General features: G+C 42.4%; 1 protein-coding gene, 1 long non-coding RNA gene and 1 pseudogene across 8 annotated transcripts; 2 read left to right on the top strand and 1 right to left on the bottom strand.

Annotated features, from left to right (window-relative positions):
• Positions 1–2,216: 2,216 nt before the first annotated feature.
• LOC118402122 (ras GTPase-activating protein nGAP-like) lies at positions 2,217–99,907 on the top strand. Of its 6 annotated transcripts, none has more exons than XM_052476986.1 (18): positions 2,217–2,316; positions 47,210–47,337; positions 47,665–47,788; positions 65,681–65,787; positions 72,416–72,528; positions 81,938–82,091; positions 82,397–82,495; positions 82,974–83,528; positions 83,721–83,865; positions 84,071–84,215; positions 84,712–84,948; positions 85,166–85,367; positions 86,711–86,910; positions 87,501–88,515; positions 88,666–88,800; positions 89,058–89,260; positions 90,323–90,410; positions 98,835–99,907. In XM_052476986.1, the coding sequence occupies exons 1-18, from the start codon at positions 2,307–2,309 to the stop codon at positions 99,000–99,002; spliced, it is 3,828 nt and encodes a 1,275-aa protein (XP_052332946.1). In that variant the 5' UTR covers positions 2,217–2,306; the 3' UTR covers positions 99,003–99,907. The 6 variants fall into 6 exon arrangements, with proteins under 6 accessions (XP_052332946.1, XP_035655951.1, XP_035655950.1 ...); XM_035800058.2 differs by lacking the exon at positions 2,217–2,316 and adding an exon at positions 3,603–4,376; XM_035800057.1 differs by lacking the exon at positions 2,217–2,316 and adding an exon at positions 30,325–31,047 and having other exon boundaries at positions 86,732–86,910.
• LOC127911036 (uncharacterized) lies at positions 41,859–43,237 on the bottom strand. 2 transcript variants are annotated; one of them, XR_008077424.1, is made up of 3 exons: positions 42,808–43,237; positions 42,578–42,638; positions 41,859–42,484 (listed from the first exon to the last, which is right to left on the bottom strand). It is a non-coding gene; the product is annotated as an uncharacterized LOC127911036 (long non-coding RNA). The 2 variants fall into 2 exon arrangements; XR_008077423.1 differs by having other exon boundaries at positions 42,578–42,760.
• Positions 99,908–100,049: 142 nt separating the features above from the next.
• LOC118402542 (ATP-dependent RNA helicase A-like) lies at positions 100,050–118,430 on the top strand (annotated as a pseudogene).
• The last annotated feature ends 4,541 nt before the right edge of the window (positions 118,431–122,971 follow it).

Genomic DNA, 122,971 nt, shown 5'->3' on the forward strand with positions numbered 1-122,971 from the left:
CTATCATTAAGTTTACCGACGACACGACAGTGGTAGGCCTGATCACCGACAATGAAGAGACAGCCTATAGGGAAGAGGTCAGAGACCTCTCTCAACGTGGGCAAGGCAAAGGAGATAATCTTGGACTACATGAAACACAGGGCTGAACCCACCCTCATTCACATCGATGAAGCTGTAGCGGGTTGAGAGCTTCAAGTTTCTCAGTGTCCACATCACTTAGGACCTATTATGGTCCAAACACACAAACACAGTCGTGAAGAGGGCACAACTAATGCCTCTTCCCTTCAGGAGGCTGAAAATATGTGTCATGGGGGCTCAGATCCTCAAAAAGTTATACAGCTGCACCATTGATAGCAACTTGACTGGCTTTATCATTGCTTGGTATGGCAACTGCTCCACATCCGACCGCAAGGCACTACAGAGGGTACTGCTTATGGCCCAGTACATCACTGGAGTCGAACTCACACACCTGCATTGACTCCACACACACATAGACACATTTTCACACATTTTACCTACACTGCTGCTACTCTGTTTATAATATATCCTGATTGCCTAGTCAATTTGAACCCTACCTACATACGCACTGTATTACCTCAAATACCTTGTAGTCCTGCACATTGACTCAGTATCAGTACTCCTTGCATAAGCCTCGTTATTTTATTGTTACTATTTCCTTTTTTATTGAGTAAATAGTTGCCTTAGTTTTTAACTCTGCATTGTTGGGAATAGGCTCGTAAGTAAGCATTTCACGGTGAAGTCTACAACTGTTGTATTCGGCGCATGTGACCAAAACAATTTGATTTGAGTATGATCGTAATTCAAGTCTACCTCTTGTTTCTTTTCTTGCAAAGGTCATTTTACTTTGTCCTTTTATCTACACGAGAAACACAAATTTCACGCCACTTCGATACAAGCTACGACTGGAAGTTTTTGGTAGCAGATCAGGAGAGTTTACGCAGCAGGTTAGAAGAATTAACGTAGCAGTTTAGGACAATTACCGTAACAGGTTAGAATAATTCAAGTAGCAGGTTAGGACAATTAACGTAGCAGGTTAGGAGAAGGTTAAGGTTAGGAAAAAAGTTAGGACAACTGTTCTCCTAACCTGCTATGAAAATCATTTCTGGTCGTAGCTGTATTGAAGTGGTGTGAAAAGAGTGTGCCCCTTATCTACACAGCCCATTATGCATAATCACTGACTGAATATCTGTTGCATGAGAGTGATTCATTGCTATTTCTATTTGCAGCTGAAGCCACAGCTAAAGAAAGCAAAAACTGGAGATAGAGCATGTGTCACAATCAAATATGCTCACAAATAGTCCAGAGAAGGTCTAAAACTGTTAAACTGACCAAAGTGGAATTTGTCCACCATTGCATGTACTATCAAAATATTTTAAAGAATAAAACATCAGAACCACCATCGTGTATTATGTGTGCATTGTCTTTGCAAGTTAGCAGATGATGGAAATTAATGACTGGGTTGATGACTGGATTTAGTGTTTTAAGATTTAATTATCAACAGACTGAGAGCTATACTTACCACAGGGTGGAGACATATCACAAAATGCTATATTATGAGAAGCCTGAGTCTTCATGAGAGAGAAAATCACTTTGTATTTCAAGACATGCTGAAAGGTAGTATTTATGTAATGTATTGACAAATTATAAAACTAGCAATAACATCATTATGAGGTATAGTAGTTTCCCTCACTTGAAGAAAACAGCGCATTTTAAATGACAATCAAATAAGTTCATTAGGTATGAATTAAATGTATCAAATATAAAATGAATGTCTGCCCCAGTTTTAAAAAAAATTACTTAAAAAATATATTAAATTGCAGTCTACATCAGACATACAGTTGAAGTCGAAAGTTTACATACACTTAGGTTAGAGTCATTTAAACTTGTTTTTCAACGACTCCACACATTTCTTGTTAACAAACTATAGCTTTGGCAAGTGACAAGTAATTTTTCCAACAATTGTTTACAGACAGATTATTTCACTTATAATTCACTGTATCAAAATTCCAGTTCGTCAGAAGGTTACATACACTAAGTTGACTGTGCCTTTAAACAGCTTGGAAAATTCTAGAAAATGATGTCATGGCTTTAGAAGCTTCTGATAGGCTAATTAACATCATGTGAGTCAATTGGAGGTGTACCTGTGGATGTATTTCAAGGCCTACCTTCAAAGTCAGTGCCTCTTTGCTTGACATCATTGGAAAATCAAAATAACTCAGCCAAGACCTCAGAAAAGAAGTTGTAGACCTCCACAAGTCTGGTTCATCCTTGGGAGCAATTTCCAAATGCCTGAAGGTACCATGTTCATCTGTATAAACAATAGTATGCAAATATAAACACCATGGAACCATGTAGCTTTCATACCGCTCAGGAAGGAGACGTGTTCTGTTTCCTAGAGATGAACGTACTTTGGTGCGATAAGTATAAATCAAGCCCAGAACAACAGCAAAGGGTCGTGAAGATGCTGGAGGAAATAGGTACAAAAGTATCTATATCCACAGTAAAATGAGTCCTTTGTCTACATAACCTGAAAGGCTGCTCAGCAAGGAAGAAACCACTACTCCAAAACTGCCATAAAATAGCCAGACTACGGTTTGCAACTGCACATGGGGACAGAGATCATACTTTTTGGAGAAATGTCCTCTGGTCTGATGAAACACAAATAGAACTGTTTGTCCATAATGACCATTGTTATGTTTGGAGGAAAAAGGGTGAGTCTTGCAAGCCAAAGAACACCATCCCAACCGTGAAGCACAGGGGTGGCAGCATCATGTTGCTTTGCTGCAGGAGGGACTGGTACACTTCATAAAATGATGGCATCATGAGGTAGGAAAATTGTGGCTATATTGAAGCAACATCTCTCAGACATCAGTCAGGAAGTTAAAGCTTGGTTGCAAATGGGTCTTCCAAACGGACCATGACCCCAAGCACACTTCCAAAGTTGTGGCAAAATGGCTTTAAGGACAACAATGTCAAGGTATTGGAGTGGCCATCACAAAGCCCTGACCTCAATTTGCGAGCAGAACTGAAAAGGCGTGTGTGAGCAAGGAGGCCTACAAACCTAACTCCGTTACACTAGCTGTCAGGAATGGGCCACAATTCACAACTTATTGTGGGAAGCTTGTGGAAGGCTACCTGAAACGTTTGATGCAAGTTAAACAATTTAAAGGCAATGCTACCAAATACTAATTGAGTGTATGTAAACTTCTGACCCACTGGGAATGTGATGAAAGCAATTCAATCTGAAAGTTATTCTGACATTTCACATTCTTAAAATAAAGTGGAGATCCTAACTGACCTAAAACAGGGAATTTTTACTAGGATTAAATGTCAGGAATGGTGAAGAACTGAATTTAAACGTATTTGGCTAAGGTGTATGTAAACTTCCGACTTCAACTGTATCTGCGATGTAAATACTATTTAAGCCGGTGCTTAAAATATTTCTAATCATAAAATATGTGCATGATACATATAGTAAGTACATCATAGTTTCTTAGGAATTTTTGTTCTAGTTTGTGGAATCTGACAGAAGGGCACGGCCCCTTTGAACCCATGCGTAAACGATTCTCTCTGGGATCCGCTGCTCTCTCCTGAATCCCTAGAATCTTGCGCTGGCATGTGATAGAAGTGGAACATTGGTTTGGATTTAAATGTGAAAAGGATTTTTGATCCCCTTGGAAGAGTGAAGAGAACCCCAACCTCGTGAGCGCTGCTTCAAGTATTCAAGAATGGGCGAATAATTGAGGCCATGGCCGCACAAACTTAATATTTAGTTCCCTACACAATTGCTTGGAACAACAGGGGAGCGTACCAGACGTTCGGGACTTTTTCTGCGCGTGGTCCTGTTGGAGCAGCACTCCACCTCTGATCTCTGGGCAGCAACAATGTCAACAGCGTAGCTAGCCATAGCTAAAAAACGAATGAGTCTAGACTACACAGACAGCTACCCAGCATTTACAATGTTGATTGCTAGCCCTCAGCAGTCTGGGAGATAAAAAAAAAAATATGGTAGGGCTTTCGTCTAGCCAGAACGGCTTGTGCCAAACAATGAAATAGCTTGGGCTAGCTAGTAAACGTGAGAGAACTTAGGCGGGTTAAACGTGATTATTTTGTTGTCATAAAGCAACTTCCCAGCAGGTTATTGCTTCCCTTTGACGATTACGTCGTGGACTTCTCAGTTTTGGACTCTTGTTTCTACCTGGAAGTTGTTGGAAAGGTGATTTCTAGTATGGAGCCCGACTCAGCCATAGGCGACGTGGATTCTCTACATGGGGGGCTGCTTTCATTGGATCCATTGCTGGACCGAATCCTGGTGGATTCTTTATGCCAGCAACAAGGATGGGTGCGCGTATATGGTGAGATGGACATACATTTTCAAAGATGCTTAGTTAACCAATGCACTGAGATGAGAGGTGTAATATATGCGTTTTGGTTTTGACATCTCAAATCCTATTCCAAAGTTGCCATAACAAATAATGGGACCACTGTAACCAAGTTATTCTGTCACATAGAAGGGTAACGTTAGGCTACATGGCTTGAGGGAGAGAACAAGCCATGTATCCAACCATAGACATCATAGTATTACGTAATTGTTTGACCCTATTGCCAACATCACAGTATTTAGAGTGTTTGCCATTGCATTGGTAAATATTTACCATCCAACAGAAGGATATCTAACTAACAACTTTATTTAATATTTGTGTAGGGTGAGTCATGGAGGGATTGAATTACGTATTTTGGTGACAAGAACACAGATGTCAAGTTCAGAAGAAATGAAAGGCACTTTCAGAATTCCATGTACATCACATGTCAACACAATGAAATATGGCAACAACCAAAGATATATGAAGGTCATATATTTTTCTTGACATGCCTTCAATTCAGATGACATTATTTGGCTGAGTCGTAGATCGTTTTCAATATTTGGCATGCTTAGTTCCCAAGCCCTATCATAGGCCACACATAGACCGAAAGAGCTGTTAATTAAAACACCTCCATATTATCAGGGGGCAGTTTATGCTGCTGCCACCAGTAGTAGTGGGGAATTTAGAGGCTCTCACATTATGTATTTACATGAATATGTCAGATCCTGTTGTTGGGTCTGGATGAGGAGCAGTAGGAATAGACGTGATGGATGGGAGTTTTCCTCTGAAAAAATGCAATATGGTTGTGACTTGTGATCATATCTTGTGTGGTCGAGGAAGATTAGTAACTGCTTTCAGCTGGTGTTAATTTACTGTCCTCATTAATGATTTAAGATTGCTAAATGGAAATGCTATTTATAGATGGCTCGGCTTTACAGAAAGGGTTTTATGTAAGAATGCTGGCTAAATTTGAACTGATGTGTCTTTGTAGCCTACATCCTGTAGTCATGTTGGCAGGGACTGTTGTCATGGTAGCTCACTTCAATGAATGGAAAGGGATAGCTCAATAATATTGTGCTTAGACAGAACGTCCTTTGCTTTCCACTACTGTTTTTTCTTATTGTATGTATTAAGATCGGGTTGCATTCTGTTTAAATTTCTCTTGATGTTTGCAACCATTTCTTATGTTCGAAATTACTCTAACGCCTACATTGGCTTTGCATTTCCTTGGTCATGTTATAAGCTACCTAGAGTAGCTTTGGGTAATTGAACTCTAAGATTGATTTCTAGCTATTTTTTGATCCTCTCTCAAAGATTATTATTGAACCTTCAGAGGAAGGAGTGATACAATGGAGAACAGAAGCAGAATGATGTTGACAGTGTCTTGTTAATCTGCAATTCTGCTGCCCACTTGCAGAGTAACCGGAAGAGAGCTGTTTTCTTAATAAAAATGGAACATTTTGACCTCCGTATACAGTTATGTTTTCTATGGACGAAGTTGTTCTCGAGGGACTCCTGGGAATGTTCTGCCAGGCCTATTTTTGGTTTTATTTGTTAATATCCTGGGAAAGTCACTTGACGTTAAGGGGTCAGTTGACACCATATTTAGTAGGCCATTAATAAATCTTAACTGCTACGTGATGTCTGATTTATGAGGATGATGTCAAATGTGCTGAAATATTGAGAGGGTGTCACTGTTCAGATGTTTGCTTTAGGCTAACATTGTTTTAATTGTTGTGGCTATAAATACAAAAGTCACTGCTTGTATTTCAAATTGAAAGTGTGAACTGTTGAGTATGTAGGTGAGTTTCAGATTAGTTTGTTTTGCTCTAGAGATCTTTGGTTTTAGAGCAGGCGAGTGACTAGCCTACTGTAGCTGCAGTGAATAGTGTGATTGTACTGTGGCCCATGGACAGCAGCAGCTCTGTTTCTGAGTCCTAGCACACGCAGGATGTTTGCCTCCACTTCCCTCCTCTCCCCTACCTTTTTCAAATGACTCGCCGGAGCTATGATGTAAGCAGACAGTTCTGTGAATGACCTCAGTGGCCAGGATTCCAGAGCAGCAGGCACCAGTGTTCCAACGTCACTGCGTTCCAACGCTGAAATAACTCAATAAGGATGCCGGGCCAGCTGATCCCAATGTCCATGTTTTTCCAGTAAGAAAAAAACCCTGTCTTCTCTTAGTGTTTTGTCATTAAGTTCCAGACATGTAACCAAAGGCCAAAAATGATCTACATTTTTAACTGAAGTTTGTTGCCTACTTTCTGAAGAAGAAAATACATTCTCAATTATATTGGTTGCCAGTTGAACTGGGAAATTGGGGATTTATTTGACTTTTTTGGCTATTCAGCAATTATTTGGTGTTGAATGAGTATCCAGTGTTCAACCACAGTGGAATGGCAAGGTATGGTAGAACAATTATTCTCCTAGTTTTTGCTTGTTGGCTGAGCTGGCAATTGTAGTTCTATTCAGGCTGAAAGAGTGGTTGTCATGGCTGCTTCTCATATAGTGCTCAGGGTCACCATAACAGCTGTCTACAATTTCTTCAATTAGGGCTAGTAAACACTCAGAACAACAATTGCAATTTCCAGATATGGGAATACATGTTGTTAAAGTAGGCGCAGCCTAGATTTCAGATCCTATGCCAAAGCGTTAGTTTGTGTTACTCAAAAGCAAGACTTGATCCAACTGTCTGTCCCTGAATATCAAACATAGCACCATACGGATTAGGATTATGTACCATTTAATAAGGATTGTGAAACCCTGCTTGAATCCTTTGAAAACGTTGACAAAGTGCATTACCCAGAGAAAGGGCATTGTGCATAAGCCTATTAAAATTTGACTGAAGAAGGAAGACCGAAGAAAGGGTTTATCAGTGGCCCTCATACTCCTATTCAAATCAGCCATGCCTCATTTAAGTAAGCAGGCTTGGTAGTGAATTATTACAATATCATAAGTCTCTAGCTGTAGTTTAGGGTTAAACACAGATTTTATAATCCCTGTCCTCTAACAATACAGAATCGTTTTTTTTGTAATCCACCCAAACTCTCGGTTTAGGCAATGGCCTAAATCGAGTCAATGAAATTGAAATCATAAACCAATTCCATTACTGCCATAGTTCGTCCTCAGTAGTCCACATTATCCATAGAGGTGCCATTTGCTTGTATGGTCTGCTGATTTAGACAGTTTTATATTCCCATTCATAGAAGACCAGTGGTTGACGGCCTCCCTGTGTTTGAAAGCAGATAAAGGCAGGTATCTACAAATCCTCCACCCATTCCTTTTGACACAAAGACGAATTGGCTGCACGACAACATTCTGGGATTCCAGGCGTTACCTGAAAGCACAGGAAGTCCCCTTCCTGTTTTAGATCCAGTTCCAGATCTTTGAAGGACAGCCTGTCGTTTCCAATGGGAACAAATGAGCCATAGTGGGCAGAACAAGTAAGGAGGGGGGGCAGAGCCAAGCACGAGCTTGCGAGATCCTATTGGTGCGTTCTAGCATCATCTGCTTTTTTCCGTTAGGGAACGCCTGTGAAGTGCACGTGTGCAGTAACTCAAATTTCCTTTGCACTCCTTCTAAACAATGCCATTTGTTTTTCAAACTTTTGCAAAGGCTAACGTTTACAAACCTTATTCCACTCTGTTTATAACAGATTCTAGTTTTGGGAACAACTGTATTGAGATCAAATGTTCCATCGATGAGAAGATTTGCAGAATGTCGTCCAAAATCCATCTCATTTCATCTTCTCCCTCTGCTCACCAGTGGGCTTCATCTCACTACGATATGTGGATGCAAAATATTTATACATCCAGTGAAATATCTGTCTCATTGTTCTGTCTGTGATAGACAGCGTTCCCGCTAATTTCTTTTGGCACTGAGCAAATTTCAGGACTTGTAAATGGACATTTGAATTCTGTGCCACTTCCAGTATCAATTTGAGCATAATGTAGAAGTGGCCTAACAAGAAAACCAATAGAGAAAATCCAATAACATTTTCACATGAAAATAGGCTATATCATAGAAATGAAAAGCTATTTGGTGTTCAATGCAAGCCTACATTCAACATCATCAACTTTTTAGACTATGCAGGGCACGACGACATTAATTCATGTAACACCATGGGCCAAATAGGTGACTGCAAATTACATTATATTGTTGTATAATGCAAGGAACCACTTTACAAAGTACAAATCATTATTATTACCATACAGAAAACTAGACAATGTAGGCTACCCTCTGACTATTGGCTTTTTTGATTATTTAAGCCTGTTCCAAAATACTACACTGCCCCTTAAATATTAACAAGCTTTTTACCTGACTCTCTTTTCAAAGATTGCTTAAAATGTGCTAGAGGTTGACCGATTAATCGGAAGGGCCGATTTCAAGGTTTCATAACAATCGGAAATCGGTATTCTTTGGCGCGATTTTAGCCGATTTAAAAAAAAAAATATATATATATATATATATATATTTATTTTTTATTTATTATTTTTTTTATATATTTTTTAAAATATATATATTTTTAAATATATATTTTATACCTTTTTTATTTAACTAGGCAAGTCGGTTAAGAACACATTCTTATTTTCAATGACGGCCTAGGAACGGTGGGTTAACTGCCTCGTTCAGGGGCAGAACAACAGGTTTTCACCTAGTCAGCTCGGGGGATCCAATCTTGCAAATTTACAGTTAACTAGTCCAACGCAATAATGACCTGCCTCTCTCTCGTTGCACTCCACAAGGAGACTGCCTGTTACGCGAATGCAGTAAGCCAAGGTAAGTTGCTTGCTAGCATTAAACATATCTTATAAAAAACAATCAATCATAATCATTAGTTAACTACATATGGTTGATATTACTAGATATTATCTAGCGTGTCCTGCGTTGCATATCTGACTGAGCGGTGTTAGGCAGAAGCAGGCGCGTAAACATTAATTCAAACAGCACTTTCGGGTGTTTTTCCAGCAGCTCTTCATTGTGTGTCAAGCATTGCGCTGTTTATGACTTCAAGCCTATCAACTCCCGAGATGAGGCTGGTGTATAACTGAAGTGAAATGGCTAGCTAGTTAGCGCGCGCTAATAGCGTTTCAAACGTCACTCGCTCTGAGCCTTATAGTAGTTGTTCCCCTTGCTCTGCATGGGTAACGCTGCTTCGATGGTGGCTGTTATTTTTGTGTTGCTGTTTCGAGCCCAGCGAGCAGCGAGGAGAGGGACAGAAGCTATACTGTTACACTGGCAATACTAAAGTGCCTATAAGAACATCCAATAGTCAAAGGTTAATGAAATACAAATGGTATAGAGGGAAATAGTCCTATAATTCCTATAATAACTACAACCTAAAAATTCTATAATAACTACAATATATGTACAGTGCATTTGGAAAGTATTCAGACCCCTTGACTTTTTCCAAACATTTCAGCCTTATTCTAACAGGTTTTGTTTTTTTTGCAAATAAAAATGTAAAATAGATACCTTGTTTGCATAAGTTCAGACCCTTTGCTATGAGACTAAACATTGAGCTCAAGTGCATCCTGTTTACATTGATCATCCTTGAGACGTTTCTACTAACTTGATTGGACATGATTTGGAAAGGCACACACCTGTCTATAAAAGGTCCCACAGTTGACAGTGCATGTCAAAGCAAAAACCAAGCCATGAGGTCGAAGGAAATGTTCGTAGAGCTCCGAGACAGGATTGTGTCGAGGCACAGATCTGGGGAAGGGTACCCAAACATTTCTGCAGCATTGAAGGTCCCCAAGAACACAGTGGCCTCCATTATTATTAAATGAAAGGCATTTGGAACCACCAAGACTCTTCCTGGAGTTGGCCCCCTGTCCAAACTGAGCCATTGGGGGAGAAGGGCCTTGGTCAGGGAGGTGACCAAGAACTTGGTCAGTCTGATAAAGCTCCGGAGGTCCTCTGTGGAGATGGGAGAACCTTTCAGAAGGACAACCATCTCTGCAACACTCCACCAATCAGGCCTTTATGGTAGAGTGGCCAGATGGAAGCCACTCCTCAATAAAAGGCACATGACAGCCCGCTTGGAGTTTGCCAAAAGGCACATTAAGGACTCTCTGGTCTGATGAAACCAAGATTGAACTCTTTGGCCTGAATGCCAAGCGTCACATCTGGAGGAAACCTGGCACCATCCCTACGGTGGACCATTGTGGTGGCAGCATCATGCTGTAGGGAGGGACTGGGAGACCTGTCAGGATCAAGGGAAAGATGAATGGAGAAATGTACAGAGATCCTTGATAACCTGCTCGAGGGTGGTCAGGACCTCAGCCCCCCCACCCATATAAGGTTCACCTTCCAACAGGACAACGACCCTAAGCACACAACCAATACAACGCAGGAGTAACTTCGGGAAGTCTCTCAATGTCCTTGAGTGGCCCCGCCAGAATCCAGACTTGAACATGATCGAACATCTCTGGAGATATCTGAAAATAGCTGTGCAGCGACGCTCCCCATCCAACCTGACAGCGCTTGAGAGGATCTGCAGAGACGATTCGGAGATCCTCCCTAAATACAGATATGCCAAGCGTGTAATGTCATACCCAAGAAGACTTGAGGCTGTAATCGCTGCCAAAGGTGCTTCAACAAAGTACTGAGTAAAGGGTCTGAATACTTATATAAATGTGATATTTCAGTTTATTTTGAATACATTTGCAAAAATGTCAAACTGTTTTTGCTTTGTCATGGGATATTGTGTGTAGATTGAGGGGGGAGGGAAACAATTTAACAATCACCCATCAATAGAATTGTACTCTGCACTCTGGCTTTGCCTAAAACAAATGTAGATTGTTTTTGGTTTGTTGCATCTCTGCGCGGCAGTCCTGGCGGAGGTGTGCGGCAATACACGTGCTCAGTTTAGCGGGAACATGAGGCCTAAATGTTTTTTTGCTTAGTTCTGAAATCAAATGAACAAGTTGTCTTGGAATTAATCTGGAAATGCACTACAAAGAGGCTTAGACTTGGAACTAGGCTGCATTGCACATCTTCTAAATAAGTCGCCATTTGTATCTGAACCACCGTTAACTATGTCCTCCATTGGCATCAACGCAATTGAAAACTTAAACGTTCCAGTTGTGCACAGGCAACACAGACTGCTGTCTGCGTCAATGATGGATGGCGTGGCTATGCGGGTGTATTTAGGGTTTGACTGAGGTGGTGAACATGCCATAAAAGATCCCTCTATGTAAAGCTGCAACATGAGCAGGTGTTGAATGAACAACAGACGCTTTAGTCTTCCAGGATGTGCCTCATCGTACTACTGCACCGACGATTCAAACCTTTGCCCTGATTCATCTCACAGCTCCAAAGGTGGTTAAGGGATAGGAGAGCGGGAATAGCCTACGTCTAGACCTTTTGCCTTTCATTCAATACAGCCTGTTATTCAAAACAATAAATAAACAGGGACTGAATAAAAAAAATGTTCAGACCTCAAAAAGCAGAAAAGGATTTCGACACCCACCATCTCCGATTGTTCTGCAATTGTTTCTCTAGGGCAAAGCAGATGATTATTTCCACAACATTATTTTGTTGAAATATAATTTGATCTCTGGGAATTGGCCATTTTCAATTTATAGGATTCATATAATATTCAATAAATATAGTACCCAATGTCCGATTTGCACAAAAACCTCTTAACAATGATTTAACGTGAAGAATCCCATCAAGTTATCAAACTCAACGTGGAATATTTTCTTTGCAGCTTTTACTGTTATGTAACAACAAAAAAAAATTGTTCGGAGGTATTTGCCATTGACGTCGCTTACATTTTCCCCATAAATGAAGTGAAAGTACCAGGTTTTGACCACGAAATGCCGCTGTTCCCGCTACTGCCCTTTTTGTCCATTTTGCTGGTCTCTTGTGTTTATCGAAACTGTCACAACATTTTCTTTCTGACTTTGGGTAGAAAACCAGGCGTTTTTGCTCATGGTGAAAATGCTTTGTGGTCATCCTCAGGAAACTGCCCCTGTGTGTGTTTGGTGAACAAGCAAACTATGAGGCGACATCAATTCTAAGGGTTTCAGTACTATGGCCTCAGGGTTTTCAATGGTAAATGTCCCGAAAAACACACTGTACAGTGTTTTGTAATGGTGTTGGGTTCAATGGTGTCAAGCTCATCTAGATGGCTTTACAGCAGACCCTTAGTGTCTCATGGATGACAGACATGGTCTTCAAACATCCTACTACTGAAAGAAGATCGTAGCTAAGCATGCATCTGCATCTTTCTTCTCCACTGCTTTGTCGACATTTGTTGAAATACAAGACCAGGAACTCCAAAATATTATGACATGATATAGCCTAATCCGCCTGTGAACATTTCCTCTTTTTGAGTTATTTACACTGACTGTTTCACTCTACACATAAAATGACTGAATGGTTTTTCAATCGCACACCACCACTCAGTGCTCTGCAAAGCGAAGCAGGCTTGCTTGCCAAGAGAAAGTGAGGCAGAAATAAATGGCTGTTGAAAATCCTGCTTAATGGTCAGGAGTGCAGGGCAGGGTGGCTATTTTCAGTTTGTTTTGTAGCAGCAGGCAACTTGGCAACTGTGAAGGGCTTAAGGATATTTGGCAGTGTTTTAGAGAACCTTCTGATTGTATGGTAGGAGCCTGTTAACTGGGGCCAGGTCATAGGCTGCAGCCCGAGAGGTTTTCTTATTCATATTGGATGGGGACTGTGGGAGTCTGCCTTGTTTTTTCCCCCAGCTTATTCACACATAACACACCACACAAGGATGTATAGGCCTCTACATGGAGGATTGGATCTGTCATCTTAACGCCCCTAGCATGAATGTTCTTTTTTTTTTTTTTTAAGTACCTTGCCAAGTCACCATGCTATTTGAAATCATATTTTGGCTGAACCTCTTTCTTTTTCCCTTCCTCCTGCCACTCGTTACAAATTCAGGTTACATTTTATATGATATAGAAGATTTATTGGGAGGCTGCCTAGACTAATAGGCTAGATATGAACCTCACACTTAGGTTGTGCGTCACTGTGAGGAAATCTTTCTCTCTTGGAGAGAGGAGACATGGTTTATTGGTCATTTTTAACAAAGGAGAGATGCTTTCTGCACTGGAAGATTAATCCTCTCTCTAAACCAGGGCTGTTCAAGGTCGGTTGTGGAGGGTCGTAACACTCCTGGTTTCCATCCTCTCCTTTTAATAAGGGACTCATTCAGACCTGGGACACCAGGTGAGTGCAATTAACTACCAGGTAGAAACAAAAACCAGAAGTGTTTCAGGCCTTCAGAACTGGAATTGAACAGCTCTAAACCTCCTCATTTAACAAGGTCAATGCTGCATAACTGTTGTGTTATCTAGAAACAAGGTAAACGGCTATGCAGCACCATAACAGGTTTGAAATGAAGTGTTGTCTACAGAAGAGTGATGGGGAGAAGAGTGAGATTAGGTCTACGTCTATCATTGTATGCCCTCCCTCCCAACCACCCTACAATGGCTCAGCAGAGGGAGATCAGAGGAGGAAATGGAATGTTCCAAAAAGCAGCCATGAAAGCAGCCATGCTGTCATTAGGGGGTTGGGATCGGGGGCAGGATTTCCCTTCCCTTCTGAAAATCAAAACAAGAAACTAACCTGTGCTGTTTAAAAAAAAAAAAAAGCACTTGTGTTTCAGTTTTTCTATCATCCTGGTGAGTGGAAGAACACACAGGTTAGGAAACTAGGCTGATTGTGTGTTAAGGGAATGACTTGAGCTAGTTTTGTGTACTGATTGAGTTGCTGTTTTCTCCGATGCCTTTTTCTGTTTTGTGTAGTCCCTTTGGTGTAGCTAAGCTGTTGAATTCCAGCGATGGGATAATCATTTTAAGCAGAAATTTAGCTTTATTATAACAGCATTAAGCCATGTTTCCTCTCATGAAGAGAAATAATTTAACACCTCTTGGCTGGTTGGGGTGTCAAATACCATACCATACTGCGGGTTTTATCAGAGAACCAGCAGTACTCTGGACCTCAGAGTAAGATTTGAACACTCCTTTCCTATAGGCCCATAGTGCTTTTACTTTTGACCATAGCCCTGGGTATAGGGTGCCATTTAAAACAGACATTAGTATTTTGCAGGGGGGATGTTCAATGCTTTGTCACCCTATACCCCCCTCTTCACTCACTATTATTCATGGTCTGATTTATTGCCCTTTTTAATGGCAAGGTGCTATTTTTAGATCGGGCGGTGTTCATAGGTCCTGGGTACAGTCCTGATTTCCGATAGGGCTGAATAAAGACGTCAATGTGGCTATTGGATAAAGCCATTCCAGCAGCCCAATGTCATTTTTCCTGTGCTCCAGATCGGAGACAGTATTTACCCTTACGTCACAATGGGAGAAGCATCAGCCAGACTCTCAGGGAGATGAGTTATGGGACTGGAATAGTAAGTCAGTCTAACTGTCATCAGGCAACAACTCTTCAACCGAAAAGGTTGTTGTCTCGCAATGCATATTTGGCGGTCTCATTCTCACGCTACGTTGACTAGACCATAAAGTGACACACACACGGACATGCATTGCCAAACAACACTATTGCCACATTCTGGAGTATTTTAACAAGGCTGAGTGGCTGACGACTTCAAGGTCTTTGCTGTGTGAACACACAAAAGAGATTGACTGCCAACTCTGACACTCTGTTCAGAGGTGGGTGCTAAGTACTGTTGGCAGGCAAATGTTTGACATCCCTACTGGTGTGTCTGAGTTGAAGTCAACACTTTATTGGTTTCTGATGCAGCTGGAATCATTTAGTCACTTGTCCATACAAATATTATATAAAATACCATTATTTACAGTATGTATCACAGCTGGCAGTATCTATACCACAATGCAGTTGTGAGCATACTAGGTGTTCTATATTATACTACAATGTCAATCTAACTGCATATGGATGTTGTGTTGGTTGAATGTTCCAGGCAAGTTCCAGAATGTTCTTCAGCTGGTGAACCTCTTCTTGTGTTGGCTAATGGCAGCTGGTTCAGCAGGCTTTGGCAGTGTTGGCAGGGATGTTTGGTTTGGGGGGCTGTGACTCTGGCTCCTTGAAGACAACTGTGTTTGGTCCTTTCTGCACTCCAGCCAGGTGGACTAGCCTTTCGGACACTTTCTTCACCACCCACTGCTTCGACCTCTTGCAGAAGATTTGTTTAATGCAAGTCTCCTGGAAAGACATGAAGACTGACCATGAGGATGTGTAACCATACAATAAACCATGTTCATTTGTAAACACAAAAAAGGGTAGAGTAGACCGGTATGCATTTTGTTACACTCGTTCAATAATGGGGCATTGAGATGGGCTGTTAACGGAGATGTGAAAAGTTTGAGGGGGGCTTGACTTGTCGAACGTCTAGTCGTGTATTGTTGTATATGAGCACCTACAGTTGTACTGGTGAGTAGACGAGTACTGCGAACAATAGTGAGTTGTCTAGAAGAGTACACTAACTACCCCTCTCCCCCATGCCGAAGACCTGACTGCAAGGGTGTGAAAAGTCTTGTGGAAAGTTTCGCACTGGTCTTGTAGATAGTTTAGTGTATTGGGGATTTTGTCTTTTTTTCCCCCCATGTCAATAGATCATGCATACTAACCTTCACACACACGATACCCACTCCCAAAAGACACGAGTCAGTCACCCACACCATCCTCTCCTTACTAATACCAAATTCTCTCAAATTTAGACTTAATGCTTTGCATGAACAATCAACTGAGCCTCCATAATACAGAGAGAACAACAGTAGAAATCAAATCAAAGTTTATTTATCACATGCGCTGAATACAACAGGTGTAGTAGACCTTACAGTATTATGCTTACAAGCCCTAATCAACGGTGCAATTTTTAAGAAAAAAATGGATATTAGGTAAACAATAGATAAGTAAAAAAAAACTGAAAATAACAGTACCGGTACAGAGTCAATGTTCGTTGGGTATCAGTTAGTTGGGCTAACTGATGTAATATGTAGATATAGTTAAAGTGAATTTGCATAGCTGATAAACCGAGAGTAGTAGCAGCATAAAAGAGAGGTTGGGGTGGTGAGTGGCGGGACACAATGCAAATAGTCCGGGTAGCCATTTGATCACCTGTTCAGGAGTCTTGTGGTTTGGGGGTAAAAGCTGTTGAGAAGCCTTTTGAACCTAGACTTGGCGCTCCGATACCGCTTGCCATGCGGTAGCAGAGAGAACAGTCTAACTGGGGTGGCTGGAGTCTTTGACAATTTTTAGGGCCATCCTCTGACACCTCTTTAGAGGTCCTGGATGTTAGGCACTTAGCCCCAGTGATGTACTGGGCCGTACACACTACTAGGGCTGGGTGATATGGAAAACAAATTATCACGATAATTATATTTATCAAATTAAATATATCTATCATGATATTAATCAAATAATGTTTAAAAGGTACATATTTCCTTTGTCTTATTTATTGTTAGAAGTACAACTCACAAATAACATCAACTTTAAAAAAAAGCTGTAAACCCTTAAGTCATGAGCAAGAAGTAAAAAAAGAATATGGTGCAAGTCAATATGCATTATAACTGTCAGCCTAATGTCACATAGCAGTTTATGTTGGGGTAGTTCTTGTCAGTTACAAGCAAGAAAGACAAGTCTGTCTACTAGAGGTCGACCGATTTAATTAGGGCCGATTTCCAAGTATTCAACAATCGCAAATCGATATTTTTGGACACAGATTTTGCGTTTTTTTAAAATGTATTTGGGAACTGCATTTGGATTGGTAGCCACAAACCACAGTTGGGTCACCTGCTACTGTCTTCCCTTCCACTGGTATACTGTTATGTTAAGTTTTTTTCTTTCTGTCGTCTGGTGGTCAAAGCAAGACTGTTTTTACAGTCTTCACACACACACACACACACACACACACACACACGTATGTGTTTGATTGGGATCCAGTCCGAGCTGTGACTGGGCCACTCAAAAACATTGAGAGACTTGACTCAAAGCCACTCCTGTGTTGTCTTCGCTGTGTGCGTAAGGTCATTGTCCTGTTGGAAGTTGAACCTTAGCCCCAGTCTGAAGTCCTGAGCGCTCTGGAGCAAGTTTTCATCAAGGATCTCTCTGTACTTTCCTCCGCTCATCTTTCCCTCGATCCTGACTTGTCTCCCAGTCTCTGCCGCTGAAAAGCATCCCTACAGCACGATGCTGCCACCACCGTGCTTCACCGTAGGGATGGTGCCACACTCCAGACATGACGCTTGGCATTCAGGCCAAAGAGTTCAATCTTGGTTTCATCAGACCAGAGAATATTGTTTCTCATGGTTTGAGAGTGCTTTAGGTGTCTTTTGGCAAATTCCAAGCAGGCTGTCGTGCCTTTTACCGAGGAGTAGCTTCCGTCTTGCCACTCTAAAGCCTGATTGGTGGAGTGCTACAGAGATGGTTGTCCTTCTGGAAGGTTCTCCCATCTCCCTGACCAAGACCCTTCTCCCCCGATTGCTCAGTTTGGCTGGGCGGCCAGCTCCAGGAAGAGTCTTGGTGGTACCAAACTTCTTCCATTTATGAATGATGGAGGCCAGTGTGTTCTTGGGGACCTTCAATGCTGCTTACACCTTTTGGTACCCAGATCTGTGCCTTGACACAGTCCTGTGTCGGAGCTCTACGAACAATTCCTTCAACCTCATGGCTTTGTTTTTGCATGCACATGCACTGTCAACTGTGGGACCTTTTTATATAGACAGGTGTGTGTGTGTGCCTTTCCAGATCATGTCCAATAAATGTAATTTACCACAGGATGATCAATGTAGTTGTAGAAACATCTCGAGGATGATCAATGGAAACAGGATGCACCTAAGCTCAATTTCGAGTCTAATAACAAAGGATCTGAATACTTATTTAAATATGGTATTTCTGTTTTCTATTTTTAATACATTTGCTAACATTTCTTTTTTTTATTTATTTTCTTTTTGCATTTTCCAATTAAGAACATTCCAAACAAAAGTGAAAAGATATTAGACAACGATAGGACAAAGTGACTAACAGACGAGCGTAACAAATAAAAAATAATTATAATTATATAAACAAACATACAATAAGAAAAAAAATAACGAGACATTTGATCACCTGCCGTAGGCTACATATTATACATTACGTGTGAAACATTATGTGAGGATTTTATATATAGATTCAATCAATGAGATGTGGGGGGAGATTCTCCATATAGTCAATAAAAGGTTGCCAAATTCTGTAAAATGTCTAACTTATTCCTCAAGCAGTAAGTGATTTTTCTCCAAAGGGATACAACTATTAACTTCCGATAGCCACATTGCAACTGGCAGGGAGGAATCCAATTTCCAATTCAAGGCAATGCATTTCTTGGCAATCGCTAGCAATATTTCTGTTAGCCTTATAGTATGGCTTTGCCTAAGACTGGTGTTAGTAAAGTTACCCAGTAGACAGACCTCCGGGTCTAAAGGGAATTGCAACCCCGTGAATTGAGGATATGGTATCGCATACCCCCTGCCAGAAACCGTGTAGTTTTGAACACTGCCAAGTGAGCCACATATAAAACATAGGGAGGAGATATCTGGGTTGAACCTGTGCAGTCTAGATGGGGTGATATAGAGCTGATGGAGGAAATTAAACTGGATCAGTCTGTATCTGGAGTTCAATGTGGATGTAACCCCATCCCTGCATAGGTCACTCCATAGATCCTCATCAAGATCAATACCCAGATCTTTCTCCCATCTAAGTCAGGGTTTATCTAGCCCAGGCAGTGTTAGTCCTGACATAAGAGCATTGTAAACACGGGAAATGGTCTTGAACAGTGGTTGGTCTGCGTGGCAGAGTTGTTCAATAGGTGACATCTTAGGTAGGTTCCATTGTCCCTTGAGAGTCACCCTAATAAAGTTTCGTAGTTGTAGGTAGCTAAAAGAAGTCCCTGTTAGGCAAGTGGTATTTCTGTTTCAGCTGATCAAAAGACATAAGAACTCCCTCCCCGTAACAATGTTCCAGAAGAGTGATCCCCTTATCAGACCATGGTCTAAAGTTACTATTCTGGAAAAACATAGGGATCAATCTATTGTTCCATAAAGGGGTTTTAGGGGAAAGGAATCCCCCTCGTCCGAACAATTCATGCAGTTTGCACCATGCCAGGACAGAATGTATGATTAAAGGGTTGTCTGTGATGGTTTTTATAGATTTTCTGTCCCATTTGTAAAACAAATCTGCCCCAGTGTCATCATTTACCTCAAGCTTTTCAATGTTCAACCATGAGGGAGAGGGACCATTGTCGAACCTCTGAGCCAGAAACCTAGACTGTGTTGCCCAGTAGTACATTGTAAAATTGGGGAGGTTTAAGCCCCCTTGACTGTAATCAAGGGTCAGTTTATCCAGGCCAACCCTAGGGGTTTTGCCGTGCCAGATAAACCGTCTGGTCAGCTTGTCGAGAGAGGAAAAAGATGCTGCGGGAACAGGGATAGGGAGAGATTGAAACAGATATAGAAACCTGGGCAGGACATGCATTTTAATTACGTTGATTCTACCCAGTAGAGTGAGAGGTAAGTCCATCCATTTACAAAGGTCAAACTCCACCTTTTGCAACAAACTGGCCAGATTGAGTTTATAGAGGTTGTTCAGATTACCATCCACCATTATGCCCAAATATGTGAAGCCCATAGGTGACCATCTAAAAGGAAACCTGTGCTTGATGGTATGATGGTCAAAGACAGACAACGGTAAGATTTAGCTTTTATCAAAATTGACCATATATCCAGAGAAAGAACTATAACACTGTAGTAGGATCTGCAAGTGAGAGGGGGAGTGTTCTGGGTTTGTTAGAAATAAGATAAGGTCGTCCGCAAAGAGTGATAATTTATGGGTATGGGGGCCCACCTCAAAGCCATGCATGTCAGGGCACGTTCTAATAGCCTCAGCCAACGGTTCGATGGCGAGGGCAAAGAGGTGGGTGCTTATTGGGCAACCTTGTCTGTTCCCCCTATAAAGAGGGAAAGAGGAGGAAGTAATCCCATTGGTAGCAATCCTAGCTTTAGGAGATTTGTAGAGTGATTTTTATCAAATTTACAAACACGGTACCTAAACCGAACTTTTCCAAGACGTGAAAGAGGTATGGCCATTCAACCCTATCAAAGGCCTTTTCAGCGTCGAGGGAGACTGTGACACTAGGTATTTTGTTTTTGTTAGCAAGGTGAATTATATCAAAGAACCTTCTGAGATTATTGGAGGACAATCTATGAATTATGAAGCCAGTCTGATCTGGGTTGACCAACAGGGGAAGACATGACTCCAGTCTCTTAGATAGCATCTTGGTGACCAGTTTACAATCTGTGTTAAGGAGAGAGTAATCACTGCTTGAGAGAAGGACTCTGGAAAGCAGTTGTCTTCTCTGGCTTTTTTAAGTACCTCCATAAGGTAGGGGACCAACAGCTCCCTAAATTCTTTATAGAAGTCTGGAGGGAAGCCATCCTCCCCAGGAGATTTATTAGAAGGTAAGGATTTAATGGCCTCCAACAATTCAGGAACTGAGAAGTGTTCACTCAGGCGCTCGCTGTCTTCCCATGACAAGCATGGGAGGTTGAGAGAGGAGAGAAAGGAGTCTATCTCTGATAGATCATCGCTTGATTGGGAAGTGTAGAGGTCTTCATAGTATTTCTTAAATGTATTATTAATTTCAGTAGGGTCGAAAGATCTCATTAGTAAGAGTTTCTATGGCATTAATTGTCCTCTTTACTTTCCTCTGCTTTCAGTTGCCATGCCAATACTTTGAGCTTTCTCTCCAAGCTCATAATAACGCTGTTTTGAAATAGTGATGGCCCTCTCAGCTTGATATGTGTTCAGAATATTATATTTAAGTTTTTTATTTACCAAAAGCCTGTATAGATCTTTAGTCGGGCCTCTTTGGTAGGTTTTCTCTAGCTCGGAGATTTCACATTCAAGGGCACTCAGTTCTGCACCGTGTTTTTTCTTCAGCCCTTTAGTATAGGAAATAATCTGTCCCCTCAGATAGGCCTTCAATGTGTCCCAAAGAATGAAGCTGTCAGCAGCAGAGGGTTTGTTTGTCAAAGTAAAAATATTGATCTGCTCTTTGATGAATGCACAAAATTCAGGTTGCTTTAGGAGTGTAGAATTTAGTCTCTATCTATGCTCCATTTACCTTGGTAGGAATGGAGATTGATAATACCAGAGAAGAATGGTCACTAAGCAATCTGGGGAGATACTCGACATCTAACACTCTATGAAACAGTTGTGTCGAAAGTAAAAAGTTATCTATGCGTGTGTGTCTTGTGTGGGTGTGAATAAAAAGAGTAGTCCCTATCCTGTGGGTGCAACTGTCTCCAGATGTCTAGTAAATTGAGATCTTTCATGAATGACATGGTGAGCTTGCCGGCTTTGGTAAGAAGTGAGGGTTTATCAGAAGACCTATCAAGAACTGTATCTAAGCAAAAATTAAAATCTCCTCCAACCAGTAGCCATCCTGGTGGTGCTTGAGCAACATGAAGGAAGACATTCTGAATAAACATATGGTCATCGAAGTTAGGAGCATAAATATTCAATAGGGTCCAAGACCCTGAAAACATATGCCCCTGCACCAAAACAAACCTGCCAGAGGGATCAGAGATGGTGTTCTTGACACAGAAGGGGATGTGTCTACTTATCAAAATTGCAGTTCCTCTTGCTTTGGAGTTAAAAGAGGATGCAAAAACTTGTCCTACCCATTCCCTCTTCAATTTCTTGTGTTCACTGGCTGTAAGATGTGTTTCTTGTAAAAACACAATGTCAGCCTTTAATTTCTTAAGGTATGTATACTCTTTTCCTTTTAATCGGGCTGTTAAGACCTTTGATGTTGAATGTGACATATTTTAGTGGATTAAGCATAGGTTGGGTTTCAAATATGTAACTGAATAGAAATCTATCATATGCAGATAATTAGGAAATGTTTCAACTTTGGTTTGAGCACAAAAGTGACCTGTGTGTCTCTTTAGGAAGGAAACAATAAACATAGAAAAAAGGAAGAAAACATAAATAAAAATCCCACCCACCCCGATTGTCAGGCTAAAACAACAATCCCAACAATAAACATGAATACACTTGTAGAGATACGTTGCTGCTCGCTTTCCATCTTGCTCTTACTAGCTAAACCTTGGCGTAAACTAAAACCTGCGAGCTCTCTAAATTGAAAACAAATGTTGTGAATAGATATTTATGGCTGAATATTTACTGCCCACGGTAAGGGATGCTTGAGTCTCTTTTCGGAAGATTAACATAAATGAGGGGGAAAGCAGTGGGCCTAAACCCACTTATTGCTTCGCCCAGTAAATATGGACTAAACCCAAATATACTCTCCTGTAAATGTAATAGAACTCACCCCGGGAAGATACGGTTAGTTGAAAAATGTACAAATCAATTAAAGTGACCAGGAGATACCAGCAGTTTAATCCGGATAAGAGAAAACAAACTAACTGAATTTGATCCCCCAGAGAGACCGTCCTGGCTCAGATGTTGCTCAGTTCTTTGAGAAAAGTGTGCACTTCTCCCGGTGTGTTGAAGAGATGGCTTCGGCCTTTGTACTCAACTTTCATCCGCGCAGGGTGGATGAGGTAGCCGGTGATGTTCTTCTCCTTCAGTGCTTTGGCGGCAGGTCTGAACTGCTTGCGGCGCCTGGCGAGATCCGCGCTCATATCTGGGAAAAGGCTGACCCTCTTTCCATCGATGGTGATGTCCCCTTTGGCTCTTGCGAGTTGCAGTATCTTCTCTCTGTCTTGGAAACGGAGGAACCTGATCAGGACGGCTCGTGGGGGCTCATCTGGCCGTGGTTTCGCCGTTGATGTTCTGTGGGCGCGTTCGATTTCCAGCGGCTTGGTGAAGTTGGTTATGCCTAGGACCCCCGGGATCCATTGAGTGAAGAAAAGGACCGGGTCATGGCCCTCGCTGTCCTCTTTCAATCCCACCACACGGATATTACTACGTCTACTCTGGTTCTCCATCTGATCTACCTTGTTTTTGAGGTAGGCATTGTCCTTTTGCAGTTGTATCAAGGCCTGGTCGTGTCTAGCGATGGTATCTTCAACTGGTGCTAATGCGCAACTCTGCCTCAGTCGTTCTCAAAAGGAGATCATTCATGGAGGATTTCAGGTCGTCAATGAAAGAATGGAGTTCAACCGATTTCTTATCAATTTTCAGAGAAACCTCTGTTACCATCCTGAATTTCCCGGAGGAGAGTAGCCAGCATGTCGGCAGGCTCGCAAGAGGCTGCTGAGCAACAGTCTGGAACTGTCGTCTGAGTTATGAGGGCTAATGCTAATCTTGCTAGCTGTAGCGTTATGGTTATCTTGGGAATCGACTAAGTTTTGGTCGTCCTTCTTGTCTCTCGGTCGGAGGTCCATGGCTCTTTGGGAAGGTAAGTACTTGACAATTCATCAGCCGATGTTAGAATATTGTTTCAACGTTGTTATTTAGGTAAAAATAGAATAACTTTGAAGAGCTCGGTTTGTCAACGTCTGCTCAGCTCCGCGGCATCACGTGCTTCCCCATTTGCTAACATTTCTAAACCTGTTTTCGATTTGTCTTATGGCGTGTTGTGTGTAGATTGATTAGGAAATGCATGTATTTAATCCATAAGGCTGTAATATAGCAAAATGTAGAAAAAGCGAAGGGGGTCTGAATATTTTTCCGAATGCGCTCTATTAGTGTTTTATTTTTCTGATTTTAAATGTTTTATTTTTTACAAATGTTAGTAATACTGCAAAAAATGGGGCAAAGCAATTCACTTTTTTTATTTATACAAAGTGTTATGTTTGGGGCAAATCCAACACAACATATTACTGAGTACCACTCTCAATATTTCCAAGCATAGTGGTGGCTGCATTATGTTTTTATTTAACCTTTATTTAACTAGACAAGTCAGTCAAGAACAAATTTCTTATTTATAGTGATGGCCTACTCCAGCCAAACCCTCCCCTAACCTGGACGACGCTGGGCCAATTGTGCGCCACCCTATGGGACTCCCGATCACGGCCGGCTATGATACAGCCTGCGATCGAACCAGGGTCTCTAGTGATGCCTCTAGCACTGTGATGCAGTGCCTTAGACTGCTGTGCCACTCAGGAGCCCTATGTGTTAACCTCTCTGCGCATGGAACCCGGTAGTGGGCTGTAATACGACAACACACGGTGATCGCTACATAAATAGTCATGTTAAACATTCATGAAAATACAAGTGTCTCACGTGTCGAAAGCCTAGAATCTTGCTAATCCAACTGCGTTGTCAGATTTAAAAAAGGTTTTACTGCGAAAGAATACGATGCGATCATCTGAGGATAGAGCCCCATTAAAAAAAACATCTATTTCAACCAGCACAGGCGTAACAATCACAAACTGCAATAAAATAAATTGTTTACCTTTGACGATCTTAACTCTGTTTGCAATCCCAATGCTCATTGTTAACTTCTTGCGGCGAGCCATCCGGGATCGTGAATACAGCCTCAAGCTCATTACCATAACGCAACATTTAACTATTCATGAAAATCGCAAATGAAATGAAATCGATATGCTAGCTCTCAAGCTTAGCCTTAGCTTAGCTTAGCCTCTCAAGCTTAGCCTGTTAACAACACTGTCATCTCAGATTTTCAAAAATATGCTTCTCAACAATAGCAAACTAGAATTTAGCATTAGCATTTAGCGTTAGCATTAGCAGGCAATATTTTCACAAAAACCAGAAACATTCAAAAAAATCATTTACCTTTGAAGAACTTCAGATGTTTTCAATGAGGAGACTCTCAGTTAGATAGCAAATGTTCAGTTTTCCTGAAAGATTATTTGTGCAGGAGAAATCGGTCCGTTTTCTGCGTCATGTTTGGCTACCAAAAAACCCAGAAAATTCAGTTATAAAAACGCCGAACTTTTTCCAAAATAACTCCATAATATCGACTGAAACATGGCAAACGTTGTTTAGAATCAATCCTCAAGGTGTTTTTCTACATATCTCTTCAATGATGTATCGTTCCTGGAAGTGTGCTTCTCCCTCTGAATCGCATGGTAAATGATTGCAGCTGAGAATTACGCACCAACTTAGACAAAGGACACCGGGCGGACCCCTGGCAAATGTAGTCTCTTATGGCCAATCTTCCAAATGATATGCCTACAAATACGTCACAATGCTGCAGACATCTTGGACGAACGGCAGAGAGCATAAGCTCGTTCACGGCACATTCACAGCCATAAAAGGAGACAATAGTAAAACAGAGCCTCAAAAATTCTGCTCATTTCCTGTTTGAGGTTTCATCTTGGTTTTGCCTGTAGCATCAGTTCTGGGGCACTCACAGATAATATCTTTGCAGTTTTGAAAACGTCAGTGTTTTCTTTCCAAAGCTGCCAATTATATGCATCGTCGAGCATCTTTTCGTGACAAAATATTGCGCTTAAAACGGGCACGTTTTTTTAATCCAATAATGACATAGCGCCCCCATAGGTTGAAGAGGTTAAACAATGAATGTTTTTTTTTTTGATAAAATACATTTTTATAGCCCGCTTGGGTCGTGAATTCCGTCTCATTCCATTATCGACGACACATTCGAGGTAAATACACACACAACGTGACTTTTCCAGTCATGTTTGGTTTCATTGCAATCAACTGGTTTGTTCGTAACACAACCAAACCTGAAGGGTCAATTCGCGGGATGTATTGACTGAAAGAAACCGATTTGAAGACGACAAGTAATGACATCATTGTGCTCCAATGATTTTCCCGCTGTTTCGTTGATTGACTGTATTTTAAGGACCGGGGAGTTTTTCAGGATAAAAAAGAAACAGAATGGAGCTAAGCACAGGCAAAGTCGTAGAGGAAAACCTGGTTCAGTCTGCTTTCCACCAGGCACTGGGAGATTTAATTCACTTTTCAGCAGGACAATAACCCAAAACGTAAGGCCAAATCTACACTAGAGTTGCTTACTGAGAAGACAGTGAATGTTCTGGAGTGGCTGAATTACAGTTGACTTAAATCAGTTTGAAAATCTATGGCAAGACCTGAAAATGGTTGTCTAGCAATGATCCACAACCAATTTGACAGAACTTGAAGAATAATACAAAATAAATAAACAAATGTAATGTTGCACAGTCCAGGTGTGGAAAGCTCTGAGACTTCCCCACAAAGACTCAGACTCATCGCTGCTAAGGGTGCTTCTATAAAGTATTATCTCAGGGGTGTGAATACTTATGTAAATGAGATATTTCTGTATTTCATTTTGAATAAATTTGCAGAAATGTCTAAAACATGTTTTCATTTTGTCATTATGGGGGGTGTTGTGTGTGTGTGTGTGTGTGTATATAGATGTGTTAGAAAAAAAATATTTAATCAATTTTAAATTCGGACTGAAACACAACAAAATGTGGATTACTTCAAGGGGTATGAATGTTTCCTCAATGGACTGTATTTCACAACTGTTGTCGTTCAACACCAACAAAAATGAATCAGCTGATGATTAAAAAAAAAAGTCTAATTTTACAGAAAGGTGCTTATTATATTGAAAGGCAAACACTGCCATTAATACAAGGAACGAAAAGTGTTTTTTTATGTCACACAATTTTGGACAGCTTAAACGTTATTAGAATGTATTAATGTTACCTAACAGACCATGATGCATAAGAGACTGCTCTAGTTTTAGGTCATACTTAATTAAATGTTTTAGGCATACTTGCCCAATAATTTGTATTTTTTCTAAGCCTTTTTGTTTATAAATAAAGCCTTTTTGTTTTATAGTTATTGGTTGGTGTTGATGGATGGTGTGAAAACTAGAGAAAATACAATATTTAAAATGAAACTATATTACAGAAACTAGATATAGGCCAATAGATAGTATAGGCTGTTTTTTAGCCTTCAGCCTTTATATAACCATATTAATTCATTTATATACAATATTCTGCCTATATGAACAAATGTATATAGGCCTAGGTTACAATATTCTACCGATATGAACACTTATTTTAGGCCATAACTGAACCAGTTTCGGTAGTCTATATACTAAGGAAATATTGTGCCACTTGTTACACAGCCATGCTTTTCTTTCTTCTAAAACTAAAGCATCCATATCAAGGTTTTCAATCATCAGTCTTGCTGTGGTGGGTTTCAAGTTGTGCTCCCTCCATTTCTGTCCCTGATAAGGATGTGCACGCCAATAAGCCCCGATGACAAAGGCAAGGCGGAGTGACTATGGCCTGTAGCTAGCCCCCAGTGGGACTCCTCTCCCATTTCCTCTCTGATCACAGAGGACTGGGGCCCAGCCAGGGCACCGCATTTAGCAGGACACATGAATATTTATGACACCATGCCATTCAGTTCGGGGTGGCCGGCAGCCGAGTGAGTGACATAGTGGGGAGAACAAGTATTTGATACACTGCTGATTTTGCAGGTTTTCCTACTTACAAAGCATGTAGAGGTCTGTAATTGTTTTTTATCATAGGTACACTTCAGCTGTGAGAGATGGAATCTGAAACAAAAATCCAGAAAATCACATTGTATGATTTTTAAGTAATTCATTTACATTTTATTGCATGACAAAAGTATTTGATAACCTACCAATCAGTAAGAATTCCGGCTCTCACAGACCTGTTAGTTTTTCTTTAAGAAGGCCTCCTGTTCTCCACTCATGTACCTGTATTAACTGCACCTGTTTGAATGTGTTACCTGTATAAAAGACACCTGTCCTCACACTCAATCAAACAGACTCCAACCTCTCCACAATGTCCAAGACCAGAGAGCTGTGTAAGGACATCAGGGATAAAATTGTAGACCTGCACAAGGCTGGGATGGGCTATGGGACAATATGCAAGCAGCTTGGTGAGAAGGCAACAACTCTGTTGGAGCAATTATTTAAAAAATGGAAGAAGTTCAAGATGACGGTCAATCACCCTCGGTCTGGGGCTGCAAGCAAGATCTCACCTCGTAGGGCATCAATGATCATGAGGAAGGTGAGGGATCAGCCCAGAACTACATGGCAGGACCTGGTCAATGACCTGAAGAGAGCAGGGACCACAGTCTCAAAGAAAACCATTAGTAACAAACTATGCCTTCATGGATTAAAATCCTGCAGCGCACGCAAGGTCCCCCTGCCCAAGCCAGCGCATGTCCAGGCCTGTCTGAAGTTTGCCAATGACCATCTGGATGATCCAGAGGAGGAATGGGAGAAGGTCATGTGGTCTGATGAGACAAAAATAGAGCTTTATGGTCTAAACTCCACTCGCTGTGTTTGGAGGAAGAAGAAGAATGAGTAAAACCCCAAGAACACCATCCCAACCGTGAAGCATGGATGTGGAAACATTCTTTGAGGATGCTTTTCTGCAAAGGGGACATGACGACTGCGACCGTATTGAGGGGAGGATAGATGGGGCCATGTATCGCAAGATCTTGGCCAACAACCTCCTTCCCTCAGTAAGAGCATTGAAGATGGGTTGTGGCTGGGTCTTCCAGCATGACAACGATCTGAAACACACAGCCAGGGCTACTAAGGAGTGGCTCCATAAGAAGCATCTCACGGGTCCTGGAGTGGCCTAGCCAGTCTCCAGACCTGAACCCAATAGAACATCTTTGAAGGGAGCGGAAAGTCCGTATTGCCCAGCGACAGCCCCGAAACCTGAAGGATCTGGAGAAGGTCTGTATGGAGGAGTGGGCCAAAATCCCTGCTGCAGTGTGTGCAAACCTGGTCAAGAACTACAGGAAACATATGATCTCTGTAATTGCAAACAGGTTTCTGTACCAAATATTAAGTTTTGCTTTTCTGATGTATCAAATACTTATGTCATGCAATAAAATGCTAATTAATTACTTAAAAATCATACAATGTGATTTTCTGGATTTTTGTTTTAGATTCCGTCTCTCACAGTTGAAGTGTACCTATGATAAAAATTACATACATGCTTTGTAAGTAGGAAAACCTGCAAAATTGGCAGTGTTGGCAGTGTATCAAATACTTGTTCTCCCCACTGTATAAGCCACATGGTCTACGTCATGTGGTAGTTGATGATGGAAAATGCCACAGTGGCTGGGTTGAATGGATGTTATGATTGATATTTGAGGAATGACTCCAATAGCCAACATTTTGTGAATGCTAGTAATGGGTATTGAATAGGAAGTATACCCATGAGAACATGTGGAATCAAAAAATGTTCCATGTTCAGGACCACTTCACTGTGGAATTGCCAGTGCTGCACTTTTCGCTCTTAACTCGATGAGTGTATGCGCTAAACTACTTCAGCATCCATTGACACACGGTCCCCATCATGGAAACTGTTATGTTCCCCGGTGTTAGACACCCCCTCCAGTTCCACGGAGTTAATGGCACCCCCACCAGTTCCCCGGAGTTAATGGCACTCCCTTGACAATCATAAATTGTTTGAATTACTTACTAATGCTCCCATCTCCTGTTTTAAATTAGGCGTACTTGAAATGTCAAAAGGCATAATGTTTTTTTCTTTTGCTCTCAAGTGTAACGTTGGTTAATTATGCCCTACAACTAAAAACCCCTCTAGAGGTCTTCTTCACACTTACATTTTAAATGTGTGAAGGACTCCAGTGAATGGCAGGGGTCTAATTTAATTTAGCCGACATAATGTGTTTTGTAGCAAATGGATTGCAGCAGTATTGTGGTGTCTAGACTGTTACGCTGACAGTGGAAGTTACACAATGTACGTAATGCAATATTTTGTTGGAACATCTGATTGAGAAATATTGCCTAGTCTTCGGGGTGTTTGTGACGTCTATGAAAAATGTATATTCATATCATGGCGCAGTAATGACAACAAACAGTCCTTTCCATCTTTTAACAAGATCTCCAAGACCGATCTCAAAAATAAATCTTGACTGTTGATACGGAAAACCACAACCTGAGGCCTACAGTATAATAGCATCTGATTGGAGAGTCTAAGGAAGCGTACGTATACATCTGGCACCCCACTTCCTCTCAGGAAGGCTACAGTCAGCCAGTAAGCAAGATACTGAACTCTCAGACCTGAAACGTACTACTCAAATACGGAACATTACCAATACACAAAGAAATGGTCGCTGTAGTCTGTTAAAATATTATAAAGCTGTCAATCAACCATCAGGTTTAGCAGCCATTCGATGGTGACCTTCATCTGAAAGCTTTTAGGTTTACATTCGATTATGAGTCTACCGAGAAAGTTTCCAGAGCACAGCAGACAATCCGGTCCGAAACCACCTCAGTTTGGCATGGAGGGTTCTAACCACTGGCACCATTACAGAACGCGCTGGCTGAAGCAGCACTCCAAGTCCTCTCCTGAGCAGCCACTGAGCGGCTACGAGTGGAGGACCTCTGCCAGGCTGACACCTAAAATACCAAACGTGCCGAGGTTGGACAGTAATGATCACATCGTAATGGAACCTATCCACTTCAGGGTATTGAGTCTACCTAGGAGGACTACCACCACCACCAGCAGTACCGGACCTGAGGAGCAGCACAGTGGGCAGGGGAGGATGCGGTCTCTGCTCTCCCTGATTCCCTACCAAAGGTCTGTGTCAGAGCCAGGGGCTGGCAGCAGCACAAAGCAGACTGCAGTCAGGAAGGTGCGCTTAGACGAGCAGGAGCAAAATGTCCCCTTTGTCCACGGCCTGTTGTCCTCTGTATCACAGAGGATCAGTAGGATTCTCAGCATCAAGGATGAGCCAGACCCTGAGAACCAAGTGCCTGGTAGGAGAGCTCTCTCTCTACTCTCTCTACTCTCTCACTCAGTCACTCACTCTCTCAATCTCTCAATTCAATTCAAGGGGCTTTATTGGCATGGGAAACGTGTTAACATTGCCAAAGCAAGTGAGGTAGATAATATACAAAAGTGAAATAAACAACAAAATTACACATACAGAAGTTTCAAAAGAATAAAGACATTAAAAATGTCATTATGTATATTTAGTGTTGGAACAATGTACAAATGGTTAAAGTACACGAGAAAATAAATGAGCATAAATATGGGTTGTATTTACAATGGTGTTTGTTCTTCACTTGTTGCCCTTTTCTTGTGGCAACAGGTCACAAATCTTGCTGCTGTGATGGCACACTGGAATTTTACCCAGTAGATATGGGAGTTTATCAAAATTGGGTTTGTTTTCGAATTCTTCGTGTATCTGTGTAATCTGAGGGAAATATGTGTCTCTAATATGGTCATACATTGGGCAGGTTAGGAAGTGCAGCTCAGTTTCCACCTCATTTTGTGGGCAATGTGCACATAGCCTGTCTTCTTTTGAGAGCCATGTCTGCCTATGGCGGCCTTTCTCAATAGCAAGGCTATGCTCACTGAGTCTGTACATAATCAAAGCTTTCCTTAAGTTTGGGTCAGTCACAGTGGTCAGGTATTCTGCCACTGTGTACTCTCTGTTTAGGGCCATATAGCATTCTTATTTACTGTTTTTGTTTTGTTAATTCTTTCCAATGTGTCAAGTAATTATCTTTTTGTTTTCTCATGATTTGCTTGTGTCTAATTGTGCTGCTGTCCTTGGGTTCTGTGGGGTGTGTGTCTCTCTCTCTCTCTGTCCATCCTCTTTAGATTGACATAGGGACAATTATTCTAATAGTGCCCCATTTAGATTACTGTTGCTATTATTTACTGCAATACAGGTGTGTACATTTTAGTCATTTAGAAGATACCATTAACCAGAGTGACTTACAGTAATGAGTGCATACATTTTCATACAGCGCCATGCTCTGCCAACTGAGCTACAAGGGACTACTGTGCATTTTCAGATCTTTCCTCTGTGCTGTGGGGAGGAGTCTGCTGCTAATTGATAGTAAGGGATCTGCCTTTGGCCTGCCTTTCCAATAAAGGAGTAGATATTCACAATTTAATTGACTCAAATCCTGTAATGCTCAACCAAAGCGCAGGGTGTCTGAACATTTTTTGCTGGAGGTTAATGCTAATTGGATTTTCCAACTAAACTATCACATGACATGTAATACTCTGAGGCTCAAAAAAATAACGACTGCATTTTGTCTTCCTATTCCCGACAACCAACATGAAAAGGCAGAAATATCTTGCCTGAAAATTGCTAGATCGTTTCTGATCTGAAGAACCATGGTATTTTATTTCCCATCTGCATATGAGAATTGAGCGGTGCGTGATAGCCCTGTTGATTTGTCATGCTGAAATGAATGGAAACATTCGCGGATATCTTTCACCCCACAGCACATCTGCAGTGTGTATGCTCAGGTCACACATGCATTTAGGCCAACTGTAATTCAAGAGCAGAAATGACAATGCTTATTCAACCGTGGTTTGGCGTTCTTCTATTTCATGTTCCTGAAATGAGTCATAAGGGAACATTGGGGCTGTTGTAGGGTTGGTTAGGACTGATGTGTTACATTGGCTTTTGTAGGGGAAAACACACTTTGGTGATTTAAATTTCACTTCCTTATGTTAAAAAATTGCATTTTTACCAAGACAAATGTGGTTATTCATGTTCTGAATCTTTCAGTAGGGTCTTTCTCTAACATGTCATGAACATTGTATCCAAAAAGTTGGATTTAATAAAGTAATACATCCGATAATAAGCACTGAGCTCTGTTGACATTGGGGTTGCCGGTTTCTCTTTTGAGGATTTTACATTTTGTGGTCGTCGCCGTCTTCAATGTTGTTTCCGCGTGTCGCAAAAGCAAAGTTAGCGTGACACGAGCTGAATTGAAAATAAAAAGCCTGGAATTTCACACAGACGCTTGTTTTTGGAAAAATAAAAGTAGAAAGAATTTCAAATTCATATGTAAAGCGTGCACAAAAATCTGAAAATACTTTTGAACGGATTATGATGGTGATATAAGGTTTGGACCATTGGTTTTCTTAGAGGATTATCTACACAATGAACATTATTTTACCCGTTGGTCTAAAGGTGCGTTTTTGATTGGACACCCTAGCTTTTGTGTAATAAGTCTCACGACACTGTGGTCTAAGATGTGTATATATTCCTACTTTTTCTAAGGGTCTGAAGGTGTAGTCCACTAGGCCCTGTGGACAATTTACGCTGTCACAAAAATGGCTTCCCTGTGTATTTGTAACATGTTTAGTTTATTAAGGATGGGGGGGGGGTGAGGATATGTAGAGGGTGGGGGAGGGTATTGCCTGAGTGGTAATCATCCTTATTATGCAGCAGTGTTCTCAAACATTTCAACATAAGTGTAAGGAAGCCTCCATGGAGCCTGCTGTACTAGCCTGTAACTGTAGGCTCACTATGACATGAAACCACAATGCTCTCCATTTGATGTTTCACTTCTCCTTGATAGTGTAAGCAATGTGGGCTTCCTCATTGTAGATTCGCAGAACCTCCCTCAGGCCTGCCTACATTTCTCACACCAAGCAGTCAGCTGAGGCTTCTCTCATGAAAATGAATTGAAACTAATCCTAATTAGAGGACAATAAAACTGTATGCATCCATGTGCCTGAACTAAAAATGTTCAGTTAGTCTCATGCCTCCCGCCTGTTCTGTGATAAACCTAAATTAGATTGCCTTGCGCATCTTCCAGCCAAATATATTACATTTCAAAGGTTGGTTGCTCTGTGAGTGCTCACAAAAACAGAGCCTGCTGAATGCGGAGGGGAAACTGCATTACCCCACCTTTCGTATGCAAATGCCCCTTTGCAAATAAATGTACCATGCTATAACAAAAAGAATGTGGCAGCAGCACCTAAGAGCTCATTAACCTTTCAAAGCCCGGGCCAACGTTTGCATCCAGTCCTGGGAAAACTAACCGTAGCTTTGCATTTAATTTGGGGCATCTACCGGAATGAGGCCTGGTAGGGGGGTCTTTATGTATTAAAAGAGACATCTGTTGTGATGGACCACTGTTCTGAAAAAGGGAAGAATGTGTGTGTCAGATATGCACAACGTGCTTGATGGTTATGTGAGATAAGCTTGAGTGTCTGTCTGCGCACCTCTTCTCTGAACGATTAATTGCTTATCTAATAGGCTATAGGCTTAACGTGATAAGAAATGACATTGGGTGATTCCCTATGGGCCCTGTTCAAAAGTAGTGCTCTATATAGTGAGTAGTGTGCCATTTGGGATGCACTCTTTATCCCTCACCTTCGACCTCAGAGTCTCCACCCCTTCCCATGCTCCAAGCACACAGAGGCTTGACCCTTTTGAAACAAGGAAAAAAGAAGCCCATGCAAATGTGAGAAATCTCACTAATGGCAGCGTATTTAAATATTTAACAATGTCATTGAGTTCTGGAGTGAGCTCATCACAGGAACAAAGAGCATTTATCCCCATCGTCCTGCACTGAATACAAATTATTTATTGTGTTTTTGGACAGCTAGAAATACTTGTCCCATGGGGTACCTATGGCTATGTAGGTAGGACTAATGTAGATTTTTATATATACATATATATACACACACACACACACACACACAGTTGAAGTTGGAAGTTTACATACACCTTAGCCAAATACATTTAAACTCAGTTCTTCACAATTACTGACATTTAATCAGAGTAAAAAGTCCCTGTTTTAGGTCAGGTAGGATCACCACTTTATTTTAAGAATGTGAAATGTCAGAATAGTAATAGTGATTTATTTCAGCTTTTATTTATTTCCTCACATTCTCAGTGGGTCAGACGTATACATACATTCAATTAGTATTTGGTAGCATTGCCTTTAAATTGTTTAACTTGCGTCAAAGTTTTGGGGTTGCCTTCCACAAGCTTCCCACAATAAATATTGGCCCATTACTCCTGACAGAGCTGGTGTAACGGAGTCAGGTTTGTAGGCCTCCTTGCTCACACACATGCATTCTCAGTTCTGCCCACAGATTTTCTATTGGATTGAGGTCAGGGCTTTGTGATGGCCACTCCAATACCTTGACTTTGTTGTCCACAAGCCATTTTGCCACAACTTTGGAAGTATGCTTGGGGTCAATGTCCATTTGGAAGATCCATTTGCGACCAAGCTTTAACTTCCTGACTGATGTCTTGAGATGTTGCTTCAATATATCCACGTAATTTTCTCATCTCATCTCATGATGCCATCTATTTTGTGAAGTGCACCAGTCTCTCTTGCAGCAAAGCACCTCCACAACATGATGCTGCCACCCCCGTGCTTCACGGTTGTGATGTTGTTCTTCTGCTTGCAAGCCTCCCCCTTTTTCCTCCAAACATAACGATGGTCATTATGGCCAAACAGTTCTATTTGTGTTTCATCAGACCAGTGGACATTTCTCAAAAAAGTACCATCTTTGTCCCCATGTGCAGTTGCAAACCGTAGTCTGTCTTTATTGTGGTGGTTTTGGAGCAGTGGCTTCTTACTTGCTGAGCGGCCTTTTAGGTTATGTCGATATGGACTCGTTTTTACTGTGGATATAGATACTTTTGTACCCGTTTCCTCCAGCATCTTCACAAGGTCCTTTGCTGTTGTTCTGGGGTTGATTTGCACTTTTTGCACCAAAGTACGTTCATCTCTAGGAGACAGAGCGTCTCCTTCCTGAGCGGTATGACGGCTGCGTGGTCCCATGGTGTTTATATTTGCATACTATTGTTTGTACAGATGAACGTGGTACCTTCAGGCATTTGGAAATTGCTCCCAAGGATGAACCAGACTTGTGGAGGTCAACTATTTATTTTCTGAGGTCTTGTCTGATTTTCTTTTGATTTCCCCATGATGTCAAGCAAAGAGGCACTGAGTTTGAAGGTAGGCCTTGAAATACATCCACAGGTACACCTCCAATTGACTCAAATGATTTAGAAGCCTATCAGAAGCTTCTAAAGATAGCAGATGTTCTGAAAGAGCTGCAAAACCTGGACCCGTACAAATCAGCTGGGCTTGACAATCTGGACCCTCTATTTCTGAAACTATCCGCCGCCATTGTCGCAACCCCTATTACCAGCCTGTTCAACCTCTCTTTCATATCGTCTGAGATCCCCAAGGATTGGAAAAATGCTGCAGTCATCCCCCTCTTCAAAGGGGGAGACACCCTGGACCCAAACTGTTACAGACCTATATCCATTCTGCCCTGCCTATCTAAGGTCTTCGAAAGCCAAGTCAACAAACAGGTCACTGACCATCTCGAATCCCACCGTACCTTCTCCGCTATGCAATCTGGTTTCCGAGCCGGTCACGGGTGCACCTCAGCCACACTAAACGACATCATAACCGCCATCGATAAAAGACAGTACTGTGCAGCCGTCTTCATCGACCTTGCCAAGGCTTTCGACTCTGTCAATCACCATATTCTTATCGGCAGACTCAGTAGCCTCGGTTTTTCGGATGACTGCCTTGCCTGGTTCACCAATTACTTTGCAGACAGAGTTCAGTGTGTCAAATCGGAGGGCATGCTGTCCGGTCCTCTGGCAGTCTCTATGGGGCTGCCACAGGGTTCAATTCTCGGGCCGACTCTTTTCTCTGTATATATCAATGATGTTGGTCTTGCTGCGGGCGATTCCCTGATCCACCTCTACGCAGACGACACCATTCTATATACTTTCGGCCCGTCATTGGACACTGTGCTATCTAACCTCCAAACGAGCTTCAATGCTATACAACACTCCTTCCGTGGCCTCCAACTGCTCTTAAACGCTAGTAAAACCAAATGCATGCTTTTCAACCGATCGCTGCCTGCACCCGCATGCCAGACTAGCATCACCACACTGGATGGTTCCGACCTTGAATATGTGGACACCTATAAGTACCTAGGTGTCTGGCTAGACTGCAAACTCTCCTTCCAGACCCATATCAAACATCTCCAATCGAAAATCAAATCAAGAGTCGGCTTTCTATTCCGCAACAAAGCCTCCTTCACTCACGCTGCGAAGCTTACCCTAGTAAAACTGACTATCCTACCGATCCTCGACTTCGGCGATGTCAGCTACAAAATCGCTTCCAACACTCTACTCAGCAAACTGGATGCAGTTTATCACAGTGCCATCTGTTTTGTCACTAAAGCACCTTATACTACCCACCACTGCGACTTGTATGCTCTAGTCGGCTGGCCCTCGCTACATATTCGTCGCCAGACCCACTGGCTCCAGGTCATCTACAAGGCCATGCTAGGTAAAGCTCCGCCTTATCTCAGTTCACTGGTCACGATGGCAACATCCATCCGTAGCACGCGCTCCAGCAGGTGTATCTCACTGATCATGCCTAAAGCCAACACCTCATTCGGCTGCCTTTCGTTCCAGTACTCTGCTGCCTGTGACTGGAACGAATTGCAAAAATCGCTGAAGTTGGAGACTTTTATCTCCCTCACCAACTTCAAACATCAGCTATCTGAGCAGCTAACCGATCGCTGCAGCTGTACATAATCTATTGGTAAATAGCCCACCCATTTTCACCTACCTCATCCCCACAGTTTTTATTTATTTACTTTTCTGCTCTTTTGCACACCAATATCTCTACCTGTACATGATCATCTGATCATTTATCACTCCAGTGTTAATCTGCAATATTGTAATTATTCGCCTACCTCCTCATGCCTTTTGCACACATTGTATATAGACTCCCCTTTGTTTCTACTGTGTTATTGACTTGTTAATTGTTTACTCCATGTGTAACTCTGTGTTGTCTGTTCACACTGCTATGCTTTATCTTGGCCAGGTCGCAGTTGCAAATGAGAACTTGTTCTCAACTAGCCTACCTGGTTAAATAAAGGTGAAATAAAAAAAATAAAAAAAACATAATTTTCTGGAATTTTCCAAGCTGTTTAAAGGCACAATCATGGAATTGTGATACAGTGAATTATAAGTGAAATAATCTCTCTGTAAACAATTTTTGGAAAAATTACTTGTGTCATGCACAAAGGAGATGTCCTAACCAACTTGCCAAAACTATAGTTTGTTAACAAGGAATTTGTGGAGTTGTTGAAAAATGAGTTTTAATGGCTTCAACCTAAGTGTGTGTAAAATTCAGACTTCAACTGTATATATCTTTACATTTTATAAACATGTGAACTTTCCAATTCTTCGCGCAGCGGTCTATGGCACTGCATCTCAGTTGAAGAGGTGTCACTACAGTCCCTGGTTCGATTCCAGGCTGTATCACATCCAGCCGCGATTGGGAGTCCCATAGGGCGGCGCACAATTGGCCCAGCGTCTTACGGGTTTAGCCGGGGTAGGCCATCATTGTAAATAAGAATTTGTTCTTAACTGACTTGCCTAATTAAGTAAAGGTTAAATAAAAAAATGAAAAATATATCCAGGCATGTCTGTGGGCTGAGCTTGTAAAACAATTGCACTCACTCCAGTAGCGCTGTGCATTTAATAGAATGGAATGGGACTTATTTTTAGGACTTTTTATGGTGCATGAACATGCCCATCTCGATTGTGAATGTCAGCATTTAAAGCTAGCTGAATTCCTGTCATGTTCCTTTACTCATGCATGCCTGATTAGAAATGGAGTGCCACTGCTTTGCCGAGATAAGTTGTTTATGCTCAGATGGTTATACATTCATTCACATATACGTCTATCCTCTGTATTGGCCTCCCGAGTGGCACAGCGGTCTAAGGCACTGCATCTCAGTGCTAGAGGCGTCACTTCAGACATCCTGGTTCAAATCCAGGCTGTATCACAACCGGCTGTGATTGGGAGTCCCAAAGGCGGCGCACAATTGGCTCAGTGTCGTCCTGGTTTTGCCGGTGTAGGCCGGCATTGTAAATAAGAATTTGTTCTTAACTGACTTGCCTAGTTAAATAAAAAAGCATGTTTTAGATGTGCAATTATCTAAACATGACACTTGTGCAAATTACTATAAAAAGCACTGGGCTCTAGGTATCTTTTTGTGATGATTGTGAGGCAGGGGTGAGTTTGTGGTTAGAACTGAGGCGTCAACGCGCAGTCTTGAATCACTTGCCTCCTCTAAAAGGAAACTATTTTCAAGAAGCTCACCTAGTAATAATCAGGGAGCAGCTGGTCAGAGAGCGAGAACACCTTACTGTGATTACAGATAGCCCTCTATACTAAGAAAGCATAACAAAAAACCCAGAATCAACCTCCACTCTGTGGTCCCACATGGCTTACAGCTGGAATGCCACACAATTCAATAAAGACAGGGCCACATTCACGAGCCAATCAGTTAATTGCAATTTCTTCCTTTTGAGTCAGGCTCCACCTCTATCGCTCCAGCTACCAATTACTGTTGTTAATATGCAATGTTCTTGAATAGCTTGCTTTTGTCTTCTGGGATACAAAGGCCTGCATTTCAGCTATTGTAGTTAAGCCCCTGTAATATAGGGAGAACAATATAGCTATTATGTCCTATTCCCAATTTTGTGGTGAGTTTTTTTTTTTCCTTTAGTGACAGACTGCGTGCATGTAGCTGTGTACAGTAGGTCAGTTTCAGTACCACACCTCTCTCTGTTTGTGTCTGTTTGTATTCTAAACCCTCCTCTCTTTCCTCCCTCTCCCCACCTGTTGGCCAGGTTTTCTGGATAAAGGAGATGTCAGGCCATTGTCATTGGAGGAGCTGCTTTTATTTACTGGTTGCCACAGCGACCTGGCTATTGCTTACACATAGGTTGGTCTCTGCCTGTGTAGGGCTTGAGGTTAAGATTGTTGGCGCACACAGAGCATCCTCTATTGCCCTATGTAGTAGAGGCTCTGGGTGTGGACCCACCTGGCAGCATACACTATGGGAATTACGTGTGGCGAAATGTATTACGCTTTTACCGGGTTGCAGCCTAAAATGTAGGTTTATGTCCCACGTGATAATTGTGTTATGTTATTCGGCGTGGTGAGTCACCCTTGAGCTAAAGGACGTTGTTTTTTAGATGTCTTTAAACAAGTGGTAAATGCCTCTAAACAGTTTCCCCCCATCAGAAAGAAAACACTGCGTGAGCCCTGTGGTAATTTGGCAGGATATTCCCCACCATATTTAAGATTTCCAAACAGCTGCTTACTTCCCTGTTTTTAATCACGGCCGTAAGCAAATTCAGTAGGCTTATAGTCTACTTCTGGAGAGGTCAAAACCAAACTAACTTTTTTTTCTTCTCGAGAAACCATGTTCGTCTTTAAGCTTTTTTCCTGGGAAAATAGAAGTGAATTCTCTAGTTTGAGCCGCAAAGGAGAAGTTCAAGATCCTATATGCCGACTGCATTACAAATAGGTCTGTGTGTGTGAATGTCTGTGTGTCTGTGTTAGGGTTTCAGTTAGGACAATGAGATGCTGTACATTTGACCTGCCATTTTTTTTGGAGAAATTTGGGAAATCTGCCAGACAAATATGCATTGGGTGCGTGACCTGATTAGGGTGTCCACCCACGGTGCTCAGAATGATAGAAATCCCATTTTAGGTTATATGGTAATTCATATTAATAGAACTTGCAGGTCAAGGACGCAACGATGTGCGAATGGTTCTTCTTACCGAATTCGGATGTGCAGTTTTACTTTTCCTCAGTCAACAAGACAAGTAACGGACAGTAAAATCACTAGCCTATGCCAATTCTATTCTGTTAGTCGGCTTGTCAATAAAGAAATGGACTCTGGGACAGTTGTGGGAAGATGGATTCCAAATTCATACAACCAGTAGGCCTATGCTGCATAAACAACATGTTAAAAAGCAATGCGTCTGATGCAACAGATCAGAACGTTTAGCTTAAAATGTTGAGAAACAATTTCTTCACATTATAGTGCAGCAATGCGCACAAAGCAGTAGGCAGTTGTTCCATAATGTAATTAGCAGGAATTCGTTGTCAAAAGGGCACTGCACGTGTGCGCAGTTTCATGTGACAGAGATACAAAAAAATATCCATTACAAATGTTGAGAGAGGAGATCTAATAGGCTACTTTGAAGCAAGGTAAGACATGTCTCATAATATGTATTAAAATAGTTCACGTTTCAAACAATGAAGTATTTATTTTTCTGAATGCATAGCCTACTGCCTCCAGGTCATTGCAAAGGGTCGTGTGAGGTGAAGCCTGCCTTCCTTTGTTTGAGATGGCTGCTGCAGCTCTCGCGCTGTCTGACAGATTTTCTGCTTAAAGACTCGATCTGTATGCTGTCTGCGTGTGATTGAATAAGATGCATTACAAATATACTTTGGTCTACACACACGGCAATTTAATTCCACTAAATTATGCAAATGAACCTATAGAACGATAAGCATGACCAGGCAAATGGATATCCATCAATGAAAATGCTAAAAAGCATTATTTTCCACAACAGTATTTTTTTCTTCTCCTGGACAATTGGCCGGTGGCAATTTAAGTTTTTCGTCTTTTTTTATTTTTATAGGCCAAAAGCCAGCTATTACCGGAAACCCTGGTCTGTATGTATGTGTGTGTGTTGAGGACAATCTGTCCTGTATTGGCAGTGATGAGCAACCAAAGTATGCCCCTGAAACCCCACCCTGGACAGGTGGTAGAACCTCACCCTGGTTCTCAGACATTCCAGACAGGCCTCTGGAGGGTTGGGTTTCTCCCTGGCCATGTGGACTGGGCCTGGTCAGGGCCTGCAGCTGGACATCTCTGCCTGGTTGAGGACTGACCAGAGTATTCATAGATGCCACAAGTGCCAGTTGCCTTAGTTCCAGTCACACATTCTCTCTCTCCCTCGCTGTCCTCTCTTTCTGTCTTTCACACATGTATTGTAGACACACACCCAGTCAGCGGACCTCTGTTTCTCTCTTTCTGTCTTTCACACATGTATTGTAGACACAGACCCAGTCAGAGGACCTCTGTTTCTCTCGTTCTGTCTTTCACACATGTATTGTAGACACAGACCCAGTCAGAGGACCTCTGTTTCTCTCGTTCTGTCTTTCACACATGTATTGTAGACACAGACCCAGTCAGAGGACCTCTGTTTCTCTCGTTCTGTCTTTCACACATGTATTGTAGACACAGACCCAGTCAGAGGACCTCTGTTTCTCTCGTTCTGTCTTTCACACATGTATTGTAGACACAGACCCAGTCAGAGGACCTCTGTTTCTCTCGTTCTGTCTTTCACACATGTATTGTAGACACAGACCCAGTCAGAGGACCTCTGTTTCTCTCGTTCTGTCTTTCACACATGTATTGTAGACACAGACCCAGTCAGAGGACCTCTGTTTCTCTCGTTCTGTCTTTCACACATGTATTGTAGACACAGACCCAGTCAGAGGACCTCTGTTTCTCTCGTTCTGTCTTTCACACATGTATTGTAGACACAGACCCAGTCAGAGGACCTCTGTTTCTCTCGTTCTGTCTTTCACACCCATGAGGACCTCTGTTTCTCTCGTTCTGTCTTTCATGTGTAGACACAGACCCAGTCAGAGGACCTCTGTTTCTCTCGTTCTGTCTTTCACACATGTATTGTAGACACAGACCCAGTCAGAGGACCTCTGTTTCTCTCGTTCTGTCTTTCACACATGTATTGTAGACACAGACCCAGCCAGAGGACCTCTGTTTCTCTCGTTCTGTCTTTCACACATGTATTGTAGACACAGACCCAGTCAGAGGACCTCTGTCTTTCACACATGTATTGTAGACACAGACCCAGCCAGAGGACCTCTGTTTCTCTCGTTCTGTCTTTCACACATGTATTGTAGACACAGACCCAGTCAGAGGACCTCTGTTTCTCTCGTTCTGTCTTTCACACATGTATTGTAGACACAGACCCAGTCAGAGGACCTCTGTTTCTCTCGTTCTGTCTTTCACACATGTATTGTAGACACAGACCCAGTCAGAGGACCTCTGTTTCTCTCGTTCTGTCTTTCACACATGTATTGTAGACACAGACCCAGTCAGAGGACCTCTGTTTCTCTCGTTCTGTCTTTCACACATGTATTGTAGACACAGACCCAGTCAGAGGACCTCTGTTTCTCTCACTGTTGCCACTATTTGTGTACTTTGCTTTGACCCCCTCCGGGTCACAAACTGGCAACGTTCTTTAACTTCCAGCTGGCAAGACTTCGCTGCTAATTGTTTTCAGACCCGTATGCCTCACAAACAAGCATATGGCAGTATGGGCGCTCAACTCTAGGACACCCACACAGTGACGACCTCATTACTCAACCAAAAGCATTACCTCTCTGTGAGCCGGGGAGCTGGTCTGATGATTTGTCGCCATTTCTTTTCTCCTGACGCTCACTTAGGCCAGGCAGCAATCACACACAGACAAATAGAGACTTCTCTCTTGTCTAGAGAAGTTGACTCTTTTGCTGCTTGTTGACTGTAACAACAGTGTTCCACTAGTGTATACACCCTTATGTTACACTAGAGAAATTGTTTCCATAGCTAGGGCTGACTGTGAGGAATTGTGAAGAGCAGAATCAACAACCTCTGCATAATCAACCCAGTTGCTTTGTGAGAAGGTGTTAAAGTTCAGAGTTAGCCATTGTTATGTAAATGCAGGGTGAAAAGTACCAGTGGCCTGGCTTTGGCCCCAAGTGTGAGCAGGTCCACTGGAGCCATGGCCCAAGTGAGACACTGGTCTTTTGGGTAAGTCCTGGATGGAAATGTGCCATAAAAGTGTCTCTGATCATTAATGCTTTTCATTGAACTTACTGTAACTATCAAAGTGTCAGTGACAGATATAGGACCTTAAGCCCTCTGTCGGTCTGTTTCCAGGGGGGGGATGTTCAGTGAGGGGGAACGTGTTTCCTGTTCTGTCATTGAGTTAACTGCTTTGTTGCACCCACACAACTCAGTACAAGTCCCCATCAGATTTTATAAACCCCCAAATGCGTTTTTTGCGGTCTGATATCCCAGGCACAGATTAGGCCTAGTCCTGGACAAAAGCATGCTGTGGAGATTCTTCATTGAAAGTGCTTTTTAGTCCAGGACTCGGTTTAGGGCCCATCCTGTGTCTGGGAAACCGGCCATTTTGATTGAATTAAAATCCGTCTTTGCTAGCCTACAGTTTTGCTGGTGTTGGTCACATGGACATTGCTTATATAATTAATATTTATTGGATATTCTACCGCTTTATGAGTGCAAATGAAACCAAATCAAATTATGCCTGTTTGAGTCGTCACTGAAGTACTTGCACTGCCTCAGTCCTGAACATGGGATGGGGACATCAGATAGCATATGGTCTTAAACCAACCAGGCCAACAGGCTTCTGCAGGCGAGCATAGATGCGTTATATAGTGAGATGAATTTGCAACAGCAGTCTTCTGACTAAATGGTCACATCTACCTTAAAAATATTTTTTTTATGTAACCTTTATTTAACTTGGCAAGTAAGTTAAGAACAAATTCTTATTTACAGTGACGGCCTACACCGACCAAACCCGTACAACGCTGGGCCAATTGTGCACCGCCCTATGGGACACCCTATCACGGCCGGTTATGATACAGCCTGTTGGCTGATGCAGCCTGTCAATAGACTGATGGTAATTAGGCCTAGTTAGTGACGAGTGTAAGGGTTTCTGTGGATGTGTTAGTTGGATATTCTTAGAGGAGAAACACAGAATACTCCAATTTGTTTTTTACTCCTGCTTAGGTGAGGCTATTTTGTGGAATTTGTGGCCTTCTTGAATTCCCTTGAGAAACGTGGCAATTTCACACAGTAGCTGGCTACATTTGAACAGTAGCAGGTGAGAGAAGATTCTGTTCTCTTGGGTGTTGAGGCAGTGAACCTTTGTGGTACATGATTTAACATGCATACAGGAATATCTGGTAACGGGTACATTTCTTCTCTGTATAAACTACCATGGTACAGTACAGTGCTATCATGGGACGGGGAAAACAACGGTGGATGCAGTTTTATTCTTTTCAGTGTTGAAGATTTAATGACACACAGTTCCAGTGATGACACACTCAAGTTTAGTTCAAGTTATTTTGAGACAAAAGAATGAAGTCCCTGTATTTCGGAAATGATGAGTGATAAATTGTACCGCATGTCTGAAAGAAAAAAATATCTCATTCCCTCTCGTCTGTAATCTGTGTATGGGAAAGTTGGCCAGATTCAAAAGAAGCTGTGCTGTTCACTCCTCTCCAGTCAATTAGTCAACTGGCACAGAGTGTCTAATTTGAGCTCTCAGCTCACATACCCATATGTTGAACATAAACAATGAATACATGCAGCCAGCCATCCTATTCAAAGCAGCCTACGCTATCTCTGGATTACGTTCCCCCCCTGCCCACGTCTTCTATATTCCATGTGTGTGTGTGTGTGTGTGTGTGTGTGTGTGTGTGTGTGTGTGTGTGTGGAGCAGTCTCCAACACAGTCCTGCGGCCAAAAGATGGCACATTACCATCTCTAGTCAGACACTATAAAAACATGTCTGTTTACTCTGTCATTACATCCGTGTTTGGTGAGCCGCCGTTGTAAAAAACTATTTGCTATCAGCCCTCGTCATTGCACTCTGTCCTATTGTTCAGCACTCCTTATTGCTATTGGAGTACATTACAGGGTTGTGGCCAGTTAACATGGAGGGGGGAGGGGCAGCATTGGTCTCCCAAATGGTACCCTATTCCCTACATAATGCACTACACTATATAAGGTACCCTATTCCCTACATAATGCACTACACTATATAAGGAATAGGGTGTCATTTGGGACGCTCCCAATGACCGACTTGCGAGGTAGTACATGAACCTCTGGATATAGGGCCTCCTTTGGACTCAACCTTGTTAGTCAAAGGTGATTGATTACGCCTGAAGGGTCACCTATAGACCTATAGCCCTTCCCACTTATGCTTGGTGACATGGGGGCTGACCTATGCACTCTTATTCCACAACTACCCTGCACCAACCAGACAGCTAGCCTATCATCAGGCAGATGCACCCGGTGGATTGATGAACCTTGAATACAACACTTTAATATTTAATCCCAAAAATCCCCCCTTGGCTTGCAATGACCTCATCAACTATAATTGCCTGCCTGCTGTGTCTGCTGCCTCCTAAAACATTGTTTGCATCCCAAATACCACCCTATTCCCTATATAGTGCATTATGGACACAGGTCAAAAGTAGTGCACTATATAGGGGACAGTGCGTCATTTGTGACGGAACCATCTCACCAGTAGGGAAAAGGTCATATCCTGCAGAAGACATCCTGTAGGAGCAGTGAGGTAGTTAATGGACACAAGGCAGTGCACCTCATCACATAATGATGGGTTGACCGACAGCTCTGAATGAATGAAGCAATAAGGCCCGAGGAGGTGTGGTATATGGCCTATAAGGGCTGTTCTCATGCATGACGCAACGCGGATACACCACAAACCACCGAGGTGCCTTACTGCTATTATAAATTGGTTACCAACGTAATTGGAACAGTAAAAATATACCACGGCTTTCAGCCAGTCACCATTCACATACTTTTGCAATAATTCTATTGCTAGGTTAGGTAGGCTATCAAGCTTGGTTTCAGGTATGATGATAACACATTGTTTCTTGAGCAACGGGATAAAACTCCACAGACGGCAATGTTTTTATTGTATGACAAGGTATGGATTCAACTTTTCCAGTTTTTGCATGTCACTGGATAATGTAGGCTTAGTTGTATTTAATACCCCCCCATATAATCAATATTAAAGGCCTGCAGTACCCTGACAGCGTGAAATCCATTCGTTGTTGCAGAGGACAACTCTGCCCTCTACAGACAAGCTGTGATGACTTCACCTTATTTTCTCTGGGCTCAACAGAGTTGGTGCTAATTCAATTTCCTACCTAATGCTGGTTCCTCTCAGTCAGTGGGATCAACAATACAGCTGTGTCTCGTGATGATCTATTTTCTGTTAGGCAGCAGACTTTGATCAGTCAAAGTGAGGCATAGCCCAAAAAGCAGTTCACTTCAGTATGGCATCCTATCATTGCATACAAAAGGTGGTGTATAAAGTAAAGTTGAAAAGGTGAAGAGAATGTTCCTACACTTTTTACAGTTTAGTATCTTCCTGATTTACTGTGAGATCTTCTGTGCTGCTTACTCCCTCCTGAGGTGTCTTTCTTCTCCCCTCTGTGCAGATGTGAAGGGACCACCCACACACCGCTTTTCCTGCGGCCAGTCGCCCTACTCCGAGACCAGTATGTGGGAGAGGAAGTACTGCATCCTGACTGATAGCCAGCTCATCCTGCTCAATAAAGAGGAAGAGGTGAATAAAGCTCCTCCTAATTACTACCCCTCTTATACCAACATGCACACACACCATTTCAGAGGAACAAAGCAAGGTGTGGATAGTGAGGGGGCTGAATCTGACATCTTATCTCTAAAAATCTATCCCGTCTTCTGTGTGTGCAGGAAACATTTACATTTAAAGAGAAGACCTTCATATTGTATGTCCCAGGCTGATCATGGTCCTAAGCTACTAGGAAAACTATTACTTATTCAGTATACATACTATAGAAATAAAAATAATTCATTTGCTGATGATGCCCGACTTAAAATGCTTCCGTTTTTTCCCCCCTGTGTGATTTTTCAGATGCCAGGTGAGGTGGTTGATAATCCTACAGAGTCGTCAAAGAGCAGGAGCCTGCGCCGGACAGTCAGTGTTCCATCAGAGGGACAGTTCCCAGAGTTCCAGGCAGAGGGCGCCTCCATTCTAGGTAAGACTGCCACAGACTGAAGAGGAGAGGAGGAAGCATATACAGGGCATTTGGAAAGTATTCAGACCCCTTCCCCTTTTCCATATTTTGTTAGATTAGAGCCTTATTCTAAAATGGATTGAATTTAAAAAAAAATCCTCATCAATCGACACACAATACCCCATAATGAGAAAGTGAAAACAGGTTTTTGGAATGTTTTTCAAATGTATAAAAAATGAATAACAAATACCTTATTTATGTAAGTATTCATACCCATTGCTATGAGACTCAAAATTGAGCTCAGGCATCCTGTTTCCGTTGATCATCATTGAGATGTTTCTACAACTTGATTGGAGTCGACCTGTGGTAAATTCAATTGATTGGAAATTATGTGTAAAGGCCCACACCTGTCTATATAAGGTCCCACAGTTGACAGAGCATGTCAGAACAAAAACCAAGCTATGAGGTCAAAGAAATTGTCCTTAGAGCTCCGAGACAAGATTGTGTCGAGGCACAGATCTGGGGAAGGGTACGAAAAAAATTCTGCAGCATTGAATGTCCCCAAAAACACAGCGGCTTCTATCATTCTTAAATGGAATATGTTTGGAACCACCAAGACTCTTCCTAGAGCTGGCCGCCCAGCCAAACTGAGCAAAAGATGGAGAAGGGCCTTGGTCAGGGAGGTGACCAAGACCCTGATGGTCACTCTGACAGAGCTCCAGAGTTCCTCTGTGGAGATGGTAGAACCTTCCAGAAAGACAACCATCTCTGCTGCACTCCACCAACCAAGCCTTTATAGTAGACTGGCCAGACGGAAGCCACTCCTCAGTAAAATGCACGGCAGCGCACTTGGAGTTTGCCAAAAGGCACCTAAAGGACTCTGACCATGATAAACAAGATTCTCTGGTCTGGTGAAACTAAGATTTGAACTCTTTGGCCTGAATGCCAAGCGTCACGTCTGGAGGAAACCTGGCACCATTCCTCCAGTGAAGCATGGTGTTGGCAGCATCATGCTGTGGGGATGTTTTTACAGGACATCTGCAGGGACTGGGAGACTTGTCAGGATCTAGGTAATGATGAACGGAGCAAAGTACAAAGAAATCCTAAATGAAAACCTGCTCCAGGATGGTCAGGACCGCAGACTGGGGCGAAGGTTCATCTTCCAACAAGACAACGGCCCTAAGCACACAACCAATACAATGTCCTTGAGTGGCCCAGCCAGAGCCCGGACTTGAACCTGATCGAACATCTCTGGAGAGACCTGAAAATAGCTGTGCCGCGACCCTCACCATCCAACCTGACAGAGCTTGAGAGGATCTGTATAGTCCCTATGCCTAAGAATACTAAGGTAACCTGCCTAAATGACTACCGACCCGTAGCACTCACGTCTGTAGCCATGAAGTGCTTTGGAAGGCTGGTCATGGCTCACTTCAACACCATCATCCCAGAAACCCTAGAGCCACTCCCAATTTGCATACCCCAACAGATCCACAGAGGATGCAATCTGTATTGCACTCCACAGTGCCCTTTCCCACCTGGACAAAAGAAACACCTACGTGAGAATGTTTTTCTGGCTGTGTGGTGCCAGGATAACAATCTCTCCCTCAACGTGATCAAGACAAAGAGATAATTGTGGACTACAGGAAAAGGAAGGACCCAGCACGCCCCCATTCTCATCGACGGGGCTGTAGTGGAGCAGGTTGAGAGCTTCAAGTACCTTGGTGTCCACATCACCAATAAACTACCATGGTCCAAACACACCAAGACAGTCGTGAAGAGGGCACGACAAAGTCTTATTCAGGAGACTGAAAAGTTCTGGCATGGGTCCTCAGTTCCTCAAAGTTCTACAGCTGCACCATTTAGCACACTGGTTGCATCACTGCCTGGTACGGCAACTGCTTGGCACAGGGTAGTGCGTACTGCCTAGTACATCACTGGGGCCAAGCTTCCTGCCATCCAGGACCTCTATACCAGGCGGTGTCAGAGGAAGGCCCTAAAAATGGTCAAAGACTCCAGCCACCCTAGCTATAGACTGTTCTCTTTTATACTGCACGGCAAGCGGTACCGGAGCGCCAAGTCTGTGCCCAAAAGGCTTCTTAACAGCGTCTACGCCCTAGCCATGACACTCCCGAACAGCTAATCAAATGCCTTCCCAGACTATTTGCATTGTCCTGCCCCTCCCTCATTTACGCTGCTGTTACTCTCTGGTTATTGTCTATTCAGAGTCACCAACTCTACCTACATGCACATATTACCTCAATTACCCCGACTAACCGGTGCCCCCCGCACATTGACTCTGTACTGGTACCCCGTGTATATAGCCTTGCTATTGTTATTTTACTGCTGCTCTTTAATTATTTTTCATATTTAAAAGGCCTCTCTAAATTGTGCAGTTTTGTCATACAACACAATGCCACAGATGTTTTGAGGGAATGTGCAATTCGGATGCTGACTGCAGGAATGTCCACCAGCGATGTCTTCAGAAAATGGATTGTTAATTTCTCTACCAAAAGCCGCCTCCCACTTTGTTTTAGTGATTTTTGCAGTATGTCCAACCGGTTACCTCGTGTAACCACGGCAGCCCAGGACCTCCACATCCAGCTTCTTTGCCTGTGGAATCATCTGAGACCAGCCACCCGGACAGCTGATGAAACTGAGGAGTATTTCTGTCTGAAAAACAAATTCTGATTGGCTGGGACTGATTCACCCTATTTAGTGCACTACTTGGACCAGAGCCCATCTTTTGACCAGAGCCCTGGTCGAAGTAGTGCACTAAATAGGGAATAGATTGCCATTTGGGATACATATGTTCTGTTAGCTTTAATGAGAGGATATGCCGCACACAGTAAATTCATTATAGACAGAGGCTTTCCGCCATAGTTGATTATATAAAATAATTAATTAATAAATGTTATGTATGTAGTTCCGTGTGAGGACTTATAGTTTTTAAAATGGGTACAGACACCTCTGAACATTACTAATTGCTGCAACAATAATTAAACTAGTCTGCAATTTTTTATCTTCTCTCCATTGGCTCATGACCGTAGAGAAACCTTGAAATGATTTATCTGGATGATGGTTGATCACTATCCATGTATCCCTCGTCCGTAATACACCCTGCGATAAAGAAGCAGTCTGCAAGTATGAAGAACAATGGCACAAACGCATCTGTTGAGTGGATAAAAAACTGCCAGCAGTGCCCATTACATAACTACAGCAAAGCATTTTAGAAAATACGACAGAGCTGCAGCAGCGAGATTAGTATCAACTGAAGTAACTTAATTCTCTTATGATGAGTATGTGGACTGCTGCTGACCTCTTCCCTGCCTGGTCAGTGAGAAACAGCTGTAAGCTCCCAAAAGGAACAAAATTACAAGTTGTAATAATAACAAAATGACCCCTATGTTCAGTGTCTTGTGTCTGTTTTCATGAGGGTTTCATTTAATTTATGCCAGTTAGTGTTTGCGTTCTACTACTTTGCGTTCTACTACTCCGTCCATAGGCCGGGAAATGCTCTGTAGAGTCGGTGTCTTTGGGAATGTATCAGGGACAATGTACCCTGTGTCCAGTCTATTGCTCCATCTCACAGGGTCTGAGTAACATGGCTGACCCTGCTGTCTTGATGTGGGCTTTTCTCAACCAGGGCATTCACTGGGGGAATCTGCGGGGGTGCGGCCGCTGGCTGGGGGTCAGTGGGAACAGGGAAGGGGTCTTTGGGCTGGTTGATTTGTGACTGCAGCTGATGGGTAGAGGAATGAGGATGAACATGGGCTTACATCCCAAATGGCACACTGTCCCCGATATGGTTGAAAGTTGTTCACTATGTAGGGAATGGGGTGCCGTTTGAGATGCCGCCCATGTAACTCAGGGAGTCATCCACCCGTGATGACCCTCTTAATGTTTTCTGTCCTGCCCTCAACCAGGGGAGAGGGCCTTATTTATATGTTAATCTATACTCTTGTTTGACAAAGTGTCTGCTATACTGGGTTTTAGGCCAATACTGGGATTCTATGGGCATTCAACTATAATTTTGATTGACATGTAGAGCAAACAGAAAAATATTAAACTTTCTGAGATGAATGCAGTCTTCCTCCTTTAATATTGTCTTTTGGTTTTCTAAATATGGTGTTGAGTGATGCACATTTTAATAGAGCTCAGGGGACATAGCCTGTTTTGTTTAGATTTATTCTACGAGGGGAATAATAACTTTGCCACCATGTTTTTATATTCCTCCACCATTGGCATTTTTTAGATGACCAGTTTTTGTGACACTGACTGGCATTTTTTAGTGAGAAGTCAGTGACATTTTTGGTACTTTTTGTCCCCCACACCAAATTATTTACAAGTCATAAATCTCAGTGCATTGGGCGCATTCGTCCCCTCCGAGGTTTGTATACAACAACAGTATTTGAATTAAACTATTTCACTGACTTTTCCTGTACTCCAACTGTAACCTTGTAGTAAGAGGGTTAATACAATACAGGTCGCTTGGTCAGCTGGTACCTGAGGTTGCTGCATCGATGAGATGACTGATATCTGAAGGTTATGATATGCGTGTGAAAGTTAACAGAGGAGGACAGCTTTTCACTCTTGAATGGAGAAATTTTTGACTTGACGTTTCTGCAGGGCAACACACGTATTGACATCAATTTGTACAATCAACCGTAAATAAATTGCCTTATCATTTGCTGCACACCCCCTTTTTTTACTGAGGGGCAGAGGCTTCGCTCTGACGGGTATGTTCGACGATGCGTCTTGAGTGGAAGGGCTGCTATTGTATTATTCATTTCAAAAGACTAGAGAAGAGCGAGGGTGTGTGGGTTTGGCCGGCTTGGGCGCAGGCTTTTCTGCATTCCTGCATGTCTTGAAAGGAGTCGAAATAGCAGCCAGGACGAGATAGAAAGCGAGCACCAGGATTTGGTATATTTTCAGCGAAATGTGATTTCTGGATTGTAAACTATGGAATACATTTGGGGTAAGTTCAAGTCGTTTGAATTAATGTTTTTTACTTGCCAAACAATTCTAGAATACAAAGAGCAATTCTGTGAGAGCTCTTGGGCTGCTACTCAGGAGGACCGTCTATACTGTGGAGTTTGTACAGAAATAACTTTTCCAAGCGCAACCTGTTACTCTTTGCCACTCGAAAAACAACACCTATGAATTTGTTTGGATGTTCCATCAATTTGTCTAGTCTTTGGTCAGAAACATTTAGGCTATGCCTATGTTACATCCTTGTTGTAAGATACAATGTAACATAATTTGGCAATATGTCAAAACGCTGTTACTTTTAGCATGTTGACAAGCATGTGATATTGGGGCCACGTAATCGCTCAAATGATTTCTTATCTATTCTCCAATCTATTGTTATCTGCCATCCATAACTTGAACATAATTAAACAATGGTTACTGTCATCTAGTCGGGAACATATGTGAATACATTTTTCCGGTGCCTTGCACTTCGCTGCCCCTATCTAAATGACACATTGTGGCAGTTATAATTAGCCAAAATGTTGAACACTGTCTGGGTTTGACCACTGTCCTTTGGTCGTTGATTTTCCATCGGTATGTCTGGAGAATGGAGATTATCATTGATATTTCTACAGTATTCGGAGGCAATCTCATTACTTCACTTGGTTTGTCAATGAAAAGGTTGTTTATGATCGTTTTGAAATATTGCCAAATAGCACTTATTACATCTGTCAACTCTGTCACAACTCTTTTACTTACATTCTCTCCTCGGGGAAAACATTTCTCTGTAATTACATTTCGGTTGATTTCTCCGCTCACAGCCAATGTTTACTGTATTTTGTTGCCAGAGTTGGGAATTTTTAATTTGCACGTTTATGATGACTGCGTGCACATTTTTCTGAAGAAAATGTCATCACAGAGAAGTGTCAGTACCGGCCACACAGCATTCATGTGAAAATAGGGCATGGAAACGGTTATGTAACAGTGGATGAAGTCATGAGCATTGCTTTGTTACCTGGACATATAACTGGTTCCATGAGTTGCTAGGAATTCCTTGTATAGTTGTACAGTTGGACAATGGATACATTGCATTGCGTCATTCAGAACAAGTGGCAGTGTCAATGGTTTCTGATGAGGATGCTTTCATGGCATACATGTTGGGACATGTTTTATGGGTTTTCTGAAACTTCCCTTATCTGAATAGATTAATTCTAGATACAGTGCATGATGACACCGGTGATGCTGTGACACAAAGAAGTTGCCAACAGTGGCTCATAACTGTATTTTTTCCCCCCTGTCTTTACCTTACTTGAGGCATTCAGTGTTTTTGTATAGAGCAGGGGTTTTCAACATTTCCTTGACCAGGAACCCCTTCCCAGGCAAACCGGTGACCCAGGGACCCCCCACCATACACTATGCAAAAGTATGTGGACACCCCTTCAAATTAGTGGATTTGTCTATTTCAGCCACACCCGTTGCTGACAGGTGTTTAAAACCGAGCACACAGCCATGCAATCTCCATAGACAAACATTGGCAGTAGAATGGCCTTACTGAAGAACTCAGTTACTTTCAATGTGGCACCGTCATAGAATGCCACCTTTCCAACTAGTCAGTTATTCAAATTTCTGCCCCGCTAGAGCTGCCCTGGTCAACTGTAAGTGCTATTATTGTGAAGTGGAAACGTCTAGGAGCAACAACGGCTCATCCGCGAAGTGGTACGCCACACAAGTGCGTGTGTCGTACCACACGTTAAAAAAAAAGAAAAGCAGACCCCTTGCAGTACCCTCAGTTAAATAGCCCTGGTATAGAGCCCTCCACACTTTTATTTGTTTGTAGGTTTTGCTTGTCATATGGCAAACATTGTTTCGCCACGTGCTCCTGTGCTGACCTTACAGTGCAGGTGTGTCTGTTCTGGTTCATGATTGGACAGTGAATGGAACAGAGTGTATTTCACATTCCACACATTCTTCACACAGTTGCCGTGTGCATCACGCCTTACCATTGATATGCCTTCACTTCACAAAATATACACTCGTTCCCACACCACCATGTTGCTTGTGTAGCAAGTTTTCTATGTAGCAACTGTGTTTTCCCCCCTTGTTGTGACATCTGTGGACAACCAGCACGGATGTTGCAAGTTTTATGTATTAAGAAATTCATTTCTATGAAGGCTGCCCCGATAATCCTTTTTAAAATAACCCTAAATATGCTGTTCTGTAGTAGATCCTCAACTCCACTTGAAATCTCTGTTTTCAATGGATTTTTCATCACCAAAAATCATTCCGATTTTTCTTTCTTTCAGCATCATCCAAACGATATCATGAATGAACATGATACATGCCTATCTATAAATTGTTACAGTGGCATTCTATCAAATGATGTATCAATTCCTTCTTCGCTGACTGGCTGTCAGTGTTTGCCAATCCAGCCTTTATCTAGCACAGTATGTCAAGGTCACCACTCAGGGTTGTATACAGGAGCTAGTGATGAGGCAAGCAGTTGTCAGGCAGTCTGGTGGGGCCCGTCCTGCAGACAACATGGTCCAGTTTCAAATGGCACCCTATTTATTCCCTAAATAGCGCACTACTTTTGACCAGGGCCCATCAAAATTAACGCACTATATAGGGAATATGTTACAATTTGAGACGCCTCCTGCTGCATCCGTTCCAGAAAATTCAGTTAAACAATTGATCGGGTGCAGGCCTTCCAGAAATCGATATCATGTTAAAAGATAAGCGCAGGATTAAAACGCATTGCCTGCCACGTGGTGAAATTAGGCCGTCGCTGTAATTAGAAGTGATGCTTGCTGGGAGATTCCTACCAGAACCCCCTTTATACCAGGTAGCTGCTAGCCTAATCTTCTGGGCCCGTATTCAGAAAGCATCTCAGAGTAGGAGTCCATTCATTAGTCAGGTCCATTCATTAGTCAGGTCCATTCATTAGTCAGGTCCATTCATTAGTCAGGTCCATTCATTAGTCAGGTCCATTCATTAGTCAAGGTCCATTTATTAGTCAGGTCCATTCATTAGTCAGGTCCATTCATTAGCCTATAATCTAAAAGGTAAAAGTGAGTTTACATCCTCCTTGTTGCATGCACAATAGCTGATATGGTAGGCTATTCGTCTGCTGTTTCTCCAAGGCGCTCCATTATTTCCAAAAAATAAGCGGTTAAGATATCACAATGTAGCATGCATGCTATTGAACATCATATGGTTTCAATAGATCACAATTAATTTGATGCAACTTGATGCAAACATCCTTGTTTGCAGGCTTCATTGGCCACTCACCACTTCATTGTGCTTGCGATATCTAATATGAAGTGTGGATGGTGATCATCAATAATTCATATTTAGAAGTACTTGGGGGTGTCATTTAACTTAGCCCAGCCCTAAGTTCTTGATTAACTCACAACGCTCACACCGTTGGTGCTACTGCATGATAAGGACTATAGAAATCATATTCCCTAAGGATAATTCTGCAGTTTCAGTAACTTTCAGTGTTGTCACATGCTGCACAATGGTCAACAATGTAGCAAAATTATGCAGACGAATATGCACTAAACCTCTGAGGTAGAGGACAAGGCACTGCTGCTGCACTGTTCAAATACTGTTCCCGGGGATTGCTGATCCACACATCTGTATTGTGTTCATTGTTGTTTTACCTAGGTGTCTCTCCCAACCACTGCATATTCTTACCACTGAGTTTCTGGACTAATGAGGGATAGTTCAAAGAACATCTTTTTAGCAAGGGTCTGGAGTTTTATCTGTGGGGATTGCTGCATAGTAACTTTGTAAATGAACATGAACTCAGTCTTTGTCATCTTTTTGTGTATAAGGAGAAATCTGGCTGGATCTTGCAGTTAGCCTTAAATAGTGGATATTTATCATTTTCTGATTCACTGTATCTTGTCGCAAATCTTCAAATTTTGTAAATTGCCATTTCCGACTGACGATAAGGATTGTCTTGTACAAGGGGTTAATTTTTTGTTTGCCCCCCCGTCCCTCTCTCCCCCCTACCCCTGTCCCTCACACACAAAGATGAGAAAGCCCCCAGGGTTGTGTCCTACATCAGTCGACTAAGGCAGCAAGTTATTTTGTAATTCGCCTTAAAGCGTGGCGCTAGATCTGTCCTGTATGTCCTGTGGTTCCAGCAGTGAGGCTGCATTTCAGCTGCAGTAGCAGTCCAGCAGATGCTTCAGTACACAGAGAGAGAGAGGGAGGGAGGGAGCGCAACTGAAGAGGGAAGTACTTGCAGTCCTGTTCTGTTGAGAGGAACGGTGGAGTGCAGTTACAGCGATTGATTGAATAAATGCGGTAAAATCTCTTCCGCTGCTGGCATGCCAAAAAGGAGTCTGATGAAGTGAAGGTTAGAATTGCTGCCAAGAGGAGAGAGTGAGTGTGATAGGGAAAGCAAGAAGAAGAGGGAGGTAGATAGCAGAGGGAGACTCCAAGAGAGAAGGGGAGTGAGAGGGGGACCAGGAGAAGCATGGAGTAGAGTGCTATTTCAGGGAGAAATAGGTGGGACGCCAGACTGCAGGAAAAAAACTAGTTCCTCAAGAAAACTGAGATCCTGGGATGATCTTGAAAGAAATCTGAGATCAATGGGATGGTTTCATAGTACTGTAGAAGATGAACAGTTAAAAGTGAAATGACTTCGCCTCGTTAGCTGATGGTGATGTTCTGTGTTTAGCCAATCGGATGCTGGCTAACCCTGTTCATCTCCTCCTCAGATGATGGGGAACAGCTGTGACCGAGGTACTGACTCACTCTCCCGTCTTTTTTCTATAGACTCTATTGTTTGAAATTAAGTTGATTATTCATGCTTAATTATCATATGCGCAGAGCATCATCGTTAAACGGTTATGTTCAGTTCTGTTTGTCTGTTTATTTTCATTTAGGGTCTGTACTGTATACATGCAATGCTCTATATGATGGGTTTGCTACCATCTTTCACGAACACTGAACTGAAGATGTGTGTAACTTTGATCATCTTTACTTTGTGCTGTTTGTCAATGTCCATAGTTTTATTAAGTAGTAAGGATGTGCATTAAGTTTGATAGGTGTCTCTCTTCCCCAGCCAGAGAGCTCAGTCTCCTCTGAATCAGAGTAAGTGGAGTTGAGCGTCTGAAATCCCGCTCACAGGGCGGTGTGCAAGGCGCTCAATGTCCTTTCCTACCGCTAAAACATGCTCCTTGCTCAAAGGGGAAAAAACTATCCAAATTCCCTCCATTCATCCTTTTGTTTAGAATCACAATTTAAACAACGCCCATCGATTTGAGACTACATGGGTCTACCATTTTGAGTTGAAGTTTTGAAACCAAACCATATGATTTTGATTCAAATGTTTTTAATATACAACATGAAAATGTGACTGTAAGAAGCAGTCATCATTTAAATAGGCTACATATTAATCTGTATGTAAACACTAAATAGGTCAGGAGCCAAAACGGGTAGTCTAAGAAGGAACAAATATTTTATTATTTAGGCTATATCATTAGCCTATTATTTCAATTATTTCAAGGCTATAGCCTACAAATAAATTAATTGTGAAGCATTTGCAAGTGTGACACAATAGGCTGGCAGGAACATTAAGCGCTCAACATTTAAATAACATATTGTCTTGTTCATTCACTCACTCCTCTAGAATGTAGAGAAAAACCGGGCAATTCAAGAGGGTGCTATGAAATTAATGTCAAATATATGAACTCTAAATGTGCTAAATTGTCAGAGAAAATCATCTAACTCTTTAACCACACAGTGGGGCAAAAAAGTATTTAGTCAGCCACCAATTGTGCAAGTTCTCCCACTTAAAAAGATGAGAGAGGCCTGTAATTTTCATCATAGGTACACTTCAACTATGACAGACAAAATTAGAAAAAAATCCAGAAAAATCACATTGTATGATTTTGAATGAATTTATTTGCAAATTATGGTGGAAAATAAGTATTTAGCCAATAACAAAAGTTTATCTCAATACTTTGTTATATACCCTTTGTTGGCAATGACAGAGGTCAAACGTTTTCTGTAAGTCTTCACAAGGTTTTCACACACTGTTGCTGGTATTTTGGCCCATTCCTCCATGCAGATCTCCTTTAGAGCAGTGATGTTTTGGGGCTGTTGCTGGGCAACACAGACTTTCAACTCCCAAAGATTTTCTATGGGGTTGAGATCTGGAGACTGGCTAGGCCACTCCAGGACCTTGAAATGCTTCTTACGAAGCCACTCCTTCGTTGCCCGGGCGGTGTGTTTGGGATCATTGTCATGCTGAAAGACCCAGCCATGTTTCATCTTCAATGACCTTGCTGACGGATGGAGGTTTTCACACAAAATCTCACAATACATGGCCCCATTCATTCTTTCCTTTACACGGATCAGTCGTCCTGGTCTCTTTGCAGAAAAACAGCCCCAAAGCATGATGTTTCCACCCCCATGCTTCACAGTAGGTATGGTGTTCTTTGGATGCAACTCAGCATTCTTTGTCCTCCAAACACGACGAGTTGAGTCTTTACCAAAAAGTTTTATTTTGGTTTCATCTGACCATATGACATTCTCCCAATGTTCTTCTGGATCATCCAAATGCTCTCTAGCAAACTTCAGACAGGCCTGGACATGTACTGGCTTAAGCAGGGGGACACGTCTGGCACTGCAGGATTTGAGTCCCTGGCGGCGTAGTGTGTTACAGATGGTAGGCTTTGTTACTTTGGTCCCAGCTCTCTGCAGGTCATTCACTAGGTACCCTTGTGTGGTTCGGGGTTTTTTGCTCACCGTTCTTGTGATCATTTTGACCCCACCGGGTGATATCTTGCATGGAGCCCCAAATCTAGGGAGATTATCAGTGGTCTTGTATGTCTTCCATTTCCTAATAATTGCTCCCACAGTTGATTTCTTCAAACCAAGCTGCTTACCTATTGCAGATTTAGTCTTCCCAGCCTGGTGCAGGTCTACAATTTTTTTTCTGGTGTCCTTTGACAGCTCTTTGGTCTTGGCCATAGTGGAGTTTGGAGTGTGACTGTTTGAGGTTGTGGACAGGTGTCTTTTATACTGATAACAAGTTCAAACAGGTGCCATTAATACAGGTAACGAGTGGAGGACAGAGGAGCCTCTTAAAGAAGAAGTTACAGGTCTGTGAGAGCCAGAAATCTTGCTTGTTTGTAGGTGATCAAATACTTATTTTCCACCATAATTTTCAAATAAATTCATTAAAAATCCTACCATGTGATTTTCTGGATTTCCTTTTATCATTTTGTCTGTCATAGTTGAAGTGTACCTATGATGAAAATTACAGGCCTCTCATCTTTTAAGTGGGAGAACTTGCACAATTGGTGGCTGATTAAATACTTTTTTGCCCCACTGTATACTGTATGATAGAAACATGGGGTTTAGAATATTGTTTTTTTTCTCTATTGAATGGACATATTTGCATAAACCTTGAATTAATTAATCATTTTACACCCTACTTATTAGGCTCAGTGCCTTTTCAATGAACTATTAGAAGTTTGGCCAGAGTCTCTAGATTCAGGCTCATGCGATGGTGCCTGCAGAGGCCAGCAGTGGAGAATACACTCTGCAGAACCACTGGGGATGCTAAACACCCTTCGGGCCACTCTTGCCAGGTGGGGGAAGGGATACGGAGTTGTCTTTCCAAAAGGTGATTAACATCCTCGTCTGCATTGCTTCTCACAGCCATTAGGTACTCCTCTACCTCTTCTTTCTTGTCTATAGAGGACTGCTGCTGCTGAATGAAGTAGAAGCTGAACATGTAAGGTCTTTTGAGCACTTTGTTTTGCTAAGGGGCAGGGATAGGAACTGCTGGTGCTACTGGTATGGCAGATGCACCTGCCAGAGGCGCGTTGATAGCCTCGGTTTCCTTCACAAAGAGGTCTCATCTCTCCAAGAGATTACGCACCAGTTCATCCCTTATCACCCACTAACTTTTAAACCTGGGGTCCAGGACAGCGGCTAGACAAGATGTTTATCATTCTAGTACCGCCTGTACCCAGTGGAAACGTTATCTGATGGTGTTTCTGCAAAAGCAGCAATGTCTATGGACAGACACAGTAGTCAACACTTTATTTATTTCAGACAAGGCAGGGAGATTCATGCCTAGGGTCCCTAACTCTTTTTGAGGTCAGTTAGTGGTGTCAGAACCTCGGCCAGGACCTGTAGGCGACGCACTTCGTTTAAGGTGAGTTTTACATCATTGAAGGTAGACTTCTTTTCTTTTTTTTTGCCACAAGGGGTGGCAACACAGATTCAATCATGCATAATTGGCTCTTCCATCTTGTCATGCAGACTGATGTGGGACGCACTCCCAATCTGTCCCTTTCCTCTGTGTTCAATGTACACTTCATGCTTTTCACAAGTTTCCCCACTTTCTGGATCTGTCCACTCACCCCATCATAAATGTTAAAGGAATCCTTCATTGCGAGCTGAAGAATTTGAATTGGGCACTGTAAATGGAGATTTTACTTTGAAGTAGTGGTTTACCATCATGTCCACGTTGTTGGCTATATGGTCAGTTTGGAAATGAGAGCCCAGGTGGCGCGCCCTCCTCCGTGTCGGATGCCTCATTTTCCTCCTGTCCATCATCATTGATCTCCTCAAAACCAGGTAAGTTGAAGGCCTCGACCATGTTGCTTGCGCTGTCAGTCACCACTTGCTGGATGTTCACCTGTCGCTGCACGTTCCAGTTCCTCAGGACACTTTCATATTTCTGCTAAATGGCTTTTGAAGTGTGGTGAAGTGCTCAAGTGTCCTTGAGCTGCGAGCACATACAACAACACCGTGTGGCATTTATATTTTCCTTCAATGAAACTGGCGACAATCCCCAGTAAACTTCTGCTAATCCAAATGTCCGTTGACACAACGAAACCATCACCAAGTTGAAATAGGTCTCTCAGCTTGGCTTCCATTTCTTTGAGGGCATGAGACATGAGGGTGTCTCAGACCGTACTATTAGCAAGGCAGTGTGTAGCTTGGTTGTGCTGCACTTGAAAATTACCACATCCCTCCTCGTTCTCCCTTTTTGTTACGAGCTCATAGTCCAAGTGAACCATTTCAAAGAATGCCTCGTCGAATTGCCTCTTTTTCTTAACACTGTTTTGGTTACTACATGATTCCATATGTGTTATTTCATAGTTTTCATGTCTTCACTATTATTCTACAATGTAGAAAATAGTACAAATAAAGAAAAACCCTTGAATGAGTAGGTGTGTCCAAACTTTTGACTAGTACTGTAGCTTACAAGTAAATGCATGCTATGCATGCTGGGCTCTGAATTATGACGCATGCAATGTTTATAAGACCAATCGGGCTACTGCCAGGGGTGCCAAGAGGACAGTGTCTGAGGAATAACTTGATATAGCACTTTGCAAAGTAGCCTTTTTAATAGCTGACTGCTGTCTCACAACCTGTCTGAAATGCGGGATCGGTCACCGTATGTGGTGTTGCTCTAGCCTAGACGTTCTCAGTTCATTATCTTGTCCGGTAAAACTTGTTTTCTTTACTGAGCATTAAATGGTTCTGGCTTCTTCTTTCACAGCACAGGCTGCATTCATGTAGCACAGGGCTTATCCTCAAGGGGCTAAATTTAGCTTCCAATCAATAGCTCCCTGGATATCGGCCAGCGATCTCAATGTGACAGACAGTTTGGGACTTCTGTATTTGGAAGACGTGACTTTCTTTGCTCTGTGAAGCATTGATAAGGCCGACGGTAGTCTTGTATACAGCTGCAGCAGCAGCAGAACTGTGGAAGTCTAGGAATATGTTCTAAATGGCCCTGTATTCCCTATATAGTGCACTACTTTTGACCAGGACATTGGTCAAAAGTAGTGCACTATATAAGTTGGGTAGGAAACTACACTTTACAAAAATATAGATTTGGACCTCATGAATTTATTTCAATTGGCCGATTTTCCTCATATGAATTGTAACACAGTATTAATCATTGAATTTGTTGCGTTTATATTTTAGTTCAAATATAGATTCACCTATGGGTCTAATTTTTGCGAAACGGGTGGTCGGGGGCTGGAACATAATTATAATTTGTACACTGCAAATTGACCATAACTAAGCACAAAAAGAGATTTGTATTTGAAAATATAAATTTCATACATTGATTACACATACAGTGTCTATATAGCGTCTACACCTCCCTTGAACTGTTACAACGTGGGATTGAAATAGATTTTATTTGTCATTTTTTTCATTGATCTAGACAAAATACTCCATAATGTCAGTGAAAATAAAACTCTAGAAATGTTTACAAATTTAATAACTAAAATATTTGTTGAATAAGTAGTCACCCCCTTTGTTAGGCAAGCCTAAATTAATTCTGAAGTAAAATGTGGCTTAACAAATCACTAAAGATATTTGGACTAAATAATAGGGGTTGACATGATTTTTTAAAATGACTATTCCTTCCTTTGTCCCCCATACAAACAGTACATCTGTAAGGTCCCTCAGTCAAGTATTGAATTCCAAGCACAGATTCAACTACAAAGACCAGGGAGCTTTTCAAAAGTTTATAAAGAAAGGCAGTTGTAGGTAGATGGGTAACAGTAGCAAATCAGACATTGAATACATCTTTAAGCATGGTCAAGCTAATAATTATGCTGTGGATGATGTATTAAACCACCCAGACACATCAAAGATTCTGAACTGAGCTGCAGGACAGGAAGGAAACTGCTTAGGGATGTCACCATGAGGCCATTGGTGATGGTAAAACTGTGGCTGTGATGGGAGAAAACTGAGTAAGGATCAACAACATTGTAGTGACACAATAATGATGAACATGACAGAGTGAAAAGAATACAAATATACAGAACTAAAATATTCAGAAATATGTATACAACAAGGCACCAAAGTAATACTGCAAAAAGACACTGCAAAGGAATACACTTTTTTAGACTAAGTGCAAAGTGTTATGTTTGGGGCACACGTATCACTAAGTAACTGCCTCTTTATTTTCAAGTATGGTGGTGGCTGCATCATGGTATTGGTATGCTTGACATCGGCAAAGACTGGGGAGTTTTTCAGGATAAAAAGAAACAGGATTGAGCTAAACACAAGCAAAATCCTACAGGAAAACCTGCTTTACACCAGACACTGGGAGTGGAATTCACCTTTCAGAAGAGCAATAACCTTCAACACCAAGTACAATCTACACTGGAGTTGCTTACCAAGAAGATGGTGATTGTTCCTGAGTGAACAAGTTACAGGTTTGACTTAAATCTGCTTGAAAATCTATGGCAAGACTTGAAAATTGCTGTCTAGCCATGATCCCCAACACCTTGACAGAGCTTTAAGAATTTAGAAAATAATGGGCAAATATTGCACAATACAGGTGTGCAAAGCTCTTAGAGGCTTACCCCAAAAGACAACAGCTGTAATCGCTGCCAAAGGTGTTTCTAACATGTATTGACTCAGAAGGTTGAATACTCATCTAATCAAGGTATATTGTGTAGATCATTGACCAAAAATGACAAGTATACAATGCATTCGGAAACTATTCAGACCCCTTGACTTTTCCCCAAAAAATGTACTTTACAACCTTATTCTAAAATGGATGAAATAGTTTGGATTACATAGTTTTTCCCCCCTCATCAATCTACACACAATACCCCATAATGGCAAAGCAAAAACAGGTTTTAGAAAATGTTGCCAAAATAATAAATAAAATATTACATTTACATATGTTTTCAGACTCTTTACTCAGAACTTTGTTGAAGCACCTTTGGCAGCGATTACAGCCTCGAGTCTTTTTGGGTATGACGTTACAAGCTTGGCACACCTGTATTTAGAGTTTCTCCAATTCTACTCTGCAAATCATCTCAAGCTCTGTCTGATTGGATTGGGAGCGTTACTGCACAGCTGTTTTCAAGTCTCTCCAGAGATTTTCGATCGGGTTCAAGTTCGGGCTCTGGCTGGGCCACTCAAGGACATTCAGAGACTTGTCCCGAATCCACTCATGCGTTGTCTTGGCTGTGTGCTTAAAGTCGTTGTCTTGTTGGAAGGTGAACCTTCGCCCCAGTCGGTGGTCCTGAATTCCTGGTGACTTTTGTATTTTTTGGCCCATGGGCATCCTGTTTCCGACCCCTGATATAGGTATTAAGGTGTCATTTGGGACATAGCCAGGGACTCAGGGATGAGAAATTGGGGTGTTTTTCAGTTGAGGGCAGCTCTGCTCCAGGAGACTAGGCTGAGCTGACACTCCGGTGCCCGGGCTTACTAGGGCCTAGCAGCTGGAGTCCCATGATAATGGCCCTGCCCTGCCACTGTAAACTGAGACCACCAGAGGGAAAATTAAATGTGGGTTGAGTCCATCCTCATCCTTGACACACATAGCCATAACCTTACTGAAAGAGACAGAATAGTTTGTCAGAACAGACCAAAAATAAAATTTTCTACAGAGAAATAGATTAATATTGTCATGTTTTTATTTTATCATCCAGAATGTTCACAGAGGATTACAGGGAAGCAAATAACAATGACCTTATAGCAGGAACCTCAATGCCAATGAATTACAGACCCCTCTGAATAGCATTCTGAGATTTATTTTACATACCATTCCCTTACTTGAGTTAGTGCATTAATTCAATGCTATAGCTTGTCTTTTGGGGGACCAGAACACAGACTCGTGGCAGCCTGTGGCTTGAGGTAATTGCTTGCTCGATACAGCCCACCCCAGTCTCATCCTTGGTGATCTAGATATCGTCAACAGCTTGTTCGCCCATCACTCTGGCTCCCTCTCCAAAATGTGGCAGAATCTGTGTTCATATAACTCAACCTCCCCCAGTCCAAGGCAGCTAGCTTGATTGATTGAGTAGTATTGAGTTAGTGGAGTAAAGTGCAGACTCACTCCTCTTGTCTGTCCTGTCTAATCTCTCTTGTCGCTCTTATCTTTCTCTTGCTCACTCTCGTTCTCTCTCTGTCTGTTGTCCACAGAGGTGTCTGCTGAGAGGTCCCCCAGGAGGCGGAGTATCACAGGCCTGGGGAATTCAGAGAAGAACATATCCCTGGACGTACCCAACTCATCTCCCTTCAAAGTACCGGTGAGTGCTATTGTTATGATTAGAAAATATGTTTATTGTCCAATGTACACGGATGTCCAACGAAAACTTGTCTTTTGCTCTATAACAAACCCCTCAGAAAAAAAAAACGCACACATTAGACATTTTAAGCCTCTTTGTACAGTTTGACATACAATAACTTGTGTTGGAAGCCATTAATATTTTTTGCTGTTTTATATTATTTTGCTATTTTATATAAGTTTGATATCCAGAAGTCTTTCTCTTGTTTGAAGCATATGGGTAGACTGCAGATCCAACCCTCTCTGTACTTGATTAGACTTTATTTCAGTTAAAACTCCCCAAAGCCCCATTGATGGCCATGGGCTTTCAGCAGCTCAGTCAGTGGTAAAACTCATCTCAAATATCAATCTAGTTGTTTTTTCTTTGCACCAGCAGGACAGAACGTCAGAGTCGGGTAAGATCAGGGGGGGTGGTGTATGTCTCTTTTATTAACAACATCTCCGATATCCAATATTAAGGTTCTGCTATTCTGAGTTAGAGTACCTCATGGTAAGCTGTAGACTATACTATTTACCAAGAGTTTATCTGTAATTTAAAATAGCCGTCTATTTACCATCACAATCCCATGTTGACATTAAGACCGCACTCAACGAGCTGTATCAGGCCATAAGCAAACAAGAAAATACTCATCCAGAGGCTGTGCTCCTAGTGGCCGGTGATTTTAATGCAGGAAATCTGAAATCTGTTTTACTTCATTTCCACCAGCATATGTCACCTGTGCAACTAGAGGGATAACAACTCTAGATCACCTTTACTCCACACACAGAGACATGTACAAAGCTCTCCCCCGCCCTTCATTTGGGAAATTGGACCTTAACTCTATCCTCCTGTTAAAAAGCAAAAACTCAAACAGGAAGTACCAGTGACGCTCTCAATACGGAAGTGGTCCGATGAAGTGGATTCTAAGCTACAGGACTGTTTCACTAGCAGATATTGGAATATGTTCCGGGATTCATCTGATACCATTGAGGAGTTTACCACATCAGTCACCGGCTTCATTAATAAGTACATCGGTGATGTCCCCACAGTGACCATACGTACATATCCCAACCAGAAGCCATGGATTACAGGCAACATTCACACTGAGCTAAAGGCTAGAGCTGCCACTTTCAAGGAGCAGGACACTAATCCGGATGCTTACAAGTAATCCCGCTACGTCCTGCAACGAACCATCAAATAGGCAAAGTGTCAATGCATTACTAAGATCGAATCCTACTACACCGGTGCTGACGCTTGTTGGATGTGGCAGGGCTTGCAAACTATCCCAAATTACAAAGGGCAACCAAGCAGAGAGGTGCCCAGTGACGGAAGCCTACCAGCCGAGCTAAATGTCTTCTATGCTCACTTCGAGGCAAGCAACACTGAACCATGCGTGAGAGTACCAGCTGTTCCAAACAACTGTATGATCACGCTCTCCGTAGCTGATGTAAGATCTTTAAACAGGCTAACATTCACAAGGTCACAGGACCAGACTGATTACCAGGACGCGTACTCAGAGCATGCTCTAACTAGCTGGCAAGTGTCTTCACTGAAATGTTCATCCTCTCTCTGACCCAGTCTGTAATACCTACATGTTTCAAACAAACCACCATAGTCCCTGTGCCAAAGAACGCAAGGTAACCTGTCTAAACGACTACCGCCCCGTAGCACTCACATCTGTAGCCATGAAATGCTTTAAAAGGCTGGTCATGGCTCACACCACCATCATCCCAGAAACCATGGACCTACTTTAATTCACATAGCACCCCACACTGCCCGTTCCCACCTGGATAAAAGGGAGACCTATGTGAGAATGCCGTTCATTGACTACAGCTCAGTGTCCAACATCCTTGTTCCCTCCACACTCATCACTAAACTCAGGACCCTGGGACTGAACACCTCCCTCTGCAGCTGGATCCTGGTCTTCCTGACGGGCCATCCCCAGGTGGTGAAATTCGAAATGACACATCCGCCACGCTGACCTTCAACACGGGGGGCTCTTCAGGGGTGCATGCTCAGTCCCCTTCAGTACTCCATGTTCACCCACTACTGTGTGGCCACACACGACTCCAACACCATCATTAAGTTTGCTCACCGACGACGAGCACGGCCTATAGGGAAGAGGTCAAAGACCTGACAGTGTGGTGCCAGGACTAAAACCTCTATCTCAACATGGGCAATACAAAGGAGCTTGTTGTGGACTACAGGAAATGTAGGGCTGAACATGTCCCCATTCACATCAATGGGACTGTAGTGGAGCGGGTCGAGAGCTTAAAGTTCCTTGGTGTCCACATCACTAAGGACCTATAATGGTCCAAACACACCAACACAGTCGTGAAGAAGGTACGACAATGCCTCTTGCCCTTCAAAAGGCTGAAAATAATTGGCATGGGTCCTCAGATCCTCAAAAGGTTCTACAGCTGCACTATTGAGAGCATCTGGCTGCATCACGGTTTGGTACGGCAACTGCTCGGCATCTGACTGCAAGGCGCTACAGAGGGTAGTGCGTACGGCCCAGTACATCACTGGGGTCAAACTTCCTGCCATTGAGGACCTCTATACCAGGCAGTGTCAGAGGAAGGCCCTAACAATTGTCAGAGACTCCAGCCAACCAAGTCATAGACTGTTCTCTCTGCTACTGTACAGCAAGCAGTACGGGAGTGCCAAGTCTAACCAAAAGGCACACGGACAGCTTCTACCCCCAAGCCATAAGACTGCTGAACAGTTAATCAAATGGCTTCCCGGACAATTTACATGGACCCTCTCTATTATTTATGTAATCTATTTATCTTAATTGTTTTGCTCTGACTCCCTTGCACTGGCTCTACAGTATGCACACTCACTAGACTCTACCTGTCACACGGAATGACGCTGGAGAGACGAAGCAGGTACGGGAAGTAAAACATTTAATAAATAACGGACATGGAACGAGACAGGAACAGCGTCAGCAAACAGGTAACACAAACAAAAAACAATGCAGAAGCGGGGAACAGAGCTGGGGAACTGACAAATATAGGGGAGGTAATAACAGGTGAGGAGTGAGTCCAATATCGCTGATGCGCGTGACGAGGGAAGGCAGGTGTTGCTTAATGGATGATAGGCGTGCGTGATGCAGGGCAGCCTGGCGCCCTCAAGCGCCAGGGGGGAGAGCAGGAGCAAACGTGCACTACCCACACACTCACACATACTACATACAGTCACACTCACACACACTCTTTCACAATTCACATATGCTTCTGCTGCTCCCTTTATTATAATGTATATCCTAGTCACTTTTTACCCACATGTTCATGCTGTATTACCGCAATTACCTCATACCCCTTCACATTGACTCAGTACTGGTACTCCTTGTATAAAGCCTCGTTCTTTTTTTGTGTTACTATTTCCTTTTTTATTTAGCAATTATGTATATTTTCCTTACTTTTGAACTCTTCACTGTTGGGAATGGTCTACACCTGTTGTATTCAGCGCATGTGACCAATAAAATTGGATTTGATTTGAAACCACTCAAGGATTTCACCATGAGGCCGTGTTAGGAGAAACTGAATATGGATGAACAACATTGTAGTTTCTCCACAATACTAACCTAAATGACAGAGTGATGAGTATAAAGGCGGTATAGAATGAAAAATATTTGAGAACATGCATCCTATTTCCAATAAGACACTAAAGTAAAACTGTAAAACATTTGGCAAATTAACTTTATGTCCTGAATACAAAGCGTTATGTTTGGGGCAAATCTAACACAACAAAAATAATGATGTGCAAATATTGTACAATCTAGGTGTGGAAAGCTCGCTGCGAAAGGTGACTCTCTAACATGTATTGACTCAGGGGTTGAATATTTACGTAATCCAGATAAATTGGTGTTTTATTTTTCATATATTTTTTGTAGACCATTGACAAAAAATGACAATTAAATACATTTTAATCCCACTTTGTAATACAACAATGTGAAAAAAAGTCTAGGAACGCGAATCCTTTCTGAATGCACTGTAACGCAGTAATTTAGACCATGGCCCATAGGGTGCACGATGCAGGGAATAGGGTGCTTCAACCTTGTTAGGAAAAGGGGATACTTCAGTTGCACAACTGAATGCATTCAACCGAAATGCGTCTTCCGCATTTAACCCAACCCTTCTGAATCAGAGAGGTGCGAAGGGCTGCCTTAATCGACATCCACGTCATCGGTGCCCAGGGAGCTGTTGTTGTTGTTGCTCAAGGGCAGAACATCCCATTTTTCCACCTTGCCAGATCAGGGATTAGTTTACTGGCCCAACGCTCTTAACCGCTAGACTACCTGCTGCCCTCTCTGTTATACCACCACGTCTCTCATAGAGCTACATTCTGATTCATGTCATTCTGGTCTCCTCAAAGTGAAGCAGTACTTGTCATTATTGTGTTGGCCTAAGGAGGAGGGATTGTCCATAGAATTACACATATAACTCATTTTAATAGGAGCTCTGTGGGTTTATCTAGCTAAATCTTACCTTATTATAGCTTCTCGCATAAAATGCATCAGAATTTTTCACGTTCTCAGACATGGACTTGAAGTCTAGAACCAACTCTGTGCAGGTGTTGTGAAGTAAATATGGAAGTGTGTTATGAGATATATATATATGAAAACTTTTGCTTGCTAATCAGAGACTATGTGGGAGTGTGCCTCAAAGGACTGCGAAAACTCAGAGACATGCTTTTGGTGATATTTATAGCCAAAAGAATTGGGCCATGCATCACCGTTACTCATATCTCTGGCCTGTTATAGGGCTTCTTGTTACGCGTTTAGAAGATTTTGTTAAGGATAGATGAAGAACAACTTCTACATTTGAAGAAAAACTTCTACTTTTAAAAAGGTCTCTGATAGGTCTCTGAAAACAAGAAAATGGTACTGTCTGCTTTGCCCCTTTACCCCTACCGACGTGTACATATTACCTCAATTACCTCGACTAACCTGTTCTCCATCACATTGACTAGGTATCTGTACCCTCTGTATATACTGTAGCCTCGTTATTGGTATTTTGTGATACTTTAGTTTATTTAGTAAATATTTTCTTAACTCTATTTTTCTTAAAACGGCATTGTTGGTTAAGAGTTTGAAAGTAAGCATTTCACAGTAAGGTCTGCACCTGTTTTATTCGGTGCATGTGATAAATACATTTTGATTTGATTAATATAAAGATTTAAAAAATATTTTGACATTTGATACTTAAGTATATTTAAAACCAAATACTTTTAGACTTTTGCTCAAGTAGTATTTTACTGGCTGACTTTTACTTGAGTACGTTTCTATTAAGGTATCTATACTTTGACAATTGGGTACTTTCTCCACCACTGAATGTTCTCCATGGTGTAACCTGGCTGTTTCAAGTAAGAGAGATTCAGTGTGTCTCTCAGAGTGGGAGTGCTGATAGGATAAGGTCTGTGTAATCTTATTCATTATGATCTAAAAGGCAACACTGTGTCTAGATCAGCACTTCTAATTAGAGATGTCTAGGTCCCTGGCACTCAAAAAGCTGACAGACTTCCTGTACTTGTGCTCTCTGTGGACGTAAAATGTTTTATTTCTCTCTACCTCTCCTCATTGTGAATCATTTTTACAAAGCATATCAACACCTAATTATAGTGGAGTGCACTTCCTTTTAGCTTTGCTAATAAGTAACATGGCTTTCCTGTTTAGACTTAGCAATACTCTCTCACTGTCAGAGGTCACAATATGTACTCTGTGTTGCATTACCATATCCTATGTCACTATAGGCCAGGGTAAGCACTATACACCACTCCAAGATGTACAATATCTGGCTATGAATCATTTCAAAGTTACAAGTTTCTTCTTTCAACCATTCAATTAAGTCATAAAATAAGAACAATTGCATATATATATATAATATACAGTGGGGCAAAAAAGTATTTAGTCAGCCACCAATTGAGCAAGTTCTCCCACTTAAAAAGACGAGAGAGGCCTGTAATTTTCATCATAGGTACACTTCAACTATGACAGACAAAAATGAGAAAGAAAATCCAGAACATCACATTGTAGGATTTTTTATGAATTTATTTGCAAATTGTGGTGGAAAATAAGTATTGTGAGTAATACTGGGGTAAAAGGTCACTGACGACACCCCTGTCTCAGCTCTGACTCAAAACCCCTATTGGTTTCAATGTGACCTCGTCATAGTATTCAGACTGACTGGGGTTATTTCACAATACACTACCAGACACGCTGTTCAGTTTCCTATGTGTCACCAGAGCATGACAATGGAATTCACTCCCCAGCTTGGTCATTGTGGTCAGCTGGTCAGTCACACTGTAGTTTCTATATCACAAAATGAGCAAACAAAAGTCAAAGACAGTGATAGTGTTGTACGAAACTGCATTCTAGGTCTATGTAGGCTACACATTACACAACATTCGTTAGAAATTCTGAACTGACAGAGTTTATGACCGGTGTGACACATTAGCCATTCATTGGTACAGCAGCTCGCCCAATGCAGACAGACTAGTTGCAACAACTGCTGATGCCCACAGTAGAGACAGCCGTATATACTAACAAATGTGTGTCTCTGAGTGTAGCACTTCTCCTGAAGGTCATTTCTTCTGTTGTGTCTTTCAGGGGTTTTTCAGCAAACGACTGAAGGGATCCATAAAGCGGACGAAGAGTCAGACCAAACTGGACCGCAACACCAGCTTCAGGCTGCCCTCCCTGAGACCTTCAGAAAATGACAGGTAGGCTGTTCAATTATCTCCTTCCATATTTTTTAAAGTTTTAATACCGAGGAACTGAATTCACATCTCTTCTTAATTCTGCCTCTATATGAGTGGATTTAGGCCTATCTACAGGATCATCATTTGGTTATTCATATTTCACCACCAAAGTATAGCTGATATTGTAGATATTAAAATGTGGGAGGGGGGGTTGTACAGCCTTTTAAGAAGATAGCCACATCTTACATTATGTTCCCATCAATTATTAGTCCTGAGTGCTATTCTGAGATCTGTCTTTGATTCCAGGATTATAAGCCTGTGAAATAATGGCCTTACTGTAAGCCTGACTGCTTTCTTCCCTCCCTCGCATGCAGTCAATTTAATAGGACAATTAGGCATTGTTGTATCCATGCACGTGAGACCAAGACATTTGTAATCCACAGTGCGCTTCCTCCCTCCATTGGTCTGAACAGGGGGCTAATGTTGATATATTTGGGGTTCTCAACGCTGCAGTGAGTTTGCTGAATAGTATTGTTCTGAGGAGGGGGGCGGAGGGGCAGCAGACAGTGGGAAATGTTAGTGAGTTGCCTGCCCCCCTCCTCCCCCTGCGGGTCCCTGTCTGGCGGGCCTCCTCTTTGCTCTGAGTGGAGGGGTCTTCCCCATGCTGGGCTCTTTGCTGCCTGCCGAGGGCCGTGCCCGACTGTGTTGATATGCAGCTCAGTGCGCCAGGCCAAATATGAAGCTTCTACCACTACACAGATACTCACTCACGCACTCACTCACTCTGACTGTTCTGTGCAGATTGTAGCCTACATAGTTAGTGATGAACAGGCTAGCGGCCATAGACAAGTACTGTATCTATCTATGCTAGTGGCTGAGCGGGTAGCTGGTAGGCTACGTGCATATAGTACTGTCGAGCTTTGCTCAGGCTGACATGACATCTGTTACTGTGTAGGGCTGTACGCCCACATGGATGGCATCTGCCTGCCCCGTGACCCAGAGTAGTGAAAGTGTACTTTAGAGGCATTAGAGCCAGCAGGAGTCAGGGATAATGGTCAGTGAGGCGGAGATGCAGCCTCTCTCTGCCATGGTTAACTAATGTGAGTGACTCCCAGTAAGGACCATACTACAGCATCAGCATTGTCACCATGGCGACCAGCGCCTCCTCTTCACTCTTAAAAGGGGGGACAGAATTCCCACCTGCCCAAGTCGCTGCACTTCAGGTAGGGCAGCATCATAGAAATAGAATGAGAATTCATTCTAGAACTCATTCTAGTTCTGTGGACAGTATGTCTCCTACTTAGAGAATGCTGAGCTGAATGACCAACACATTGTTTGCTACATTTATAATGATCTAATTGGTGGCAATCCTGTCTTTTGTTTATAGATGGGTCATGTAGATGGGTCATGTTTCCTCTGCTATTTCCTCTATTTCACCTTTATTTAACCAGGTAAGCAAGTTGAGAACAAGTTCTCATTTACAATTGCAACCTGGCCAAGATAAAGCAAAGCAGTGCGACACAAACAACAACAGAGTTACACATGGAATAAACAAACGTACAGTCAATAGCACAATGTGTGTAAATGGCGTGAGGAGGTAGGTAATAAATAGGCCATAGTAGCGAAATAATTACAATTTAGCAGATTAACACTGGAGTGATAAATGAGCAGATGATGATGTGCAAGTAGAGATACTGGTGTGCAACAGAGCAGAAAAGTAAATAAAAACAATATGGGGATGAGGTAGGTAGATTGGGTGGGCTATTTACAGATGGACTATGTACAGCTGCAGCGATCGGTTAGCTGCTCATGTAGCCGATGTCTAAAATTAGCAAGGGAAATATAAGTCTCCAGCTTCAGTGAATTTTGCAATTCGTTACAGTCACTGGCAGCAGAGAACTGGAAGGAAAGACGGCCAAAGGAGGTGTTGGCTTTGGGGATGACCAGTGAGATATATCTGCTGGAGCGCGTGCTATGGGTGGGTGTTGTTATCGTGACCAGTGAGCTGAGATAAGGCGGAGCTTTACCTAGCATAGACTTATAGATGACCTGGAGCCAGTGGGTCTGGCGACGAATATGTAGCGAGGGCCAGCCGACTAGAGCATACAGGTCGCAGTGGTGGGTGGTATAAGGGGCTTTGGTAACAAAACGGATGGCAATGTGATAGACTGCATCCAGTTTGCTGAGTAGAGTGTTGGAAGCTGATGATGTTTTGTTGTTTCATACAATACTGCACTGTTTTTGTCCCATCTGAACCAGCTGAATTATAGAAATTAACTGCAGTTACAACATGCAATATCATGCCAGGTTGAATTGTATGTGATTCTGCTTCAAAGTACTACCAGTTCAGATTCATATGGCAGCATTTTGTTAATTCTAGGACCTGGTCACAGCCGAGTAAGTTCCTATCCTTCCTCCCATTAACCGTATCATGTTTCCATCCTAATGCATTGGACATGGTGAGGGCTGGCGTTCAGACAGGCAATCTGATTAGCTTTCAAAAGACTTTGAGGATGGGGGGAAGCAGCAGGTTTTTAAAGAGATCAGACTCCCTCAGAAATGTACTCAAGTGTTAGCTTTTTCACCACAAGTGCTCTGTGATGAATTTCAGTATGTAGGCTAGTTATCCACTTCGGGACTGATATAAACACTGATTGTTCTCGACATAATGCATATTTCTCATGTTCTCATAAACAGTGTTATGAGACGGCTCAAAGCACAACAAATGACCTTACCGCCCACAATGTGTTTACGACTTTAGCCTAACTGTGACACACAGGTACAGATCTGAATAAATACCCAGGTTGTGAATCACATAAGTAGCATTGTTGTATGTATGCATCTGTATTGAGGGCAGATCTGTTTCTGCCCAAATCCTTAATCTGGGTTTACATAATTCAGTTGGCTAGGTATGTTAAAATAGCTTATACCAGGAGATTACAGGGGCACATATGCCCGCTGCAGAAGACACAGTCAGAATGGATGGATTTGTGCTAGTAATTAGCGAGGCGGCTGCAGGCCTGAAAGAAGACAGAGGTGTCTGCTTTCTCTCTCCTCTGTTGCTACTCATATTACTTGTTCCAATGGGTAGGCATCAGCACATCCCACTCCCTTGTGTGTGGGATTTTGTGTGAACAGTCTAAAGACTACCTGGTTGATAACTTTGTTGTGACACTTTATAAGCAAGATAACGTGAAGAAAATGGCTTCCCTTTGTATATGGGGAACTCAAGCAATCATGCTGCAAATCTGAGATGTAGGCTGTGCTCCAAATGGGACCCTATTCTTCCTAGTGGTTAAAGCGTTGGGCCACTAACTGAAAGGTTGCTGGTTCGAATACCTAAGTCGACAAGGTGAGCAAGACACTTAAATCCAAATTTGCTCCTGGGGCACTGTATTACTATGGCTGACCCTGTAAAACACCTATCCAGTGTATGTGACAATAAAACATATATATACATATGTATAAAAAAAATATTCTAAATAGTCCACTGCTTTTGACCAGAGCCCTATGGGAAAGGGAATAATAGAGGTGCCATTTGGAACACAACCATGGTAGGTATAGGTCATCTTCATGCAAGAGGCACTGTCCTGTAAGGAGATAAGTTGATAAATAATGAAGAATGGTATTGTGACACTTGGTCGAGCTTGGAAGATAAACCGAAAATGATCGACACCGACCATACCGATCGATCACTTATCGCGGGCATTTTGCTGATATCGTTCATTATGATAAGTAGCCTATACTAGAGAAATGTCAAGTTTGATGTGAAATAAGTTTGCTAATATGGGTGGTTGTTAATGGGACAATTGATGGCTACAACCGTCAAACTAGTAGAAGTTGTTTAAAGAATAATAAATAAAAAAACTGGTGCATATTGTTGTAAATGTATCGTTATCGCATCAATTCAGTCAAATTTATCACAATTTGAATTTTTGTCTATATTGCCTAGGTCTAATGCTTGGCCAGTGAGGTAGGTAGATAGAAAGTTGTTTTATAGTTGTATGTAGGCCATGACGCTTTAACCCAGACATGTGCCACATAATTAATGAAGACTATTTGCCAGGCCATTGTGGCCTAAAGCAACAGACAGGCAGTTTGTTTTCTCAGCATGCTATCAGGATAACGACGCCTCAATTCTCCAAATGCCTCAAAAGACAAAACATATTTTAGTAAGGCTGTGGATTTTCAGAATAATTGTTATGTATTTGTGCCCAATGTTCCCTCCCAAAAAAATGGGCACTGAACAAATTTCAGGTCAGCTGAGCACAAACTTGAACGTTGTGAAAATTCTGTGCAACTTTTGGCACGTGTTTACTGTAAACACTGAGGCTTGTACCTGCTTTAAATTACAGTTATAACAGTGGCCAAGTAGGCTACTGTGGCTATTTGATCATAATGTAGGCCTATCAGAGGCCTACCATAAACTGACAAATGCATCCCATAACATTTTAACATGGAAATAGCTGTTCTATCATTCAGCCTACAGTAGCAGCCAATGTGTGGCGTTCAATGTAGGCTTACATTCCATGGGGGAAAACACATGTCGGGATTGACACTAACCTGTTTATCCACTTGTCCTTCAGACAAGGAGGTGACTGAAAATGCTGATGCATATTGTAATGTGAAACCACTTAACAAAATAACATTATTATTCCCATACCATTATTACAGAGAATCAGACAAAATGATGCTACCCTCTGCCTATTGATTACTTAGCTTCTTCTCAAAATACAACACTGCCCCTTACAAAAAAAACGCTCTTTATCTGACTTGCTTTTCAAAGATGGCAGGAAATGCACACGTTTTGTGCTGCTCTTGTAGGATGCAACCACTCCCCCATTGCTGACTAGAACGGATCTATAAATGGGCTAATAACGCTACAACGCTCGCGACCAATGTTCACTCTAATTGTTTGGGGCACTGAGCAAATGTTAGGTCTTGTGAGCGGAAATGTTAACGTTTTGAGAATTTTGTGCGACTTCCGGCGCATGTTTACAGTGAACATTGAGGCTGTACCCTTACAGTTTTATACAGTAGCCAATAGGCTATTTGAGCATAATGTAGGTCTACCGACAAAAACAATGGAGCAAATCCCATAACATTTTCACATGGAAATTGCTTTTCTATGATATAGCCTACAGTAGCCTAAATGTGGTGTTCAATGCAGGCCTACATTGCATGAGACTTAAAACATTTTTACATTATGAATGATTTTTTTACATTTACATTTAAGTCATTTAGCAGACGCTCTTATCCAGAGCGACTTACAAATTGGTGCATTCACCTTATGACATCCAGTGGAACAGCCACTTTACAATAGTGCATCTAAATATTTTAAGGGGGGGGGGGTTGAGAAGGATTACTTTATCCTATCCTAGGTATTCCTTAAAGAGGTGGGGTTTCAGGTGTCTCAGGAAGGTGGTGATTGACTTTACTTGGTCTGTAACACCATGGGCCAAATAGGTGACAGTTAATTGCATTGTATTACGTTGTATGATGCAAGAAAGAACTTCACAAATTACAATGAATTATTATTACCATACAGAGAATTAGACAACGTAGGCTACCCCTAAGCCTATTGGCTTATTTGCATATTCAAGCCTGTCTCGAAGTACAACACTGCCCCTTTAAGACACAAGCTTTTTACCTGACTGGCTTTTCAAAGACTGCTTGAAATGTAGCCTACACGTTTTGTGCTCTTGTGGGCAGCAGTATCTCCCCATTGCTGACCTATACGTATCTATAACTGGGCTAATAACTTAAGAATATCAACAAATGTTCACGAGCGCATTCAAGACCCCTCGAGAGCTACCCGCCAATAGAATGCTACTCTGTTGCGCTCTGGCTCTGCCTACAACAAAATCTCAGACTCAATCTTGCAAAGTTAGATTTGTTTTGGTTTGTTGCATTGAAAATATGCTGATATAATGTTGATTTGATCACAAACTTTGATCTATATAGTGCAAACTAATGGAGTGAATTCAATGAAGTTCAATCTCTTGCTCCTCTGCGCGGCCCGGCATTTCTTCAGCGCGGCAGTCCTGGAGGAGGTGCGGAAGCTGCGCCTGCTTCCTAGCGCAGCTTAGAGGGAACATTGCCAATTACCATACTATAGTTAGAATAACACACATCATGTTGAAAGGGCCTTGAACGTCTTTTCTTTAAACGGTTAGATTTTTCCAAACCAAGTTTCCCTAAAATAATGGCTAAGATTTGCCTCTTCTCAGACAGTCTCCCAGACAAGTTACGGTATACAGCTTCATTTTATTACAATAATGCCTCCAGACTACTTTCTCCTAAATTGTCTCACTGTCTTCAATAACTCGTAAACACACCATTGATTGTCTGGAATCTCTTACTTCCCTTCAGACACTCGAGGGTGTCCTGTAATTCAGAATAAACAGCTTTAACTGCTTTCAGTTCATCTTTGTTATTAACCACTGCTACTGCCTACTTATTTGTCTTCTAAAGAATGAATGATTACCAGCAACTAAAAGTGACAACAGATCACAATCTAATTGCAATGACCTGTCCATTACTATCTATCCAAGCAATGTTGCTTGTACATTACCCTTGGAAATTAATACATATGATATATTTCTTGGTGATGTTTTACTACCATAGAAAAGGGTCATTTACACTGAACAAAATATAAATGCAATATGCAACAATTTCAAAGATTTGACTGAGTTACAGTTCATATAAGGAAATCAGGACAATTGAAATACTTTAGGCCCTAATCTTTGGATTTCACATGACTGGGATTACAGATATTCATCTGTTGGTCACAGATACCTTAAGAAAAAGGTAGGGGTGTAGATCAGAAAACCAGTCAGTTTCTGGTGTGACACATCTCCTTCGCATAGAGTTGATCAGGCTGTTGATTGTGGAATGTTGTCCCAGTCCTCTTCAATGGCTGTGCGAAGTTACTGGATATTGGAGGGAACTGGAACACGGTATCTCTGTGCATTCAAATTGCCATCAATAAAATGTCATTGTGTTTGTTGTCCATAGCTTATGCCTGCCCATACCATAACCATCATGGGGCACTCTGTTTACAATGTTAACATCAGCGAACCACTCGCCCACATGACGCCATACATGCTGTCTACGTGAAGAGCTCACTTCTCCAGCGTGCCAGTGGCCCTCTAAGGTGAGCATTTGCCCACTGAAGTTGGTTACGAAACCAAACCGTAGTCAGGTCAAGATCCTGGCGAGGACAACGAGCATGCAGATGAGCTTCCCTGAGACTGTTTTGTGCAGTTTCTTCGGTTGTGCAAACCCATAGTTTCATCAGCTGTCCAGGTGGCTGGTATCCGACGATCCTGCAAGTGAAGAAGCAGATGTGGAGGATCTGGAATGGTGTGGTCTGCGCTTGTGAGGCTGGTTGGAAATACTACCAAATTCTCAAAAATTATGTTGGAGGCGGCTTATGATCGAGGAATGAGCATTCAATTTTCAGGCAGCAGCTCTGATGGACATTCCTGCAATCAGCATGCCAATTGCACGCCCCCTCAAAACTTGAGACTTGTGTGGCGTTGTGTGACAAAACTGCACATTTGAGTGGCCTTTTGTTGTCCCCATTACAAGGTACACCTGTGTAATCAGCTTCATGATATGCCACACCTGTCAGCTGGATGGATTATCATGGCAAAGGAGAAATACTCACTAACAGGGATGTAAACAAATGTGTGCGTATGGAACATTTCTGTGATCTTTTTTTATCCTCAACATAAAGAGGACAGGATTTTTGAGCATATGTCTTTCCCCTGGGTACGTCACCAAACAAAATGACCCTCGTCACTAAAGTGAGTTAGATTTCTTGATCTGACATGTGGCGATTATGTAAGGCTACTGTTATAATATTATAATGTGGCTATTGTATTATGCATTTTGTGCATTTTCAAAAAGCACGTGTTACTTTGCTACACTTTTGTCAGTGATTTGTATCCTTTGACTAATGTCCCCCTCTCCTACCATGTGGCTATTACATAAGGGTATGTTTCTGTGTTGTGTATTTTCAATGATCATGTATAAACGCATGAAGCATTTTGATATTGTTGCATTTTGAACATTCAAATGAATGGTTTGCCAGTTGGAACGCATACAGTCCTTTGCTAAACAACACCTTCAGCCAGTTCCATTCCCCTCCACTACCTGTAGTGTTATGCTCTGATGGAAAGCCCAGGTTGTTTTGTCCAAGGTGTTTGTGAGCACAGCAGCACATCCTCCCTCTGTCATCCTCTGCTGCTGCTTTAGAGAGTCTCCTTGTAGGGGCATCCCTATGGAAACTGGCCCAAGGGGCCAATGGATTGGCCAGCCCAGGTCCCTGTTTACCACCTGTGAATCAAAGGAAATCTGCAGCAAGGAAGAGCGAAGGGCATTGGAGCTGCTGGTCCTTCTTCACGTTTCAGAATTTCAAGGGGGTAGAATGAAGAGTTGCGATTGTATGGTAGAGGCAGTAGAACCAAGGACAGCGAACTAGAACCGAGAAGAGAAGTGAACCGTCCCAAAGGGAATGTATTGAGCAACAGGGAGAGATGCTCTGGGGATATTCCTTCAAGTGCCTGTTTAGATGTTTTTCGTAGGTATTACTACTTCCTGAAATGTCCGAGTGAGTGGTTAGATGCTGGAATAGTACGGAAAAGGCTTGAATTCCTTACAGAAAGACAACAGCTGGTTGTGTTGTGTTTTGGGATCACATGTAGGCGACAGCATCGATTCTCTACTGGTGGGTCGGGAGGTTTTGAGTGGTTCGCAGGTGTCTCAAAAAAATTTGAATCTCCAATCTGAACTTGAATGACTTAAACCTGGTAGGAAGTGTGGAGACATTATAATGAACCTACATTTTTTTTTACAATGATCTCTGAACAACTTTTCTTTAATCACAGTATTTTTAATATACTGCTATTAGCAGTGCTATTTTAGTTGATTTTGTGGTCTCAAACCAGTGAGTTTATTAACATTCTTCATCAAGAATATGGGCAACATTTTATTATGGACAATGAAAGAGGTGGGAATTTTGTTCCCTTGTCATATAATTGTAACCTTATTTACTTTCAATATAGCATTAAAAATAGTTTTCCAGGCTGTATTTTGGCGATTATTTTTCATGGTGCAAATATTTGGTCGTGACTGAGACAACCTGGTTCAATTTGGTTACCGAGGCAAAACCAGTTGAGAACCACTGGGCTACAGTATATTACTTTTTCATTATCCTCCAACTTTCTGTGTTGTGTTAGTGGCCATTTCCTTTCTGTGGTATACCTAGTGAATAATACAACTAGTCAGTGGAGGAGCCCAAGGTCTTTTGACTCATTTTAGGATTTAGAGCCTTGGAGCAGGTTACTCTGCCATGCTTTGAATGCTCTGAATGAAAAAAGTTATGTTGTTACCTGTAACCAACTGCCATGATTTTATCTTTCAGATCCCGAGGGCTTCCTAAGTTAAAGGAGTCGTGTTCTCACGAGTCCCTGCTCAGCCCGGGCAGTGCAGTAGAAGCCCTGGATCTGGGAATGGAGGAAGATGTCTATGTCAAACCTCTCCACAGTAGCATATTGGGACAGGAGTTCTGCTTCGAGGTAAGTCTAAACAGTAGTTAGTCCTGTTCGACTGCTTTGAAGATGTACTTTGATAAAACTTTAAGCTTTTAGCAAGTAATGGAAGATCACAATCCTGATGATGCATAGCGAAAAGAGCACACTGACAAATTGCAAATGTTTATATTACTTGGATCATTTAGCTTACTGGTTTAACAAGGCTATATTTTTACATTTCGTTCCAGAACAATTTTACTGTATGCTCTTTGTCTTTTGATAAAATCACAGGTGATATAATGCATAGAAGACCTTGTTTGTTATGCTCCTCATGCTTCTGTCTTCCCCAGGTGACCTACTCAGGAGGAAGTAAGTGTTTCAGCTGCTCCTCAGCCTCAGAGAGAGACAAATGGATGGAGAACCTGAGGAGGACGGTCCAGCCAAACAAGGTGAGACCAGAGACATAGGTTTGCATCCCAAATCGCACCATATTCCCTTCAAAAGTAGTGCACTATGTAGGAAATTGGGTGCCAATTGGGGCATGGACATATTGATGCCCTTTACATTGTCCTAATGCTCGTTAATGCTACAATGTCCTCCTTAACTTCACTTCTTGTTCTTTTCAACGTCATCTTCTTAACATTGTCAGTTTAGTGTCACTGTTCCCCCCCGCCTCCATTGGGGCGGCAGGTAGCGTAGTGGTTAGAGTGTTGGGCCAGAAAGCGAAAGGTTGCTGGATCGAATCCCCGAGCGGACAAGGTAAAAAAAATCTGTCATTCTGCCCCTGAACAAGGCAGTTAACCCACTGCTCCCCGGTAGGCCATCATTGTAAAATAAGAATGTGTTCTTAACTGACTTGCCTAGTTAAATAAAGGTTAAAGAAAAAGACAAATGTTTTGATTCCGTACTCATTTGATGTCTTCCCAGGATAACTGCAGACGAACTGAGAATGTCCTCCGGCTATGGATCATCGAAGCCAAGGACCTGCCTCCCAAGAAGAAGTACTTCTGTGAACTGTGCCTGGATGATATTCTATACGCCCGCACCACCAGCAAAACCCGGGCCGACTGCCTGTTCTGGGGGGAACACTTTGAGTTCTACAGCCTGCCTTCTGTCCGTAGCATCACCGTGCACATCTACAAGGACGTGGACAAGAAGAAGAAGAAGGACAAGAACAACTACGTGGGCCTGGTCAACATCCCCATCGGCGGGGTGACAGGGAGGCAGTTTGTGGAGAAGTGGTACCCAGTCAGCACCCCCACCACCAACAAGGGTAAAGGAGGAGGGCCATCGATCCGAATCAAGTCCCGCTTCCAGACCATCTCTATCCTGCCCATGGAGCAGTATAAGGAGTTTGCAGAGTTCATCACTAACAACTACACCATGCTGTGTTCTGTTCTGGAGCCGGTGATCAGTGTGAAGAACAAGGAGGAGATGGCCTGTGCCCTGGTTCACATCCTACAGAGCACCGGACGGGCCAAGGTAATACATACACTTTAGCAACTCCATCTCTGCTCTGTACGACTACTTCATCTTTTTCATAACATTGTCTGTCACTGTGCCTCCCTCCCTACACTGACCATAACTTCCATCTATTTGCCCACATTAGTACATTAAGTACCGTACTGCAGAATTTCTCAGTAAATCAAAGTTCCCTCTCCCTCTCCTCCCCAGGACTTCCTGACAGATCTAGTGATGTCTGAGGTGGACCGCTGTGCAGACCACGACGTCTTGATCTTCAGAGAGAACACTCTGGCCACCAAGGCCATAGAGGAGTACCTCAAACTGGTGGGACAGAAGTACCTGCATGATGCACTAGGTGAGAGGGCAGGGTTTATTATAGAAGACATTGGACATGATGATATAAATGTTCTTATGTTCCACTTTAAATTCAGTGGAAGCTCTTGATGTATGGCATTTTATTGATTGCTGAATTGGCAGGTTTTCAAACTATTCCATGGGTTTTTGGCAATGCCGTGTTACTGTTCTTCAACCCCGTCTGTGTTTTCTCCTGGGTACTGTAGGAGAGTTCATCAAAGCGTTGTATGAGTCAGATGAGAACTGTGAGGTGGACCCGGGGAAGTGCTCCAGTAGTGAACTCCCTGAGCACCAGAGCAACCTGAAGATGTGCTGCGAGCTGGCCTTCTGCAAGATCATCAACTCCTACTGGTGAGATCAGCCCCTCAGCACTGTGAAGCCTAAAGCCACATCGCCTGCTTCTTAAGGTCAATGACACTGAGCCACATAGCCAGAGGGCCTTGACTTGCCTCCACTTAAGGCAAGCCCCAGCGCCTTGTAAATGGGTAGCTATGACATTATGTGAATAGAGAAGAATATCTGCAGCACTGCGGAACTTGAAACACAGATTTGGGGTACTTGTTTAGTCTTGTTCTTTTGAAAGAGAGAGATGGATGGTACAGCATGTCTGGCTTGGTTTCAATTTAGTGATGATGTAAAGTGCATGCTGCCACCTGGTGGTAATATGTGGTGGTGCGTGTGCATTTTGTCTGATACACACCACAGTCGTCACACTCGGGAAACCAGCATCTTAACCATGAGGACATTCCCTCTTGGGCCGAGTGTTACACTAGCAGGCAGGGCTACCGCATGAGCTTATGATTCCCAATAATCTCCACTACTCTGACTCTTCCCTCTGCCTCCCTAGTGTGTTCCCGCGGGAGCTAAAGGAGGTGTTTGCAGCGTGGAAGCAGCAGTGTCTGACCCGAGGGAACCAGGACATTAGCAAGCGCCTCATCAGCGCCTCCTTGTTCCTCCGCTTCCTCTGTCCCGCCATCATGTCCCCCTCGCTCTTCAGCCTCATGCAGGAGTACCCCGACGACCGCACTTCCCGTACCCTCACCCTCATCGCCAAGGTCATTCAGAACCTGGCCAACTTCGCCAAGTAGGTTTAACCTGTTGCTGGTGGTATGGTAGATCACGGCTACGTGTGTAAACGGCACCCTATAGTACATTACTCTTGACCAGGCCCTGGTTCTGTATAGGGAATAAGGTAGCATTTCGTTTAGAATTTCACCTTTGCAAATTGACAAGACAATCAAAGCATGTCGCCCTAAGTAGAAAGTGCATCATATGAACGCTTGTTATTGTCCGTGTCCAAGGTTTGGCAACAAAGAGGAGTACATGGCATTCATGAACGACTTCCTGGAGCATGAATGGGCAGGTATGATGCGTTTCCTCACGGAGATCTCCAACCCAGAGACCATCTCCAACACGCCAGGATTCGAAGGTTACATCGACCTTGGCCGAGAGCTGTCTGTCCTCCACTCGCTCCTGTGGGACGTGGTGTCCCAGTTGGACAAGGTAAGGAAGACCTTGGAGTGGGAAGCAATGATACCTCTGTTAACAGATGTTGTAAAAACATCATTTGCATCCCAAATGGCACCCTGTTCCCTTTATTGTGAACTACTTTTGAGCAGGGCCCATAAGGCATTACATAGGGAATGTAGTGCAATTTGGGATACATACATACCTTTTGTAAGCCCAAAGATTAAATGGAAAGCACTGTACTTTAATGAGATGCTAAGGCTCCTAATTGTGGCCCTTAGTAGGTTTCTGTTGAGTTAAGAGGCTCTGCTGCAAATGATAACTTGCAGTGGTGTGTAGTGGATTTGCGTCTGCCCAAAATGATTGTGTGTTATCCTGACAAAGATCTTTCTTTCCCTAATCTGTTTGACTACTACGTTTGCAGGCTTGGAGGGGATTTTTTTTTACAGCTGCTATGAATCTAAATGCACAAATGTATGATTCTGAATAATGCTGAGTGTAATCATGTTTTTCTGGATGAAATGTGGGTGGATGGGTCTAATACGATCACTGTGACATAATCCTGTGCAATGGTCTAATAATATTAAGTGGCGTTAGGACAAGTCTGTCTAATCAGCTTACACCACATTGACTTACATCTCAAACCTGCCGTGCCGTAGCTAAAGGGTTAGTTAATGACTTTATGAGAAGAGGGAAACTTAATTATTACTGTCCAGGATGTTTTTACCCAACATTTCTTTCTCTAGGATGTTCCTTAATGTCTGTTGAGTCTAGAAGTCTATATTAAAGGTTTTGAAGCAGGGTAACATCACCCACTCGTTCACTGTTCCCACCACTCCCCCTAACCTTAATCCCGCAAGGCTCCTGCGCTGTACATCAGTTTATTTTAATGCATGTTTATTCTACTGCGTTATTTACACCCCTCTGCATAAAGGTTCCGTGAACCCTAGTTGTTTTACAACATCCATTTAAATCCTTCCTGCATCTTACCTCACAACCTTATGTATTAGTTTGCCCTTGATGCATGTTTGCTGTGTTTGGAATGTCTGTTATTTAGTGGCATGTGTTTACATTTTTTACCCCAAACTTATTCATTTCCTTATGTTTTTTCCTCTTATGTATCTACTTTCTTTCCTTTTGCCTCTACGCCCACCCCTTCCCTCTCCCTTTTTCCACTCCACCCGACACACACACTTGGTGTCTTCATGGTTACGCTGTCCCGCCAATACCAATGCATTATGGTGCCTCTCATTGCCAACCAACCAACAAATCCAACCCATCAATCCTCCGCCCTCCAAACCTTCTGCCATCCTCATTCCACAATGCTGGGTGACGTGGCCTGGTGCTGCTGCCTCTTGTCTTGGTAACATGCAACCCAGGGTGAAAATTCCTTCCTGCAGGCGACCGTAGCCAAGCTGGGCCCCCTGCCCCGCATCCTGGGGGACATAGCCCGCTCTCTGTCTAGCCCCACACCCATCCAGCAGCAGCTCCGACGCTTCCAGGACTACAGCTCCTCACACAACATCAGCGGCAGCGTCTCCTCAGGCCTGCAGAGGATATTCGAAGATCCGGCCGACAGGTAGTGCTTCAAATTGGTCACAACTGCAGCAATCTGTGTTGCCAATCACCACCCAGCCATGCATGGCCTAATTCTGTGGTGTAGTTATTTTCAAAGACTGTTTCATCTGGTGATTTTGTGTCAGTTATCCTGGAGGTTGAAAGCTGTTGGTGTGCACATGCATTTTATATAGATGGGTTGTTTCATGGTGTATTGACTTGGGAGATGACTCGCTGCTAGGATCTTTCTAAATAAAGCTGCAGCTAGAGACTATTTTTAGCGGCTGTAGAGGTAATGAGGGAATCCGAGATGGAGGGTTTTCCGGCTTTAATGTGAATCAGGGTAAACATTGTTGCGAAAGAAACATTTGAGTTAAACTTGAAAAGACGGTAGCTTACATTTCATGTAGTGAGTCCCAAATAGAACCCTATTTCCTAGTCATTTATAGTACACTAATTTTTACCAGACCCCTATGGGCCCTGTTCAAAAGTAGTGGGCTACATATGGAATAGGATGCCATTTGGGATGTACCCATGTTCTTGGTCTGGTCCTAGCTTTGGTTTCGGAACTCTCTGTTAATGTGTTGTGTGTTTACTGCCCACGTCTTGCAGTGAGGTTGACAGAATCAAGTCCCCAGTCCAAGAGCATGTTACGAACGGCCTTCACCGGGGGAAGCACCCTCTCCTGGGCCAGCAGCCGTCCGGCCATAGCATGAGCTTCTCAGACAAGGACGAGAGAGAGAGCCTCCTGCCCAACGGACGCAGCATCTCCCTGGTGGACCTTCAGGACACTCACATGGTCCAGAGTGGCAAGGGACCCCTCCCGCTCCACAATGCTCCTCCCAAACTGAGCAGGGTGGGCTCCCAGCTCTCTATCGGACACCCCCACCAGGCTACCACCTCACAGTCACACCAAGCCCTCCACCAGAAGCCCTCGTTACAGGACAACCTCCCCCAGAGTGCACCACAGGTGCGTCGGCCCCTGCACCCTTCCCTCAGCCAGCAGAGGAGCCTCCAGCCCCTGTCTTTCCAGAACCCTGTCTATCACCTTAGCAACCAGACACAACAACAACACACATCAGTACACTCCACAACACACTCGGTCCACTCCCACTCGGTGCACTCCCTGCAGCCGGACTCCAGCTCTGAGAACCTGAGCACTGATAGCTCCCGCAGCCACAGCAACTCGGAGGTGGAGTTTGGAGGCGGGAGCCAGGGGGGGAAAGGTGGCAGGGTCCCGTCCAATAGCAGTCTGGAGGAGTTCAGCCGGCGGAGCACGCAGAGCGAAGACTGCTCCACGCCGCGCCGCCACAACCTGCCAGACCACCACAGAGGAGCCCACGCTGTAGCAGTGCCCAGGCAAAGCAGCACGGCCCACATCGTGAGGGTGGAGCAGCAGAGCCGCAGTGGGGGGAGTGGTGGGGCCCGGACGCCCCGCTCCCTGCCCCGCTCCCTGCCCCACAGCGCCTCTCTGCGCAGCAGTAGCTCCATCAACACAGAGCCCATGCCTATCCCCATCCAGGCCCAGCCAGGCACAGGAGGCCGCTCACACCACCAGTCCACCTGCTCCATGGAGAGCCCTGTGCCCCCCGTCAGGAGCGTTGCCAAGCAGCAGACGCCACCGCAGGTACTGGTCTGGCATACAGAACTACACTTAGATTCACACACATTCTGCTCCGACACCCCTATATAATATCTGTTATTATCAAGAAATAAAGTGTGGCCAAAGGCACTCAGGGTAGATTTGATTGACATACATGTATCTGTGGTGGTGCAGGTGGCGTCGCCAGTAGAGCCAGTCACCATGTCACCGGTAGAGAGGACAGCGGCGTGGGTACTGAATAACGGCCAGTTCGAGGACGAGGCGGCCCCCGCAGATCAGAGCAGGGAGGACAGCAGGCATGCCAAGAAGGTAAAGACATAGCCAGAGTTACAGTCAATTAAGGTTTGATGGCCAAAATATTTCCAAGTTAAATGACTGACTTCTTCCTAATCATCCAAGTCAACACATCAGCCTGCTAAGCCAGTGTAGGCAGACAGAGATAGTCTTAGTCATGACTAACATGATCATCCCCTCCCACTCACTTTCCCTCTCTCTCACTTTCCCTCTGTCTGTCTGCCTCGCTTTCTCTTTCCCTCTATCTGTTTTTCTCGCCTCTCTCCCGCCAGTATGAACAGGAGATCTCCAAGCTGAAGGAGCGCCTGCGGGTGTCTAGTCGGTGTCTGGAGGAGTACGAGAGACGTCTGCTGGCCCAGGAGCAGCAGATGCAGAAACTGCTGATGGAGTACAAGGCCCGACTGGAGGACAGCGAGGAGAGGCTGCGCCGGCAGCAGGAGGAGAAGGACAACCAGATGAAGAGCATCATCTGCAGGTAGGCATTACTAGGCACCCTCTGGATAATTTTGCTTAAAACAAGCCCATACTCCAGTCTGAATTCCTTTGAATGAATGAATGAATGAATGAATGAATGAATGAATGAATGGAAGCAAAATCACAGATTGACTGCTTAATGGCGTGCCTATAGTGTCTTGTATAGTTGTCCCAAATGGCACCATATTCCCTATATACAGTGCATTCGGAAAGTATTCAGACCCCTTGACTTTTTCCACATTTTGTTACAGCCTTATTCTGTAAAATTGATAAAATGATTTTCTTCCTCATCAATCTGCACACAAGACCCCATAATGACAAAGCAAAAACAGGTTTTTAGAAATACCTTATTTACATAGATAGGTATTCAGACCCTTTGCTATGAGACTCGAAATTGAGCTCAGGTGCATCCTGTTTCCATTGATCATCCTTGAGATGTTTCTACAACTTGATTGGAGTCCACTTGTGGTCAATTTGGAAAGGCACACACCTGTCTATATAAGGTCCCACAGTTGACAGTGCATGTCAGAGCAAAAACCAAGCCATGAGGTTGAAGGAATTGTCCGTAGAGCTCCGAGACATGATAGTGTCGAGGCACAGATCTGGGGAAGGGTACCAAAATATCTCTGCAGCATTGAAGGTCCCCAAGAACACAGTGGCCGCCATCATTCTTAAAAGGTTTGGAACCACCAAGACCGCCATCATTCTTAAAAGGTTTGGCACCAACAAGACTCTTCCGAGAGCTGGCCACCCGGCCAAACTGCACAATCGGGGGAGAAGGGCCTTGGTTATTGATATATTTGCAAATATTTCTAAAAACCTGGTTTTGCTCTGCCATTATGGGTTATTGTGTTTAGATTGAGGAGGGAGAAAAACAACCTAATCAATTTTAGAATAAGGCTGTAACGTAACAAAATGTGGAAAAGGGGAAGGGGACTGAATACTTTCCAAATGCACTGTATAGTGCACTACTTTTGATCAGGGTCTACCATTTGAGGTGCAGCCTATGACCTCCCCATTTGGTTTGTATGCGTCTGAGATGGCAATGCTCTGTCACTCACAGGTTAATTGCTGTAGAGGAGGAGCTGAAGAGAGACCATGCAGAGATGCAGGCTGTCATAGATGCCAAGCAGAAGATCATTGATGCACAGGTATAGTAACAGAAAACGCTACACATATTTTGTCTGTACTCTGTGTAGGGCTTGAATAAATCCAATACTCAAACCATCCCCTTATGAATGAATCTTCTACTCTCCATGGAAACCGATTCATTCAGTCTTACATTTGGGGTTGCTTACCATTGTTTTATATCCTTGACAGCTTTTCAGAGCAATCTGGAAATGCCATAGATAGTGTCAATAGAGGCACATTTTTGGGCTTTTAGCAGGGCCTGTTTCTCAGCTCGTTGCCTCTGAACACTCTTTGAGAAATCATACTTTACGTCAACAGATCTTCAATACCAAGCAGGGAAAGGGGAGAAGAAAATAAGATGAATGTTAACTATTATTGCACCATCAAAATACATATTTTAAATGCTTTGACTTTTTCAAAATGTCTACTTTCTTTACAATGTTGTCTTTTGGTCAGGGGAGATGAAATGTAAAAGTATAGACTTGACATGCAGTTAATTCTCTAATCCCATCCAAACAACACTTTTTAAGCTTTGGAGGGGGGTGGAGTTCTTGTACTCTGTTTTAGAGCAGAGAACCTGTTGACGTGCTCACTATCACTATGTTCCACTGAGTTCCAGGTCAATAAAGCAACAGAGGTAATCCAAGCAGGCAAGTAAACCAGTCAGTCCTCAGGTTTTGGAAAATGCCGGCAAGCCTTGTATGAGCACAACCACACTTGACACCCATTCCTACCCTCCCTGACAAAAAAGTCCTTATTTGTGTGCAGACTAGAGGTTGTTTTGTTTGGCATTGCTTTTGGATTTCCCCATCAGTCACAATATATATAAAACATAATCTAATACATTTTCATTACTTTTGCAGTTTGAGTACGCCCCTGCTGCTACACTTAATGTTTCTCCAAGTCCGATGTCATTATCATCTCAGACACAAAGTGGCGCTCATAGCTAATAATCAACAATATTATAGTATGGGAATGTCTGTCACGAGATGGAATTAGGTCTGTAAATATTAAGCAGCTACATTGATGTGTTCACCATTTCTGTTTCTCCAGGAATGTGTGTTGTGAGTTGCGCTCTTAGCAGATGATAGCTTTGGCTGCTTTTCACCCTGCCTTCCTAATTGAGCTACTGTCACTCCCAAAACCCATTTCCCTTCCCCCCCTCTCACTCAGTTCTGCAGGAACAGTGCCATGACCTGGCTAGATGAGGTTGCCCATGGCTGGTGACACTATTTTGTTGCTGATTTCAAGGAGAGCAAACTGAATCCGTTTTCCTCCATCTAGGATGGCATCATAGTGGTGGTCATTGGGGGGAACAATCGAATACATAGTGTAGAGGATACTTCAGTCCAAGGGTTAGGAATACAACTAATGTGTTTACACAATATAAATATACAATTGTTTTCAGTTGAAAGCCATGCCACTGTTGACATGTAGGCTCTGTGAATGGTATACGAATGGATAGATACAGGACTAGTCAAAAGTTTGGACACCTACTCATTCAAGGGTTTTTATTTATTTTTACTATTTTCTACTTTGTAGAATAATAGTGAAGACATGAAAACTATGAAATAACACACATGGAATCAAGAAGTAACCAAAAAATTGTTACACAAATCGAAATATATTTTAGGTTGTTCAAAGTAGCCACCCTTTGCATTGATGACAGCTTTGCACACTGTTAGCATTCTCTCAACCAGATTCATGAGGAATGCTTTTCCAACAGTCTTGAAGGAGTTCCCACATACAGTGGCAAAAAAAAGTATGTGAATCCTTTGGAATTACCTGGATTTCTGCATATATTGGTCATCAAATTTGATCTGATCTTCATCTAAGTCACAACAATAGACAAACACAGTCTGCTTAAACTAATAACACACAAATTATTGTATTTTTCTAGTCTATATTGAATACATCATTTAAACATTCACAGTGTAGGTTGGAAAATATGTGAACCCCTAGGCTAATGACTTCTCCAAAAGCTAATTGGAGTCAGGAGTCAGCTAACCAGGAGTACAATCATTGAGACGAGATTGGAGATGTTGGTTAGAGCTGCCTTGCCCTATAAAAAACACTCACAAAATGTGTGTTTGCTATTCACAAGAAGCATTGCCTGATGTGAACCATGCCTCGAACAAAAGAGATCTCAGAAGACCCAAGATAAAGAAAGAAAGCTGGAAAGGGTCAGAAAGTATCTCTAAAAGCCTTGATGTTCATCAGTCCACGGTAAGACAAATTGTCTATAAATGGAGAAAGTTCAGCACTGTTGCTACTCTCCCTAGGAGTGGCCGTCCTGCAAAGATGACTGCAAGAGCACAGCGCAGAATGTTCAGTGAGGTTAAGACGAATCCTAGAGTGTCAGCTAAAGACTTACAGAAATCTCTGGAACATGCTAACATCTCTGTTGACGAGTACGATACGTAAAACACTAAACAAGAATGGTGTTCATGGGAGGACACCATGGAAGAATCCACTGCTGTCCAAAAAAAACATTACTGCACGTCTGAAGTTTGCAAAAGTGCACCTGGATGTTCCACAGCGCTACTGGCAAAATATTCTGTGGACCGATGAAACTACAGTTGAGTTGTGTGGAAGGAACACACAATATGTGTGGAGAAAAAAAGGCACAGCACACCAACATCTAAACCTCATCCCAACTGTAAAGTATGGTGGAAGGAGCATCATGGTTTGGGGCTGATTGCTGCCTCAGGGTCTGGACAGCTTGCCATCATCAACGGAAAAATGCCTTCTGGAGTGGCCCAATCAGAGTCCTGACTTCAACCCGATTGAGATGCTGTGGCATGACCTCGAGCAGTTTACACCAGACATACCAAAATATTGCTAAACTGAAACAGTTGTGTAAAGAGAAATAGTCCAAAATTGCAGGTCTGATCCACAATTACAGAAAACATTTGGTTGAGGTTATTGCTGCCAAAGGAGGGTCAACCAGTTATTAAATCCAAGGGTTTACATACTTTTTCCACCCTGCACTGAGAATGTTTATATGGTGTGTTCAATAAAGACATGAAAATGTATAACTGTTTTGTGTGTTATTAGTTTAGGCAGACTGTGTTTGTCTATTGTTGTGACCTAGATGAAGATCAGATCAAATTTTATTACCAATTTATGCAGAAATCCAGGTATTTCCAAAGGGTTCACATACTTTGTTGTGAACCCGCTGTATGCTGAGCACTGGTTGGCTGCTTTTCCTTCACTCTGCAGTCCAACTCATTCCAATATACCTCAATTGGGTTGAGGTCGAGTGATTGTGGAGGCCAGGTCATCTGATGCAGCGCTTCATCACTCTCGTTCTTGGTCAAATAGCCCTTACACAGCCTGGAGGCGTGTTGGATCATTGTCCTGTTGAAAAACAAATGATAGTCCCACTAAGTGCAAACCAGATGGGATGGCATATAGCTGCAGAATGCTGTGGTAGCCATGCTGGTTAAGTGTGCCTTGAATTCTAAGTAAATCACTGACAGTGTCACCAGAAAAGCACCCCCCCCCCCTCCATGCTTCACGGTGGGAACCACACATGCAGAGTAGAGGTCGACCGATTCTGATTTTTCAATGCCGATACCGATTATGGGAGGACCAAAAAAGCCAATACTGATTAATCGGACAATTTTTTTATTTGTTTATTTGTAATAATGACAATTACAACAATACTGAATGAACACTTATTTTAACTTAATATAATACATCAATAAAATCAATTTAGCCTCAAATAAATAAGTTCCTTGCTCAGAACATATGAAAGCTGGTGGTTCCTTTTAACATGAGTCTTCAATATTCCCAGGTAAGAAGTTTTAGGTTGTAGTTATTAGAGGGCTTATAGGACTATTTCGCTCTATACCATTTGTATTTCATTAACCTTTGACTATTGGATGGTCTTATAGGCACTTTAGTATTGCCAGTGTAAGAGTATAGCTTCCGTCCCTCTCCTCGCTCCTCCCTGGGCTCGAACCAGGAACACAACGACAACAGCCACCATCGAAGCAGCGTTACCCATGCAGAGCAAGGGGAACAACTACTAGAAGGCTCAGAGCGAGTGACGTTTGAAACGCTATTAGCGCCCGCTAACTAGCTAGCCATTTCACTTCAGTTACACCAGCCTCATCTCGGGAGTTGATAGGCTTGAAGTCATAAACAGCGCAATGCTTGACGCACAATGAAGAGCTGCTTGCAAATGCCCGAACGTGCTGTTTGAATGAATGTTTACGCGCCTGCTTCTGCCTACCACCGCTCAGTCAGATACTTGTATGCTCAGTCAGATTATATGCAACGCAGGACACGCTAGATAATATCTAGTAATATCATCAACCATGTGTAGCTAACTAGTGATTATGATTGATTATGATTGAAGTTTAACTAGCTAGCAACTTACCTTGGCTTACTGCATTCGCTTAACAGGCTCCTTGTGGAGTGTAACGAGAGAGAAGTCCTTATTGCGTTGGACTAGTTAACTGTAAGGTTGCAAGATTGAATCCCCTGAGCTGACAAGGTGAAAATCTGTCGTTCTGCCCCTGAACACGGCAGTTAACCCACCGTTCCTAGGCCGTCATTGAAAATAAGAATGTGTTCTTAACTGACTTGCCTAGTTAAATAAAGGTGTAAAACAAATTGTCAAAATCGGTGTCCAAAAATACCATTCCGATTAATCGGTCGACCTCTAATGCAGAGATCCTCCGTTCACCCACTCTGCATCTCACAAAGACACGGCGGTTGGAACCAAAAATGTCTAATTTGGACTCATCAGACCAAAGGACATATTTCCACCGGTCTAATGTCCATTGTTCGTGATTCTTGACCCAAGCAAGTCTCTTCTTCTTATTGGTGTCTTTTCAGCTATTTGACCATTAAGGCCTGATTCACGCATTCTCCTCTGAACAGTTGATGTTGAGATGCCTGTTACTTGAACTCTGTAGCATTTATTTGGGTTGCAATTTCTGAGGATGACAACTAATGCTCTGCAGCAGAGGTAACTCTGGGTCTTCCTTTCCTGTGGCGGTCCTCATGAGAGCCAGTTTCATCATAACGCTTGATGGTTTTTGTGACTGCACTTGAAGAAGCTTTCAAAGTTCTTGACATTTTCCAGATTGACATGAGTAATGATGGACTGTCATTTCTCTTTGCTTATTTGAGCTGTTCTTGCCATTATATGGACTTGGTCTTTTACCATATAGGGCTATCTTCTGTATACCAACCCTACCCTGTCACAACACAACTGATTGTTAAGGAAAGAAATTCCATAAATACATTTTTAACAAGGCACACCTGTTAATTGAAACGCATTCCAGGTGACTACCTCAAATCAAATGTTATTAGTCACAAGCGCCAAATACAACAACCTTACAGTGAAATGCTTACTTACGAGCCCCTAACCAACAGTGCAGTTTCAAAACAATATGGATAAGAATAAGAGAGAAAAGTACAAGTAATTAAAGAGCAGTAGTAAAAAATAACAATATATACATGGGGCTGCTGGTACAGAGTCAATGTGCAGGGGCACCGGTTAGTTGAGGTAGTATGTACATGTAGGTAGCGCTATTAAAGTGACTATGCATAGAAGACAAAAAGTATGGATAGCCATTTGACTAGAGGTTCAGGAGTCTTATGGCTCGGGCTAGAAGCTGTTATTAAGAAGCCTCTTGGACCTAGACTTGGCGCGCCGGTACCGCTTGCTGTGCGGAAGCAGAGAGAACAGGCAATGACTAGGGTGGCTGGAGTCTTTGGCAATTTTTAGGGCCTTCCTCTGACATCGCCTGGTATAGAGGTCATGGATGGCAGGAAGCTTGGCCCCAGTGATGTACTGGGCCTTACGCACTACCCTCTGCAGTGCCTTTCTGTCGGAGGCCGAGCAGTTGCCATACCAGGCAGTGATGCAACCAGTGCTCTCGATGGTGCAGCAGTAGAACCTTTTGAGGATTTGAGGACCCATGCCAAGTCTTTGTCTACTGAGGGGGGAATAGGTTTTGTTGTGCCCACTTCAAGACTGTCTTGTGTGCTTGGACCATGTTAGTTTGTTGGTGATGTGGACACCAAGGAACTTGAAGCTCTCAACCGGCTCCACTGCAGCCACGTCGATGAGAATGGGGGCGTGCTCGGTCCTCTTTTTCCTGTAGTCCACAATAATTTCCTTTGTCTTGCTCATGTTGAGGGAGAGGTTGTTGTCCTGTCACCACACTGCCAGGTCTCTGACCTCCTCCCTATAGGCTGTCTCATTGTTGTCGGTGATCAGGCCTACCACTGTTGTGTCATCTGCAAATTTAATGGTGTTGGAGTCGTGCCTGGCCGTGCAGTCATGAGTGAACAGGGAGTACAAGAGAGGGCTGGCACGCACGTAGGTGTTCCTTTTGTCCAGGTGGGAAAGGGCAGTGTGGAGTGCAATAGAGATTGCATCATCTGTGGATCTGTTTGGGTGGTATGCAAATTGGAGTGGGTCTTGGGTTTTAGGATGATTGTGTTGATGTGAGCCATGACCTTTCAAAGCACTGGCTACAGACATGAGTGCTACATCTCGGTAGTTATTTAGGCAGGTTACCATAGTGTTCTTGGGCACAGTAACTGTGGTGGTCTACATAAAACATGTTGGTATTACAGACTCGGACAAGGAGAGGTTGAAAATGTCAGTGAAGACACTTGCCAGTTGCTGGCAAGTGTCTCAGTGCCGATGCTGCCTGTAATCCATGGCTTCTGGTTGGGGTATGTATGTACTGTCACTGTGGAGACGACATCATTGATGCACTTATTGATGAAGCCAATGACAGATGTGGTGTACTCCTCAATGCCATTGGAGGAATCCCGATACATATTCAAGTCTGTGCAAGCAAAACAGTCCTGTAACTTAGCATCTGCTTCATCTGACCACATTTTTAGTGATCTACTCACTGGTGCTTCCTGCTTTAATTTTAGCTTATAAGCAGGAATCAGGAGGATGGAATTATGGTCAGATTTGCCAAATGGAGGGGAGCGAGAGCTTTGTATGTGTCTCTGTGTGTGGAGTAAAGGTGGTCCAGAGTTCTTTTCCCTCTGGTTGCACATTTAACATGATGATAGAAAGCTGGTTGAGAGAATGTCAAGAGTGTGCAAAGCTGTCATCAAGGCCAAAAGTGGCTACTTTGAAGTATATCATAAAATATTTGTATTTGTTTAACACTTTTTTGATTACTATTTGATTCCATATGTGTTCATAGTTTGTTTTCACTATTATTCTACAATGTAGAAAATAGTTTTAAAAAATAAAGAAAAACCCTGGAATGAGTAGGTGTGTCCAATCTTTTGAATGGTACTGTTTATAAAAAAATATGTTTTCGTTTTAAAAACAAACATGATGCAATGCTTGGATATGAGTTTTATCTATAATTTTGGCTGGTAAACAAAAACTATTTAAGTGAGGTATATTTCAGACTTTGCTTGTGATATTTGAATTTCACCATCTACATAGTAGTAATCATCCTTTAGCTCAGGGGTGTCAAACATACGGCCCGCGGGCCGGAACCGGCCCCCAAGGAGGTTCGATCAGGCCCGCAGGATAATTTGAAAGTGGAAAAAATGCATAAAAGACATGGAATTAATATTTTTAATTCGCTGCAATTCATGGATTATCCGCTAAGGGGCGCACTCTTTCCATCAGAGTAGAAGACAAGCCGCATCACTGAGACAGACTGAAAACAGCAGACGGTATCAATGCGCCATCTGCTGCTTGTTACGACGTTGTTAATACCTTGGTCTCTACCTCTCCGCTACACCCTCATTAGCCAAAATGTCGTTATCCAAACGGAGAAAAGTAGATAAGGAGTGTAGAATTTTCAAAGAAAAATGGACCACGTCCTATTTATTTACAGAGATGCACGGAAAACCTTTGTGCTTGGTGTGTTTGCAACAAGTTTCGGTATTGAAGGAATATAATATTCGACGCCACTACGAGACTCATCACAGCGAAAAACTAGACTAACACCTTTAAAATGCTGCCTTAGATACTGTTTGCATTGAAAGAATACAGCTCTGTGAAGTGCATTACTATATTTTTCAGTACCAATTAAAGTTTTGTGCCTTTGTACAATCAGTGGGATCAGTTGCAATGCATATTTGTGAATGATAAAAGTAAATTGCACATTTGTCTAAGGAAATATGAGGTGTTTCATGAAATGTTTTGTAAAAGGATAGTTCATTAAATTTCAATATTTTCCTAATGTTCTTGTGCTTCTTTACACCAAAACAAAGGAAAGACATGATATTTTGGTTATTTATAGCAGAGTATGGTATAATTTTAATGGTCCGGCCCACTTGACATCTCCCTAGGCCGTATGTGGCCCACGATGCGAAATGAGTTTGACACCCCTGCTTTAGCTTATCCTGCTCATTCATTCTCCAATGTAAAATGAATGTTTTCCTCTCTTTCTCACTCCCTCCCTCTTTCCCTTCTCTCTTTCTCTCTTCAGGAGAAGAGGATAAGCTCCCTGGATGCAGCCAACTCTCGGCTGATGAGTGCCCTGACACAGGTGAAGGAGCGCTATAGCATGCAGAACCTGCGCAACGGCCTCTCGCCAACCAACCCCACAAAACTGTCGATCACTGAGAACGGAGAGTTCAAAAACAGCAGCTGCTGATTTAGTCAGATAATGTGAGATGGTGTTATGGTCACACTCTCTCCATGCACACAGACCAATTACCTGTGGCTCTACAAGGAATGTCTAGATATGAATGTAAATAGCTTGTATCTTGCATTGGTTGTGTACAGAGATGATACTGAAAGACGTGTCTTTTGAAGACGTGAACAGGGGGATCAACTGTTGTCATGAAATAGCGAATTGTTGTTTTATAAATGACATTCCCATATGCAGACAAATTCAGTTTTAAATAGATTTGAAGTATTCTCTAATTAAGAGATGATATATTGAGTAGATGTACATATCAAATGGGTTTGTTTAAATAAATAAGCACATAGTGAGCAGTTATAGCTCTAAAAGCAGTCATGATAGGAATGGAAGGGCAAAATAAACCAAAAAAAAACGTTTTATGCACTGTTTTTCTAACCCTACTTTTAAAAAATATTTTTAACTTCTGTTTTTGTTATCTTAAACTAGGGGTTGCATTGTTTTTGATTGTCTGATTTAGAGTATATTGGGACTGCTGCTTGCCCATCGTTAGCTGAAACCATAGGCCTTTGAGTTCAGGTTCTTACGGCCTACTGGATCTTCAAAACAAAGTGTCTGCTCACTCCCACCTTGCCACAGAATAGCAAATGTTATTTATTTCTGTACCTTCTACTGGCACGCCTTCAAGATCCCATTAGAAGATGTTCAACATGACAGCCCTCCTGACTTTGTACAATTTTCTATTTCATGTCAATAACTACTGTTTAAGAGTCTGTTTTCTGTTCTCACCCATCCAACCTCCCCCTAGGCACACACTTTTTTGTTGCACAAAAATCTATGAACTGGTGAATGTCAATGATAGCTTATCTGTCAGTTGTTGAACGTTGTTGAGAATAAAAACTGCCTGTAACATTGTGGATGTTTTGCATTCGTGACTTTAATATGGTTTGTAATTCAACTACTGCTGATGCACATGCATATTTGCAGTGCTCGACTTGGGCAGTGCTTGTGCTACTGCACCTAAAATATTCCTTGCACCCAAAATGATTACCGACACCTATTTCAGTCCAAGTCAAACACTGCACATTTGTCATTACATAAATCCACTTAATAAAGATTTTGTTATTGTTACTTTGTAAAATGTGACTTGATTAGTGAACTACAGTTAGTATAACAGAGTATAACAAAAAATACATGTCAGCTTGATTGGAAGGCCTCAATGACCGATCAAATGTGGTAGATTTAAATTTAGGCAGACTGGTTGCCACAGCATTGGTTGTTACCCACATCGCTCTAGGTCTGGGATTTTGAGTCCGGCAACTAGTCATCGTTCTGCCCATAGAGATCCTAATGACTAATTATGTGGTCCTACTGCCAGGGGCTCTCTGGCTGGGAGCCACGTATGCGGCCCAGACAACGATTCTCCTCTTCCTCTCTGGCCCCAGTTCGTGCTCATAACATGTCTGCCGGCTGAATGGTTTGTTTTTGCTAGACGGCTCGTTTGAAGAAAGTATCTGGTGGAGCTTGACTGGGTAAGATGAGCAACGTACAAATACAATTCGTACTAATTGTGTCATGCATTTAGTTAGCTGGTCATATCCATAATTTCCATGCAACATCCGTTAACGTTAGTACAGAAGCGTAATCTTCTAAACGAGCTAACATTTATATTTTTATATTTATCTTTCAGCTAACGTTAGCCTAGCTGGCTAGCTATATTACGTATACCGTTTTTTTTTGTCTGACCTAACTACCTATACATGCATTTTGATGTAGCCTGCGTCGAATAAATGAATACACATTAACGGAGTCCCCACATCGGTGATATTGTTAGTCAAATAGCTAGGATTTGGATTGGATTTTCTGGTGCTTTCATCAATGTGCCCATTCACACGTTTACCTGCACTCTCACTGGCTAGAATGGTCCCACCTGATCTCGCTTCCCCTCTCGTCTGCCTTCCATATTTGAGAACACATATTTCCATTGTTTGAGCTGTCATAAGACTATCTTGTCAATATATTATTATTTGTGGGTCAGTCACGGCCAATTAACCCTGCACCAACGGCTATCCACAAATCCGCCATGGCAGACATCAAGAACTTCCTGTATGCTTGGTGTGGGAAGAAGAAACTTACACCCAGCTATTTACATTTACATTTAAGTCATTTAGCAGACGCTCTTATCCAGAGCGACTTACAAATTGCTATGACATTCGAACAGCTGGAAACCGGCAGAAGTTTCTGTGTGAGGTCATTTGTATTCTTTAAAATGTGTCTGCATCAGCAATGATCTGGTAAATAACATTCGTATTTTGACCTCTTCCAAGGTTCGTATTGAGGGATTCAACTACACTGGAATGGGAAACTCCACCAATAAGGATTCCCAGGCAAATGCTGCCAGAGACTTAGTCAATTATCTTGTCGGGAGCTGGAGAAATGAATGCAGCTGAAGTCCAAGCCCTTGGGGTCAGCTATTAACATATTACACCTAATGCTTTTTTATCATTCAAGATAAAACGTTTTGTCATGCACATGTGATGATAATGTATTAAAAATACTTTTAATATTTATAGGTAAGTGTACCTGAGCCTAGCTGTGGGGGAGCAGGGGGTGATAAAGGCAATGTCGGCTTTGGAAGTCTTCCTCCAAGTGCACCTCACCTGGTTGTGAAAGCTGAGCAAGGTATTGTTTTATTTAACTAGGCAAGTCAGTTAAGAACAAATTCTTATTCACAATGATGGCCTAGGAACAGTGGGTTAACCGCCTTGTTCAGGGGCAGAATGACAGATTTTTACCTTGTCAGCTCTGGGATTCGGTTACCGGCCCAACGCTTTAACCACTAGGCTACTTGCTGCCCCACTAGACTGACTTCACCAAGTCCCGTATAGTCTGTTTTGTGAACTCTCGTTATATGGTGTCATAACTCATCTTGATGTTTAACTGTTGCTTCAGCGAATGTACCTTCTGGACCATTCCCAGGTGTCACTGGTTTGGGATATTCGGGAGGTGATAGTGGAGCCAATTATTCTGGGGGTTCTGGAAACAGCAATGCTCCATGGGATCGTGGGGACAATCTAAAGGACTACTACTCAAAGAGATGAGCAAGAGGCACAGGTAGTAGGACCTGTCAATTCACAATATTTATAAAGTGTTGTGGTTTCATGTCTATCATTAGCTATGTTTATGCTGAATTACATTTAATAGGCAATGCATTTGTAGTAATTCATGGTCTTCACACATGTTGTATTTTAAACTTTGACATGTTTATTTTCCCCTTCAAGACTCTGGAGTCTGAGGAGGTAGATCTGAATGCAGGACTCCATGGCAACTGGACTTTAGAGAATGCCAAAGCCCGCCTGAACCAGGAGAAGAATCAAACCGATTACAAATACAGACAAGTTGGGCCTGACCACAACAGGTCAGGTGGATATTTCAGCCTGGATGTTGATCAGCTAGCCTGGTGGAACCAGCCTGAACTATGGTCTACCAGGCTGGTTCCAATTGGCTAGTGATCAAATTGTATTTGTCCCATGGCCGAATACAACAGGTGTTGCCCTTACAGTGCAATGCTTACTTACAAGCCCTTAACCAACAATGTAGTTTAAAGAAAATACCTAAAAAAGTAAGAGATAAGAATAACAAGTAATTAAAGGGCCGCAGTAAATAACAATAGTGGGGCTATATAATAGCGGGTACCAGTACAATGTGCGGGGGCACCGGTGTCAAGGTAATTGAGGTAATATGTATATGTAGGTAAAGTTATTAAAGTGACTATGCATCTATAGTAACAGAGAGTAGTAGCAGCACGTGGGGGGTGGGGGCTTCCTCTGACACCGCCCGGCACAGAGGTCCTGGATGACCTCAACCAATACCTTGTACAATATTGATCCTATTTCAATTTAACTGGACTAAGTCATTCTTAATTTAAAAAGAAGTGGACATGTGATGCCAGAATTCACAACATTACTTGTCAAGACATATGGTATCCTTTAGGCTGCACTAAAGTTGTCACATGGTTGCATCCACAATGGGGTATGGAATGGGCAGAGTATTGTGTGGTTTTGATTTCTGGTGTTACTTGTTCCACTAGGGGTGGGACAGTCTGGCTGTGGTGATCAGGTTGATTGTTGATTGAAGTCTGGTAGAAAAACATACGGGCTCCCTCAAGTTCTGATCAGAGTGGACAATGGACTTGTCAAGCTCCGAGGTCAGTTGGTCCAATGTTTGATACATGTTTTATCAACTGTAAAAGCATGACAGTTACACATCATTCTGAATTCAGATACATTAGGCTTAGTAACATTATGGATGATGGGATTTCTTCACTTCTACTTTAGGAGCTTTATTGCTGAGATGCAGTTGTTTGTTAGACAGCTTGGTAGAAGTAAGTACCGACTTTTTCAGTCAACTCAAACTGAATTGTCTATCGGACGTAAAACTGCTTTGTTTAAATGTTTGTAGATGAGTCTCAGAAATATTCGATATTACCAAGTTCTGGAGAAAAATGTAAGCGATGACAAAATTGTTTAGTGCCTCTCTGGAGATGACAAGTATGACTTCACATGCCGAGTAAGAAATACATTTGAATTTGTTTTGTAGAGATAATTGCCTGCCAGCATGGCTCTAACAAGAAGCTGGCGGCCCAGTCCTCTGCGCTGTCTATCGTCCGTCAACTTTACCATCTGGGTGTCATTGAGCCTTATACTGGCATGACTAAGAAGAAAGAGGGGGAAATTGTAAGTAACGTGTTTTACTGCTGAAAAAAAAATAGTTTCACTTTTTGGAGTACATTTGTTTAATAATACGACGTCTTCATGTTGTATGCTTTGTGTTTGTTCACCTTGTTTCAACATCTGTCTCAAGGTTACAACATAGTATGCAGCAAGTCTTTTTTTAACCCTAGCGTTGAACCTTGGTGTCTTCACAGTTGGAAGCTTTTGAGGTGAATGTGGTGGATGATCTGCAACATCAGCTAAAGAGTATTGCCCAAGAACTGGGTGTTGTAATTCCACCTCCAGTAAGTCTAATTTATATGATTACATTTATTAACCTTTATACAGTTTCAATTAGTATCTGACCTGTGGCACAGAAAAGCAAGGTACTGTATGTGATTGATTTGAGTATGACTTTGAATATGAGGATTGAGTGAACCATTTTGCCTGTCCCCCGCCACCTGATCCAAGTACCCCAGTGTCTCCCAGAGACAAACCTTGGCCGGGGTGGTGCCCTGGTCCCCCTCCGCAAGTTAACTGGAACCCCTGGAACAGCAGCAATATCGACGAGGGCCCACTAGCATTTGTGAGAGAGACTTGTTTCTAGCTGTACATTTACTAAAAGAAATGCAACAATATATCTGTATTTTCTGTGGTTATTCTCTTCATAATGTGTCCTTACTTTCTCTAAAGTAAAGCAGTCTATTTTGTCTTGGTAGACCTGCCATCCCATCTAAAAGTATCATTCCCATTTCCCCCTAGTGCACCCCAGAGCAAATCAGCGCTGACCTCCAACATGAGCTGACCTGTCAATTGGAACAAGATCAAAGCCTACAGAAGGTGTTGTTGCCGTGACTTACTAGCTATTATCTTGATTTAGTGTTAAATTATGGTCTGTTATGTCTGACTGACATGCAAAATCTTGTCTCCTAGGTCATTGGGGAGTGAGATCATGTCTGCTGTTCAGGGTAACTCAGTGGTGATCATTCGAAGGGCGACTGGCTGTGGCAAAACCACCCAGGTTCCCCAGTACATCCTGGATCAGTTCATCAAGAGTGGGAGGGCGTCCGACTGTAACATTATTCTAACCCAGGTAAGACTCAAAATGAAATATGATTGGACTTCCATGTTTGTGATAAGATAATGACTTTGTCTCCTTGGGACATTTTGGCAGTGTGTAAATGTTAAAAGACATTACAAACAGAAACACAGGTCCAGGACATGTTCTGTGACATGAATGTACATAGAATGTAAAAGTGCAGATGGCTTAATGACTCACTGCTTTATCACAGTGTCTTCCTTCCCTTCTTTCTCAGCCCCGGCGTATCAGTGCAGTATCTGTGGCAGAGCGTGTTTCCTACGAGAGAGGAGAGGATGTCGGTAAGAGCTGTGGGTACAGTGTCCACTTTGAATCCATCCTCCCACGGCCCCATGCCAGCATCATGTTCTGCACTGTTGGTAAGTGTCTCTCATATCCTCATTTCTCATTCATACATTAGGTGTTTTGTGTAGCTAATACAGCCTGGATGTAAGCATTGCAGAAGTAGGGCTGTCCCAGACAAAATAAAATCTTGGTCGACCAAGAGTGAAACATTTCTTGTGAAATGTTTAAACGTGTATTTTTCCATATACAGACACATCCTATGTGTTTTAATCAAATCAACTGTATGCACTGTTTGTCTGATGCTTTAAGCAAATTGTTTGATGAAATAATTAAAAAACACAAATGACTAGAGGGTGTCTGACCGCAATTGATTTGATTGTGCCGGGCCTGGCTCAGACAGCGAGTGACTGGGTGACTAGCACCTGTTTTTTTTCTCTCTATTCCCTCTCTATTCCCTGCTGCAGCGACCACCACGATACACAAACCGTTTGTGTTGCTGAAGCTGCAACATAATTACAGCCATTTCTGACTGAAAAGTACTGTTACCGAAATCCCTAATTTGTTGTTTTGGAAAAACATTCCCTATTCCCTCAAGCCTTGCTCTCTTTACATGACACATGTACGCATCTCATGCACGTGACCAATAGGGCCTGACCTTTTAGCCTTTCATAATTACATCGATAAATAGGTTATAACAAACTCTGAACACCGTAATACATGTGACAGAAAAATTGGAATCAGAGGACGTGACAAATAAACTCAAAACGGGGGAACGTTTACTGGTTGTTCAGGGGGTAAAGGAAAGTCAGATTTATGATATGGCATAAATTTGACTAGTTGTGGAAAGTACTGGAGATCAAGAAAGGTAAGGAGCAAACGCTTCGTGCATATTGTGTGTGCCAAACTGGTGCTGTTAGATTACAATATAATTTTCATGACCGTTTCGAACAATGTAAACAACACCAAATAAATTCTATGCACAACAGAGAGTCTGATGTAAAACCTTTTATTACAGCAAAGATCAAAAACAGTATATCCGAAATGGAGCGCTTTTGCCCTATTTATTGTGTACACTAATTATTCAATGGTCGCTTTATTTTACTTTAAAACTAAAATTCTTGATTGCATTTCAAATCATGATTGACTCGTATGCTGTGTGATGACATGAATGAATAAAAGATTGATTGATACAGTAGCCTATATAATTGAAATATAGGCCTAAGTAAGTTACGGTATTAAGACTAAACTGGACGTGCTCTGAGGCCTACAGCTCGATGGTTATACAAGGCTGCTATACTAAGCTTACTAATGATAATAACATTACTTATTATAATGATGATAATAATAGCAATATTAACAAGAAGTAGATCAAGGAAATACTAGGGTTATTATTATATATATATATATATATTTATTTATTTATTTATTTTTGGAACGGTGTAAACAACACTAAATCAATTAAAAATAATACCAGAGAATTAAGTTGGGGTTTCCTCTCTCCTCACTTTTCTTACGTAATATAACCATATACAATTTCAGTAGCACATGTCTTAGACTGATGGACTGCACCATCCCCATGGTTACACAATGGATCAGTCCATTCAGGTGGGCACGAATCAGACAAGTGTCTGATCCACCAAACAATCGATCATTCGACTAAATGGGATCGGCCCTAAGCAGAAGACACATTGAATTGTTTTGATAGTCATGTTAATATACAGTGCCTTCGGAAAGTATTCAAACCCTTGACTTTTTCCACATTTTGTTACGTTACAACCTTATTCTAAAAGGGATTAAATTGTTTTCCCCCATCAATCTATGTACAATACCCCATAATGACAAAGCAAAAAAGGGGTTTTAGGAAAAAAAAAAAAAGAAATATACATTTACATAAGTATTCAGACCCTTTACTCAGTATGTTGTTGATACACCTTCGGCAGAGATTACTGCCTCAGGTCTTCTTGCGTATGACGCTACAAACTTGGCACACCTGTATTTGGTGATTTTTTTTTTTTTTTTTTTTTTTTTTTTCTCCCAGTTTTCTCTGCAGATCCTCTTAAGCTCTGTCAGGTGGATGGGGAGCATCGCTGCACAGCTATTTTCTGTTCTTTCAAGAGATATTTGGTCTGATTGAAGTCTGTTCTCTGGCTAGGCAACTCAAGGACATTCAGAGACTTATCCCGAAGCCACTCCGGCGTTATCTTGGCTGTGTGCTTAGGGTCATTGTCCTGTTGGAAGGTGAACCTTCGCCCCAATCTGAGGTCCTGAGCGCTCTGGAGGAGGTTTTCATCAAGGATCTTTCTGTACTTTGCGCCGTTCATCTTTGCCTCGATCCTGACTAGTCTCCCAGTCCCTGCCGCTGAAAAACAGCCCCACAGCATGATGCTGCCACCACCATGCTTCACCGTAGATATGGCGCCAGGTTTCCTCCAGACGTGACGCTTGGCGTTCAGGCCAAAGAGTTCAATCTTGGTTTCATCCGACCAGATAATCTTGTTTCTCATGTTCTGAGTCTATAGGTGCCTTTTGGCAAACTCCAAGTGGGCAGTCATGTGCCTTTTACTGAGGAGTGGCTTATGTGGGGCGGCAGGGTAGCCTAGTGGTTAGAGCGTTGGACTAGTAAGTTGCAAGTTCAAATCCCCGAGCTAACAAGGTACAAATCTGTCGTTCTGCCCCTGAACAGGCAGTTCCTAGGCCGTCATTGAAAATAAGAATGTGTTCTTAACTAACTTGCCTAGTTAAATAAAGGTACAAAAAAAATGTCTGGCCACTCTACCATAAAGGCCTGATTGCTGGAGTGCTACAAAGATGGTTGTCCTTCTGGAAGGTTCTCCCATCTCCACAAAGGAACTCTAGAGCTCTGTCAGAGTGAGCATCAGGTTCTTGGCCACCTCCCTGACCAAGGCCCTTCTCCCCCAATTGCTCAGTTTGGCCGGGCGGACAGTCTTAGTGGCTCCATTTTTTTTCCATTTAACAATGATGGAGGCCACTGTGTTCTTGGAGACTTTCAATGCTGCAGACAATTTTTGGTACCCTTCCCCAGATCTGTGCCTCGATACAATCCTGTATCGAAGCTCTACGGACATTTCCTTCGACCTCATGGCTTGGTTTTTGCTCTGACATGCACTGTCAAGTGGACCCTTATATACAGTTGTGCCTTTCCAAATCATGTCCAATCAATGTAATTTTCTACAGGTGGACTCCAATGAAGTTGTAGAAACATCTCAAGGATGATCAATGGAAACAGGATGCACCTGAGCTCCATTTCAAGTCTCATAGCAAAGGGTCTAAATTCTTATGTACATTTTTTTTTTTTTTATAAATTTGCTAACATTTCTAAAAAACTGTTTTTAGTTTGTCATGATGTGGCATTGTGTGTAGATTGTGGAGTTTTTATTTCATCCATTTTAGAATAAGGCTGTAATTTAACAAAGTGTGCAAAAAGAGCTGTCTGAATACTTTCCGAAGGCGCTGTATAGCGTAAATTGATCTGTATTGCTCTATTTCTAGGTGTGTTATTGCGGAAGCTGGAAACAGGTATTCGTGGGATCAGCCATGTGATTGTGGATGAAATACACGAGAGAGATCTCAATGTGCGTATAGCTGATGATCCCCCAAATCAGAATCCTTAGGGGCAGTTATACAGATTGAGCCTAGCCCTGGACTAAAAAGTTCACTAAATGGAGAATCTACATTGATAATTCTTTGTAGTCCAGGACTAGACTTGATCTGTGTCTGGGAAATCAGCCCTCGATGTACTATATATAGAGTAACTGTTTACTTTTCACAGACTGACTTCCTCATGGTGGTGCTGAAGGATGTGGTCCAGACATACCCAGAAGTGTTCATCATACTCATGTCTGCCACCATCGAAACCAACATGTTCAGAGAGTACTATTTCAACTGCCCCGTCATCGAGGTGTTTGGCCGCACATTCCCAGTACAAGGTAGGAGAGCTCAGTCAAATGGAGCTTGCACACTTTCTTAAATCAATCTAACCTTTAAATGATCTAGTTTATGGGCTCGTAATGGACAGGTCTAAGGTGTTTCTAGCAAAGTTTCAATCTTTTCCAGAGTACATTTTAGAAGATTGCATTCAGATGACTCATTTTATTCCTCCTCCGAATGATAGAAAGAGGAAGGAGGAGATGAAGGTGGTATTGGACAATAATTTGTCCTCAGTATTGAGCACAGATGACCATTTCATTTAACCACAGTTTCTTGTTCAATGGAAGTGTGGTCTTTGTATATGTTTGACTTCCTCTTGTTTGTCACAGGCTGTAATGGTAATGTGATATGTGGGCCAGATTTCACCCCAGAGACAAAGCGCTCCATGGCCCAGATGAATGAGAAGGAGACTCCCTTTGGGCTGGTGGAGGCCCTGCTGAAGTACATTGAGAGCCTCCAGGTGGCCGGGGCCGTGCTCGTCTTCCTGCCCGGCTGGAACCTCATCTACTCCATGCAAAAACACCTGGAGATGAACCCACACTTTGGTGTGTATTCTCGCTACTAGTCCCTTGTTTTACCATATAAAATGCTATTGGTCACGATATTTGTATTGATATCAACAAATGCATCGTCATTTTATTCTCACATCTCCCGTTTTTCTGCCATATACATGCTGTTGGTCCTAATTGTAATGGTAACAGTATATTGACTTGTTATTCATTTGGTTTCACCCAGGAAGTAAACGGTACCTGATTCTAACGCTCCACTCTCAGATCCCCAGAGAGGAGCAAAGAAGTGTATTTGAGCCTGTGCCTGAAAACATCACCATGGTCAGTCAGTCAGGCGTCCTAGGGTTTTTCCTGTATTGGTGTTTACTGTTGCTTATGTGTTCTTTATTTTTGATGTTTTTAATATTTTATCCTTTTCAGGTGATCTTGTCAACAAACATCGCAGAGACCATTATTACCATCAATGATGTAGTATACGTCATCGACTCTTGAAAGTAAGTGCTTCTCACTTGATATACTGTACTTTGATCTGCTTTAATTAGATTCATTTTCATTGTATTGTATGGGAGTGTAGCTACTAATGACTAGGGTTGAATGGTGGAAACCGGGTTACCGGAATTTACTGCCCTAGACCACTCCCCTTTCTTGGGATAAATAACTTGAATATCGTTGCTGTAAATCAGTGCACGCGTGAACACTCTCTCGCAGTCTTGCTTTATTTACTCAATTCAAATTGCATCCGAAATAGATAATCCTGTTCTAGATTATGTCTGTGTGTATACAGTGGGGCAAAAAAGTATTTAGTCAGCCACCAATTGTGCAAGTTCTCCCACTTAAAAAGATGAGAGGCCTGTAATTTTCATAAGTACACTTCAACTATGACAGACAAAATGAGAGAAAAAAAATCCATAAAATCACATTGTAGGATTTTTAATGAATTTATTTGGTTGTGCGTACATGCATACATACGTACATTGGCATTCTCTCAACCAGCTTCATGAGGAATGCTTTTCCAACAGTCTTGAAGGAGTTCCCACATATGCTGAGCGCTTGTTCGCTGCTTTTCCTTCACGCTGCAGTCCAACTCATCCCAAACCATCTCAATCGGGTTGAGGTCAGGTGAGGTCATCTGGTCATCTGATGCAGCACTCCATAACTCTCCTTGGTCAAATAGCGCTTACACATCCTGGAGGTGTGCTGGGTCATTGTCCTGTTGAAAAAGAAATGATAGTCCCACTAAGTGCAAACGAAATGGGATGGTGTATAGCTGCAGAATGCTGTGGTAGCCATGCTGGTTAAGTGTGCCTTGAATTCTAAATAAACCACAGGCAGTGTCACCAGCAAAGCACCCCCACACCGTCACACCTCCTCCATGCATTACGGCGGGAACCACACATTCGAAGATCATCCATTCACCTACTCTGAGTCTCACAATGACACAGCGGTTGGAACCAAAAATCTCAAATTTGGACTCATCAGACCAAAGAACAGATTTCCACCGGTCAAATGTCCAATGCTCATGGTTCTTGGCCCAAGCAAGTCTTTCCTCTTATTGGTGTCCTTTAGTAGTGGTTTCTTTGCAGCAATTCGACCATGAAGGCCTGATTCACGCAGTCTCCTCTGAACAGTTGAAGTTAAGATGTGTCTGTTACTTGAGCTCTGTGACGCATTTATTTGGGATGCAATTTCTGAGGCTGGTAACTAATGAACTTATCCTCTTGCAGCAAGGTAACTTTGTATCTTCCTTTCCTGTGGCCGTCCTCATGAGAGCCAGTTTCATCATAGCGCTTGATGGTTTTTGCGACTACACTTGAAGAGACTTTCAAAGTTCTTGACATTTTCAGGATTGACTGACCTTCACGTCTTAAAGTAATGATGGACTGTCGTTTCTCTTTGCTTAGTTGAACTATTCTTGCCATGATATGGACTTTGTCTTTTACCAAACAGGGCTATCCTGTATACCACCCCAATTACAACTGATTGGCTCAAACACATTAAGAAGGAAAGAAACTCCACAAATTAACTTGGAACAAAGCACACCTGTTAAGCTGGTTGAGAGAATCCCAAGAGTGTGCAAAACTGTCATCAAGGCAAAGGGTGGCTACTTTGAATAAACTCAAATATATTTTGATTTGTTTAACAATTTTTTTGGTTACTACACTATTCCATATGTGTTAGTTCATGGTTTTGATGTCTTCACTATTATTATACAATGTAAACATTTTAGAAAAACCCTGGAATGAGTAGGTATGTATAAACGTTTGACTGGTACTGTATTTCAAAATGAAAATCAAATGTACTAGCCTAACTTTGTAGGCCGTATGTGCTGCACCAGAATCACATGTTCTCTCCCTCCTTTGTCAAGGTTTGAACGATGTGCATATTCCAGTCCATATAATACATTACAGTAATCCAGTTCCCACTCAAAAGGATTAGCCTACTGGAGCTAGTTTCAGTTATTTAAGTATTCAGACCCTTTACTATGGAACTTGCAATGGAGTCCAGGTGCATCCTGCTTCCATTGATCATCTATGAGATGTTTCTACATCTTGATTGGAGTCCACCTGTGGTAAATTCAATTGATTGGACATACACCTGTCTATATAAGGTCCCACAGTTGACAGTGCATGTCAGAGCAAAAACCAAGCCAGCAGGTTGAAGGAATTGTCCGTGGAGCTCCGAGACAGGATTGTGACGAGGCATAGATCTGGGGAAGAGTACCCAAAAACCTCTGCAGCATTGAAGGACCCCAAGAACACAGTGGCCTCCATCATTCTTAACTGGAAGAAGTTTGGAACCACAAAGACTTCCAAGAGCTGGCCACACTGCCAAACTGAGCAATCGGGTGAGAAGAGCCTTGGTCAGGGAGGTGGCCAAGTACCCGATGGGAGAACCATCTCTGCAGCACTCCACCAATCAGGCCTTTATGGTAGAGTGGACAGAAGCCACTCCTCAGTAAAAGGCACACGACAGCCAGATTGGCGTTTGCCGAACTGGGACGAATATTCAATCTTCCAAACAGGACAACGCAGGAGTGGCTTTGGTACAAGTCTCTCAATGTCCTTGAGTGGCCCAGCCAGAGCCCAGACTTGAACCCGATCAAACATGTCTGGAGAGACCTCCCCATCTAACCTGACAGCTTGAGAGGGTCTGAAGATAAGAATGGGAGAAACTCCCCAAATACAGGAGTTCCAAGCTTGTAGTGTCATACCCAAGAAGACTCAAGGCTGTAATCACTGCCAAAGGTGCTTCAACAAAGTACTGAGTAAAGGGTCTGAATACCTATGTAAGTGAAAAAATACTGTTTTTGCTTTGTCGTTAAGGGTTATTGTGTGTAGATTGATGAGGGGAAAAAATACAATTTAATCAATTTTCGAATATTGCTGTAACAAAATGTGGAAAAGGTTAAGGGGTCTGAATAGTTTTCCGAATGCACTGTAGTTAGCTACGCTTATGGGATTTTATTTTTCTGTTGTGCGTAATGTGCAGTAGCGTGTGTGTGTGTCAGATAACGGCACAATCATTTGGTATTTTTTGGGCTTGGGCTCATTAAGGTCAAAGCTAAAATACTAACCTCTCAGTGTGTGTTCTGCCTCGATAACCGCGTCCAGGGGAGGGGGCTCGATGGCCTTGGAAAGGAAATGGCCAATGGATCCTAGTCTCAGCAGCTTGATGCTCAGGGCTACGTCGTGGAGAGGAGTACGGAATATCTCAGGGGTCATATGGGTCTGCAGTCTGGAATGAAGAAAAGGGTAAGCACGGAAACATACATTTTCACTTGTGTTTTTCAAATCCAACTCATAGTTTGACATACAAGTAAGAGTGAATAAACAGGGCCCATATCCATAAAGCAGCTCAGAGTTGTAGTGCTGATCAGTTTAGCCTTTTATTTCATAATTAATATGTTACATGGAAGGGGGGACCTGATCCGAGATCAGCACTCCTACTCTGAGAGGCTTTTTGAATACAGGCCCAGACTTTTGGCATCTCTTCAATTCAATGAAGGTTGCGGTGCAGAGACATACTTGTCAAAGCGTGCTCTGCTACACAGATAAAAGCGGAAGCCAGCCCGGACGCGGCCAGCCCGAGGTTGGTTTTGGAGCCCCAGACCATGGTGTAGTTGGTCATGTTGTTGTGAGACTTGAACAGCTTCACTTTCTGCCTAAGAGAAAACACACCATCATGGGCGGTCACTCGTGTAGGGTTGAATATTTTGGCGGTATTTTACAAACTTTCCATCCCGAGAATAAATCACTTTTCTCCCAGGTAACCCGGTATTTCCTACCAAAACCTGAAGTGTCATTCAAAACCATTATAAAGCATATAAAATTGGCCTGGGTCTGGAGGTTAGAGCTTTGATAGAAAATTTAAGCCTGACACTAACTGAGCCATACATTAAATACATTTAAAGCTAGAACCCTTAGTTGCTACATCCATTTTTGGACTGATAAATGAATGTATATGAAACACATTGATTCTTACAGAATAAAACTATAATGTTGACATCATGGATGGTCAGTCCTTGCATCCATAGCTCTGTCTATGAATTTGAGTGGTTACATTTCTCCAGGCCCATCCATCAGCTTTATGCCAACAGAGGTGGAGTAACTGCTTTATTGTTTCTGTTGAGGTTCTAGCTTTAATAGATTTAGTTTTTTCCTCAAGTTCTAAATGAGGCCCATTGTGGTAACCTTGAATAGTGTTGGCATTTACGGTTCTTCAGTATTTTTCCTCTAGAACTGGATGCCTTGGACACCAATGACGAGTTGACTCCACTTGGTCGGATCCTTGCAAAGCTTCCAATCGAGCCACGGCTGGGAAAGATGATGATTATGGGCTGCATTTTCAAGTGAGTGCTGCATCAGAAGTCATGCATGAATTTAGTAAAAATCCTTCCCTAAGATACTATTCACTATTGACAAATCGCTATACACATGCACTGTTTTGATTCCAATGAGAAATGGTTTCAGTAGTAGGTGCTTTCTCTGCTCTGCTTTCTAGTGTTGGAGATGCAGTGTGCACCATCTCCGCAGCGTCATGCTTCCCAGAGCCCTTCATCAACGATGGCAAGCGCTTGCACTACGTGCACTGTAACTTTGCTGGAACCCGCTTCTCAGACCACGTGGCACTGCTGTCAGTCTTCCAGGCTTGGGACGAGGTGAGTCCTGGCTTCATAGAAACATGCAACATGTACATCTAGAAAACAACCAATCCGCTCTTATGGATTAGAATGAAACGCTCCTATTCTCTCTCACTACCTGGATAATGAAGGTTAGAAAGGCTTGTTAACTTCATTGTAGAATTTGGAGGTGAGGATGCGGAGTGCAGATTCTGTGAACACGAGGCTCAACATGTCCACACTGAGGATGACCTGGGAGGCCAAAGTGCAGCTGAAGGAGATCCTCATCAACTCTGGCTTCGCTGAGGGTAAATTGTCTGTCTCAAATGCCCTATGGATCCTGGGCAAAAGTAGTGCACTTTATTGGGAATAGGGTGCAATGTGAACAACACAATTTGTGTAGCTGTATTGACATCATTTACAATCACATCTGAAATAGTTTACTGTTTTTTTGTCTTTTTCTAAGAGTGCTTGATGACACAGATGTTCAACAACGTTGGACCTGACCGTGGTCATCTCTCTCCTGACATACGGCTCCTATCCCAACGTGTGCTACCACAAGGAAAAGAGGAAGATTCTCACCACTGAGGGGCGCAATGCCCTCATCCATAAATGCTCTGTCAACTGCCCCTTCAGCAGCCAGGACATGACCTACCCATCACCGTTCTTTGTCTTTAGCGAAAAGGTAGGATCTCAAATTAGAAGTTGTCAATGTCTACATAATATGAATATACTGGTGTGTCATAGGTTTACTATGCTATAGGTTGTATACCGGTTATTTATGCGCTTAAATGTGAGCTAACGGGGTCACTCTGTGTCAGTGTTCGATGACAATTTATGATTGTAAATTGGTGTACAATTCAGTCTGACTGCACCAACCACTACTACCAGTTCATGACCACTCGTCTTTTGTTTTCCACCAGATCCGGACACGAGCCATCTCCGCCAAAGGAATGACACCTGTCAGCCCACTCCAGCTGATCTTATTTGCCGCCAAGAAATTCACATCAAACGGGGAAATCATTGAGCTGGATGATTGGTGAGTGTAGCTACCATCTTTTAAAGTGGTGCAATAGTGGAAACATGTTTTTTCCTGCATATTTACTTAGAATACTAAAAAGTGTTTTAGATTAAGCATAAATTGTGGGGTCAAGCAAATAAAACCACCACCGGTATTTACAGGATCAAACTGAAGATACCTCATGACGTGGCTGGTTGCATAGCTGCATTGAGGGCTGGAATGGAGGCCCTTGTTGTGGAAGTCATCAAAGACTCTGAGTACATCAGACAGCTGGACCCCACAAACGAGCGCATGCTCAACATCATATGCCAAATCTCCAAGCCCTCCGCATCCGGCCTTAACCTCATGGTCAACAATCTACGGTAAGATCAACACGACTGACTTCTCAGCTCAGGGTAGTAGGAAAATATCGAGATTATGTCCCAAATGGCACCCTTTTCACAACATAGTGCACTACTTTTGACCAAAGCTCTAGCAGCCATAGTCTGATAAGCATGACATACCATACATACTTGTAGTGGCATTATTGGATTAGTTTATGTAGGTTATCTGTGTAGGTTATCAACATTTGTGCACAGTATGATCTACTCCACTCAGTGAGTAGTAGCACAGCATATTACTTTTTTCAGTAGTGAAATAAAGTGAGGCAAAAAAGTATTTAGTCAGCCACCAATTGTGCAAGTTGTCCCACTTAAAAAGATGAGAGAGGCCTGTACTTTTCATCATAGGTACACTTCAACTATGACAGACAAAATGAGAAAAAAAAATCCAGAAAATCACATTGTAGGATTTTTAATGAATTTATTTGCAAAGTATGGTGGAAAATAAGTATTTGGTCACCTACAAACAAGCAAGATTTCTGGCTCTCACAGACCTGTAACTTCTTCTTTAAGAGGTTCCTCTGTCCTCCACTCATTACCTGTATTAATGGCACCTGTTTGAACTTGTTATCAGTATAAAAGACACCTGCCCAGAACCTCAAACAGTCACACTCCAAACTTCACTATGGCTAAGACCAAATAGCTGTCAAAGGACACCAGAAACAAAATTGTAGACCTGCACCAGGCTGGGAAGACTGAATCTGCAATAGGTAAGCAGCTTGGTTTGAAGAAATCAGCTGTGGGATCAATTATTAGGAAATGGAAGACATATAAGACCACTGATAATCTCCCTCGAACTGGGGCTCCACGCAAGATCTCACCCCGTGGGGTCAAAATGATCACAAGAACGGTGAGCAAAAATCCCAGAACCACACGGGGGGACCTAGTGAATGACCTGCAGAGAGCTGGCACCAAAGTAACAAAGCCTTACCATCAGTAACACACTACGCCGCCAGGGACTCAAATCCTGCAGTGCCAGACGTGTCCCCCTGCTTAAGCCAGTACATGTCCAGGCCCGTCTGAAGTTTGCTAGAGCATTTGGATGATCCAGAAGAAGATTGGGAGAATGTCATATGGTCAGATGAAACCAAAATAGAACCTTTTGGTAAAAACTCAACTTGTCGTGTTTGGAGGACAAAGAATTCTGAGTTGCATCCAAAGAACACCATACCTACTGTGAAGCATGGGGGTGGAAACATCATGCTTTGGGGCTGTTTTTCTGCAAAGGGACCAGGACGACTGATCCGTGTAAAGGAAACAATGAATGGGGCCATGTATCGTGAGATTTTGAGTGAAAACCTCCTTCCATCAGCAAGGGCATTGAAGATGAAACGTGGCTGGGTCTTTCAGCACACCGCCTGGGCAACGAAGGAGTGGCTTCGTAAGAAGCATTTCAAGGTCCTGGAGTGGCCTAGCCAGTCTCCAGATCTCAACCCCATAGAAAATCTTTGGAGGGAGTTGAAATCCGTGTTGGCCAGCAACAACCCCAAAACATCACTGCTCTTGAGGAGATCTGCATGGAGGAATGGGCCAAAATACCAGCAACAGTGTGTGAACCTTGTGAAGACTTGACCTCTGTCATTGCCAACAAAGAGTATATAACAAAGTATTGAGAAACTTTTGTTATTGACCAAATACTTATTTTCCACCGTAATTTGCAAATAAATTCATTACAAATCCTACGATGTGATTTTCTGGAGAGAAAAAAAAATCTAATTGTGTCTGTCATAGTTGAAGTATACCTATGATGAAAATTACAGGACTCTCTCATATTTTTAAGTGGGACAACTTGCACAATTGGTGGCTGACTAAATACTTTTTTGCCCCACTGTATGTCTGTTTTGAAAACCAAATACAGCTGGTTTACATATTTTTCTGTCTTTATCAGTTTTGGAGTTGGTCCACGTCCTCCTAAAATGGGCAGGTTTGATGGAAGTGGAGGAGGGTACAGAGGAGGAGGAAGTAACAGAGGAAGCGGTGGCGGAGTGTAGGTGGTGGATACAGGGGGGTCAGGGATATTAGAGTATGTACATTTTTGGATGTTGTATATAAAAATGCATAATATGATGTTTGTTTATTTGACTGTAATATTAGAAAAATATCTACGGATGTTTTTGTTTTAGTTGTGCATTGTGTGACACCCCACCACCACCACTTTGAAGTCAAGGTTATTGGCCCACATATAATAATTTAACAATTTTAAGTCTTTGTTATATAGATCATCCATTCTCTGTATTATCTCTTAGACTGACTCATTGGATTAGTTAGCGTTAAATATTTAATTTCATGAGCTTCATTTTGTCAGTGATTTATAACTTAAAGATGATCATTAAAGAAATCAATTCAATAAAATACTTGTCTCCAACACCGCCAGATTTCCTTTGCATTTCCTCTGAAGGCACAGGGGTAGCCTAGTGGTTAGAGCATTGGACTAGTAACCGAAAGGTTGCAAGTTCAAATCCCCGAGCTGACAAGGTACAAAATCTGTCATTCTGCCCCTGAACAGGCAGTTAACCCACTGTTCCTAGGCCGTAAAATAATAAAGAAGGAGCACCATTTCGGGAAAAAAAACATTTAATGAATTGTTCATATAAAGTGCACGTTTATGGGGCCAGTGCATAAAGAAAGCTTTTAACTTTACATTGAAATGGACATGAACACAAGAAAAATAATCGACTTAAGTAGTAACAGCTGTTACATGGCAAGATACTGAGCAAACAGCTACATTCAATAGTGAATTGTCTGTCAAAGGTCTGGTTACTTCAACTTGTTTTAACCATTGTGTACAACACATTTTCGCTGCAATCCTAGACTCAGGAATCCACCCACATTTTGTGCAGCAAGCCTACATTGCCCTTTGTGTTGTACTCCAGTTTGTTGGTGGTGATCTCCAAGCTGAGTTTCTGCAGGGCCTTGGAAAGATGATCTGTCTTGTTCTTGTCCCCACTGGCTGTCTGCTCCAGGTCCTCACTCACTTTTTACAGATTGTCAGGAACAAGAATGGTTCATGAATGTCATGAATGTGGTTGTTGGTGAGCTTCAGTTGGGGCTGAGGGAGAAGCTGAGTCGAAATAACATTTCATGTTACTGATCAATCCTTGGTTTTCTACTTGAGTAGACATGAGTGAGGTTGTACACTATTTTCACTGAGGTGAAGCTTACAGCGTACACCTATTTAAATTAGGTCTGCTTTACTATGCCACATTTATTACACTTACTACAACACTATCACAGATTATCATGCTGCTGACAATCTAGGGTTCCTCCTAGCTTTAGTTGATGCATTTCCCCAGAATCACCACTTTCCCAAGAGAGTAAGCGGCGAAGGGAGAGGCTTTACTACACCCAAAATCTGTCCACAAAAACAGACCCACGAAGTGAGGATTTTTTTGTATGGAGGTCAATGAGTGTTAAACTGTAATTTCCAATTTGCTAAGTAAGGCTTACTTGATCAAATAGAAGTTCCATAATGGTTAGGTTGATACGAATGCACTGATAAAAGTGGACGCACATGGCATTTTGACAACTTAAAATAAACTATAGGCGTTGTGCATGTTGTCATAGCGGACATCATGTATATAACCCGTTTTAGCATGGACATTGTCAGCGAGGACTTCCATAATTTAAAAGTAGTAAACTGAGTCGGGATTCCTATGATTTGGGAGCAATCAGCCAATGAAGAAAATTGACAGCTTCAAAATGGAGATAAGCCTCAATGGCGCTGCCCATGCTATCAACGATTGCTATAATGGCAAAGATACAAAGATTAGTCCTCTATCCATCTCTATGGCTTGTTGTTCATATGCATATCTGCCCTCTCATTGGCTAGAAGGGTCTCACCTGAGGACATATTTCAATTGTTAGAGCGGCACTTGACTTTCTGGTCAATATAATAGACAATCTTTGCTTCCCCTTAAAGCTGCAATATGTAAACTTTTTGGGTGACTTGACCAAATTCTCATAGAATTGTGAGTTATAGATCCGACACTTATTTAAAGCAAGTCTAAGAAGCTGAAGAGTTGTTCTGTGTGCACTATTTAAGTGTTTTCTGTTCTTGTTTTTGGGTCTTTTACTTTCGGTTTTTGTACATCAGCTTCAAACAGCTGGAAATACAATATTTTGGTTACTGGAAGGATATTTCACAGCAGTTTAGATGGTACAATGATTCTCTACACTATACATTGCTTGTTTTGTCACAAACTGAAATTAGGCAAACTATTTGAATTTTAGCAACCCGGAAATGGCGGAGCGATTTCTGCATATTGCACCTTTAATGTTCCATACAACGAAACCTTTTCTTGCCCAGGGACCCCCATCATATGTTAGCAAAATGAGGGCGGTTAAGACCAGAGTTAAGCATGTTTAAATGGAACGTACAGTGCATTCGGAAAGTATTCAGACCTTGACTTTTTGCACATTTTGCTATGTTACACCCTTATCCTAAAATGGATTAAATAAAACAATTCTCATACCCCATAATGACAGTGATAACAGGTTTTTATAAATGTTACTTATTTAGATAAGTATTCAGACCCTTTGCTATGAGACTCAAAATTGAGCTCAGGTGCATCCTGTTTCCATTGATCATCTGATTTTTCCACAACTTGATTGGAGTCCACCTATGGTAAATTCAATTGATTGGACATGATTTGGAAAGGCACACACCTGTCTATATAGGGTCCCACAGTTGACAGTGCATGTCAGAGCAAAAACAAGGTCATGAGGTCAAAAAAATAGTCCGTAGAGCTCCGAGACAGGATTGGGTCGAGGCACTGAAGGTCCCCAAAAACACAGTGGCCTCCATTGTTAAATGGAAGGAGTTTGGAACCATCCAGACTCTTAGAGCTGGCCACCCAGCCAAACTGAGCAATCAGGGGAGAAGGGCCTTGTTCAGGGAGGTGACCAAGAACCCTATGATAACTGACAGAGCTCCAGAGCTCCTCTGTGGGGATGGTTGTCCTTCTGGAAGGTTCTCCCATCTCTGCAGCACTCTACAATCATGCCTTTATGGTAGAGTGGCCAGACAGAAGCCACTCCTCAGTAAAAGGCACATGACAGCCCGCTTGGAGTTTGCCAAAAGGCACCTCTCAGACCATGAGAAACAACTATATCTGGTCTGATGGAACCAAGATTGAACTCTTTGGCCTGAATGCCAAGCGTCATGTCTTGAGGAAAGCTGGCACCACCCCTACGGTGAAGTATGGTGGTGGCAGCATCATGCTGTGTGTATGTTTTTCAAGCGGAAGGGACTGGGAGACTAGCCAGGATCGAGGGAATGATGAACGGTGCAAGGTACAGAGAGATCCTTGATGAAAATCTCCTCCAGAGCACTCAGGACCTCAGATGGGGGCGAAGGTTCACCTTCCAACAGGACAACAACCCTAAGCACACAGCCAAGACAACGCAGGAGAGGCTTTGGGACAAGTCTCAGAATGTCCTTGAGTGACCCAGCCAGAGCCGGACTTGAAACCAATCAAACATCTCTGGAGAGACCTGAAAATGGCTATGCAGCAACGCTGCTTGAGAGGATCTTTAGAGAAGAATGGGAGAAACTCCCAAATACAGGTGGCTAAGCTTGTAGTGTCATAACCAAGAAAGCTTGAGGCTGTAATCACTGCCAAAAAGTGCTTCAAGAAGGTGCTGAGTAAAGGGTCTGAATACTTATGTAAATGTGATAGTTCATTTTATTTGCTTTGTCATTATGTGGTATTGTGTGTAGATTGACGAGGGAAAAATACAAATTATTCAATTTTAGAATAAGGCTGTAACGTAAGAAAATGTGGAAAAAGTCAAGGGGTCTGACTAATTTCGAAATACACTGTATATAATACTGTCCGCGTTCTTGAATTTGTTCTGGATTTGGGGACTGTGAAAAGACACCTGGTGGCATGTCTGGTGGGGTAAGTGACTATGCAAAGAATTTGGGATTTTCAACGTGTTCATATTCCTTATAAAAAGAGGTGATGCAGTCAGTCACTCTGCAACTCTTAGCCAGAGAGACTGGCATGCATAATATTTATATTAGCCCTCTTATTACAATTGAAGAGCAAGATGTGCCACTCTATTCTGGGCCAGTTGCAGCTTAACTAGGTCATTCCCTGCAGCACTCGACCACACAACTGGACAATAATCAAAATAAGAAAACTAGAGCTTGCAGGACTTTTTGGAGTGTGGTGTCAAAAAAGCAGAGACCTCTCCCCATCTTTACAACCAATGAATCTACATGTTTTGACTATGACAGTTTACAGACTAAGGTAACACCAAGTAATTTAGTCTGCTAAAATCAAATGGTTGTGATGAAAATGCCATCTGATTCAATGAAATATGGAGTTGAATGTCTTTCTGCCCATAATTTAATTTAAAGTACTGCAAAGTTTTTTTCCCATCATTCATCTTGGCTTCATAATGCATTCTCTTATTTTTGTTGAGTTTAATCACATAATATACAGTGGCAAGAAAAAGTATGTGAACCCTTTGGAATTATCTGGATTTATGCATAAATTGGTCATCAAATTTGATCTGATCTTCATCTAAATCACAACAACAGACAAACACAGTCTGCTTAAACTAATAACACACAAATTATTGTATTTTTCTTGTCTATATTGAATACATAATTTAAACATTCACAGTGTAGGTTGGAAAATATATGTGAACCCCTAGGCTAATGACTTCTCCAAAAGCTAATTGGAGTCAGTAGTCAGCTAACCAGGAGTGCAATCAATGAGACGAGATTGGAGGTTGGTTAGAGCTGCCCTGCCCAATAAAAAACACTCACAAAATGTGTGTTTGCTATTCACAACCATGTGAACCATGCCTCGAACAAAAGAGATCTCAGAAGACCCAAGATAAAGAATTGTTGACTTGCAATAAAGCTGGAAAGGGTCAGAAAGTATCTCTAAAAGCCT

Source organism: Oncorhynchus keta, chromosome 23, assembly GCF_023373465.1.
Source record: "Oncorhynchus keta strain PuntledgeMale-10-30-2019 chromosome 23, Oket_V2, whole genome shotgun sequence".
Classification (NCBI taxonomy): Eukaryota; Metazoa; Chordata; class Actinopteri; order Salmoniformes; family Salmonidae; genus Oncorhynchus; species Oncorhynchus keta.

What these genes read in the sequence shown, in the direction of transcription:
- LOC118402122 (XM_035800056.2), top strand. Translation starts at nt 30,504, where the DNA reads ATGAGTCTACCGAGAAAGTTTCCAGAGCACAGCAGACAATCCGGTCCG. An exon ending in CCCTGAGAACCAAGTGCCTG is followed by an intron (nt 31,048 to 47,209) that starts GTAGGAGAGCTC and finishes CCCTCTGTGCAG; the next exon opens with ATGTGAAGGGACCACCCACA. An exon ending in AGAAGATCATTGATGCACAG is followed by an intron (nt 90,411 to 98,834) that starts GTATAGTAACAG and finishes TTCTCTCTTCAG; the next exon opens with GAGAAGAGGATAAGCTCCCT.